This window comes from Lemur catta, chromosome 6, assembly GCF_020740605.2.
Source record: "Lemur catta isolate mLemCat1 chromosome 6, mLemCat1.pri, whole genome shotgun sequence".
NCBI classification, from domain to species: Eukaryota; Metazoa; Chordata; class Mammalia; order Primates; family Lemuridae; genus Lemur; species Lemur catta.
In genome coordinates this window covers 38,847,590-38,991,768 of record NC_059133.1, presented here as the reverse complement: position 1 = coordinate 38,991,768, position 144,179 = coordinate 38,847,590, and the positions used below count along the sequence as shown (strand labels likewise).

Sequence of the window (144,179 nt, the reverse complement as noted above, 5' to 3'; positions counted from 1 at the left end):
GACGTAATATCTTGTTATGGGTTAGATTTGCATTTCTCTGATGACTAGTGATGTTCAGAATCCTTTCATATACCTGCTGGCCATTTGTATGTCTTCTTTGGAAAAATGTATATTCAGGTCCTTCCCATTTTGTAATTGGATTGTTTGGGAATATTTTTGCTATAGAGTTGAGTTGCTTGAATATTAACTCCCTATCAGATATATGCCTTGCAAATATTTACTTTTATTCTGTAAGTTGCCTTTTCATTGTGTTCATTGTTTCCTTCACTGTGCAGAAGCCTTCTAATTTGATGGAGTCCCATTTACTTTTGTTGTGTGAGCTTTTGGTGTTTTATCCAAACAATGATTACCAGATTATGGGTTGAGGTCTTTAATCCATTTTGAGTTGATTTTTATTTATGATTTAAGATAAGGGTTCAATTTCATTCTTTTGTATGTGGATTTTATTTTCCCAATACCATTTATTGAAGAATCTATATTTTCCTCATTGTGTGCTCTTAGTGCCTTTGTAAAATCAGGTGGCTGATTTCTTTTTCAAATAATTGTTAGTGTACAGAAATATAACTGATTTTTCTATGTTGATTTTGTATCTTGCAACTTTACTGAATTTTTTTTATAACTTCTGATTGTTTTTTGGTGACATCTTTAGGGTTTCCTGTATATAAGATTATGTGTCATCTGCAAATTGTGGGCACTCTTGTCTTTTCCTTGAAATTAGAGAAAAAGCTTTTAGCTTTTCACCATTGAGTATGATGTTAGCTGTGGACTTATCATATATGCCTTTATTAAGTTGAGGTACATTTCTTCTGCACCTAATTTGTTGACAGTTTATATCATGAAAGAATGTTAAATTTTGTCAAATGCTTTTCTTGAATCTACTGTAATGAACGTATGATTTTTATTCTTCATTCTGTTAATATGGGGTATCTAGCTAAAAAATTAACAATTTTGTTTATCTTTTAAAAAAACCAACTCTTAAGTTTTATTAATTTTTTAATTGTCTTTCTAGTCTGTATTTTATCTTTTTTGTTCTAATCATTATTTCCTTCATTCTGCTAATGTTGGGCTTAGTTTATTCTTCTTATAGTTCCTTGAGGTGTGAAGTTTAGTTATTTGAGATCTTTCTTTTTTCTTAATGTAGGCATTTATCACTACAAACTCCCATCTTAGAACCACTTTTGCTGCATCCCCAAAGTTTTGGTCTGTTAGGTTTCCATTTGTATTTGTATCAAGATATTTTTATCCCCTTTTGACTTCTTTTTTTATTCATTGGTTGTTCAGGAGTGTATTGTTAATTTCCACATATTTGTGCATTCTCCAATTTTCCTCCTGCTATTAATTTCAAATTTTATACCTTGTGGTCAGAAGAGATACCTAATATAATTTCAGTCTTCTTAAATTTGTTAAGACTTTTTTGTGGCCTACCATATTATCTCTTCTGGAGAGTGTTCTGTGTGCACTTTGAGAAGAACCTGTATTCTGCTGCTATTGGATGGAATGGTCTATGTATGTCTGTCAGGTCATTTTGGTTGATAGTGTTATTCAAGTTTACCATTTCCTTATTGATTTTCTGTCTGAATGATGTTGAAGTCCTCTACTATTATTGCATTCCTGCCTATTTCTCCCTTCAATTCTATTTATATTTGCTTTATATATTTAGGTGCTCTGATGTTTGGTGCACATATATTTATACATATACACACATACACATATATTGTATCATCTTGCTGAAGCACAACTTTATCATTATATAGTGAACTTTTTTGTCTCTTATAACAGATTTTGACAGAATGTGTATTTTGATGATATAAGCAGCCACTTCTGCTCCCTTAGTCAGGAGGGCTAATGCTGGGACAAGGGTCCACAGCCTGGATCAACGTTGGCAGACCTGTTACCCAAGGTATGGGTCGTCATGGGTCTTCCTGTATTTCTTGGCAGATGATTCTGGTGTTAGTATGAAGCCAAAAGGAGTTATGTCTGAGTCCACAGAGGCACAGAACTGTTTCCAGGCTTAGCCAGAACCATGGTCAGCATGCCTGCCAGGTGGGTACTGGTCTGCCTTCTTAAAATTGCATTCCCCTTTCTTGAGTGCCAACATTTCACAGCATCCTACCTGGATCCCAAAGATCCCACAAAGGCATTTGTGTCCGTGGATGACTGCCAAAGTATTGTTGCTGTGGTGACATATGGGTGGGGCACCTCTATTCCACCATATTTCTGACATCACACCTGCATCTTGTTATTTTTTTATACTTTCAATTTTTCTGTCAAAGTTTTAAGTTTTTCTTTTAATTCTTTGAATGGGCACACCATAGTTATTTTGAGGTCTGTATCTCTTAACTTTATTGTCTTTATTTCTCATTGGTCTATTTATATATTCTATTGTTTCCCTTAATTTTAAACCATGTTGAATGCCTTCATCAGTTACTCTATTTTTTATTGAAATCCCATATATGAAATGTTATGAAAATAGCCTGAATCCTATGATGACCTTAACTCCCTCTAGAGAGGAATTATTTTTGCTAGCATCTCTTTTACTGCTCTATGGTCTTTCGCTAAGGCTTACTCAAAAAAATTATGAATTGGCTGTTCTAGTTTAGCAATTATATAGGACAGAGTGATGCCCAACTATTATTTAGATAATTTTGCAAAAAAAATTTTTGATATTTTAGGGTACCCTTTATTCATGTATTTAACAACAATTTATTATTAAATAAATTGTTGTTAAATACATGCAGCTAGGAGAACTAGTAATCATAGATCACTTAGATCCCTTTACAGGGATAAAAATGACTTGAATCTTGGCTAAGCTTTTGTGAAGGGTTTTTCTACTTTTTGATCAACTTTATTTCTAGAATGTAGACTTTCAAGTTGTACCCCAAAGGTAGGAAACTTACCAATATTATCCCTTCTTGATAAATTCTGAATACCAATTTTTCCCCATAGGCCAAGTCTTTCTAAAGCTCTGCTCAGCTCTCACCTTCTGAGATTCCTTTTCTAGAATTGACAGATATTCCTTGTTGAAATGCTGTATCAAATGTCAGGTTCACTTCTCTGAGTTTTTCCTCTGTTCCTGATCTGACTTAACAATTTCTCTCATTATCTTGTTAATTCTCTGTGCTTTCAAGTAATTTTGTTTTTATATCTTGTCCACTTTTCCAGATATTCTAGATGGTCTACATTTCTTTGCCATTACAAGAAGAACTTTTCTACCAACTTTTGCTAAAAGTTATTCAAAAGAAGTATGAGTGGGCCATACTAATGTAGTACTTACATAAGAAAAATAATGGCTCAACAATTTAATTTAGTTTTGCCAAGAATTTATTTTAGAATACCTTTTATTCACCTATTTAACAGTTATTCACTGAGGGCTTGCTATGCAAGAGGTACTATTGTAAACCATAAGCATACAATAATGAAAAGACACATGAATTTCCTGCCTCTTCAGTATTTACTTTCTCACTGGTGTAATATAATAAATAAATAAATAATTATATAATTTCGGATTATAATAAGCAGTATGAAGAGAATAAATAGTGGGTTCGTATAGAAAAGTAAATGGCAAGCTGAAACTTAAACACTAAGAAGAAATCCCCTTGTAGAGTGGTATGAAACAGTGTCCAGACAGAAGTAACTGAATAAACAAATACCCTGAAAAAGAAAAAAATCTTTCTGTGCTAGCAGTTCACAGCTAAAGTATGCCGTGTGAGCAGGGGATTAGTATGAGTTTAAGTGGTAGAGAAACACAGAGTGTGGATCATGTAGAACCTTATGGTCTATAGCAAGAACAACTCAGCTTTGCTCTATAACTTTTTTTAAAAGACTACAACATGAGTTATAGTGCTGTATTACAACTAAGTTAACTGCTGTAATATTTCTACCCAAGTGACTACAAAAACTTCCCTTAGCCCACTAAACTGTAGGAGTGGCCTGGACTGTCAAAATAGTAACTAGAGTTATTCAAATGACCATTTTACCTCTTAGAGGTTAGTGGAAGCAACTTGGGAAATTGCTACTCTAAGCTTAGTAATGACCAAAAAAGAAAAATTGGTTAGAAAAGTGGTAAGAACCTTGGGGACTGGAAATAATGCTTCCTTAGTGTTTAAAATCATAACGAAAGAAAATCCTGGGTACATTTAGAAAACATTCTGTGTCTTTGAGGAAAATGTGATTTTTTTAATTAGTTTAAGAACAAAGTGAAAATAGACTCAGGCCATGAGAACCTAAGAGTAAAGACCTCAAGCATTTTCAGAATGTTCCACAAAATGTACTTCTGTTTATATCATTATGGAAGAAATTCTGATGAGAAAGAACATAGAGGCAGAAACAGAAAAGCTAATATTTCCACAAAGAAAGCTTTCTGATACACCCTATTTAAAAAGACAAGCTAGTGATAATCATAAAATAGTGGCACTTAAGAATGGTTTTAAGTCTTGTTCATAACAAATTTAAACTTACAAAAATATTAAAGACAACTAAAATAAATTTTTTCTCATTCTTGGAGCATAAAAACAACTAAAGAAAAAACAGCTTGAGGAAATATTAATGGATTCTGAGAAGAAACTCCTTTTGGCTTGGTCCTAACACCAGAAATTTAATTATTTTTGCATTTGTATTTTCCTACAAGGTGAATAATTATATTTAAACAGTAAAATAGGTAGACTGGAAAGAGGGAGTTGAAAGCCAGAACACAAGATACTTAGAAGGATACACTAACATCTCAAAATAAGGCCAGTTCTCTTAGACCAGGTAAATTACCCTCAGAGTGTTAAAATAACTTACAAATGAATTTGCTGAAGGAAATATGACAGGCATTAATCTTTTAAAAATCCTAGTGAATAGAGATGAGCTACAGAAAGCCTAGAGAGAATCTAATATCTCTCTAATATTCAAAAGGGCAGAGAACAAGGTAAAAAAAATCCCAAAGACCACAGACTGTCTTCCAGAACAGGTTATAATGGTATAGCTTATGAGCCTTATGAAATAAAGCTGCTATTATTGGGAAATAATAAATTTACTAGTGACAAGTGATATAATACTAACCTAGTTTTCCTTCTCTCCTTTGCTTTGTATGCTCTATCCACAGAGGCCTCCCTTTCATCAAAACTCTGGCACATACAGGTTGCATCTCCTTTATCCAAAATGCTTGGGACCAGAAGTGTTTTAGATTTTGGATTTTTTTCAGGTTTTGGAATGTTTGCATATGCATAATGAGATATCTTAGGGATAGGGTCCATACTTAACACAAAATTCATTTATATTTCATATACACCATATACACATAGCCTGAAGGTAATTTAATACCATGTTTTTAATAATTTTGTGCATGAAACAAAGTTTTGACTGAGTCAACTAACTATGACTCCATTTCATGAGGTGAGGTGTGGAATTTTCCACTTGTAGCATCATGTCAGCGCTCAAAAAGTTTCAGATTTTGGAGCATTTCAGATTTAGGATTTTCAGATTCAAAATGTTCCACCTATAATAGAAATGCAATACATTTTTGTTGAATCAATAACTCAATTTCCTCTAATTTGACATCCTCCAATGAGTTTTCCCACACAGGCTCTGCACATGGTATTCCCTCTACCGGTGATGCTCTCACTCTCCTAATTGACACTCCCTTAAACCCCACAGGTTCCAGGTCAAGGAAATTTTGGTCGTGCATTCTTTGTAGGGCAGTTTGTAGGTAGAGGCAATGTATTTTATAGATCCCCTAATAAAAGATAAAGAAATATAAATTAGCCATGGTTCAATTAAATTGAATACCAACCTTGGATTAAATGACTATTTCTAAGGGATAGAGATTAAACAGGATCTAGAGACAGTATATGTTATGTGTTCAGTACCACTTCACATGATAAAGCAATGATTCATTATCTTTGGTGTAGATAAAAATCACCATTACACTTGCCAAATAAGGTAAGCTTCAGGGCCCCATTCTCAGCTCTTTGGGTTCATTAGGTTCTCTGTATTTTCACTATAGGGAAACTCTCCAAGAATTTTGTGGCTTTCTGCAGGATTTCTGACTGTAATATCACAAGGGCATTTTTTCTCCCATTGATCTTTTTCCCCCAGGCATACTCAGTTACCAGCTATGTTAGTAAGAGTCCATCTAGGTGGTCTTTCTATTTTCAGCTACTATATAAATGACATACAAGATAGAATTACAGATCAAAGAAAACATTTTGCTATGAAAAAAAAAAATTACTCCTGCCACAGATATTTTTTAAAAAGCTTTTTAGTTTGGAATAAAGTTTTAAATATACAGAAAAATTGAGGATATAGTACAAAGAGTTTCCGTACAGCCACTCCCAGTTTCCACTATTAATAACATCATTATTATGGTACATTTATCACAATTAATCAACTAATATTGACCATTTTTACTAATTAAAGTACATATTTTATTTACATTTTTTAGTTTTTAACCTAATGTCCTTCTTCTGTTGCAGGATCCCATACAGGAAACCATATAATATTTAGTTGTCATGTCTACTTAGGTTTCTCTTGGCTGTTACATTTTCTCAGGCTTTCCTAATTTTTTATTACTTTGACAGTTTGGGGAAATACTAGTCAGGTATTTTGTAAAATGTCCCTCAATAGGGATTTGTCTAAGTTTTTTCTCATGATTTGGCTTGAGTTTTGGGTTTGGTGGAGGAAGAACACAGAGATAAAGTGCTACTCTCATTCCATCACACCAGTGGTACATAAGATCAAAAGGTCTTGTCACTGTTAATTTGGATCACCTGGCAGAAGTAATGTTTGTCGCATTTTTTCACTGTAAAGTTACTCTTTTACCCTTCCTCCCCTTTTCATACTGTATTCTTTGGAAGTCACTATGCACAACTCACAGTCAAGAAGTGGGGAATTATGCTTCACTTTCCTTGAGGGCAAAGTATCTACATAAGCTACTTGGCATTCTTCAGCTTGGAAGATTTGTGTCTATTCTTCCTATTTATTTATTTATGTATTTAGTAATTTATTTATATTCCTATTTACTTATAGATATTTATTCCATAGTTTGGATTATAATCTAATATTTATTATTGTTGCCCAAATTGTTCCAGCTTTAGCCATTAGGAGTTACCTCCATCATTGTGGGGGATTTTGGTTTTTGGATTTTTTTTTTTTTAGCACTTCTTTACTTTATGGTACTACAAGATGCTCCAGGCTCATCTTGAATATTTCCTATCCTTATCCTGCAATCAGTCATTTTCCCCACGGAGGCCTGGTGTATTTGACAGTGGTATTTTCAAAAGCAAGATCTAGATGTGCTCTCCATGACATCAGTGTTAACTATTTTTAGGCTCCCTAGGCTGCCAGAACAAGGATATATTTGTATGTATAGTAATCCATGTACACACAGATATTATAAACATTTCCAAATGAAACCATCTGTTTCTATATTAAGCCAAACATGAGTCTATACTGAGGTCTCCAACTCTCACTCATAACTCGTTCTAGCCTCCTCTCCTTGATTATCCCTGCATCCGCTCCCACTCTTCACCATTCCTGTATTTAATTGTTCCATTCCAGTATACACATATAGTCATTTCAGAATTGTTAATTAATACACTTGGGAAACATTACCACAAGAGCAGAGCTCAATGCTTACGTAAAGGTCATTTTGCCTTTACTCTTACAGACTCCACTCTTCCAGAGTTACTTAGGCCAATAGATTTTTCTCCCATCCTCTTTAGTGAGATTGTCCCACACATTAGTAACCCAGATAGATTTTTTTTGTCACATTCTGCACCCGATTCTGGGATCCCCTAATCTCCTAAATTATTTTTCCGTTTACATACAGTAATCTTCAAGCTTAAAGCTGTGAAATTCCATGGGTTTTGACAAATGCACAGTGTCATATATTCACCTTTACAGTGTTATACATAACAGTTTCATTGCTCTATGAATATTTCCTATTCAACCTTCCTCCCTCCCCCACAAACCTCTGGAAATTACTGATCTGTTTACCATTTCTATAGTTGTGTCTTTTTTGGAATGTCATAAAATTGGAATTATAAAGTATTAAGCATTGTCAGAATGGCTTTTTTCACTCAGCAATACACATTTAAAATTTATCTATGTCTTTACATGGCTATAAACCTCATTTCTTTTCATCATTGAATACTATTCCATCGTATTAAAGCACCAAAATTTGTTTATCCAATCATCTATTGAAGGACATCTTGGTTGCTTCCAATTTTTGTTGTTTATAAATAAGGCTACTATAAACATTCATGTGCAGGTTTTCTGTAGCCATAATTTTCTCAAATCAGTTGGGTTAATATTTAGGAGCACAATTGCTGGATTATATGGTATGACTATGTTTAGTTTTGTAAGGAACTGCCAGTCTACAAAATAGCTGTACCATTTTGTATCTTCACTACCAACAAATGAGTTGCTCAGCATCCATGCTAGAATTTGCTAGTGTTAGTTTCCTGGATTTTAGCCATCCTAATAGGTATAAAGTAGTATCTCATTGTTATTTTAATATTTTTTCCCTAATGTCAAATGATATTGAGCATATTTTTATATGCTTGTTTGCCATCTCCTTTGATGAGATGCCAATTCATATTTTTTACCCAATTTTAAATTGGTTGTTTATTTTGTTATTATTGAGTTTTAACAAGTTCTTTGTTTTAGATGCAAGTCTTATTAGATATGTTTTGTATAAATATTTTCTTCTAGTCTGTGGTTTGCCTTGTCCTTCTCTTTATAGTATCCTTCACATAGAAGGTTTTAATTTTAATAAAGTCCAATTTATCAATTTTTCCTTTCTTAGATTGTATTTTGTGTATTGTATCTAGAAACTAATCACCAAATCCAAGGTCACATAGGTTTTCTCCTGTATCTTCTTCTAGGAGTTTTATAGTTTTGCATTTTACATTTATGTCTGTGATCCATTTTGTGTTAATTTTTGTGACAAGTTTAAGAACTGTGTCTACATTCAATTTTTAGATGTCCAGTTGTTTCAGCACATGTTATTAGGTGCATACATGTTTAGGATTGTTATATATTCTTGGATAATTATCGCTGTTACCATTGTAGTATTCCTTTTTTTAACCTAATAATCTTCATTGTTCTGAAGTCTGCTTTGTCTAAAATTAATATAGTTACTTCAGTTTTCTTGTGATTAATGTTAGTATGGCATAGCTTTCTCCATCTCTTTGCATTTAACCTGTCTGATTCTTTATTTTTAAAGTAGCTTTCTTGTACACAATACATATTTGAGTCTTGTTTTTATAGTGCACTCTGATAGCATCTATCTTTTAATTAGTTTATTTAGAATACTCATATTTAAAATGATTATGGGTATAGTTGGTTAATATCTACCATATTTATAACTATTTTCTATTTGTTATTTGTTTTTCCCTCTTGTTTCTAAGCCTTCTCTAGTTAATTGAACTTTTTATATGATGCCATTCCTCTTCTCTTTTATAATTTCAATTACAGTTACGTTTACATTTTATTGATTATCTTAGAGTTTACAATATGCATTTTTAACTAACATAAGTCCACACTTTCAAGTAATCCAAGTCTGTATTTATATAACACTATACCACTTCATATGTAGTACAGTTACCTTATAACAGAGTATTCTCAATTCCCCTTTTCTGTTCCTGTGACATTAGTGTCATTTATTTTATTTAAGTATATGCTATAATAATTTAATATATTGTTACAGACATTGCTTTAAACAGTTGAATTTTAGGTACATTAAGAATAAAAAAGGTAAAGATTTTATTTTACCTTCATTTATTCGTCTTCAGTGTTCTTCATTCTTCACATAGATCCAAGTTTCTGATCTATATTATTTTCCTTCTTCCTCAAGAACAATTTTTATTTTATTTATCTTATTTTTTGGCTTAAACAACAGAAATTTATTTTCTCACAGTGCTAGAGGCCAGGCATTGGCAGGATTGGTTCCTTCTGAGGGCTGTGAGGGAGAGTCTGAAGAGCAATTTTTAAACATTTCTTGCAGGGCAGGTCTGCTGGCAATTAATCTCTCATTATTTGTTCAAGAAAATTTTTATTTATGTTTTCACTTTTGAAGGATAAATTTGTCACATATAAAATTCTAGATGGTGAGTTTTCTCTTTCACCACCTAAATCTTTTATTTCAGCCTCTTTTGCCTACATGATTTCTGACAAGAAGTCTGCTGTAATTCTCATTCTTATACTCTATAGTAATATTCCCTCACTCCACTCCCCTTAGCTATTTTCAAGATTTTCTCTTGGTTTTCTGCAGTTAGACTACAATGTACCTAGGTATGGATTTATAGTATTTATCTTGTTTGTGATCTATGAACTTCTTGCATCTGTGGTTTGGTGTCTGTCATTAATTTTGGAAAGTTCTCAGAGATTATTACTTTAGATATTTCTTCTACTCTCTTCTCTCTTCTTCTTCTGGTATTCCAATCACAGGTATGTTATATCTTTTTTAATTATTTCACAGTCTTGAATGTTCTGGTTTCTTTTTTCATTCTTTTTCTCTTTGGATTTCAGTTTGGAAAGTTTCTATGTACCTATCATCATTAACATCATGAAAAACTGAGATATTATCTTAAGAGATCTTAAGTGCAGCAGACAAATTGAAGAGAATTGGCAATGTAAACTTAGTCAATTGTGTTCTCATGTAATCTCTTTGTTCCATTTATCATTTCGCTCTGTTTTATTTGGAAGGATAAAAATACCAGTTCATCTGGTGGTATTCTGTGTAATTCATTTTCAAAATCCAGCTATCATATTTTTAATCTATATGTACCTTTCTTGGATCTCTCACAACTCTACTCTAGTTTTCTCAAATCTTAATACATTTATAGATTATGAATTTATAAAAGTCTGATCTAGTTTCTATAATATCTGTTTTATAGGTGGGTATTTGTTTTACTTCCTCAGATTAGTCTCATTTAAAATTGTGCAGTTTTCAATATATTAGTCAAATTTTTTGTTTACTTAACCTTAGAAAGAGAGGCTTATGTTTAAACAATATTGAGGTTGAGATAAATTTTGAGAAATGGGGTGAGACTCTGCTCAAATAATAAAAGTAAGAAGGGAAAAACATAGGTTTATTTATAATTTTACTTTGCAATATTAGTGAACAAAGAGATTATACTTGGATGTAATCAGAGCATGGATTTTTCTTTTCTTTGCTGAAGAGTTTCTACTCTGTAATTATGGAGTACTCTCAATACTTTCTATCTAACTATTCTCATTGACTTGACAGCTCTCACTGAGAACTAGCTTCAGCTGTCTCACTAATCTTGTTAAAAGAGTAGCATGAGAATAGTATCTAAAGCAGTCACCTTGCCCTACATAAACTGTGGCATCCAGGAAATTTTGGTAGGCTTAATTAGAATCAAATTTTGCTTCTCTATAAACCACACTTTTATCTAGCTCTTGCCATTAAAAATTAAGTAGTTGTAATAGTTCCTTCAATTCTTTCTCAGTTTGCCTACATTTTATTTACAGTGGGTTATGGAATGATATGGCTTCCTAATACATTCTCCCCCTCTCTTACAGAGATTCCTCAAATCTTTAAACCACATTTCACACTCTTTTCTAATTTTTATTGATACATATTTTTCACTATTATTATATTCCTTTGGTAATAATGTTGATTTTTAAAAATTTTATTTCAGAATATTATGGGGGTACAAATGTTTTGGTTACATAAACAGATTTTGTACAGATTTTAGTCAAAGTTATAAGTGTGCCCATCACCCAGATAGTATGCATTGTACCCGTTAGGTGTGAATTTACTCACCTTCTCCTCACCCCTCCCACCTGTTTGATTTCCGATGAGTGTTACTTCCATATGTGCACATAAGTGTTATTCGATTAGTTCCAATTTAATGGTGAGTACATGTGGTGTTTGTTTTTCCATTCTTGTGATACTTCACTTAGAAGAATGGTCTCCTGTTCCATCCAGGTTAATACAAGAGGTATTAATTCACTGTTTTTTATGCCTTAGTAGTACTCCATGGTATACTATACCACGTTTTATTAATCCACTCATGAATTGAAGAGCTTGGATTGTTTCCATATCTTTGCAATTGTGAATTGTGCTGCCATAAACATTCAGGTACAGGTATCTTTTTTATAAAATGTCCTTTTCTCCTTTGGGTAAATACCAAGTAGTGGGATTGGTAGATCAAATGGTAGTTCTATTTTTTGTTCTTTGAGGTATCTCCATACTACTTTCCGTAGAAACTGTACTAGTTTGCAGTCTCACCAACAGTGTAAAAGTGTCCCTATCTCTCCACATCAATGTCCAGCATTTATTGAAATAAATGCTATTGAAATACTAAATTATATATTTATACTTTAAACAAAAAGAATGTATCTTAAGGATAATAATAAAACACATATATCAAATTATGTGGGAGAAAATCAAAGCTGTAACAGAAGTATGAATTTCATAGCTTCCATTACTTTAAAATACATAATTAGAACAAGTTATCAGCCAGGCACAGTGGCTCACGCCTGTAATCCTAGCACTCTGGGAGGCCAAGGCGGGAGGATTGCTCGAGGTCAGGAGTTCGACACCAGCCTGAGCAAGAGTGAGACCTCGTCTCTACTAAAAAATAGAAAGAAATTATCTGGACAACTAAAAATATATAGAAAAAATTAGCCGGGCATGGTGGCGCATGCCTATAGTCCCAGCTACTTGGGAGGCTGAGGCAGAAGGATTGCTCGAGCCCAGGAGTTTGAGGTTGCTATGAGCTAGGCTGACGCCATGGCACTCTAGCCAGGGCAAAAAAGTGAGACTCTGTCTCCAAAAAAAAATAAATAAATAATAAGAATAAGTTATCTTATTTATATCCCGTTTCAAAATTACCACAAAATATAGAAACAAAGAAAAATTTTAAATAAACACAAAATTTATAAATAAGTTGATTAAGTGAACAAATAGAATTGATTACTATCAGGAGCTGATTCTTTGAGGCAATGACAGTAAAATTTTAAAAGCAATGATAAACCTCATCAAGAAAAAGGGACAAAACATGTATAAAATATTAATAATAAAGAGAATAAATATATCAAGGAAATTATAAATCATAAGAAATATGCTATATATAATTTCATGCTAACAAATTTGAAAAGAAAAGGATTTTCTTTTAGTTATCAAATGTTCCTGAAGACTAATTAGGAAATTGAAAAATACAAAAAAAAGTATGATAATGGAAAACTAAAAAGTGGGGAGGAATAATATGCTATAAAAGTTTACTAAGAAACCTAAAAGAAGAACTAGAAAGGGAGAGCTGTGTCATGAGCAATAGAGGAACAATTAAATAAATCTATGTGTATGCACCATCTTAGCCAATGGCAAGAAAACAAAAACTATTTTTATAGTATAAAGTAAGGATTCTATGGGAAAGGAAGCTATGAAGTTTTTTTAAAAGTAAAAGTAATGAGAATATACATCAATTGACAAAGGTTAAAATATATTGCAAAGAACATCCACAAGAGATCCATACACACACACACACACACACACACACAATCCATAAACAGACCCATGTATAGGTTTGTGAAGAAGAAAATGTGGACTATTCAATTAATAATATTTGAACAAGAGGATTTACACACTGAAGAAAAATAGAGTAGACCTGTGGAGGTATTTAAATTCTAGGCTTATTAATATTACAAAAGTAGTAAAACATAAGTTAATATTAGTAGAGGGAGATGCAAAGGCAATATATGTAACCAAAATGTTTGTACCCTCATAATATTCTGAAATTAAAAAAAATAAAAAAGAATAAATAGATAAATAAATAAACCTGCAAAAGCCAAAGTAAAAAACTGACATGTTATTTTACACAAACTAAAAGTCTTTCTAAAACAATGTAATGCATAAATAAGGTTAAAATGTAAGCAAACTTCTGGGGAAAATTTTGCAACCTATATTACAGACAAAAATTACCATCTAGAATATTTACACAGACTTCCTAAAGTCAATATAAAAAACAAATAGCCCGATAAAAATAATGGATAGGATAAATACTGTGAATTTACAATGGAAAATCACAAACAACTAAATAAATATATATAAAGATGTTCAACCTGACAAGTAATAAGAAAAATGCAAATTAAAGGGAATTATTTTTCATAAGATTGGCAAGAATTAGAAAGAGTGATAATATCAAGCCTTGGCAAGTATACAAAGAATAGTGTTTTCATACACTCTTAGTGGGAGTATAAATTGGAGAAACTATTAATATTCTGAAAAACAAGTTGACAGTCTATCAAAATAAAACTGTGCATCACCGTTGACTCAGCAGATCTACTTCTAAGAAAAAAATTTAAGGAAATATTCACATGTGAGTACCAGAGTGTGCATTGTAGAGTGATTTATTTGTTGTGGTGGTTAAAATTGGAAATCTAAATATTCATCAATAATTATTTTTATAATATTATGATATATTAAACAGATATTTTTTAAAATGAGATAAGCTTTCATGTAGCTGTACAAACCTTAACCCTAACTCTATAAAAATGGAAGAGATGCCAAGATTTTTTAAAAAGATCTTCTAGCTGATATGCACAGAGATGTCCTTGCCCTGTTCCTAAGGATCATAATCCACACCACCAAATAGAGTATATATAGAATGGCGTGAAAATAAGAGATGTCTCGTTTATCCATTGCTTGATCATAAAAAATAGTGTTTTAAATTTATTAACTAAGGAAAGGCTTATTTTTTTGGAAAACCTTAAAATGTTCTTTTGAGGAAAGGACAACAGCAAACATTCACTTAAACCCAACACGAATCTGAAATTTGGTTTCTGCAAAAACCTCAGCTGCATTTGGCAAAATTTCACATTCTTTAATTAAAAAGATGTGTTAAAACAAACCAAAAAAGTTCACATTCTTTAATTAAAAAGATGTGTTAAAACAAACCAAAAAAGATATATAGAAACTAAAGGCAGAAGTATCAATTTTAATCTGATATAAATCTCAGAAAGAGAAAAATAAATAAGAAAATGGTATCTTCATTGAATCTGTAGATCACTTTGGGTAGTATGCACATTTTAACAATATTGATTCTTCCAGTCCCTGAGCATGGAATATCTTTTTTTTATTATTTCAGGGTATTATGAGGGTACAAACATTTTGGTTACATTTTATGTCTTTGCCTCATTCAAGCAAGGATTAGAGGCATGCCCTTCCCTCTACAATGCTCACCGCGTCCATTAGTTGTGAGTTTACCCCCACCCAACCCCCTAATACCTGGAGAATATTACTACCGCGTGAGCACCATACTGTTTGTTGATCAGTTAGTGCCAATTTGATGGCGAGTACATGTGGAGCCTGTTCTTCCAATCTTGTGATACCTCACTTTGGATAATGGGCTTGTAGCTACTGTAAATGGAACTACTTTCTTGGTTTCTTTCTCAAATTGTCCACGGTTGGCATATAGAAATGCTACCAGTTTTCACATGTTGATTTTGTATGCTGCAACTTTACTGAATTTGTTTATCAGTTCTAATAGTTTGTTGATGGAGTCTTTAGGTTTTCCTAAATATAAGATCAAATTCATAGTAACTAATTTTTTTAATTTAAAAAAGAAAATAATTAAAAATTTACAAATTGTGTATTCATAACAACTAAAAATTTAAATTTTTTTTAAAAAAGAAAAAAGTGAAGAGGAAGGAATAACTGAAGTTATAACAGTCATGAATTTTTTGTAACTAAGGAAAGATACATGCTCTCAGTTGAGAAGCTTCATAGAATACAGAGCAGGACAGAAAAGATAAAACAATGCATATTTAAATATGGCACAGTAATATCTAAAAACATTGAGCACAAAGAGGAATTCTCTAAGTTTCTAGAGTGAAAAAAGTAAAACGTTAAATTTAAATCATTGATCTGAGGTTTCCAAACAGCGGTATCAGATGTAAAAAGACAAAATACTAATACAGCATACAATGGATAAAGAGTGGGTTCTTTTGTAAATAATATCAAAATAATTGGTTCACTATATGGAAAACATAATAAAAGTATGATTCTATTTTATAAAAATAAGTTTTAAGAATTGAAGACATTGTGAAAAGCAAAATAACAGAATTAGTAGAAAGTATATTGTATCCTTTGTCTATGGAGAATGATTTTTAAATAAGAACAAAAGGCATTAGTTATGTAAGGGGAAATCATGAATAGCACTACATCAAAAGTAAAGATTTCCTCAAAAAATGGTCCCTCATGTAAGGTTAGCAGTAAAAAGATACATGCAACACCCCAAACTGACAAAGGATTAAGATCTACAATATATACGGAATTCTTACAAAATATCAAGAAATATGTAAACCAGAAATAGAAATGGGGAAAGGATATGAATAGGCAATTTATAGACGCAAACACACTAAATACATAAAGAGAAATGAACCTCAGTAGTAATCAGAGAAGTGCAAATAAAAATGAGATACATTGTATGTTCATCATGTTGACAAAAATTCAAATAATATCAGGTGTTGGTGCACATGCAGGAAAACATAAATCCTTATGTACTACTGTTGGATGGAATCACTGGCACTCATTTTGGAAATGAAATCTATCATTTAATGAACTAAGGATATGTACATAGCTCACAATCCAAAAAATTCTGGGGAAGCTTTTGCTCAGATATACAAATAGACGTATAAAGATGCTCACTGAAGTTCAATACTAGTAAAAAATTGAAATCAATTTAGATATCAGTCATTATAAGACTAGATAAGTGAGCACTAAAAGGATAAGTTCAACATATTTATCAAAATAATTTCCAGTTTTATATGGGTAGAATGAAAAAACTAAGAAATATGATATAACTCATATGAATCTCATATTTATATGAAAGAGATATAATCCATATCTACATATAAGTATATAAATACATTTTAAGAAACAATTCTGTATATTTTACATGAACACATACATAAGTAAAGAAATTTACAGAAGGTAGATTGGTAGAACATAAAGTAAACACAAAAAAGGGGAAGTATAAGGGATGGGATGCTGGTAGGAGATGAAGGGCATAAAAAGTAAAACAAAAGATTTATCATACATCATCTGATAATGTACTGGGAAATATACCTCAATTTAGTTGGGTGCACCTGAAATCATCCTTTGCAAATTATGACATTCACTGTGGGCAAGGGCATGGGTGAAACAACTAGCACATTCAGGTAGTACTTTTTCAGAACATAAACTCCAATCTTTAAGATTTTCCTTGTTTTTTGGAACATATAATAAACTAGTCAGTTCCCAAGCCTATAATAATATCTAGGAGCAGTCCTTACCACTCTGGACTAGTAAGGTAACTTTTAATAACCTTAGCCTTATCCTTTATCTAATTTCCAAGATGTTGCTCTTCTACTCATTCAACAGATGTTCACTGAACTCCAGTTACATACCACAAACTCTCTGAGAACTTGTCCCTATCCTTTACTAATTTCCTTTCCGTTTCTCTGTTTGCTTCATTATTTTATTTTTTTAAATTTTAGTTTACTCCTAAACTTGAAAATCTCCAAAGCCCAATCATTATTTTCTTTTTGCCTAGAACACTGTAGATTAATTTTCCATTCTCATAACTTCTCTATATTGTCAATTTCGATATCCAAATTTGTTTCTTCTTTGGGATATTTATGCATTAATATTATTCTACTACCTCAAACTCAACATAAATCAGTTGAATTGCATTATCTTCTCTCCCAAAACAACTCCCATTGCCAATTCCCATTTGCTTCTCTGGATACATTGTTATCCCAATTGGCCACTTAATCTAAAAAAAGAAAAATAAAGAAATTTCATTTGTATATTTGTCTTCCTCTCTTCTTTCCTTTATGAATCACGTCAATTTCCATAAATTCACGTCTGTATTAATTTCCTATTGCTGTTGTAACAAATTACCACAAATTTAGAGGCTTAAAACAACACAAATTTATTATCCTGCAATTCTGGAGAAGTCGGAAATGGGTCTCACTGGGCTACAAGCAAGGTGTCAGCAGGGCTGCATTCCTTTCTGAAGGTTCTAGGGAAAAATCAGTTTTCTTGACTTTTCCAGATTCTAGAAGCTGTTTTTAGGTACCTACCAAAAATCTCCACCTTCTCTCAGAACAATTGTGAAATTTTGTCTTTTTGAAAATTCTGTAAATTATTTGATCTTTAAATGATAGAATAAGTTCTGATTTTGTTTAATAAATGTCAGCTTGTTCTTTATGGTATCTAGGTAAGAACAGAATCATTTAGACGTAAAAATTAAACAATTCAGCCCGAGGTTAGCATTATTTTTTTAGTACCCCCTCAGGCTAGCAAACCACTGATAAAAGCCTTAACTATTACTGTGTCCTTTCTTGTTAGACTTTAGCTCAACAATTCCAGATTAAGTCTCATCAGATAGCTTCAAAAAACCACTTTGGCAATTCTATTATTCCCTGCTTTTGCTCAGTACCTTTATCAAGTCTCCTTTCCTGAGGCCACCCCTCTGCCTTTTAAGACAAATTCCTCTTTGTCACTTGCTCCAAACTCCCCATCATTTCAGTCACTTGCCTTCGGTTCCTTCTAGATATGACTGTGACTCCTTCAGGCTAAATCAAAAATATAACTCTTTAAATTTCAGAATTTCTCATAAAAATGTGTTTCTTTATTTCACTATTTCTAACCTTATCATTTCAAGTGACTGTCATGTGGTCATTAATAAGTCATGGAATTAGTTTATTTGAAGATAATGTGAACACTTTTTCACCAACAGGGAAAACAGGGACTATAATTCATTCAATATCCAGTAACTTCCTTGGAGAAGGAAGTATTTTTTCACAATGCTTTCCAGATAAAAAGTGCAATGTAATTTCAAAATATCAGAATCATTTTGGTGACAAAGAAAAAGAGTTTCAAGGGTTCTGTGGTGTCTACTCTGAGTTGACATTTCTAGAGATCTCTCATGAGGACGAAATAGCACTTGCGGGGTGGGGGAGGGGCAATAGTGTTGCCGTAATTGTTGATAAAAGGAATAATTCCAACAAAAGAATCAGGATTTGAGACATGGTGAGTAGATCAAAAGATGTGACATTATGGGACCTAAAGTTAAGTTTGCTGAGTAACTGTTGTTCAGCAGCTGGCATGCTTTTAACTGTCCTAAAGAAGTTGAAGAAGTAGGCATCGTAGAAACCAAATATCCTGTTTTGAGGTCTTCATTTCTGACCTGGCAGTAAAGAGTTGCTGAGCTAAAGGAAATCATCTTGTCACCATTGGAATTAATTATAAGACACTCAGAGGCTTGTTATAAAGGGTCTTAAACTAATGACTCATCACCATTTCTAACCCTGTTTTAAAAAGCCCTGGATTTATCAGAACTACTGATGCCTGCTGAAAATTCCTCATGCATAGTCCTTATCATCTCCCTGCGACGGGCAAGGTATAGCACTTCCTGCACGAAAATGACTTGCACAAAATTTAGAATAGAAAATATCTGAGAACAATCACCTGTAAACAATTCTTATTACTGAGTTTCTTAATCACTAAAAAATTTCAACATCCCACACTCTCATTTCTTTTCCCGTAGCATCTGTATCATTACTGTGTCAGACTTTGCATGCTAATGCTTCTCTCTGTTGACAAAACAAACCCCTTACCATATCCATTGCCATGCAGGACGCTTTTCTGTGTATAATAAACTGCCATGTTTCTTTAATCTTTCTTTTGGGACCTCTTAATCTCTTTTCCTTGTTATCTACACTCTGAAAGTCCAGAGGACCAGAAAGGGGATCCCATCAAAATTCCCAATTGAGAATTTATAGTTTGTAAATATACAACACCCTAAAGTATTTTCTGTGACATTGATTAATCTGGCCCAAACTAGTCTGGAATCTGAAAACTGGCATTGGACTGGGTACCATAATAGAATCCTCTCGCTACTTTGGATTCTTCTTTGTGCAACAAAGAGATTACAAATGCACTGTCTACCCTCTAGAGAAAACCTGGATGAAATGGAAACACAATAGGCTCCATCTTAAAGCAGTTGTTGTACACTGTAAACCTTTGGCAAACCATAATTGACCTGTTACTGAATTTTATTAGATTCCAAGAGACTGATCAAAGGCCATTTAGTGATTTGGACCATGATTAGCAGTTTATAATACAGGAATGGCATAGCTACTCTCCACCATTAAGTAGAAGAGATATAACCATTTGTGGTTGACAAGCACTGAAATTATTACAGTGCTGCCTCTCATGCTCTGTATGCATTTCAAAATAAGTATATAATTAATGGTGAAATAAATATAAAAAATTTCAACAAGATTTTTATTTTTTCTTAAAGAACTACTTTAATAATATGTAAACATTAAAAAGGCTTTTTTAAAAATTTGACATTTTATTAAGAACTTTGGCTATGGGTGTGTGTGCTTGGTCTGCTTACTGAATTATCCATCAATACCCATATTGCATGATCTTCCCCCCTCAAGTGGTCATAAACCAAAACATGGAGCACGCGCAAAGGCTTGGACCTGCCAAGTGCTGCTTACAAAAATTTACTTTGTTCTCTTGACTGCTAGCTCCTCCAGTTATTAAATAACTGTCATAATTACCCAGTGCCAGGTAAGAATGTCATTTGATTAAAATATATTTATGGTAAATGATCCTATATATTTATTTAAATGTGGAATTTTTCATATGGGCGTTACACAGATATATAATAATTCCTTTAAAAAACACATGAAGGAGGTAAATTTCTGTCAAAGAAAACTATACTTGCAGGTTAGGTTAATACTGATATATCTTGGATCCATTAGAAAAAAAGCCTGACTAACAAAGTGAATAGTGCATAATAGTAATAAAAATGAGTAAAGTACAGACGTTAGACTCAGGAGGTTTAAAAAAACCTAAAATACTGACATTTAAATTTTTATCATAGGTGAAAATCACATAGTACCAAAAAGCTATATAAAAAATCCACAGTTCCCTCCACCACCCCTCTCCAACCTTTGTCTCACTCCTCAGAAGCAGCTGTATTCAACAACTTTGTCTGTTTCTCTAGTATTTACCTCAGTATTTCTAGATAATATGTTCATACACCAATGTCTCCATTATCCACCCAAATCTATTAAATATTTCTTATGGTTTTTGAGGGCTCACTACCTAAACCACAGCCTTTGCCAATCTTTCCTCACCTGCCCACCCTCCTAATCTAGATATAAAATAATCTTTAGTTAAAAGTGTTTGCCATATAATTCCCATGTAAAATTTGTTTTCCCTAAACCAAGTAATCCATTAGCAGTGCATTTCTTTTATAACTCTTACTCTTTCCTCAAGATAATAATCTCTGCATCTTCCCTGGTAATTTTTTCAAGAAACTAGGATAAATCTATCACATGCTTTTCATTCATTCTGTGTGTAGGGTGTGACCTTTCAAACTGGGATCACATCCATCAATTCTGAGAAATTTTATTGTATTATTTCTTCCATAATTGCCCTCCTCTCCCATCCCATTTTTTCTGTTTTCTTTTCCCATAACAGGATTACAGACTTAATCATATGTTGGACCTCCTGTATTTATCTTGACCCTTTTTTTATTTTTCTCTTCATCTTTTTGTTTTTCTTTATAATCTTCCAAAAGTTCTATTACGTTATTTTATTTAATCATCCATTTTATCCTTAATTAATATTGTTGATTTGTCATGTTACCACTTCAAAAAGATTCTCTTTAGAGAAATATCTGATATAAATCTTGAAAACATTATGTTTTGTGAAATAAACCAGATACAAAAGGCCATATTTTTAAAGCCAGACGCATATTGTATGATTCCATTTGTATAAAATGTCCAGAATAGGTAAATTCGTTCAGATAGAAGGTAGATTAGTGGTTGACATGTGATGGGCTTGAGGGATTAAGACTGACTGCTAACAGGTACAGGGTTTCTTTCTGGGATATGATTATAAATGTTCTGAAATTAGATAGTGGTGAGGATTGTACAATATAATAAATATAGTAAAACCACTGAATTGTATGCTTTACAATGGTCAACTTTATGATTTTAATTCTAATTTTTATTTATACCTCAACTTTTTTTTTATTTCAGCATATTACGGGGATACAAATGTTTAGGTTACGTATATTACCCTTTCCCCACCCGAGTCAGAGCTTCAAGCGTGTCCATCCCCTAGACGGTTCACACTGCGCCCATTATGTGTGAATATACCCACTCCCTCCCATCTGCCCGATGAATGTTACTACTTTCAAAAAGCATATACACATCCTAAACAAACTACATTGATTTTTAGTAATAAAGAAAAAAAAAGAAAAACCTTCCACAATGTTGCCTTATCAGTAACAAAAAAAGTCATCAATATGTATAATACATGGTACAGAAATTTAATGATTCCTATCTACATTCAATGATTAGACTATTACATACATGATGGTAAAAACCTGTATTTTAAGTTTATTTTTGATTCATATTTTATATACATTTTCCAAATTTTATTTATTTATTTTACTTTTTTTTATTCTTATTTCAGCATATTCTGGGTGTACAAAAGTTTAGATTATGTATATTGCCCTTGCTCCCCCCCCCCCCGTGTCAGAGCTTCAAATGTGCCCATCCCCTAGACAGTGCCCATCACACTCATTATGTATGTATACACCCAGTTTATAGCAGCACAATTCACAATTGCGAAGATGTGGAAACAACCCAAGTACTCATCAATACATGAGTGGATTAATAAAATGTGGTATATGTATACCATGGAATACTACTCAGCTATAAGAAACAATGGTGATATAGCACCTCTTGTATTTTCCTGGAAAGAGTTGGAACCCATTCTACTAAGTGAAGTATCCCAAGAATGGAGAAATAAGCACCACATGTACTCACCATCAAATTGGTTTCATTGATCATCACCTAAGAGCACATTTAGGAATAACATTTTCCAAATTTTAAAAAAGCACACATCTCTACATAAAACTTTATGTGTACAAAATTTAAATGTCACCATTCTAATGGCTCTATCACCGTATTTAAGAAATAAGTTTAAACCATAATATCACAAAAGCTTTTTTAAATTTGTATTTAATTTTTAATATCCATATGCTAATATATAATAATTACTTTTGAAATACGAATTTCAAAGAAAGGAAAACACCATAATGCAAACATGGTATTTAATGTGAGAAAATTAGATAAAATTAATCAATTGAACAGTACTTATCAATTACAAAGCTATCTAGTTCTGTTCAACTTCTTACACAGCTTTATACATGTGCATGCAAAACTAGTCCATTGTCAGAGAATACACAGCCATTGGAAGCACAACCAGCTAACAGCCTGAGCCTGTCATTTAATTGTGCCCTAGCTAAAATCTCCATTAAAACATTATAAAATAAAATTCACAGAAATGTCAATACTATACTCCTAAGTTTATAGGGCCTGAACCAGAAAGAACACTGAGCATTAAATTAAAAGAGGGGGGAATTCTTGACATTTAATAGTATGTTCTCTGTTCTGAGAAATGGGATAGGGAAGTTCAGTTGAGGGGATCTAAGATAAACCATTAAAAGGCTTATTCCCTCTTTCTCTTACCGAAGCATTTGCACACTGCCAGTCTTTTTAAATAAAGATGCCTGGAGACTTTACACAAAATTTAAGATAAGCTATGGTATTCATTATATAAATCTTCTTGGTAAATAATAAATTGAAAGTATCCACCCCTTTCCTATGCCCCCAAGTAGCTAAAGATCATTGTAATTCAAAGAGAAAAACAAAGTGCCAATATTTAAATTATTTTCAATTGTTTGAGAGGCCTTAACCTATTTTATGGCTTAGAATGTGAAAACAGACCAGATCTGGTCTGAATAATAATAGACGGCTGGTGTTCTTGTCTATAATATTCCTGCCTACATGGAAACTGGATGAGAATACCAACTCCCCCATTTGTTGCTTATAAACTATACACAGCCTTTAAATTTTGACATAATACAATTAGATTTCTAAAATGAAAAACACAGAAATTGTGTCACTTTCAAGTTGAAAAATGCGTGCATCTTTGATCACTGAGGTGGAGAGCTGCTGAGACTTTAATTTCTATTACTCACATCTTCAGAGTCTTCATTTTCACTTTCATCAGAACAGCTACCTTCCAGTATTGTTGACAACTTAGGAACATTATAACAGTGGTCTCAGAGGGTCTGGGCTTCGCACTTAGCATCAATCCAAACCAACTTCTTGCAATACTTAAAGAAAATATTCAGCTAACCATTTAAAAACTACCTCCCTCTAGCAAAATAACTTGGTGTCATTAATCTTTGAATGCTTTACAACAAGCAGAGGAATTTTCAATAATTCAATAAATCACAACATTTCAACTTCCAGATTAAGAAGGCACAAAGCTAATAAAATTGGCTTTGCTTTTGAAAAGACTAGTAAAAAATTGCAAGCTTTCAGCTGAGTTTCCAGTTTACAAGGCTCAATATTTCTTTCTTTTCTGAAATATAGAGTATAATAGTTTTGTATAAGCAAAAGAAGTTTAAGGTACAGTACACTCCAATCATAGTACTGAATTTCTTCCGAAATTAATTTTACCTTTTTTTTTTTTTGTCAGAGGCAGTGCATTTACATTGACTATAATCCAGGTTACTTCATGAAAGGATAAAACATTGCATTCTTTGTCAACTACTCTGGCAGACAGCAGAAAAAACAGACTCCAAGCTAAGACAAGTTTTAGGTTTCACTTTCCTAAGAGCCAAAGATCTGTCCAAAATATTGGCACCCAGGACAAAAGTTTCTGTGCAAGATCAAAAACAAAGTTGATTAAACCCCTTAGGTCTTAACATTTTTCTACATTCAATACAAACTGTTGTTGTTCTCAAGGGTAGCTCCATCAAGCTCAGCCCCTTTTTCTTGTGGTTGGAATTTCTGTCTCTGCTACAGGTAGAGTTTCAACAGCTCAGATAACTGGATCCATTCCAGACTGCCAAGACCTCTGGACCCAAATTCTTCACCAGGTGGGAGATGTAGTGTCTGACCCAGAGAGGACTGGGCACAGAGGAACATGATGGACTCATTCCTGGGTAAAGGACCTGTAGCTCACTGGTGCTTTGAACAGGCATCCAACCCTCCACTGCCACTGTCATCTCCTCCTTAGCCTCACAGCCCACTATAAGCACAGTTAATGCAGCTGGTGGAATGGGTTCTGAGAACATGTGAAATATCATGTTGAAGATTCCCAGAAGTGAGATTCATGCTTTTTGAATAGGTTGGTGGCTAATCGCCCCTGGGCATAAATAAAAATGCCCCACTTCTCCATTTTTAACCCTATTTCTTTAACCACAGATGGGAGAGGCCTCCAGCAACTAGGTCACACCCATCCTCCCATCCCCACTATTTTTTCTGCATAGTCTTAAAGTTCATCCATCTTGTCCCAAGCTACCTACTATTCCATCAGCACATTCCATTTTTATTATTCTATTTTTTATACCTTCCCTTTTGCCTTCTTATTCTTCTTAAACAGTACCCCCACTGTATCTTTATAAATACTTTTTGCCTTATGTTCTGTTTTGTCTGATATTAACTTAATGGTATCAGCTTTCTTTTGGTCATTTTTTGAATTTTATATATATATATATACATATAAATGTGTGTGTATATATATATATATATAAAATCTCATCCATTTCTGTGTGATTTTAATTTAGTTAAGTAGGTGATTGAATTTGGATATTTCTTGTAAGCAGCATGTGGCTAAAATTTTATTTTTTTCATAGAATCTAATGAACTTTTATTCTTTTTATCCAATCTGATAAAATCTGCCTGGTGAGATTAGTGCAAATGAATTTATTGTGGTACTAATATATTAGGACTTGACTACAATCTTATTTTGTGGTTTATGTTTAATCAAACTTTTCCTTAGATTCCTTCCCTCTTATCCATTTGATAAACATTTTTATGCATCCTTTTTTCCATGATGACCAAAGCTGTAGACTGTATTTTTATTCTTTTTTGGTGGTTTCCACTAAAATTTTGACATAAATACTTAACTATAATTTTTAACAAAATTTAACAGTATTTCTACCTCCACCCCCAACCAATCAGACCATCTTTCACAGCCCCTTCCTGCACCATGTTATTGTTGTTGTTTAGAGTTTTCTTTTTTTTTTTTAATTTCAGCTTATTATGGGGGTACAAAAGTTCAGGTTATATATATTGCCCATGTACCACCATTTTTTTATTTTAAACACATTTTAAAGACACTTTAAGAACTTTAAAAAGTTTTAATGGGTTAGTCAAATTCCAGAAAAAAATGAACTATCCAAGAGCATGCATGCATGTGTATGTGCACATATACAAACATACATACACAGCACATATTATACTCTTCCTTGGTTCTGTGCATTTTCTCATGCTTGGCCTGTCTAGAATGCCTTTCTCTTTCCCACTTCTCCCATCTCCATCCCTGATATTCACTATTTAATCCCTTCTCCTCCCATAAGAAGCATCTCTAGCTTTAACTGCTATAGGCAGTTTTCTCTGATCAGCTGCCACTATCACGTTACTGGGGCTTCTCAGTTACTTATTTTAATAATTGCTTAATGATATGGCTATTTCATGCACTAGAAAAATAGTTCCATGAGAGTAGTGACTGTGTGATTCGTGGTGTATACTCTCAGTGCCTGGCACAGTGCCTGACATATAAGAATTCAATATATGTTTACTGAAGGAAAGAATAAATGAAAAGAACCATGGGTTTTCCTAAGGGTGAAAAGCAATTAGGGCTAAACACTTTCAATTAAGATTAGTAGTTATCTATAGCTTCTGAATTAGCCAAGCATAAGGAATATGAGTGAGCCTCTTAATAAATAAACTAAAATTTAATAGTTTAATTGGAAAATAATATGGAAACAGAGACTATAAAATAGAATGTTCATGTGTGTGTGTACATATACACATACACTGATGCATATTCTTTGGCTTAATTTTTCTAAAAGGTAACTTCTTATTGAGTTCTGAGGCAAAGCTATTAATAGTTGCAAAGATGCAATTGATCAGGTCTAACTTAAGAAAGAGAGAGGGGAGCTTGTAAAGTAATATAGGTAAATATGGAAACATTAATTGGCCTCTACTGAGAAAGCTTTTTAATTAAAAAGATATAATGAATGACACACAAAGAGATGATGTTTATAAAAACAGAAAATAGATTCAAGAAAAATATGGAGAACAACACACATTTAATAAAAGAGAATAGAGATATGGATATCACACCACTGAAATCTAACCCCAAAATGGCTGAAGAAACTATCTGAATAATAGAACAAAATTGAAATCAACATTATAATATAAAAAGTTCTGAAATTAAAAATAACACATATGAGAAATGGAAAAAATTCATATGTCAAATAAACAAACTGAAGTCAATATTGTGATACATTCTAATAAAAGCCTTAAATTTCAGGGAAAAAATAAAAAATTCTCCAAACTTTAAAAGTGGGGCAGGAAGTAAACAGAAAATTATCAGCAAACCAAATTTAAGAGAGTTTCAGACTGCCAAAGACAGTGGAGTGATACATTCAGAGCTCTTAAAAAGAAAGCATGTGATTCAATACCGCTAGTGCATGTCCTCAAGTTGTCCCTACTGCATGGTGGCTGCAGGGGCCATTCTAAGATGTGCCAACTTCCAACATCTTTTCCATTCCTGTATCTTTCTTCAGAAAATAGTAATATATGGTACCTAGGACACCAGTGACTGAAGGACTACAGGAAAACTCAGAATAAAATCTTTGGATGTCCTGTAAACTAATTACTCGTTTTAGTGATACATAAATAATAGCGAGAAGGATAAGATAAAAGAATTGTCATAAAAAGGGTATAATACAAGCACCAAGAAGGAGAAGAAGTTGTTGTGAATTTTAAATAATTGCAATAGTTTTTGGATCAAAAGAATGCTTCAAAAAATGTCAGCTATTCATATAGAAATCATGAAAAATGAGACAGGACAGAAACAGAAAAGATAAAAAGCATAAAATATCTGATGTAAAAATTATCCAAAAGTATTAGGATTGTTTAGGCAGATGCAATTTTTTGTATTAATGTCAGTCAATAAGTATTTATTGTTTATTTATGTGCCAGACACAGAGCCAGGAACTGCACTAGACAGTGTAATATATTGATGAATAAGAAAGAACATATCAACTGTGCCTATTTTCTCCTTTAATGTCTCAGAAGAATTTTGTAAACTGTGGGTCATATTAATTAAATCCCCTGAATATTTGATAAAATGTTTTTAATATTCTTGCTTTTATTCAAATTCTAATTAAGGATTTGTTCTACTTAGTATTGTTATGAAAAAAATGACCTCACAATTTGGCAACTTAAAGCAAACATTTTACTTTGTTCATGAAGTAATGGATCAAGAATATGTAACAGCTTGGCTGGGTGTTTCTCACTTGGGATCTTTCATGTGAATGTAGTAAGACAACCTTTTTGTCACCAGGAACTGGTTTCATAGAAGATGATTTTTCCACAGAGTGGATGGGATGGTTTCAGAATGATCCAAGTGCATTACATTTATCATGCAGTCAAACCTCTCTGCTAATGATAATCCATATTTGCAGCCACTCCCCAGCACTAGCATCACCACCTCAGCTCCACCTCTTTCATCAGGCATTAGATTCTCATAAGGAACACGCAACCTAGATCCCTTGCATGCACAGTTTACAGTAGGGTTCACTCTCATATGAGAATCTAATGCTGCAGCTGATTTGACAAGAGACAGAGCTCAGGCGGTGATGCAAGCGATGGGGAGTACCTGTAAATACAGATGAAGCTTCGCTTGCTCTCCCTGCTGCTCACCTCCTGCTGTGTGGCCCAGTTCCTAACAGGCCACGAACCAGTACCAGTCTGTGGCCCAGGGCTTGGAGACCACAGTAGTAAGATGTTGACTTGGGCTGTAATCAATCCAAGGTATTTCACTCACGCGGTAGACAACTGATGCCAGCTATCAGCTGGGAGCTCAGCTCTGGCTGTTATCCCAAGCACCTGCATGTGGCCTCTCCAGTTTGGCATTCCCAAGAAGTCCAATTTCTTACCTGGTGGTTCAAGTGTCCCAGCAAACAAGGCAGAAACTACGTTGCTTTTCCTTGCCCAGTCTGGGAGGTAACACATCATCACTTTAGCCACAATCTGCTGGCTACAAGCAACTAACAAGTCATCCAAGTTCAAGCAGAGTGGACATAGACCCCACCTCTTGATGTGAAGACAAGTTTACTATGTAAAAAGAGTATATGGGATGAGAGATACTGTTGCCGCCATCGTTGGAAAACGCAATCTGTTGCCAGATTCAAGGTCATCAGTGGCCTCAGTATGCACACCAAAGATAATAAGAATGTTGCCTAAAGTCTCTAAAGATATAAAATTAGTCTTACACATGTATCATCTTCCAATTAATTTGAATAACAACAAATTTTGTTACTAATCCCTTTTTTAATCTGCCACCTTGCTTCACGCTTTGAAGAAAAAGAGTTGATAGCCTTAACGCAAGATTTTTATTTTCCTTCATGTGTTGTGAAGGAAGAGAACTAATAATAATGAGAGCTTCTTAAATGCAGGAGGAAGTGGTGGCATACAAGTTATTCCTACCTATTAAAAATGTCACTTTAAGAAAACAGCTCTTATATGTGCCATTTAGGATAATCAATGAAAGCAAAGGAAAACTTAGAGTTAGTTTCTTTATTTCAGGAAAAAAAAAAAACAGAGGCAATAAATGCACTCTGGATAAAATTTACATGCTAGATTGTGGTAAGTACTATTCTATATCCACATGTCCATTATATGCATATCTATATCTATTCAATCCTCACATCACCCTGCAGCTCAAGCAGTGATGTGATAGCTTCCCAAAGTCATACAGCTAACTTGCAGAAGAACTTGTTTGAAATCAGTATTCAGTGATTCCAAAGATGGTGCTCATTCCACAACATAATTCATATTAAAATATTAATATGACTGCAGGGTCATCTGAATGCTTCCCCAAAATTACTTTTCATTACAACATATTTTCTAAACGTTCTTCTATAAGAGACTCTTCAACTACTCAATAAGTGGCTAATTTTGTAAGTGACACAGGATTTTCTTGAAATGCAGTTATTTGTTTCATATTGGCTTTATTATCATTTTAAAATCCCAGGAAACTCAATAGGTGAAAATCTTTTCATTTTATATCTAAATTCATTTAACCATGGCTCAGAAGTCCCATTCTAACTTAATAAAAGGAAAAGTTAAACTCAACAGGGACCTTGATTGTTTTCTCCTTGCATAAAATTTGTCACTGGATAGGTAATTTTTTTTTCAAATCCTTCCAAATAACTTTACCTTGCTTGTAGATTCAAAAACTATACAAATAAGCTTACATGGGATTAAAGAGAGAAATCTGAAAATGTGTATCCATTAATACATTTTCACAATTTATACAATCAAATCTCCAAAATCCTTTACCATTTCAGTTTTTATATAGAACACGTTAACTTCCATCTAATTAATACCTTAATAAATTATGTTTTCAGAGTAGTGAATTATTGTTACTCCCCTGGGGTGACACAGGCAGGCCTTCTGTGCTATTCTGTGCCTAGTTTATGCCTGTGTTTGATCAATTATGGACGGCAGGTTTTGAATCTATAATTTTACTACTTTAGGCATTGTGGATGCCTAAATGCCATGCCATTTGGGGGTTTGCAATGCCTACTGCGTAAGTGTCTGATGAAGAATTGCAGCTATGAACTGACTTAAGCCAATTCAGTCATGCACAAGTAATAGGTTCCCTTTGGTAGTTAATCGTGTAACTACCAAAGGGAACCTATTACTTGTGCATGACTGAATTGGCCCTCTCCTCAAAATTCTTGGAGACAGGTGCAAATTAGCTACCCCAGCTACCATGTTGTAATGATACAACTTTCAGTGTAAATTCTGCCAAATACATTTGTCAAACAAACATTTCTTAGCAAGGAGGTATGAAAAGATTACACAACCTGTTCTATAAACTCAGAGAAATCCCAGCAGTTTGTCCTTTTAAGAATTCTTGCCACCATTGTACATGAAAGGGTTCATGAGCAGATGTAGCAGCAACATTCTAGGGGCAGAATCTGGTTACCTTACTTTCAGAGTAGGCAACCAGAGTTGTTCTAATCCAAAGGTGGACCAAAGACCATTTAGGGCTCTAATGAGACACTATTTTCATCAATAAAACTCATTGTGCTTAGAAGGCTAATTAGCTGGGCATCAGATGTTGAATGAATTCCATATAATTCAAGTGAATATAATAGTCCCTGAGTAGTAAGGCCTTGTTGAAAAAGAGCTAGCTAAAACCTGAAGTCTGTGCATTCTTTAGTAGGGTAATTTACTGCCTGTATGTAGTTGAAGCTTGCACAATACAGCACATTCATACTATTTTACATGATCTATACCAAAATGGTTTGATGCAAAACTGTTCAAATGCAAAAACCATAATTATTACTACTCAGTAAATCACACATTTACCCAGATTACAAATATTGATTTAACACCTACCCCATGTCAGACACTGTGCTAGACACCAGGACCACAAAGTTAAAGAAGATATTGTTCCTACCCTCAAGTAGTTTACAATCTACTGGGAGAAACATAAGCAAAGGATGATTATAGAGTAAGGTGCTGAGTAAGGGCACACTCAGGGTGCCAATGGGATCTCAAGGAAGGACAACTATAATCAGATTTAAGAGTTTTTCTAACTAAACTTTTTAGAAGAAATGATTCTTGATGTAATTTTAGAAGGTTAGTATGAATTAAGTTAAATGCAGTAAGTGGAGAAAATAATTTTAGATATTAATAAAAGTAGCAGAATCTGTATGAAAGAACAGAGATTTGAAACCTCACAATCCATTTTAAAAGCTGTTAAATAGTTCTGAATGGCTGGAGGAGGGTGGGGAGTAAGCTGAGTATAGACACAAGCTGAGCTTCAGGACACAAGACCATTTAGGTTTTATGTGTTAAGATCAGAGTTTGAATTTTCTGAAAGATATGGAATGTCAGAAAGAATTTTATTCAGGAAGTTATGTATGTCTTTAAAAGATTGTCCCAACATCCACGTGTAGGATGGGTTGAAATAGGACTGGGGAGCAGGCAGAGTTGATGAAGGGGCAATACACTTGAGAAGTGGTAAGAGTTTAACCCAAGGCATAAGCATTGGGAATAGTGAAAGAGACAGATTCAAAAGTATGAACCCATAGGACTAGAGAATGAGTGGATATAGGGAGTGGGAGAAAAATCTGGAATATCTCAGAGCCTTGGGCAATTGCATGGATAGTGCTACTCACCACATAAAAATGACTGACAACAAATAACGATTAAATTTACAGTGGCTACAATATGAGGCATTTATTCTTTATTATATGAAGCACATCCAATAAATAAGTTTTCCTTTGAAGTTGTATAACTTTAAAAATGGAAGGATATGATAGGAGCTGCTTCTCATGATTGGATACTAATACATCCCTGTCAACTCTTTGGATTCTCGTTGGTCTTCTTTTGCTTGGCTTGTGTTATATAGGCTCATTTCCTTCTACTTCTTTAAGCAATTTGACTATAGTGTTTGTCCTTACTGGCCAACCTAGGAGTGATTACAGTTTATCAGGGTATGTATTTTATTTCTGCAAGCACTACAAACTATAATCTCATAAAACCATGTTAAACAACCTGCAGTAAGCATAGTCTATTGTGCACAATTCTCTCCTGAAGTAATTGTCACCAACTTAGACTCACTAGAAGTCAAAAGTGGTAAATGGTATCAAAATTATGAATTATTCTAAGTGGTGGTTTCTATGGAGAATCACTGGCTCATTAGCTCATATATTATAAAACTTAAAACAGGAACATTTTAATCATACTATAATTGCTGTATTGTGCAAATATATATCTTCTTTCCATTAAAATATAGCTAAAATTCCTATATAATATCCCTTGTTTTAGAAATGTGAGTTTTTCCTGAAAATTATGTAAAATTTTATTTATAAAAATAAAATCAGTATATATAATTCCATAAATAGTATGGTTAATTAGGAAAGCAATTCTATACCACAAGCAAAAGTAACTTTCAAAGGTCTAGAGATCTATAAAATTCATGTAACAACATTACAACATATAGTTTAATATGTTAGTTATTTAAATATTTTAGAATCTTGAAGATTATTAAGAATAGGATTTCAAAAGTCAATTATGTTGTGTATGTTTGAAAATGTCACTTCTATTAAATTGTATACTAAATAACAGATTTTACTATACCAAAGTCAATGAAGAATGCAGGCATTGAGGTAAATTCAAAAGCAAAATGATTTATTGTATTACCAATTCTAACAAAAAACATATTTGATTATATATTTTCTAACTCTACATGGAAACAATGATATAAAATAATAAGAAATTAACTATAAAAACTTACATCTCACAAGTAGAGGTGTTTCCTACAAATAACTACATATGAATATTTATATTAAGAATATAAAGGTTAATAGAGTATGTTGTCATATTAAGGTATTAAATTCCAGAAGTACCTTCTCTCTCTCTCTCTCTTTTTTTTTTACACAATATAACAGCCTATACATTTTCTGGTGTATCTGTATTAAGAACAGGTTTTTGTTATGGAGAACTAAATAAAAATTTATCAGCTAAAAATACTATACGCATATTGAGCACCCATAGTATTAGTCATTTTAACACAAGAACAATTTGTAGGGTTTAAGAGGGTTGGATGAATTTTCCCAAGAAAAAAATATGACTTAGAAATAGTTATAAACTGATTTCTGCCAAAACTTCTTCTAGCATATTGTTTAATTTCAATAATCTAACTGAAATAAAAATGCCAAGAAATAAAGAATTTAGCAAGTGAAAATAGCACTAAGAGGTTTGTACATATTTTCTTTCTGATATTTTAGTAGTAAGCTTTAGTACCTCCTCAAATCTTGAAAAGTATGACTCTGAATTTATTGGGTTCATATATATCACACTTCTAATAGTGCTTCAAGTATAGATGGATAAAGTGATATTCTACAAAGTATATATTTTCATTTTTGAACCACTTATTTTTTTCTAATTTATGTTCCATTAACATATAAAAATTAAAATTATGAGTTTGAAAACAACTCATAAAGTTATCTCTTCTCTCTGTATTCCCAGGGAGAAGTGAGAAATGGAGAATTTAGAAAGAATAATTATAATACAATACATATAAACATTAAATAGTATGTATTTAGAAAGATGATTTAGTTGTTTGGTATACCAAAAAGAGATGGTTAGAATACCATACATTCATTTTAGGACACAAAATATGCTTTTACATTTAGGGTAAGAATTACTAAATTATCCCTTAGATCCATATATGCAATAATGTACTTTTTGAGATCTTTATTTAATAATGTAAGAGAACATTTCCCCTTCCATATTGTATTGTTTCTAGCTAAATAATAATTCTATGCAGGTGAAAAGAATTGCAGTTAAATTAAATATAGAATAAAAGAAAGACCACAACAGGTCACTAGAATAACTACATTGTGCTCTATTGAACAAACAATAGTATATAATTTAGAAGACAAAAATTTAGAAGACAAGTCAGTGTTTAAATGGGCATTGCATGGTGTATCCTCATCATTCTAAATATTTGAAATACAAAAAACATCTATAATCTCACTGCTTGAAAAATATCTCTTGTATATCCTTTAATTCCTTTAACATTGTCATATGTTTAAAATACGTTGAACCATTTCAGTCTCATAGGCTTTGGGCAGAGTTCCAATTCATCATATTAAGAACGGTGACAATTATATTCTGAGGAAAAGGTAGCCAAAAAAAGCAAAAGGACAGGAAACTTGATTACTGTACAAATGTTCTCATATAGTTTGATGCAGATGTAACTTTCCTATTGAGGCTCATAAAGAAAAACCCCTAAAATGTATACAAGATAAATAATAAACCAAGGAGACATAACTTTACAAATTTATAGACATGTGAGCATGCATACACATGCACAAACACACACACACTTCTACATCTATCTTTCTGAATATTTCTCATCTGGACTCAAATTTTTTGAGAAAAAACAGAATAAAAGAAGTACTAGAAAATATATTCTCCAGTGTTTCATCATACTTTACATTCAATTCACCTCTCCAATAAAATGCTTAGTGCTGATAACATATTCATCATTTAAAACTAAATTCCCCATGGAGTACGTAAGATGTTAACAAAATCTTCATCCTCTACTATCCCAATACTTAAACCTTCATAGTAATCTTCAAATTCACCATAGGACACTTCATCAGACTTGCTGCAGGTATCTTTTAATGTTTCTAGAAATGATGATTTGATATCTTCCTCTGTGGAATGGCCTGTAAAATAGTACTATGAGACAGTTTCCTTGAAAGTTCAGTAAAATGACTCATGATAATAAAAGAATCATCTAATGAAATCTTTTCAACAATTTGAAATCTTATGTCAAACTACTCTCCCAACTTATTTAAACATTAACTAGAATTAATTCATCTCATTAATTTGCCACTCCTTCCCTGCCCCTCTCTCTCTTGCACTGATCCATCCCCAGGATCCTAGCATAGAACATATTTTTTTAAATCATAAATTTTTTAATAAGAGAAATTAAAGATGAAAAGAAACTACAGTTGGCCAGAAAATACTCAAAAGAGAATAAAGAGAGGCTATACAATAGTAGAAAAGCGGTCAGAAAATCTATGTGACCCTCTAAAACATTTTAAAGTCAGCTTTCATTTTAAATAACAGGCTTAAATGGGAATGCCACTCTAATCATTTGTCTAATGGGGTGGACAAAATTAGAGTGAGAGTTGGATTTTTTTTTTTCACAAACCAGAGGTTTTCTAGTAGACTTAGATAATAAAGCATTGTAAAGTGCCTTTCAAACTACAGGAATGAAATCTACTTTGGGTATCAAGAAGTTTGCTGTCTTTTAAAAACATATGAGAAGTAGAGGACAAAGTGTTCAATGAAAAACATGTTAAATGAAAAAGAACTGAATAATTGTGCTATGTAGAGATGTTAATGTAAAACAATAAAATGAATTTGTAATTGAATGTTAGTCAAGCCTAAATATTAATCAAGATTTAATGTATATAAAAACATAAATTTTGTCAGGAGAAATTTCCTTCTCTGTTTACCATCTATACCTTGGAACACATGAGTTTTAACATACTTTTTTCTAAGAAAAGCATTTCTTACTTAAATTTATATTTTAAATTGTCAAGAATTTCATACTTCCTTTAAATATTCTCCACCCCTTAAAAAATACATACCCAGGAAATACCTACCTTCCATCATTTGTAACTAAATTTCTTTTGCTCCTCTTAAAGACCAGAAAATATTTACAACAATAAACATTATATTTCTAATACTATTTCACAGAAATACATTTGGGGTATCCCATTTCTATTAAACCTTAAAATACTTTATCCTAATGAATTACTTAATATATCAAAAAGTGAATATTCTCTATAGTTAAAATTAAATTATACATAGTATAAAAGTCTTAACTTGAAATTAATTGTAAATTGTAAACAATCTGTATCCCAGAGATGAGCATATGAATAGATTATAGTGTAAACATAGATAATAATAGTTTTTTTTTCTTTTTTTAAATACAGTTACAGGTTTTCCTCTTTTTAAGATTGTTTAGCTTGCCAGATTGTTATCCTTAATGTGAATGAAAAGACAAATTATGGAATTTCTGAAGCAAACAAAGGCTTATCCAACAACAAAAACAAAATCCTAATCAAAACTTTAATGATACATAATAAAACTAAAGCTACTTAAGCAACCTAATTAAGATTATTAGATGAGAAAAGACAAAGACAAAAAATACACCATGTTGAAATCACCTAATTTTGAAATAAGTACACTATTTAGTTACTTTTTGTTTATATTTAGCATGTATGACCAATTAAAGAGAAAGAAGCAGAGAGAATGACATGTGTTTAAAGGGAAAAAATATACCAAAGAGAACTGAATAAAACTAGAAATTCTCTTATGCTAACTGTGTTTATTTAAAGTCATTGATAAACAAAGTGTAATATTTTGATCTGAAATAAATAGTTAGAAATCTGGAAGCCAGTGATGATTAGCTGTAATCTCCATAACCAAATCTATTGTTTTTCTTTCACTTCACAATTAAAAATAATAAATAAAGCTTCATGCCCACACAGATGCTAATTAACAAATAAATGAATGACAAAAAAATAAATGATATACAAATATTAATGATGATAAGAAACCAAAATAATTACAGGGTTTCTTCTTTTAATATTAAGAAATAAACTTCTAAAGTAATAGTATTTTATGCTATTTAATAGTATATAATTGAAATCATAAATTGAAAGGAAACTATTCATAAAATGTGGTCACAAATATTCATAAAAGATGAAAAAATGATCAATAATTGTATGAAAATATATTTAACCTCCCTAGTAACCAGGAAAATGCAAATAAAATGGTTTTTTTTAACCTATCAGATGGGCAAAAACTAAATTGTTCACAAAGTTGTGGAGGAATTCTCCAAAGAATGGCAGTGTACTCTAGTATAGCCATTTCACAACGTAATTTGGAAATAGCAATTAAAATTTAAAATGTAGATTTCCTAGGGCTGGGGCTGCGGTGTGGTGAGTGGGTGCCAGCCCCCTGTCACGATCCCCACCATGCAGCCCCTAGCCTGAGGAAATCTACATTTTAAATTTAAATGTAGATTTTTTTACTTACTATTTTACTTACTATTCCCAAGTAAGTAATTAATTCTTGGGTATTAATATCATCCCAGGGAAACAGTAGAAAACAGACCTAAGGAATCACAAACAAGCATATGCATTGCTTCATTGATTATATACCAATAATCAGAAATTAAAAGCCTACCAATACGAGAATGGCTAGGTAAATTGTAGTATATTGATTTATAAAAAGAATAATAGATAGCAGATAAAAATAAGGTAGCTCAATGTGGATTAACATGGAAAGAGCCCAAATCACATTGTTGAGTACAAAAAGAAACTACATAAAAATGTTTAGTTTTTTACTTTTATGAAGGGAATGTAATGAGAGAGGAGTTGTGGTCAAATGTTTTCTTTATAATAAGAATGCATTTATAAATCAATTATGTAAAAAAATACAGTTAGAAGAAATATAGCAGGAAATGAATCTCTAGGATAATTTTGAGAAATTTACTATAGCCTCAAATTTTGATGATAAAAATGGTCATTGTATGTATAGCCTCATCCGTAGAGAAATACACTCCCTCATTCTACCTTAAATACTCAAGTATAGATAACTATATAAGCAGATATAGTAAAACTAAGTTTGAGAACCTGCACACGTAATTACCTGTTCTCTAAATTTTTTAACTTAAATTCCTCAGTATCTCCTAAGCAGAAAATAAGAGTTCTGTGTCTATTATAAATATCAAAGAGAGAAATAAGTACAGACAATAAAGCCAAGAATTTTTAAATGAAGAAGGGCAAACAGCTGTCAAGTTTCTGGTTCACAAAAATTGCTTATTTTGTCCCTAATGGCTTCAGTCTATGCTTTTTAAAGATATCACTTTTATTAGCTAACATTTTAGAAATCCAATGTATTTTGACTCATAATAATTACCTGAAATTACTTGAGAATGTTTCTTTGCACAATAACATTTTCTTATGTCTATAATAGACACACTTCCAGTTCTGTTGCAATCTAGTTTCATAAATGCCTAAATAAAGAGTGAAATGTTATTTTTTTTAACAAAACCATTAGACATAAGAACCAGTTTTCTATTTTGTGGCAGGTTATTTCTGAGCCATAAACAAAACAGTTGAAAAGTACTAAACTATTAGGTTGGTGCAAAAGTAATTGCAGTTTCAGACCATGAATTTTAAATCATTATAACTAGGCTCAAACACATCTTTATTAATCAAAATAGGAACTATTACAATCAACACATTTTTGCCAATGAGATATAAGTTTGTTTATTCCTGCAGTGTAAAAATCCGTGCTTCAGAATTCCATGAACTCTTGGAAATCATTTTCTGCATCCTGCTGATTGTGGAAGTGTTTTCCCTGCAAAAAGTTGTCGAGATGCTTGAAGAAGTGGTAGTTGGTTGGCGAGCAGTCAGATGAATATGCCAGATGAGGTAAAACTCCGTAGCCAAATTTGTTCAACTTTTGAAGCGTTGGTTGTGCGACATGCAGTCAGGCATTGTCATGGAGAAGAATTGGGCGCTTTCTGTTGACCTATATTGGCTGCAGGTGTTGCAGTTTTCAGTGCATCTTATCAATTTGCTGAACATATTTCTCAGATGTCATGGTTTTGCTGGGATTCAGAAAGCTGTAGTGGATCAGACCGGCAGCAGACTACCCAACAGTGACCATGACTTTTTTTGGTTCAAGTCAGACTTTGGAAGTGCTTTGGAGCTTCTTCTTGGTCCAACCACTGAGCTGGTTGTCACCGGTAGTCTCGTACAAAATCCACTTTTTCTCGCACATCCGATAGAGAAATGGTTCATTGTTGTCGGTACAATAAAAGACAACACGTCAAAATGACGATTTTTTTTATTTTCTATCAGCTCATGAGGCACCCACTTATTGAGCTTTTTCACTTTTCCAATTTGCTTCAAGTGCTGAATGATCATAGAATGGTCAACCTTGAGTTCTTTGGCAACTTCTCATGTAGTTGTAAGAGGATCAGCTTCGATGATTGTTCTCGATTGGTCATTGTCAACTTCCAATGGCCAGCCACTGCGCTCCTCATCTTCCAGGCGCTCCTCTCCTTTGCAAAACTTCTTGAACCACCACTGCACTGTACCTTCATTAGCAGTTCCTGGGCCAAATGCGTTGTTGATGTTGCGAGTTGTCTCTGCTGCTTTACCACCCATTTTGAACTCGAATAAGAAAATTGCTAGAATTTGCTTTTTGTCTAACATCATTTCCATAGTCTAAAATAAATATAAAATAAATGGCAATAAGTCATAAGCAAAAAAACATAAAGCAAGATATACTCATTAAAATGATGTATAACATAACCACATTTATTTAAGAATGTATGCCAATATCAAACAGCAAATTTCAACAATGCTAAAGCCACAATTACTTCTGCACCAACCTGACAGTATATGAAAGAAGCATCATAAATACAACAGGAAAGATACTGAAGCAAGATATTAGGAAACCTGTAGTTAAGTAGGAAGTTCTACCACTTTCTAGCATCCTGACCTTAAGAGAGTAACCAAACCTCTGTTTCCCTGGCTGTCCTCTGCAAATGGAAGAGTTGGGTAAAAGACCTCTTGGGTGACTTCTAGGTCTAGGATTTATTTACATGAAACTTATAAATAGCCATAACAAATTGCCAGGCAGACTATTTTAATTCAAGAAATGAGCTTGCAAATATTTCATCACTAAAATTAATTAGAAAGTGAAATATTTTTAAATGAGTTTTGTTGCTCTATTTCTTGGAATTTAACACTACCTTTTGAAATGCTAGTTGTTTTATTGCTCCTCTAATTCAGTGCAAGTCTGAGTAACACAAAATATTTCACTGGGAAGAGGATTAGGTACATAGAAACATACAAGCTACCCAAAGCAACATCCTATATTTGCAGAATAGCCAAAACTAGAATCCAGTTTGTTTATTCACAATATTGAGTTCACAGAAATATGGTACCTATTGTAGAATGAATTGTGTTTCTCCAAAATTCGTATGTTGAATCTTAACTCCTACTACCTCAGAATATAACGCTATTTGGAAAATAGGCCAGTAAAGAGGTAATTGAGTTAAAATGGAATCATTAGGGTGGGCCCCAATCCAATACGACTGGTGTCCCTATAAGAAGAGAGTGGTACACAAACAACACAGACAAAGGGAAGATCATGTGAGAACCAGTGAAAAGGTGGCTATGCAAGACAAGGAGAGAGCCCTCAGAAGAAACCAAACCTGCTGACACTTTGCATTTGGACTTCTAGCCTTCAGAACTTTAAAAAAATAGATTTCTGTTGTTTCAGCCACCAAGTCTGTGGGATTTTATGGTAGCCTAAGCAAACTAATACAGTCCTTTATAACTCTTCCTTTATCCTTTATTCCCTATACCAAGACTTATGAAAGAGACAAGCCTCTAGTTTCTATTCCTGACCTATCAGCACGACATGTAAATTACAAATAAGTACAAATTTATAAACATTATGGGGTAATTTTGTTTAATTTAAGGTTTTTATAGTATCTCTTGGCCAGTAAAAGTAGAGATTTCCATTTGAAATTTATACTTGATATAATTGTTTATACTACTCTATATAGAATAGCTGTGTTTCAGCATTAGTTACATGTACATTTTATATTAGGTACATATGCAAAAGAGAAGGAGAACTACATTGATCAAAAGCATACTCTAAAAAGGGCTACCAGAACCCTAGTAATAAGTAGGTTCCTATAACAATCAGGGCTCCTGTTTATAATTCTAATTTAACATGATCATTTTAATCTTCATGTTAATATTTAGCATGCATATGATAAGAACCAGAGAAACACTTTTTAATGTTCATTCTAAAATAAAATATATTGAGCACTGACACTAAGAATTTTATATTTATTATCTCTTTTAATCCTAATACTAACTATATGAGATAGGAAACTGAAGCTCAGAGATATTTTATAATGCACATAGCCATGTAGCTACTGATTTATGGAGGCAGCAATTTACGGAGCTAGTAATTTATTAACCAAGATTTGATTTCAAATTTTATTTTCTTTTTATAATATTTTTCTAAAACATATGCATAAGTCATTTTGCTTTATTCTGGGTAGATCTCATATGAGTATGTGCTTGTTTGTTCTGTGTTTTACTAAACCTAACATGCATTACAGGTAAATATAACAGACTTAAAACATTTTAAATGGTAATTCATTATAGTTTTAAAATAATAAACCTAACAATCTATTAAAAGTAACAGTTTGAAAGATTACTTAACAGAGTTACCTTTCGAACAAATGATTTCCTGTATTCATTCATTTCACCAAAAATGGCACGTTTGAATTCTCCATAATCAACTTTGCCATTGTCATTACCATTGACATTCAGAATTAGCCATAAAGACTCAAAGTCCTAGAAATAATCAAACAGAGATCACTGTTACATTTTTAAGTCATATATGGTCACAAGAAAATCATCATAGTTGTATTTTGTTACATCTTTTATAACCCTAGATAAGATAGCTCATTTAATAAAAAAATTCAAAATGTTACATATAAATCCACTCAAAGCCACCAAGAAAGCTATTTTAAGAGAACTCTGTGGTGAACAGTTCTATAAAGTTAGGAGCCATTTAGGATTGAAAATAGCTCACAAATTTATCTTTTTTAAAGTTTTGTTTTATTTTTGATTGACAGATGATAATTGTATATATTTGTGAGGTACGATGTAATGTTTTAATACATGTATACGTTGTGGGATGATCAAATCAGGCAAATTAACATATCATCACCTTAAATATTTATCATTTCTTTGTGATGAGAACATTTAAAATCACTTTTTTAGTAGCTATTTTGAAATACACAAAACATTATTATTAACCATAATCACCATGTTGTGCAATAGATCACCAGAACTTATACCGCTGTCTAACTGAAACTTTGTACTGTTTGACTTATTTCTCTCCTTTCTCTGTATATCTCCCACCCCCGCCACACTCCAGAAACAAATTTATCATTTTGAGTTCAATTTCTTTCTATACAAAAAAAATGTATATATATGGTTATCATTTACTCAGTTTTGAATATTCAATTATTTTTAATGTATTAGATCTGTGATTAATTCAAAAGTCAATTCAAATTCTGGAATGCCTCCAGTAGCATTATAACCACTAATTGTATTTTTGCTTGTTTCATGCTTGAAAGTATAGATTTGAATGATTCTAATATCACTTCATAAGTTACACTGAAAAGTGTAATTTTGAATATATCCTTTATGCCAGTTTGTTTACTTCACCATTACCATTTACTCCTTTGGCAAATGCACTATTTGATATAAAGTGCTATTCATATTGTTCCTGACAACAAATAAATTACAGCATGTATTTTCTCAAACTCAGGTAAATGTATTTTCAATGTTTCAGTCAAGCTGTTAGCTTTAAATGAGACTGTAAATAAAACACCTAGTAAGGTGGTTGGCAAATAATAAGTACTCAAAAAATATTCTCTTCTACTTCCCTCTAATTTTTTCAAATAAAACTTTAATTAGAAGAACTAAATCTCAAGATGCCCTCCCTTCCCTCAAATCTCAACAATCCATACATTTTTTTTTTTTGGTCTATCATAATGCCCTATACATTATGTAAGACTTTAAGTGTCTATGCAGTTGAATTAAAGATGAGTTTGAACTTTAAAATCATGAGTAATACAGACCAGAGAAGACAGATTTGCTCCCCCAAGTCATGGAATACTAGAATTAAAAGGTACTTCTTGATGCTTAAAAGAAATTATTTTCAAGAGTTAAGCTGTTTAACATAATTAGCAACAAATATATGTAACTCTTTCTTGCTAAGTCATGGTACCAAATGGAAAATAATTCAGCTGGAAAAAAGCTAAGGTAAATTCATTAATAGTATCTCCACATAAATTAGTCTCTTTAGGGTGCATATCATTTTTTTATTTTAAATAAGGGATAACAAATATGCCTTCCCACAAACATTCTCTAGTTCCACAATTAGACCCAGGTTAGTAATTCTTGTGTTCTTATTCTCGAGCCCTTTGTATATTCTTATCATTACATGAGCAGTTTCCAGTGTTATTACAGAAAAAAAAAACAGAGAATATTATTGAAGATATATGAGAAAAGGGGGAAGCTTACTTACATTTCCATAATATATGTTCTCCCTCTGTTGGAATTCTTATATAATTATTGTATTTTTATTCCTAAATCTGATCATAAGAATTTAGCAAACCAATCAAAAAGGGTATTGTGGTAATGCAGAAAAAGTGCTAGATGGAGCCATATTATCTGGATTCTAGTTCTGTATCAGTTATTAATTACTTGTGTGTGATATTATGAGATTTAATACATGTGTGTGTGTGCATGCATGTGCATGTGTATATTTTCATCCATGGTTCCTGGTTCATAATTCCCGCAGTCCTTGTTACAGTCTTACTATAATGTGGGGGCACCTTAGGCCTCGGAATTAGACCTCAGAAAACAGAATCTCTCTCTCTGACCTGCTGCGTCCTTGCTTTCACCTGCTCCTTTCTCTCCCTCTCTGTCTTGGAGCCGACCATAAATAAATCTCTGACCTACCTTGTCTGACTGTAGGCCATTAAGACTCTCATTTTGGAAGGGGTCCTGCCCTATACCCTGGAGGAAGGAATGCTGCACAGAGAGGCCAAGAAAAATCTGGACAGGCCTTGCTGAGTTTCCCCACTCAGTCTGTTAGTATGGGATCATATCCTTTTTGTCTAATCACATTCCTACGTGGCTGTCAATCACGTCTATCCCATGAAGTCTCCATAAAAGGCCCTGGAGGACAGGGTTCAGAGGGTTTCTGAATAGCTGAACAGTGAAGGTTCCTGGAGGGTGGCGTGCCTGGGGTGGGCATGGAAGCCCCACCCCTCTTCTCCATACCTTGCCCTATGCATCACTCCACAAAATATTAATACATTATATCTATGTCAAAATGCATTTGAAGCAAAAGAGAACAATGCAAGAGAGTCTTTTTTCTGAAATCCTTGAGGCAAATGAGTTTCAAGTTCACATACTTTTAGAATAAAAATCCAAACTTCTTAGCATGGCCTGCAAGACTTTAATGTACCAGACTTATTTCTCTCCATTCTTCTCTTTTCCTTCCTTCCATACATCTATTCATTCAAAATAATTCGTTGTCTATTTATTTAGCACTTGCCATATGTCAGGTTCTATTTGAGGTGTGAGAAAAAGAGCAGGAAGCCAGAAGCACCCTGGTTGGTTCCAGCCCCGATGGGGCTTACATTCTGCAGTGCCAGACAAACGTACAAAGTGGCATGAAAAAAATAAAATGGGAAGTTGGTATAGAAAGGACGAGGGATCAGAGAGGAGTGCTCCTTTAAACAGAGTGTCAGGGTAGTGCTCTTGGTAGAGAAAGCTGTGGGCTGAATGTTGAGAAAATCCAGCATGCAAAGACCTCGTGAAAGATTACTCACAGCAGAAGGAACAGTATGTGTGAAGATTAACCATTTGCAGTTTGGGGACCAGGCCACATTCCCTTTTTAATTTGTGCCTCTCCTTTTCAGGAAATACTCATTGTCTGATCCACTCCCCTCCCCCTCTCTTCCTCCTCATCCTTCAGAGCTCAGCTTGATTGTATCTCCTCCAGGAATCCTTCCATGATCTTCCCTCTCCTTCCCCATAACCTGGCTTGGAATTAGTTACCTATCCCATGTGTTCAAAAAACATTCTCTATTTCATATATATTTTGTTTTATTTTCATTTTCCTTCAATTATGAAGATCTTAAGAGTACAGAGTATGTTGTCTCAGAGCTTAGCAGGATGCCTGGTTATTAGGCTCTTAATAAATATGTGACAGAGTAATGTTGAAATTTTAAAATTCAACAAAACTTATTGCCTGATGGCTTAACACTGATAACAGGGCATAAAGAAGAAAACAAATGTACTACTAAAATTGCAGTTAAAATGTGAATAATGCCACCTAAAAATAATGTATTATTTGTTACAGAGAATTTTCTATGGCACATACCTTTTCAGACACTTCTAAGTGAAATACTTTTAGAGCTTGCTTAAAATCTGCCTTATCTAAAAGTCCATTTCCTTCCTTGTCCAATTGTTGAAAGTATCTTCCCAATCCAGTCAAAATACGAACACTTCTTTTATGTAGTTTTTCTTTTAGCACATCTATTCAACAAGAAGAGAAATGGAAACTAACTGTTCCTATGCACAAATGCATCAAGCTACGGTTATCTCTCGTGTAAGAAAATTAAAGTTGATGTAACTGAAAAAAGGGATGTGAATATTCAACCAAATCTTGTGTGTGACTGACAAAAGACTTTGAAAAATAGAATGGTTTTAATAAAGAGGATTAAATATAAAATCACATGTGAATACGCCAGAACTATAGCACCACTGTGTGGTGAAAGTGTTACATTTTAGATACAGGAAAATAATGTTTCACTTTATTAGCAAGAAAATAACCTAAATGTTACAAATAAGGCCTTGGTTTTTATTGTCTGACTCCTTTATCTAACCACTCCCCCATCTTTAATCCCTTTTCCCTGTCTTTGTTGTTTATCAACTGAACTACAAAATTGATACCAGGCAAGTCACTCAAAAATTATCTGTTCAATATTTTTTAAATAGTTTGAAATCTTCAAATTGTAACTTGTATGTTAAATAGCATCAAGGCTTTGGAACGCTATCCTATACTTATATTTTTAAAGTGGCATTCTCCTTCCAGGTCAGTTATTTCACTTAATGAAGTTTGTACCATATTTACTTAAGAAAATGTTAGTAAATTTACTAAAGCAGTTATTAGATATAATACACTAGAGGAGAGAACAAATGTTGCTAGATTTAATAATTAACCATTATAGAATAAACTATTTACTAACAATGGCATCAGGAATATTTGAGAGCTCAAATACCAATCTCAGACAACTTTCAAATCTGTTTCTTGGCTTCTTACTAGGACTTCCCTTATCTTTATATGATAAATCAGGATTTATCAAAATTCATAAATTATATGTTAATTAATGTGATTACTTGTCACACAAGTAATACACAAGAAATACCTTTCTCTTTCTAGACTATGAAATCCAACGAAGGAATCAGAACCCAGTATATTGCAATGGTTATAAAATTAGACTCTAGAAACAAAATTTGTAAAATGTTTCAGCATCCAGAGCTGACATATATCTCATTTATTGTTAATACCTACAACAACCCTGGAAAGTTAATCAGAGAGGTATTATTACCCCCATTTTAGAGGTAAAGGAACACGTGTGAGGGATTTTGCCAAAGTCATACATCTATTGAACAGCAGAGTCCAAACATATTGCTCCCAGTGTAACATTTTTTTCTTTTAAACCAGGCCACCACAGATTTCTTCAGAATATTACCTAATATGCAAGAAAAGTATTATGTTACAAAAATCGCCTTTATATTTTATTCAGTTCATGAGTAAAACCTGTATTACCTAGTAATATCTAAAATTATTAAGCTCATAATTCACATAATACTAGTTATTCAGTTAGGACAATTAAAGCAGGGATCATCTTAAAATATTTGCAATACATAAATAAAATATTTTTTTAATAGGCAAACAGAAAGTGCCACTGAGAAATACCTGGAAAATACTATTTTACTGAGTACAAACAAAAAAGGTTGAAAATTCAAACTACTTGAAAGCATAGTAATGACACATACCTTGAATGGCCTTGATGACCAGTCTATCATTGGCTTCTTGAGTGATTATATCATCTTCATGTTCTACAGAAGCAGTTCTGCAATTGACATGCTCACAATGATAAAAATATATTCAATTTTACAATTTTGAGTATGGACACTCTAAGCTTTTCCTTGCTCCAGACTCAAAGAAACCCTCAAAGTTGGAAGAATGCTTAGAATTTAATCAAGTCCCAATTTTGCCTGCTGCTTTGATGTCCAAAAGGATCAAATCAAGATCTAAAATCCTTAAAATCTTCCAAGAACTACCTGTGAACATACTCATTTTTGTAGCTGTTTCAATGGTCTTTTAAATACTTAACTAAACTATTAAATTTAAAAGCAGTTTTACCTTGCAAAGGTATAAAATGTAAAAATGTTATTTCAAAAAGTTCCCCCAACCCCCACCTGCCAAATGCATTCACTTTTAGCATTACAGTAAATGACAAAGAAACACAGACTTTTCTTATAGCCAATTTATGGGATATGGCCTCTCTCTATATATTAATATATAATATCATATATAATATCACAAATATACATATATATTCCTATGACTAAAAAATTCGTTTAAAAATATTTTTTATTCATAGCTTTATTTTTTCACTATGCATTTTATCAATCAGTGAATACTATAAGCATATGGGACCCAAGAATTTTTTTTAATGCTAAAAAAAACATCATAACAATGTGGGGAAAATTGTTGTAATATTGTACCAATATCCCATCTTTTAAAACTTATTACTTTGGTAGCATTTAGTAAAATAAAACTCTTAAAGCAAAGGCAAATTAATAAGGTATCTCTAACATCAAATGGGCGTTTTAAAATCTTTAACTGATTGTAACTCTTCCCACACATGGAGAATATTTAAGTACAATACATTGCATAAAATAGACACATATAGCTTTGCTTTGTTTTTAAAAAATATAAACCTAAAGTCTAAATGCTTTGTAATAGAATCTCATTTTAAGATGATAAAAAAATAGTCTTTCACTTACTTTCAAAATGACAAATGTATATTTGACTTACTTGAGAGAATCCAAAGCTATTTGATCAATATTTGTGATTCGGAGTATAAGTAATGTATTTTTTTTTATGCTTTCTGGAAGGCTGGGAAGATCAGAATTCAAAAATGTCAAGGTTGCACCCTGAAGAATGAACAGATGAGTTATTTAAAGCTATTAATAAAAAGCATATAAGAAGTAAAATGCAAGTAATACTAATTTAAAATATTTGATTTTGATTATATATGACATGGTATACTTTAATAATTTTTTTAAAAGGTATATTTGTAAAATATTTAGAAACTACACAGGCTTCATCCACCTAATACTGTAGGAAAATAACAGAACTAATCTTGCAATCAATCTCTCAATTAGAACAATGTTCTATTTTAACAGTCTATGTGAACAAAAAAGCCAGCAATATGAGAAACTCAGATATTTTTATAAGAATCAGAGGAAGACAGGTCAAATTAGTTGAATTGAAATTATGACATCCCTACATGCAAAAATAGAGTTATTGGCCCACAGAAAGATGTATCACTAATTGATGAACTGTGAGAGTCATCACACTCTTTTACCTAGTTCTTTGATGACAGACATTGCATAATTATAAAACCTAATTTTAACCTAAAGCATCAAAGCTTCACCAACTAAATTCCTACCAATTTTTTTTTAACCCCAACCAGACTGAAATACGTCCAGTTCTCCAAATAAGCCATGTGATTTCTTGCTTTTGTTCTTTGCATGAGCTGTCTCCTCCATGTGGAAACCTTTCCTTACCCTCTTTTACCTCCCTATCCCAGCCTAGCTAACTCCTAGTCAAGGTTAGATGGCACTCTCTCCAGGAAGCCTCCTATTACTGCCCAAAACTAGATCATTGCCCCTCCTTTCCGGCTCTCCTATCTGTGTTTCCTATTAGACTGCAAGCAGGAAATGGGTCTAACTTACTGTTCTATCCCTAGTGCTTAGCCTATGAACATATATTTGTTACTTGAATGATCACTGTGGATAGTGATGCACTTTAATCACGACATAATATGTGAATATGATTTAAAATGTTAAGACCACTATACAAAATATAACATTATCCACAATCCACTCATTCAAGGGACTTGTGACATACTACATGCCAGGAATTTCCCAAGGTGGGAAAATCACAAGGAGGAAGGATATATGACAGTTCCAGAAGCCAATATCTCTTCACATGGAGGAAACTGTGCATCCTCAAAGGATAAGCCTGCTGTAGGTGGAGCATTACTCCTGGTGCTACTGAGGTAGCCACTTACCCACTGATTCAGCTTTGAAAAGCCTTTCAAAGTACCAAGAGACAAGCTTTCCTGGGGACAAGCCGCATTGTGGAATAGAGGGTGTTACAGAGAATAACTGCAATGCTTAGATTCAGCCCATAAAGATTGGAGCCTGGGACACAGAAACTCCGAGGGAAACATCAACCATTAACGCATTCACACAAATGTCCCTGCTCAGGAAGGAGGAGAAGAAATAAATTGAAGACTAGAAGTCCTGGCTCTCCACCTCCCTGGGACCCCACAAACTCCAACATCTGGTATTAAACATTTGCACACATACACTTAACTTACAACATAAAAATCACCAAGTTGGTACTGTTTTCCTTTTCTTCGTCCACACTGATGACGATAAATGCTTTTTTGAATAAAAGGGAGCACGTTTGTTCTAGAAGTTAAATGAAAAAAAAAAAGGTACAGTTATTTAGCTTCTCAGAATTATCTTGAGAGTTCTAACAACGTTTTATGGCATACCTATTTTTCCCAAATTGTCGATATTCATAAATTGTAAGGGACTGGTCATGCATAAAAAAGAACCCGATCAGCTCTCTACAAGCATCACGTCCATTTCTAGAAAAATAGAATGATATTAAATTTTTTCAAATAGAAAAATTTCAAATTAAATAATAAGCTAAAATTGTGCATCTCAAAGAGGGATAGCATAACTCCCTGGAGTGTGTGGCAATGAGCGAGGGTTATGATAAGCCATAGGGAAAACATGATAGCTCACTGAAGTGTGTGAATCCAAGTTAGATTTGGATAGAGAAAAAAACCATTATCTTATACTGATACGAATAGGTATATACTACAGTGTAGATTACTAATTCAACACAGACTTTTAGGATAAAGTGGAATACCTTAAAAATATGTTGAGTTTGCAAGAAGGTACTCAAAGATATATACTTATTATCTTTTATCAGCATAAGAAAGTTTAAAATCACTGAACAAATATGATAATTTAAAAATACATTTTGCCAGCTATATACACAAAGAACATCAAGTAGCATTATGTGTTATTAGAAGTTTATGAGACTGAGATAACACATTTAAGAATCATTTTCCTTGTCACCTACTGCATCCATCAATAATGTATTAAGTTAAATCATTGAAATGAAATTAAATAAAGCAGTTTACATGAAGATTAACTTTTAGTTTAGAATCTTCTAGTAGTAATACATATCTTTTAAAAATTCACTTCTAAGTGCCTTTCTAAAAGACATTTATTTAAAATCACTTTTAAAATAGCTTTTAATTAAAATGTTTTTCTTACAGGTTCATGTTTCCTATATTTTTCTAATAGATTAGTAGATATTGTATAAAATGTTTCTTAAATTCACCTTTTTTCATTTAAATGATACAAATTTATCTAATCTCATTATTATTTCTATTTGAAAAAGAAAATACATTTTTATAATCATGGGATTAAAAAATTAATAAAAATCACAATTACCTTGATATGATCCTACTGTCAAATTGTATTTTATGAGAAAGCACATTTTCCATTAATGTAGAATGGGTTCTTATCCTGTTAAGAAATACATTTTGTCAATAATTCTTGAAAGTTACTTACATTTGATGTAAATGATAAACATACAAAAAGGTTATGTTAATATTTTGAAACAGTACAGACTGGATAAACATGAAGGTACAAGGCTCTTTTTCTCAGATTGCTAATTGTAGCAAACACAGAAGAAATCAGCCTGAGATATAGTACATAATACATGAATGATTTTTATGTTAGAAAATATAGTCTCAAATTGCTATACAAGTAAATATTGAGCAGAGATAGCACATCTGTGACTGGCACTGTTGCAGGGCTCCCCAGAGGCCATTTCTAACCCTCTTCTCCTTTGCCTCCCTCCCACCATAGAATTTGCTGTTAGCCTGTTGCAATTCAGGGTGATTAAGGGACACAGTCTGCAAATAAGCTTCCAGGAAAGACTTTCTTTTGTCCCGATCAGAGAGTGGCATGGGAAGAGTTCCTGCCTGTGAATGTGGCAAGGATGTGATGCCAGCAGCCACTATAGCCATCAAGCCACCATGTCAGAGAGGCCAAAAAGATCCAGGGAAGCCAGCCCAGAGCTGTCATATCACTGAGCCACTGAACAAAAAACCATAACAGCCTATCTCCCAGCAGCTAATTATATAAGAAAAATGAATCCTTTCTCGTTCAAGCCACCATCAGGTTTTCAATGATGGGCAATTGTAAACATTCCTTATCAAAATAACAGAATAGTGGGAAAGAGTGCTGGATGAAGTCTGAACCTTGGCATAGGCCAGTTGTCTATTTACTCTTTGTGACCTTCAGATTGTACTGATTGATCTCACCAAGGCTGCCAGCCCTAAAATTCTGTTTAACAACACAAAGCAAAATCCAAATGCACATACTCTGGCCCTCTACTACCAATGATCTCTTTTATATTAAGAGATTGAAGGATTCAATGATATATCTTTACTTTCCTTCCCAAATAATTTTATGACATTCCTCCCACAAGAATGCAGGTGTAATGAAATGGCAATCATGTAAATAGTAAGTAAGTATGTGGGCCATTGGGATCTTGAATGCTATACCTCTATAAAATCTAGGTATCCACAAAAAGGAAGCAGGACACAGTAAACAAGAGGCTGTAAACCAAATGAGAGTTTGTGAACACAGAGTACAATCATGAAAATTTAGTCCTCTCAATTCAATTTAATCCACCTGGATTAATGTGTTTACTGAATGTCCACTGTGTGCCTGGAACAATTCTAAATGCTGAGAAAATAACAGCAACAATAACAGCTACCACTATTGAGAGCTTCCTAGACACCAGTCATTGTTAAAATCATTTTAATGTGTATTGCTTTATTCAATACTTGCAATTCCTCTGAGGTAAGGACTATTATCCCCATTTTACCAATAAATTTTACACAATCAGAGAGAAGTAAATTGCCCAAGGCCATATGAGTAGTAAATGGCAGAGCCAGAAAAAAACCTTCCCCTTAACCATTACATTATGTTACTTTTCAGTGATGAACAGAACTCACTTTAACAATGATAAGTTGAAGTAATAGTTTAAGGGCTCTACAGTCTTCATAAAAACGTAAAAGAAGTAAATATGCATTTATATTATAAAATGAAAAGTGCCATGTTGGGTTTTAGGTGCCCAATAAATAGTACAAATACTTCTCTCTACTGAAGAAAAAGTCTAAAAGCCAACTATGCATTTACAACAACTGGACATATGGCATACATGGCATTACAAGTCAGAGGGAAGATGACTTTGTGGTAGGCAGAGATTTCCTAAGGCAGATACAAAGGACATTAATATTATAGGGAAAGATTGGTAAAATGGTCTACATTAAAATTAGAAACTCCTGTTTCTAATTTTAGTCTTTAAGAAACATATAATCAAGAGAATGAAAAGGTGATCATGGAGTGGGAAAAGATAATGTGCAACAAATACAGCTGGGAAAAAAGAATCTCATATCCAGAATATATAAATAAGATCCACAGATCAATATGAAAAAGACAAACCAACAGAGTTGAACAGAAAAGTACTCAACTACATTGGTCTCCAGCAGAATGCAAATTAAAATCACCAGTACACAACCACAAGAACTAAAATGAAAAAGACAACATCAAGCACTGCCAAAGATGTGGTGCAACTAGAACACTCATACTGCTACTGGTGAGAGTGCAAATTGCAGCAACCAGTTTGGAAAACTACTTGGCAGTATCTTTTAAAGCTTAACATATGTGTCCTAAATGGTCCAATAATTCTACTCCTAACTATATACTTAGCATAAATGAGTACATATGTTCACCAAAAGGCATGCACAAAAGGCAAGTTCATGGCAGCATTACTCAAATAGCCAAATATCTGTCAACATCTGTGAATAAAAAAGTTGTGGTATATTTATACAATGAAATACTGTACAACAATGAGAAAAAAAGACAACTACAAATAATAAAATGGATAAAACTCACAAACATAATGTTGAGTACAAGAAGCCAGACATATCTCACTAGGCATATGTATATCAAAACATCATGTTGTACACCTTGGCTGCAGAAGAGTGTCAGAGTTATGTGGTGTGAGAAAGCCTTGACCTGTCATCATTGACTTTAAAGATGGAGGAAGGAGCCATGAGCTAGGGAATGAAGGGAACCTCTAAAGGCTGCAAGAGTCAAGAAAATGGATTTGCCCCCGAAACTTCTAGAAGGAATGCTGGCCTGTCAACACCTTGATTTTAAGCTTCTGAGCTCCAGAACTGTAAAAGAATAAATTGGTATTGTTTTAAAATACTAAGTTTGTGGTGATTGTTACAGCAGCAATAGGAAACTAATATATGATGACTTCAAATATTTAAATCTATGAAAGCAAAGGCTTTCAGAAAATAAGAATGAGCCAAAAAGATAAAAGTAATAAGAAAATACTAATAATTAAAGCAGTCTAAAAATATAAAAGAGCTACTGTAAGTATCAGTAGATTTTCTGTCTATTAAAGCTGAGGCTAGATGTCAGTTGTTAACGAAGTTGTTGAGGAATTTAAGTGGACTACACCACAGGACTGTAAAAGTCCATATCAACTTAACAATTTTATAAGCTACAAAGTAAAATGCAAAAAAAAAAAACCTTTATAAAGAATATAAATTTTTAATATAGCAATGAGATTTAGCCATGTATTGCACACATACAAATGTCTCAGCTACTACATTATAAATTTTCATATATATTATCTCTGAAGGTTGCAGATTTTTTTTTCCAAATTACAAATAAAAAATCTGGAGAGCAAAGAGACTAGAATAAGGCATTGCCCCCAATATCTTAAGGTGGCAACTGGGATCTGAACTCTAAAAATTCCACTTCTCTTCATACATTAAAAAAAGCAAAACCACAAAAACTTTTCAGTTAGATACAGAAGTACATTTTAAAAATACTTTTATACCATAGTGCATCCTCATTTTATATAATTAAAATCTGCTTACTTTGTTTCATGCAGTGTTCTTTTTCTAAGTCGAACAGGGGCTGTCTTTGAATCTGGAAGGATATGAGCACTTTCTTTTTTCTCAATGGTTAAATTTTGTTCTGGGTCACTGATTACAGCCCTATACAAGGAAATAAAAAGTTTGACAATTAAATCTGATAATGTGTGATACTCACATATTTACAAGCAGTTGGAAAAGCTCATATAGCAAATGCAAATTTACATTACTGTCAAAATAACACTTTTATCAAATATGAATAAATTTAATTATTTAAAAATACTGGCCATAAAAAAGTGAATATTTCTATTTCTTTTTCCATAAGTATTATCTAAAAATAATTTGAAATTTTGGAGGGAGCTAAGAGCTGCATGTCTTTCTCTTACTATTCTTGAAACAAATAGACACCATGTGGGTTTCTGATAGCATAAGGGGGGAGAACACAGGTAAAGTAGAATTAGAATAGAAAATGGTAAGTGCCACAATAGAAACGAACATAGAAGAGGATAACTGAAGTCCTGGAAAACAAGATATAGAGAAGAGGAGACATTTGCACTGATTCTTAAAAGGCTGATAGAAGTTAACAACCAGAAGAGGAGGAAGGGCATGACAAGCAAAGAAACAGTGTGTACGAGGCCACAGAAGCAGGGCAGCACAGCACACAGCGTGATGGATAAGAGCACTCTGGAACTCTGGGACTAGACTTCCTGGGTTGAATTCCTACCTCTGACAATAATTAGCTGTGTGGCCTGATCTAGTCATTTAGCTCTAGGCTAGAGTTTCTTCATTTAGTAATATAAAAGAGGTAATAATGGCACCTACCTCAAAAAACTGTTGTAAAGATTAAATAAATTAGTTAATATAGACATACTGTTTAGGAGTGTGCCTATTATCTAATAAGTATTATAGAAGGGCCCAAGAGCAAAGGCTCTGCCTCCCAATTTACTACAAATTCTACTGAATATGAATAAATAGAGGCATGACCAGCTATCAGGTGGCATCACAAGAGGCTAGAAAAGAGACAGTAAGGGTCTATAGTAAGGTGACATAAACACATGATTTGACAGAAGGAATAAGACCTAGTATTTGATAGATCTACAGTTTAAAATAATCTATTGTACATTTAAAAACAGCTAGAAGAGAATAATTTGAATGCTTCTAGCATAAAGAAAAGACAAATATTTAAGGTGATGGATATCTCAAGTACAATGATTTAATATTTACAAATTATGTGAATGTATTAAATTATCACATGTGCCTCAAAACTATAAAAAAGAACACAAAAAATAGATGTAGTAGAAAGAACAAATTCAAGAAACACTGGCAGAACTACGAAACTAATTGGATTTGAGGTCAGCAAATAGAAAGACTTATGGTAACCCCACAATAGAAATGAGATTCAATTAATAATGTAAGGAATGTGGGAATCACATTAAGATTTTGGTTTGTTATTTCCATCATTAATATAGTAAAGATAGGTTATCCTCATATCCTCATTTTCCTCCTTACCCAGCTTGGAATCTATGATTCGTCAAAATATAAACTTCTACACACTCTTAACAATCTTGCCCTCTCTGGTTTTTTTCTACTTGCCTGGCAAAACCCCAAGTCTGAATGAATTATCACAATGATTGGACTGGATAAAAAAATAAATGAGTAGACATTTTTTACAAAGGTATCATGAGTCTTCAAAACAAATATGAAGGTGAAACAGTAATTCAGGAATAGAAGAATTTATAAATTTAGTAGGTTATTCCCATTTCTGGAACATTTACGAAAAGCTTTAGGTATTTCTACCATATACTATAGACTGTGTTCATTTGTGTGCCAAGTTATGAACCAAATCTTTTTAAATTGAGCATTAAGATATTTTTTAAATTTCCCAAATGAAAAAGTCTGGCATTTACCAAAAAGTGGCATCTATTCTATTCTTGCACTTTATCTATAAGTTCTATGTTAAATATATACACAGAGAATGTTAGAGTTATAAGAAATCTTAACATTAATTTGGCAGAGGCAAAAATCAAGACATAGAGAAGGAAAATGTGAAAGCTCCAACAGTGAATTAGTCATATAGCTACACTTAAAACCCAGTTCTGCTGGCTCTAATCAAGTCTTCTTTTCAAGTTCATTCATTCATTTGCCCATTCAACAAGTATTTACTGTACAGCTACTATACTAGGCAATGGGAATGCAAAAATGAACAAAACTTCCTAAGAGCCCTGCCCTCATGGAGCTCATATTCTAAAGAGGCAGACAGATAATTAACATAATAAATACAGAAAATATAAGGTAAATTGCATATCCCTATGGAAAAAAAAGGAAGTTTTAAGAAGATATGAAGTTTTGAGGAAGAGGTTATACATTTTTTATTTGGTGGCCAAGGTATGCCTCACCAAGTTGACTTATAAATAAAAATAGAAGTAAACTGAGTAAACAGCCATGTAAATTTCTAGTGAAAAAGCATTCCTAGCAGAGGGGAAAATAAATGCAAAGTGCCTAGGACAGGAGTAGAACCTGGTATGTTCCAGAAGAGGGCTCAAGCCAAATGGCTGGAACAGAGTAGGCAAGAGGGAGAGAAGTATAAGATACAAGATCCAATGGTAGGCTTGGATAGACTGTATTATTGGCCCAAATTTTCCAGTACTCCTGATTCATATCCTTGCTGTGGCCTTATTCCGGGTGGAGGGCACTTTCTCACTCCTCGACTTTGAGCTTAGGCATTTGACTTGCTTTGATCAATTACATACAGATGTATGTCTCTGCTAATCTCAGTTGAACTAACTCATGCAAGAGCTGGGGATCTGCTTATCTAGAATGGTCTCAGCTAAGTAAGTAGCCCACCTGCATGTGAAGAGGCAACTTTTTCTGGACACTAGAGGGCAAGCCAAGCAATGTTCTTCTCTCAGAATGGCAGAAGCATTAAAAGGCAAATGGAAACACATGAGATCTCTCAAGATCTAAGCCCTAAAGATTAGATGGAGCAAGGACAGAGGCCTGCTACGCCAACCCTTACCCCAAAGAATGGAAATAAAGGAAAAATTGTAAGTCCTTTCAAGACAAAAATAATAAATAGAACTGTTAGGTATTTTTATTGGTCTAAGAGAGTGCTGTGAAAAAATTACTAAAACACTAAGAGTGTAGTGAACAGAGAAAGTTTGGGAACTTCTGAGTCAGCTGCTCATTGATTAACCAAGGATATGGGTGTCATTCATGAAAAAGAAATTTAATGACAACTTTCTGAATGGATTTCTCTTACTAGTTACTAATTCTCACCTAGATAAGTGGTCTATCATCACTTGTTCTGCAACAGTCTGCTTTTTCTTCTCTGCAGCCGCAATTTCCTGAGAAGATAAAGACAATTTCATTGTCCATAAAGAAAAACAATGCAATAGTTAACAAAAAAGTCATAAAATACAAATTAAACATCTCCAATTTCCTTCTCAAATATAGATTACTTTCCATCATTAACAAATTTAAATTCCAATTATTTAATCTATAGTATTATCTATTTCCTAAAAAGTAATGCATTTACATTTTGATAGAAATAATCAAATATGCCACTAAGCTGCCTTTGCATTGTATGGAGTCAGACTAAAGGAGGAGGAATATGACATCCCTCCCCTTCATTCATCCCCTCAAAAGATGTCCTGCAAAAAGGCACCTTAGCTTGCTCCAAGAAGAACACCAACACTGACACAAAGAGAATTTGGTCTAAAACTATTCTCAGACAAAGAGGCCAAAACTGAGTTTGAATCATTCAACCTTACAACAAAAATCTAAGCCAAAGCAAAACAAAAATAAAACTGTTGTCATTGAAAGTATAATGATCTTTTCTTTGTGTACAATGCATCAATAATACTTAACTTTTCTCAATTACTGGTTTGATTAAACCGGCTTCATAGTATTTTTTGCTTTCCCAACTCATCTGAAAGTATGGGTCACATCAAATTGAAAGACTCGTAATTATTCAATTCCGATTAGATTATCATGCAACTATAATGACTTAAATGTTTCTTTTGAGGGGCAAATAAGAGGTTAAAAAATTAAGAAGTCAAAATGAAGCTTGTTCTATTTTTAGAATGTAAATGACTGTCATCCCCATTGATCACTCCAATAAATGAAATCAAGTAAGATCATGCTGTTTAAAATAGAGGCTCTGTAACCTTTGAGAGAATGATTTATTTAAAACTGACACAAAATATCAACTAAGAATGTCTAAAGGCATATCAAAAAAACAAAAAGTAAAAACTTGTAAGAAACCTGAAAAAGTTCAGCACAATTATTTAAATGTTAGCCTACACTGAATTTAGTTCTGTTGTTTGGTACAAATTTAAGATATATGGTTTACACATGCAAATATGTCCCACATAAAAGTTATATAATTTAATACATCTTGTGTTGTTCTCTAAGCTTATAACACTTTATAAGGTTTTTATTTAGGAATAATTTTAAAATAACAATTTAAAAGGTAAAAAAAATGTGCAACTTACAGGTAAAGCAAGGTATATGTTATAATATCTAAAGGTGATTCAGAAAGTGGATACTGACTAAAACATGGAAATTGTATACAGAAAATATCCACATCAGCCAGCCAGGACATAGATGGAAAACCCAGAAGCAAGCCAAAGAGGGGAGATTAATGGCTATCATACAGCCCATGCAGACAGCAGACCTGAGTGCTGAAGTTTATGGTGGCTTATACTTTGTAGAAAAGGTTAGAACCACCCTCAGGCACATTGATTTAAAGGTCTGTGAAACACAAAGCAGATTAGAAGCAGACGTCACACTGATACAAGGATCGGTCAACACTGAAAAATGACAAAAGAACTAGACGAGATGGATATAAAAACCATAGGTTCGCTGCTTCTGTCATTCTTTAAGTAATTAAAAATTAAATAAAGAAGTTTCCACCTATATTTTTAAAACAAATTGGTGCAAATTTCATATGCCTTGAAAGCTTACTCATATAAACATTTCCTTGGGAAGAAAAAATAGATAAATGAGTGGTACCACAATAAGGTAAAGCTTACTCAATGATGAATTTAGATACATTGCCACTAACAATGTAATTGTAAACAAAAGACATCCAATAACATCCAGATGGGTTTGGATTATATTATATAACCAATGAGCCTTAAGTATTGGTAACATCCATTTCAAATATAACTTTAGGATATATCAAAATAAGCCTTATTTGGGACACTATTTTGCCTTATAAAGTAGTTTTTTAATGTTTAGGATAATCCTGGTAATACTTTTTTTTCTATTAAGCATAAATATCTAAATAATAATAAGCACAGAAAACAATATGCATGTGGTTTTAATAAAACAACTATCACAAATTTGCAACTTAGGATATCCACAGAAAATCAATCCACCTAGTCTAGAGATTGATTACACATTACTGTCAATTCAGAACATAATTGATTCTGGATGATTGTGACCCAAATAAAATATATATTGAATTTCCACTCAACAATAATAATAATAATGTAACTAGCTAAATCCATAATGCTTTGTTACTAGTTAACTATCTAAACCAGAGTTTTCTCAACTTGTGAGCCACCACACTGACATTCCGTCAATCTGTTACAGGTATATCTAAGATATTAATCACCTGGGGGGGTCTGGGATAGCCAGTGAAGTTCAAGTAGCATGCTTCCCTTACCCAAGGACATTACAGAAATGCTATAATTATCTATTTGTGCCAGAATTAGTCTAAGCAATATTCATCAACCTAATTGACTTTGTAAGAGACATAATTTAAAGTTAATATTGAAAATCTGGGGTTTTGCTTCACTTTTACTTAAAAAAAATTACTTTATTTCCAGCTTTTTCCTTAACTAGCCTGAATTTCTCTAGTGTTAGCAGCTTATGACTTTCAAAAAGATAACCAGGCTACTTCTTTTGGGGAAGGAGCAATGCCAAATAAGCCCACTAACATAAATAGTGGCCAATTAACATTTGAGAGCTTGTTTGGAAGTTCTAGCAGGGGAGCACAGCTCCTGGTATACCCCTGACTGGAGAAGGGTCCTTTCCTATCAGGGAAGGTCATCCCCATGGATGGAGCATGCAGCATCCCCTCCCCTTGAGCCCTGAGGGAGCAAGGTGACACCCACCTAGCCAGCCAGATCAGCCGAATCAACCCTGGTGATCAATGTGGTGACAGATATCGCAGCCAGATTGACCTCACATCTGATTTTGAACAGTATAAACTAAATTTTTACAAACTCACAGAGATTAAAGACAATTTTCCCACAGAATATATACCAAACACAAGCCAATTATTTATAAAAATGAAGACTCAATTTTCACATTAATGCATATTTACCTCAGTCCAAATTCAATGGTTGCAATTATATATTCAATTATAAGTCTATAAAGTTTTGGAGGGAAAATTATCTTAATGGCTTATTGAATAGGTAAAAATGCTGAAAACTTACTGCATCCAATTTTCTTGCACTCTGTTGCGTACTGTAAGGGTTGTCTGTATAACCTTGCTGTAAGAGGGCTTTCCTATCCAGAGTTGTAAGGTCATCTGTGTTGGCTTCGTCACCCTGTACACACTGTACACGAAAGCAATAAATGAACCATCATACTCATATGTATAATATTTTTAATTGAAAATTAGAGTTTATTATATGCCAGGCTAAGTGTTTCAGATGTTATCTAATTTTCCCCCTGGCAAATCAATGAGGAAGCTATTATTATTATTCTCTTCTATATATGAGAAAACTATTAATAGGTCAGTCATCCAGAATTTTATCTTAGAGATACACAGTTAGTAAATGGAAGAGTTGTTATTCAAACCTAGGTCTAATTCCAATTAGTAATTAAAATTACTAGAATATTGGTTTTTAACAAAATAAGGGAATACATAACCACTGAATATCTCAGTGATTATTTGTACACGGGTTAAGGGTACAGACTCTGACAATTGCATTGCCTATGTTTAAACCCATCTCTTTCACTTTCCTGCTAGATGACTTCTCTGTGCTTAGGTTTACTCACAGACAAAACCTAGGTCTAATTCCAATTAGTAATTAAAATTACTAGAATATTGGTTTTTAACAAAATAAGGGAATACATAACCACTGAATATCTCAGTGATTATTTGTACACAGGTTAAGGGTACAGACTCTGACAATTGCATTGCCTATGTTTAAACCCATCTCTTTCACTTTCCAGCTAGAAGACTTCTCTGTGCTTAGGTTTACTCACAGACAAAATGGGAATTAATAACAGTAACTACTGCACCAAAAGGATTAAGAGGTAATATATGTCCAACACTTATAAATATTATGTGACACAGTATTAAATGAAAAGTAGCAACTATTATAACAATTATTATCCATTTTAAATCTTTGCAAAATTAATAAATGTGGGCATGTCCATTCCATTATAAAATTAAATTCATAAACAAAGTATTAAAAGATGGGTATAATCTTTGAGGTAAGAATTCTTTGGGATGCTAAAGAGATAAGCACCAAATTTTTCTTAGAATATGAGATGTGCTTAAACTACCTTAACAACAACAAAGTCCCAACAGGGTAGGAACTTGTCAAAAACTTAATAAATTTCAAGAGTTTTTACCCCCGGGGCTTCTTTTTACTTTAGATTTTCATTGAAAGGTCACACTCCATCTACACACTCTGCTCTGTCTTTATGACCTTTGATTGCCATATAAATTATTATTATATTAATATATTTGTTAGTGATTTATTGCCTGCTTCTCCTAATGTGAGTTCCATGAGGACAGGAAGGAACCTTGTCTGTCATTTTTATCCCTAGTGCCAAAACAGGATCATACATGGTGAGCATGTGATAAATATTTATTCAATAAATGAATAATGAACATTGGTTAAATATTTACTATTTGAAAATCAATTTATGAGGACACTTCATAATTTTATTTATTTACCCACTAATATGCCTGTTTTTTATATGTAGTGATTTATTTATACAGGCACCAAAAAGATGCCTACCATTACATAAGGTAAATTGAGCAGATTAATTTAATATATATATTTAAGTACAAGCAAAGTACTACATTATGTTTAGTTTGAAAAAAACTTTCAAAAGGATTTTATTTTCTTTCATCTGGTTTGCAACCTTCCAAAAAAGGAAAACAGTGACATTTCCACTTGGTACTTCAAATTTAACCTCCCCAAACCAGATTTCTTTGTGGTCTTCCCCTAACTCCAGTTAATGGGAACTGCTCAGGCCAAAAGCTTTACAGTCATTCTTTTTTAAAAATTAATTTTAAAACATTTAATTGACAAATAAAAATTGTGAATATTCAAGGTGTACAACATGATGATTTGACATATGTATACATTGTGTAATGATTACCACAATCAAATTAATTCACACATCCATCACCACACGTAGTTATCATTTGTTTATGTCTGTGTGTGTGTGTGTGTGTGTGTGTGTGTGTGTGTGTGTGTGTTTTCACATGGTGAGGACACTTAAAACCTGCTCTCTCATCAAATTTTAAGTAAAAAATACAGTATTTGTAACCATAGCCACCATGTGTACATTAGATCCCCAGAACTTATTCATCTTATAACTGAAAGTTTGGACTCTTTGGCTAACATCTCCCCATTTGCAAAAACACCCCTCACCCCCAGACCCTGACAACCAACATTCTACTCTCTGCTTTTATGATTCAACTTTTTTAGATTCCACTGGTAAGTGAGAACATTTTTGTATTTTGTCTTTCTGGGTCTGGCTTATTTCACTTAGCATAGTGTCCTGCAGATTCATCCATGTGGAATCATTCTTGATTTTCCATTTCTCTCAAGCCTACAACCAATCCATTCATAATTCTTAGCCCTACCTTCAGAATCTATCCAGCATATGACCTTGTGAGCCAGGGACGCTGCTACCACCACCTGGGTCCAAGCCATCATCATCATATCTTGCCTGGATTATTGTGACAGCCTACTCAAAGGTCTTCCTGCTTCCAGCTTTGCCCTATTCTCAATAAAACTCATTCTCAAAATTAACAAATCAGCTTTCTGCCTCAGAGTAAAAGGCAAAGTCCTTATGAGGCCCTCTGATCTGCCTCCCACGCTCCCTTTCACTCTGACCATATAGTTAAGCATTCAATAACTATTTGTTGAAATAATAAATAATAAATTAATGAATTATAGTGATCATTTCTAAAACTAAAGGTGGTTTTTTTAATAGAATGGGTGTAAAAAGATATATCTGGAATGATTAATCATAAGTACAATTAGGAAATTAAGATATTTTATATGAAATTGAAGTTTAATGATTTTCATGTTTTATTTAAAGATGTTTCATTATTTTAAAAACATTATGCACACATAAGTTTACATTTTAGGTAGCAAAACAATTTGACAAGAGATTCATCACCTTGTTATACTAAGTGGAAGGAAAACTCAACAAAGGAAATTTGCCATTAGAAATGTTATGGTTTGCATGTTTGTCCCCTCCAAACCTCATATTGAAATTTGATCCTCCTGTTTTGGAGATGGGGCCTAGTAGGAGGTGTCTGGCTCATGGATGTGGATCCCTAATGAATAGATCAATGCCCTCTCTAAGAAGCGAGGGAATTCTCGCTCTATTAGTTCCCCCAAGAGTTGGTTATTCAAAAGAGCCTGGCACCTCTCTTACTTCCTTGCTCACTATGTAATCTCTGCACATGCTGGCTCCCCTTCACCCTCCACCATGAATGGAAGCAGCCTGAGGCCCTGACCAGATGCTCAAAGTTTTATTTTACTGTTCAACTGATTACCAGTGGATTCATGTATCAGCCTGATTTGTTATAACCATCAGCTATGGTCATTAGCTATTGTCCTGGATCTTAAATATATGTAACCTTAGCTTTTCCTTATCAGTAAAGAGAATCAATTCACACATAGCTCCCTGCTTTAAAGAGGGGCTTATAGTTCTGGTATCAGAGACTTCTTTTATTTTCAGAGATTACTATTACAGAGTTAATTCATATAATTGTCACAGAATTTACTAATAGTCCATTTATACAGCAGTTTTGATTCTTAAAATCATATGCACTTAAAAAGACATCAAATGCCCAAACCCCATAAGTATATGATTGTTATACAGAGACTCTAAGGGAACCTTTTTTATAGAAGTTCTTCTGTAAGACTACCAAAAACATATTAAACATAATAATTTCACACTTTTAATGTAGATTTTAAAAATTAAAAAAACAAAACAGTATCTTTCCCAGCAGAAAATACGTACATATTGGCTTCAATAAAACTATTTATTCATACTATATATATATATGTATATATATTTACCAATTATATAGAAAGATTTGCAAATGAGATTTGTTCCTCTTTTAAACCAAAAGTAAACAAATGTCCATTTGAACTTGTGTTCAAGGAAATAAAAGTTTTACTTTGAAAATATTTAGAATCATTTTGCTGCCACTCAATAAAGCAAGTGCTTACAGAAACCCTCGAGCATATTTACAGTGATATAAATATCACATGGTATATCTTGCAAATATTAATAATACATGACCAGATGCTAAAGGGTTGTGAAATTATCTTCCCTGGTATTACAGACACCAGGTTACCATATTTGTGTGCATCTATTTGGATTTAGAAAAATGCTTGTAAGATTAAAAAGATCCAATAATCCCATTAATTTTATTACTCTTCCAGCTAAACACTATGTGATTTATTTAGTTCTAGATAGTTCCTACATGGATTAAAGAAAAATAGCTGATATGATACACCTATTTATCAATTTATCATTTTTCTTACCTACAGGAAAATGCTAAGCAAGTACAACCGTCAGACTTACCTGAAAATATACTACGCTTATAGAAAGTTAACTGAATTAAGAATTCTCTCCAAGTGTCCTCTTCTTTTGGTCAGTACTATTGTACACTACATTTCTTTTCTTTTTTTTTATTGCAGCTTATTATGGGGGTACAAAAGTTTAGGTTATGTATATTGCCCATGCCCCCCCACCCCGCCAAGTCAGAGCTTCAAGTGTGTCCATTCCCCAGACAGTGTGCAATTCTTTCCAAAAATCAAGATTCACTTTTCCTTATGAAAGCCATTAAACGTACCATGTTTAATTTGCTCTTATATTCATGAATAGTGAATTTATACCTAATTAATATTAAATGAAAGCATAACAATTTCAGTAATTCATGATGTTAAAAAAAAATTCCCAAAATGAGGCAAAAGACAATCATGAAGTGATGACAGTTTTAGAATAAAGAAAGGTCACTATAAAGTCTGAAACCACTTTTCAACTTTAAAACTTAGCCTGTGAGACCAACTGAGTTCAAGATAGCTAAATCAAGTATATATCAAATATATATATATAATCAAATATGTATGTATAAGATTGTCTTATTTCCAATCTCAAGACAAGTGAAAAGCTTCTAACAGAGAAAAGATAACTAAGTCATGTGGCTCGAGTTTTGTATCTGAAAATGGTGATAATAATTCTTTAAAATTTTTGTGAAGCATGAAATAGTTCTAAGAAAAATACATTAAAAAGTCCCTGAAACACAGAAATAAATGTTAGCTACTATTTTACTATGACTAACAGCAAGACATATCACACAAAAAGACATTTCTGTAATATGTGCAGTTTTTTTAAATCTCATTAGAAATTTATAAAGCCTCATACATTACCTTTTCATCTATCTTTTTTCTTGGAGATTGTTGATGAGTGATACTTGATTTTGTCTTTTCTCCATTTCTCTGACTAAACTGCTTATATCCGTCTTTCATTTCAGTTTCATATTGCTTATATTTTAGTTTATATTTTTCTGTTGGTGCTGGTAAATTTTCAGGTATCACATCCTGCTCCTATAGGTAGAAAGAAAAGCATGCTATCCACCAGAAAAAAAAATCAAAATAATTATTATTTTCCTTATTGACATTAACAGGTTTACCATTTACCTTAGCATTTATGCCTAAAAGACAGACCATTATAATCTATGTTCTAAATACAGGTGATATTTAAAACATTCAGCTGGTACAGCATCACTGACCAAATCAGAGTAGATAGAACCGGTTGGAATGGTCATTCACCTTAAGTATCAGTAAGCCAGTACTGTGTTTTCTACCTGAAGATCAGTAATGGTTCTAAAAGAATTTAAAAGGAGAAAAATGAACTTTTCTTTCTTCTTAGGTGTTTTAGATAAGCTTTATTTTTCCTGCCCCAGAAGAACTTCATTGTTAATCATTGTTTTCCAGAACAGACATGGGGACTGGAGATCACTAATGCTGGGAAGCACTGGTTGCCACTTCTAGACTATTGACATATTCTACCTTCTGGTGTTATTTGGTTCCCTGCCACATGTCTATAGAAGTGAGAGATAATAAAACCAGTGGATAAGAGAAACCTAAAAGAACTACCAAGTAAATATGAGGGCATAAATACTGACCCAGGGAGGGACACACACTGCAAAAGGAACACATAAAGCCAATACGACCCTTGAAAAGTATTGAGGATATCCAAGGCTAACCCAGAGGAGAAGGATGAGGTAAAGCTTCAGGGTAAAAACCACAGCAAGATACAGATTAGGGTACTATTCATGCAGTTTTTCAAAATGAAATTGAGTAGAACATGACGAGAACCAACTACAGGAGGAAGACTAATAAAGACAGGAAAGCCCTACTTAGAATACTAGTCAGAACCTGTATTCATAACATGAAGTGAAACACTAGATATGTCTGAATTATAAATATTCCCCAAGGAAACACCATGGAATAAGTATATTTACTTACACCAGTTACGTCTGCAGTATTAACTTGTCCCAAAGAGACAACTTGGAATTAGCATAGCTACTTATTTACTCCACAGTATTCTAGTAGCCTAAAGCATGAATCCACTTCCAAGAGTCCAATCTTATATTGTTAAGCTAGCAAGATCTGATCTAATATTTTGCCATATTTTTAAAATCCCTGGATTCCATATTAGGATATACCATCAAAATGTTTAAAATACCATTCCTTTGTGTGAAAAAAATGTAAAAGTAAAATTATTTCACCAGCATTATTGCTTGGGATTTGAACATATAAAATATTTAAACTTGGCAAAACATAGATATCATAAAACTTCTGGAGGGAATATTGTGCTAATAATGCATACTACAATTCTGAAAGATGATAATAAGCAAATAAATACTAACCGGTTCATTTAGATGATGTTGAGTATATGGTACTTGACAAAGAGTAGAAGATGAATTTGGTGGGTTAAAATGAATTTGCGCTGTACTAAGTGGAATATATGAAAAATCATCCTAAAAAATAAAAGGTAATGATATTTATTATATGCTACATGTAATATTGTATATGAATGTTTATTATATTAAACACTAAGTAAAAATTACCTCATCATCAGAGTCAACGAGGCTTCCCAAATCAAGTCGTGGAACTCTGAAAGAAATAATCTATGCATCCCATAACTTTTTAAAATGAGATTTTTAATAATTGCAAACTATATATGTTGTATCTTATATAAAAAGGTACATTGAAGCCAATGGTGTGCTGGCTCCTACTGTCTTGTAACAGGTTTTTGTTAAACGTTCAGTAATTTTTCAAGGTGTTTGCTAAACAGGCAGCATTAAAAATAAAATTATATAAATTTATCATTAAATTATATTTAAAAAAGTAATAAATACTCAAAATTTATCACTTCCTAATGATTAAGGTTATTTATGTCTATCATATCTGTATGGTAATATATTAGTGTGCATCATTTCCAACTTTGTACTCAATGATGTTATTAATACATAGATAGCTTTAAATCAAACATAGTGGGATTATTTACACTTAAATTGGCAAATGTTGTAAATCAGGTCTTGATTTATCATTTTGTTGATTTCTGAGACTTAAAAAAGTGGTGAAGAAAATGTTAATAATACAGATTAAACTTAAAGGTGTGCCATGTCTATGGCTATCACACAGTGAATAGCATCAAAATAAACTGAGGAAATATTGCTTTGGTATTCCAAACTATTATTTTAGTCAGCAAAGAAATCATTCACTCACTTTACAGTAAATGAAAATGACAACCAACATTCATGTTGGAACTACATTGGTTCATTAATTGCAACCATAGGTTAGCTAGAGATACAGAGTTCAGGAAAAAACAAAGAGAGCATTCTATGAGAATCAGTTGGCTATATGGGATATATGTTAATGAGTTTATATATTTTATTAGTATTTGTAGATTGCTACATATCCTTTTTATAAGTAAAACTTATAATCAATTTAATGTGTTTTTAAATTTATTTATAACGAACAAGTAAAATTTAATAAACTTATAATACACTTTCAGAAAACCAGTTGTTAACCATTTCCCAGCACACAACTGACACAGCCATTGTTACATACTCAATATCTTATATCTAGCACTTGCACCTAACTCTCTTCTTCCTGTCTAGATGAGCATACAGGTTTCTGTTACACAGAACCACATGAAATTGTTGATGTTTGTTCATTTTTAATCTCTACAAATGTCAATGTTATGTGGTTCATCCAACTAAATTACTGACTTTTTAATTTTTATTTTTCAAGAATCCCTGTAGTCTAAAATACTTGATGGAATATGAAAATCATATCATTCGAATTTTAAAAGGCAAAAATAATATAAAATATAAAACATAAATGAATGTATTCTGGACCAAAAATAAAATAATTTTAATAAAATTTGTAAAATTGTCATATTCCTCTAAATTAAAGCACGGTAGATTTATTTTTAAATTCATTTGGCTAAACCAATTATAAAATGGTAAACATTTAATATATTTCTTTAATAAATGCATTTAGTTGAATTTTCTAAGTGAAAAAATATTTTAACTTTTTCAGGAAAAGATAAAAATAAAATTAAAGAACAAAAAACAAAAGAAATATTACTTATCACAAGAGCTATTTTAATTTTGGCATAGTAATTTTCAGGCCATCCATAGGCGTATAGGCTTTTCTTTGGCTCACAATCATAGCTACATGTATAATTTTGTTTTCTTTTTTAACTAATCAATGTGTCATAAATATGAGTCCATTAAAAACCGTTCAAATGTTTAGAAATGTTACTTACACTGGTGGGCAGAAATTCTGAACTTTACGTGATTCAGAAGTCCATTCTTGCTTTAATGAAAAAAAAATAGATTTAGTATGAATATACCCATTATACTTTAACAGATAAGCAATCAGCGAATGCAATAAAGTTATGATTTTTCTCAGTAAAATCCATATAAGAAATACTTATTTAGCCCATTCTTCCTGTCCATGAGACACAGATAAAATGGTAAGCAAGACAGGTAAACCCCTGCCCACATAGCATTCTGTCTGCTGGGGAAGGCATTCACTCAAATAAACAATAATGGAAAAAATAAGTCTATGACAGAGCAACTTCATAGCATGTGTGCCCAGCCCACTCTAGGGAGTTTAGAAATCTTTCCAGAAAAAAAAAAAATGCACCCTTTAAAAGAAGTTCTAAAGGATGAGGAGGGGTTAGCCAGATGAAAAAAGAAGGGAGAGGCAGGGCGTGGTGGCGCATGCCTGTAGTCTCATCTACTCAGGAGGCTGAGGCAGGAGAATCACTTGAGCCCAGGAGTTTGAGGTTGCTGTGAACTAGGGTGACGCCATGGCACTCTAGCCCGGGCAACAGAGTGGGACTCTGTCTCAAAAAAAAAAAAAAAATAGAAGGGAGAAAATTGCTTTAGCCAGGAAACAACTTGTGCTGCACAGGCCCACAGGCAAGAGTCAGCATTTGGAAGGGGGTGAAATCCAGAGTGTGAAGAGGTAGGGCCAAAGCTGCTACATTCTAATACAAGTTAAGGCACTTGGACCTTGTTCTAAAGATAATGGGAAGACAATGCAGGATTTAAGCTAGGAAGTGACAAATTTATATATATATATATATATATATATATGTTTGTGTGTTTGCAAATGTTCACTCTTACTGCCGAAAAACCGTTCAAAGACATGAAAATCACAGCAGGCTTAGCCACTATGGAATAAATAATATTTGTGAGTCTTAGGAAAACATCAAGTTAATAAAACACACAAAAAAATGCTTATGCCTTGTGTTACTTATATGCAGTTTACAATGGGGTAGCAATTATGTAAACCCACTAAAATGTTAACAGAGTGTTTCTTAGTGTTGGAAATATTGATATATTTTCTTCTTCGACTATTTTTCTTTTTATATTTTATGTACATACACAGATAATTTTTCATATAATACTAATAAGACAATAAGCTTATTTTTAAAAAATAAAACTAACTTAAGCAGTGGCAAATTTTCATATAATTATTATCTTCAATTTTGGTAGCTCCATTCTATAAATCTAAGAAATGTTTACCCTGAATATTTTTGTGACTATAAGTCATCATAAAAACATAAAGAAAGCATCAGAAAATTATTTACTGAATCATCCTGAAAGAGGAAAATTATATAGCTTACATACTCGTAATGACTTCTTTCTTCCAGAGAATAGCTGAATTTGGCTCCTAGAAGCAGCAGCAATGCCTTTAACCTCTAAATCCATTCACGTTTGTGTAGTTATCATGCGGTATACTTTGAAAAAGGCAAAATTAATATAAAATAATAATTCTTACCCTAATTTTAAATAATCCATACAAATTACACAGTAATACAACATGGAAAGAAATCATATGGTTAATCACTTTTATTAAATATTTCTTTCACCAAAATCAACTATTTCTAGGGTAGTTAGATTATGCCCTGTGGTAGTCTGAATAATGTGCCCCCTAAGGGGTCCACATCTTAATCCCTGGACCCTGTTAATATGTTACCTTGCATAGCAAAAAAGTACTTTTCAGGTGTGATTAAGAATTTTGAGATGGAAAAATTACCCTGTATTATCTAGTGGACTCAAAGTAACCACCACGGTCCTTATTAGGCAGGCGGGAAGATCAGAGTGAAACAGAGATGTAAGGATGGAAGCACTGGCCAGAGAGCAGCAAAGATGCTTTGCAGCTGGCTCTGAAGATGGAGAAAGAGGCCATGAGAAACTTCCAGAAGGCAGAAGAGACAAGAAATAGATTATCCCTTGGAGCCTCCAGAAGGAACCACCCGTGCTGACAGCTTAGTTGTAGCCCCTTAAAACCCATTCTGACTTCCAAAACTGTAAAAGAATAAATTTGTTGTTTTAAACTACTAAGTTTATGATAATCATTCAGCAGCAATAGGAAACTAATGCATGTCCGTCTTCTCTATCACATTGAGATATACATTTATTTTCTTTACTCATTTTCCAAACCTTTAACAGTTTTGGTTTTGCCAGAGTGGGCTGATGAAAATATTTTTAGCAAACAGTATTCTTCATCTAATACAAAGAATAAAATCGAGTGAATCGTCCAATTAATATTATGTGGTGACTGGTAAAAATGCTTGCAAGAGAATGTTGAAAATAGTAAGCTTGCAAATATTTATGAAATAAAGATCAGATGACTATATCTGTCGCCAAAATTTTGTATATTTTATTTTATACTTTATCCTTATATTACCAAGGATAAATTTTTGTTTAATTATTCATTCATACTTTCTCTTTCTATAAATAGACTTGGATTTATTTTAATAGTAAATTATTTTTGTTTTTTTAAAGATAGCATGTCATACGTAGTACCAGCTTGAAGTTAGATTTATGTTAGAATCCTGATTTTTGCCACTTTCCCATAATTTAAGTGTGAGTAAGAACTTCCTCTCTCTGAGCCAATGTTTCTAATGTGTAAAATGAATTTAATGTTAGCACTTTTCTCATCCTGCTGGAATAATGTAACAGTCAATAAATGGTAGCCATCATTATTATTAAAATGTACTTTTATTTCACCACCAATGAAACCTTTTTACCTGAAAGATAATCCAGTTCCTTATTAACTTGTATATAAGGTTTCCTTCATCCCATCCCCAGACCACTTCTCCCCTAAAAAACCCTTGCCTTCAGCCTGGAATTCTACTCTAAGAGTAAAATCAGGAAGACTTATCAACCAACAGTAGACTTATTCTGAAAATATCACAAATCATCAGATTTGAGACTACTATAATAATATAGCACTACAAATGGCTTTCTTTTCAGAGCTATTTTTCACAAAGAAGCAAGTTGTTTTAAAGTTGCTATTGGTTTGGTATGGGTTTTTTGTTCTTGTTGGTTTGTTGGGGTTTTTGTTGTTGTTGTTGTTTGGGGGCTGGGTTGTTTAATCACAAGCATTATTCTTTTTGCCATGATGATTACGAGCTAACAAGCCCAAGTTGAGATAGGGATGCTTAGCAGTCAGCACAGTGATTTTCCCAACACATCAGTCCCTCAATTATTTATACCTTAGCAACTATTATAGCCATTTCAAATCACTATAGATCATTTTAGATCACTATAATTCATTTGCAAATAATATTAATAAAAACAGCAAAATTTAAACCCTCAAGTGTCCAGGTCCTCTTAGTCCTTGTACTTCCCCAGTCATGACAATCATCACGCTTCACTGTAATTAGCTTTTCATTTCTCTAATAAACTGTCAAGACCAAGAAGGTTGGTATCTCCTACCCTTAATATAGCATAGATACTTAATAAATATTTATTTAGTCAACAAATTAATGCATAGCCAAATATATGTATACATTTTAACATATTCTTAGATCATTGTCATTTCTCTGTACCTAATGACATAATCATAAAGCCAACATATAAATTCTGTTTTCAAACAATTAGATAAGGTGTTTAAAGCATTAAATGATAGTTATTTGTCTTGACTACTAGACTATAACCTTATAAAGGCAAGGACTACTGGTTTTGCTCACCCTATATGTCAGGACTTAGAAAACCTAGAAAAGAGTAGGAACTTCATAAATATTTATTAAAGAAATTAATTCAGTCAATTCAGATATAAGTTAATTCAGAACTACCTAGTACAAAAATATTAATAGTTCATTCAGATATAGTAAGAGTATTCAAAAGACAATGCCATCATATATGGAACATCCAGAATTTATAGAATTAGAGCAGTCAAGCCACTGGCACACTACTTAGAGAATCTTATTAAGAGTTGGACAGCACTTCAGAGATAAAATAGCCAAACCTTTTGATTTTAAAACTGAGAAAGCTGAAACCCAGAAAAGTGAATTTTACTTTGCCAAATTGTTTGCCAGTTATTGCAGAGCCTGAGTTCATACACAGTTTTCATACTTCTTTCCAGTATACTAGACCCTCACTGGAACAGGTAATAGAAGAATTAATTAGCTGCAGAGGCTAAAGAATACCAAAAACCTAAACTTGGTGGCACAAGAATCAGCATTCCCAATGAACGCTTGTCCTAAAGTACTGAATATCCAGTTAAGACATGTTGGGGTCCTGTGGGGTGGCAGGAGGAGGGAAGAACACTTCTGAATGGCTTCTGGCCCCACTCCAGCTGCTGCAAGTCATGAGATGATTTTGCTGGCATGCAATAAATGTTATTGGCTGGTATCTTAGTACTACCAAAAGAATTGAGCTCACTTCCCACTTCCCTCATTTTTAAAGGATGATTATTTCCAATTCCAATAATCATCATTTTTCTCTTGGTGAGTGATATTAGCGGCTATTAATGTTGCTTATACCAAGTCAGAATATAATGGAAAGCAAAGAATAAATTGATCTAATCCAGCTCATAAACAAGAGAAAAGGAAAGAGATTTGTAAATACAATTTAGTATTTAAGGTCCATGAGAGCAGGGACCAAGTCTATTGTGGATCCAGGATGATCACAGACCCAGGTCTCTGAATTGAATCTGAGGTCATTCCTAATTTTAAACAAAGCAATCTCCTTGCTCTCCCATCAGTCTCCCCAAAATTAAATTATACTTCAGAGCACCCGCAGTGTACCCAAAGGAATTCCCCTCTCCCTCCTATCTGGGGTTTCCGGACAGGCAAAGGACACAGTGGACAGAGGAACAGACTTGCCTTAACAAGCTCTGCGATGAACACGTCCAGAGTAGGAGGGCTGCAGAAAGTGTACACCAGGGCGCTTCCGCCCAGAACCGTCTTCAGAAAAACTTCAGGCGGGACAGACTGGAAGGGACAGTTCCCGCAGAGGGCTCCGGCTAGGCCGGCCCGCGGCTGCAGGTTGCCTGGCAACAGGCGCCTCAACGCAGGGCCTCGAATTGCCCTCTCTCATTTCCGGAAGCAAAAACGCTGTCGGACCCAGTCCCCTGTTCCTTTCACGCCATCTACCGCCCCCCAGTTTGCGCCCCCAGTTCCCGGGCGTGGCCTGCCCCACCCCGCCCGAGACCCCGCCGTGCTCGCGGACTTACTTGCTGGGAAACCCAAAGGGGTGCAGGTTTCGCTGCCGCAGCCGGAGGCTCCGCGGGGCCCCTAAACCCCGGCGGGGAGCTGGAGCGGACTCGCACCGGGGCTTTTCCAAGCCCGGCCCGGATCCACGACGGCTGTTGTGTAATTCTTCGTACAGCTGAATTCTATTTAATATATTTCATAGAGCACCTATCATATGCCCAGCCCCCAGATTGGTGTTTTGAGAGGGATAAAAATTTAAGCATATCCTGTAACATCCTCTCCTAAGGAACTTGCACCTATTTAAAAACACAAAACTGAGTATATTACGTAGAGATATATAGATATTAGATATAGATATTATTTTAAATATATGTGCATATATATACATATAGATTATTACATATATAATTACATGTGTATGTGCGTGTATATATATATAATATACAATCTAAAATTATATAATAGGACACAGGCTAGAAGTTAGGAATCTCCCTTTTATTCTTTACTCTGTCAATTTTTTTTATATTTGCTCTGTACACAATGTTTTTGGGCATCATCTCCTCATCCATAAAGAGGAAGGGCTGGTTGGAGATATTTCTGAGGTTCTACTCCACTCGAACATGTACTAACTTTCCTAAATTACGCAGGTTAATGTCAGATACCTAAATTAGAAGTCAGATCCAGTTCTCTTCCCACATAATCATGTTGTTTGTCTAGTCTGCAGTAACTTTTCAAAACTAGCTCCCCTGAAATTGTGTTAGCCCATTTTGTGCTGGTATAAAGGAATACCTGAGGCTTGGTAATACACAAAGTAAAGAGGTTTATTTTGCTCGCAGTTCTACAGGCTGATCAAGAAGCATAGCACCAGCATCTGCTTCTGGTGGAGGCTTCAGGAAGCTTCCAATTGGGGAGAAGGAAGAGTAGGCTCCTCACATGGCCAGAGCAGGAGCAAAAGAGGCAGTAGGTGGTGCCAGGCTCTTTTAAACAACCAGCTGTCATGTGTTTAATCATTATCTCAGGAAGGGCACCACGCCATTCATGAAGGAGCTGCCTCTCCATGATCCAAACCCCCCCCCCAGACCCCAGACCCAACACTGGGGATCAAATTTCGACATGAGATTTGGAAGAGCCAAACATCCAAACGATATCAGTATTGTCAAAATGTGAAGATTGGAGCCAGCTTGGGAGTAAAAATACAAATACATTTTTAAAGCATAAAAATAGTAAACTCAATGGGTATGTTATCATCCTTTCTATTTCTCCACTGCACTTTATAAAATTCATATGCCCATTATCCCCACATAGAATGAAAAGCAAGAGTAAACTTTTTAAAAAGCACATAAACATGAAACAAAAAAACTAAACTTTTTTTTTAAGAATTTATCAAAGACTGTAAAAAATCCCAGGGCCCAGCTAACCTTGGCCATTCTATAAATAGATATAGAAGAAAATAACATTAGGACATGCCCTTGTCTGTTCCTGGTGCTTAGGCTTTGCACACCTAAATTGTTTCTGTTGTTAAAGCCAGTTAATTTATTTATACACTAAGTGAAACTACATTAGCAATATGTTAACCTTTATTACTTTGCAGATTCAAAATAGATTGCATTTGAAGCTCACCTTTTACTTTAAATTTTCATTTACTTGTTCATTCATTCATGCATTCAATAAACATCTACTGAACACCAACTATCTGCCACTATACCCAATGTTAAGAAAGATAAAACATATAAACTGGCCGTGCGCGGTGGCTCACGCCTGTAATCCTAGCACTCTGGGAGGCCGAGGCGGGTGGATCGCTCAAGGTGAGGAGTTCGAGACCAGCCTGAGCAAGAGCGAGACCCCCGTCTCTACTAAAAAAAAATAGAAAGAAATTATCTGGCCAACTAAAATATATATATAGAAGAAAAAAAAAAGCCGGGCATGGTGGCATGGTGGCACATGTCTGTAGTCCCAGCTACTCGGGAGGCTGAGGCAGTAGGATCGCTTAAGCCCAGGAGTTTGAGGTTGCTGTGAGCTAGGCTGACTCCACGGCACTCTAGCCCAGGCAACAGAGTGAGACACTGTCTCAAAAAAATAAATAAATAAATAAAATATAAGCCTATCTAGTATTGCTTTTTAAATTATTGGTTGAGTTAAAAATATTTATTGTGTATATATATGACAGGTAAAATACAGTTTCTGCTCTCAGGAGGCTTACGATTGTATACAATATTATTAGAAAGTTAAAGAGTACTCACTCATTTCTTCATTCATGCATTCAATAAATTTTTACTGAGGGCCTACAGTACCTGTTTAAAGTGCTAGAGATCTAGCAGTGAAGAAAACAAGGCCACTGTTGTGGTGAAGGTTAACAATCTAATAGAGGAGACAAACATTAAAGAAATAAATAACACAAATTCAGGTAGCAATTAATGCAAAGAAGAAAAACATAACAGATTAAGTGAATGGACACTGCCAGATTGAGGATGTAGAGTGATCAAGGAAGATTTAACTGAAGGGAACTCTGCAAAGCGCATTGCAGACAAAACGAACAGCAAGTACAAAGGGGCTAGGGGAGAGCATCCTTGTCAAACTGATGGATGTGGCTGAAGCAGAGTGAGCTAGGAGAGAATGCAGGAAAGGAGCCAGAGAGTTAGGAGAGTTAGGTTAGATTATGTAATGCCTTGTGGACCATACCTAGGACTTCAGATTTTATACGTGGCTCCCACAATCAAGTGAGCCAATTCCTTAAAATCTCTCTCTCTCTCTCTACACATTTATTTATTAAAACATTTTCTTTATATATATCTATGTATATATACATGCATATACTTGTATTCATGTATATACACAGAGAGACATGTATGTGTATATATACATGTATGTGTATATAGCTATATAGTTATTTGTATACTTATACATACACATACATACACACATATATGTCTATGTTTACATATATTGGGGTATGGGATATCAGAAGCTTAGTCTGGACTATGTATGTGATACTAAAATAGCATATATAACAGTTCTGATAGTACAGCAGAAATATTTTCTCTATTGCCCAATAGAATTTCCATTAGGATCCTTGCATTTTCTCCATTTTATAATCTAATTTTCTGCTTTTTATTAAAAAAAGATAACACTTCCATCAAAGTGGGGTTTTTTTGTTTGTTTTGTTGTGTTTTTAGTGTAAAGGTTAATTGACTATGGCAGAACATTCAGTAGATGTAAATATATTAATATGTTCACTTGATTTAAATAGCATTATTTAAAAAACCCTCAACTTATTAAATAAAGACATTTGAACCATAGAAATACTGAAAAAATGTCATCTAATGTCATGGAAAAAATGCTGGTTTATTATTGAATAACAATATAACTGATATAATGGATTTAAAACATTAAGCCAAATGAAGTTGATTTATATTGCAACGTAGGTCAAATAAGCAACTGAATGTACTCCGTCTAGTATGTAGAATACCAATTAAAACAGTCCTTTGGAGTCTACTAGTTCCCAACAGTAGGTCTGTTCCAAACTAACAAAAAGGAAAGATTTTGTCAAGAGGAACTACTTGGCTACACTTTTTCACCTGTTTATTTTTATCTTTCTTGGTGTTCAGTCTCTTCAGATAAGAAAACAGAAGCAAACTGTTAAATGTTTGACAAGTGAATAATTTAGTGCATAGTATGTCATCAAGTGTATGAATTGTCTATTTTTACTCCCAATCTCTGAAGAAAGGGTCAATATGGTGCTACAGTTTATATATATATATATATATATATACATATACATATTTTTTTAAACTATACACAGAAGCAAAGTCTATGAAACTAATATGTAATCCTTTGCACAGCCCTGGCCCATTGTCAGCATCCCATACTTGTTGTTTACCTAACATTGTGCTGCCTTTGTGTTGCAATCTGGATTACAATCCAGGCTCACTGTGCGGGGACTCCGGATTGGATTTGTGGAAAGCAGTTTGGATGGTTCCAACTCCTCCACCAGGGGGAGACTCAGGGCTTTCTCCTGTAGGGCTTTGTAGCAGGCGAATCCTGCAGCGTGTCCCGCCCCCATGACAACACTGCCCACGGGCGCCCCGCGCTCTGAGCGTCCCAGTGCTGGGCTCGAGCCCGTGCGGGAGGTTGGAGCCAAGGGAGATCGTGGACCGCGAGGCCGAGGAAATCGGGTTGTCGGAGCCGTTACTGGTCTACGCAGTCAGAGAGTCCTGGGCGTCCTCCCATGGCTCCGAAGAAGAAATGTAGTTGCTTATGGATCTTAGGTCTGTGTCTGGTAGCCAGTAAATCTTCCAAAGTCCCAAGAATCACAGACCACAAATTTATAGACGAGTGCGTCACGGCTCACAACGAATGGCGTAGCAAAGTCAGCCCCTCTGCAGGAGACATGAAATATATGGTGAGAAAGAACCTGGGCTGGTTCTTATGTCTTTGGTTCATCCTAAAGTATCTGGGCGGTATATTTCATGGACTTATTGTACTAATTCCATCTGGACTTTATACATGCAGTTTAAAAAAACAAAATCACCCTTTGACTGAGCTGTCTCCAGGTAATGGTGGAAGTGGATGAGAAAAGACAACTTAAATCTGTTCCTTGACCAGTACTTAATTTCTTGGCCAGGGGACACGAGGAGGGCGGGGATGCGGAAGGGGCTGTGTTTGGAAGTAGCTTGGTTTTCACCACTAAGGTATTTTATGTAATTCGCACAGGTTTGTTGGTTTCCTCCCACTTTTTGGCTAGCATTTCCTGTCTCACACAACCGAGTTACTAGGTATAAAAGAAATAGCACAAGGATGGAGAGTCTCTTGTTTTCATATCTATTTTTATTAACATCATATAAACCCAAAGTGAAAACACCATGTGTAGTGTTTATTTGAAAAATAAAAAGATTGCTCTACAAGGATGTGAATAAGGAAATCAACACTTGAACACTATCAGATGGTCATTTTCATGAAACCTAATAACTATGTGAAATTAAATTCCAAAAACATTGCACTGGTTGTGTCTTTTGTAGACCTCTATCATATAGACAATAAGGTGAAAGTGAGTAATCTATTAAAGACAAAGCATAAAGAGCATTGTATTATTAAAATAATCTGTAGAAATTACAAATTTTTAACAAATTCTTCACTGAATTTTATTCCTGGAAATTTCCCTTGCATTATAACTTTTTCTTGCTTGTAAACATGATATAATTATGAACACAAATGTTGATAGTATTAGTCTATTTTATGTACTATGCAAATGTAGATACATTATAACTCATGTCTATTCCAGCTTTCTTCCTTTCTATCTAACAGAAAATAAAATAGAAGTAATCATAAAATTACAACTCAGGCACTAAAATAAGTTCAAAACAGCACTATTCTACTGTATGGGAAAATGATATTTGGAGGAGGAGGGAATTTCAAAAAGGTTTGGAAAATAAAACAAAAATAAACTGATCTCTTTCATGCAGAATTGTTCAAATATTTTAATATATTATGTTTACCTTTATCTCCAACAGGTTAGGGGGTGGGCGCAGGGCATGAATGAGCTAGAAATAAATCTTAAACTGAACTCAAAAATGCTAATATTAATAGTGATATTGGTTATATCTTTTAAAAGAATTTTATTGTATATTATATGATTAAAAGAGTAAATGTGGGATTAAATATATTTTCTTCATATTGTCTTCATAACGTTGGCTACTTAAAGCAAATAGCAATGTATTGTGAGGTTCATAATGATGTATTATAGAAGCAAAATTACAACCAAAGCACAAAAAATGAAGTGGGGATAAATAGAATTATTTAGAATGAAAAGAATGAAAGTTCTTTACATTGTTTGTTAAGAGTTATAATAATATTTCCATGAGGACAAGGAGAAGTTAAGAATGCACATTTTAATATCTAGAGTAACCACTAAAAAATACAGAGACCTAAGAATACAATAAATAGAATACTAAAAAGTCCTTGATTAATATTTGGGAAAAAAGTCAGGAACAAGGAACAAGAACAGAGGGGATAAATAGAAAATAGCAAACGGTAGACTAAAACTTAACCATTTTAGAATTACATTAAACACAAATATTGCACATGTCAATTATAAAAAAAGATTATCAGATTGGATTAATGATTTTTGTAACAAAAACAGGTCATAGACAGGATCAAAGTAAAAGGATGGAAAAATATGTTATGCAAACTTTAAACATAATTAAGATAGAGTGCTATATTTATATCTGACAAAGTAGAATTTAAGACAAGGAGATTTACCAGAAATAAAAGGGAACATTTAGGAATAATAAAAGGGCCAGTTCTACAAAAGACACAACAATTCTTAATGCAAAAAACTCTAATACTAAAACATACACTGAGGAAAGAACACACTATTCAATATATAATGGTTCTGGGAAAATTGGATAGCCATATGCAGAATGATGAAATTGGATACCATCAATTAACTCAAGATGGAGTAAAGACTTAAATGTAAGATGTGAAATGATAAAAATCCTTGATGAAAACCTTAGAAAAACGCTTCTGGATGTTGGCCTAGGCAAAGAATTTATGACTAAGACCCCAAAAGCAAATGCAACAAAAATAAAAATAGACAGATGTGTCTTAATTAAGCTAAAAACCTTCAACACAACAAAGGAAATAATCAAAAGAGTAAATAGAAAACCTATAGAATGGGAAAAAAGTATTCACAAACTATGTATCTGGCAAAAGACTAACATCCAGAATCTACAAGGAACTCAACAACTCAGAAAGAAAGAAACAAACAACTCCATTAAAAACTGGGTAAATGACATGAACAGGCATTTTTCAAAAGAAGATATACAAATGGCCAAAAAGCATATGAAAAAATGCTCAATATCACTAATCATCAAATAAATGCAAATTAAAACCACAATGAAATACCATCTTACTCCAATTAGAATGGGCATTATTAAGAAGTAGGAAAAAAATAGATGTTGATATAGATGCAGTGAAAGGGGAACACACACACACTGTTGGCCGGAATGTAAATAATACAACCTCCGTGGAGATCAGTGTGGAGATTTATCAAATAACTAAAAGTAGATCTGTTTGATCCTGCAATTCCACTACTGGGTATCTACTCAAAGGAAAAGACATCATTATATCAAAAGATATCTGCACTCATAGATTTATTGAAACACAATTTACAATCACAAAGATATGGAATCAAACTAAGTGCCCATCAAACAATGAGTGGATAAAGAAAATGTCATATATATAAACACACACATACTCATACACACCATGGAGTACTACACAGCCATAAAAAAGAATGAAATAATGTCTTTTGCAGCAACATGGATTGAAATGGAGGCTATTATCCTAAGGGAAGTAACTGAGGAACATAAAAATAAAAGGTACATGTTCTAACTCACAAGTGCGAGCTAAACTGTGGCCATCAAGGACACACAGAGTGGTATAATGAACATTGGAGACTCAAAAAGAAGGGGAGGGTGGGAGAGGGTAAGGGATGAAAATTACCAGTGGAGTGCAGTGTACACTCAGTTGTACTTCGGGTGATGGGTACAAGAACCCAGACTTCACCACTATACAATATATACACGTAATGGAATTCAACTTGTAGGCCCTAATTCTATTTAAAAAAAAAAACAAAAACATATTACCACATGTCCCAGTAATTATACACCTTAGCCTTTCTAATTTTCCTTTTTTCCTAGAAAAGGTAAAATATATTGCTTCACAAAAATCTGTTAACAAATATTTATAGCAGCTTTATTTATGTTGGTCCAAACTTATAAACATACAAATTTCCATCAATAGTGAAAGTTAAACAAATTATGGTACATCTTTACTGTGGAATACTACTCAGCAATAAAAAGAACAAACTATCAATGCATAGAACAACATGGGTGGATCTCAACAGCACTATTCTGAGTGAAAAAAATCCAATCTTAAAATGGTTACATTCTGTAGGATTCTAGTCATATAACATTCTTGAAATGACAAAATTATAGAAATGGACAACACATTAGTGATTGCCAGGGGTTATGGATAGAGTGGAGTAAGTTGTGACTGAGTGTGACTTTAAAGGGTTAGCATGAGGGATCATTGTGATGATAGAACAGTTTGTATTTTGATTGTGGGGGTGATTATTTCAATTTATACATGTGATAATATTGCATAAAACTACACACACACAAGTGAATGCATGTAAAACTGTTGAAATCTTAAAAAGGTCTGTAGATGGTACAGATTGTACCAATGTCAATTTCTTGATTTTGATATTATACTATAGTTACAGAAGACATCATCGGCCGGGCACGGTGGCTCACGCCTGTGATCCTAGCAGTCTGGGAGGCCAATGCAGGAGAATCACTTGAGGTCAGGAGTTCAAGACCAGCCTAAGGAAGAGCAAGACCTCCTCTCTACTAAAAATATGAAAATTAGCTGGGCGTGGTGGCAGGCACCTATAGTACCAGCTAATCAGGAGGCTAAGCCAGGAAAATTGCTTGAGCCTAGGAGTTTGAGGTTGCTGTGACCTAGGCTGATGCCACGGCACTGTAGCGTGGATAATAGAGTACGACTCTGTCCAAAATAAATAAATAAACAAATAAATAAAGAAGACATCATCATTGGGGAAATTAGTTTATACAGGACCTTTATTTTTGTAACTTCTTGTGAATTTATAATTAGTTCAAATTAAAAAGATGTTTAAAAAATCAACTTGGCAATAATAACTACATTGAGACTGTCACTTTTATCATAAATTGTTTCTGGACTCTATTCTGTTCCATTGGGCTGTCTGTTCTTGTGTCAATACTATACTATCTTAATGAAGTTTTGTGAAAATCTTGATATCTGTTAGAGAAAGTCTACAGTTTTGTTCTACTTGTAAAAAATTGTCTTAGCTATACTTGGTCCTTTGCATTTCCATATAAATTTTATAATCAATTTCTACCAAAAAAAGCCACTTGGATTTTATTAGAAATAAATTAAATATCAAGATCAGTATTTTTTTCAATATTGATTCTTCTGGTCCATGAACATTTTATATCTACCCATTTATTTAAGTCTTTTAAAATTTCTTTCAGTGATGTTTTATAGTTTTCAGTGTGGAGATCTTGTATATCACTTATACATATTTGATATTTTTAAAGTTATTAATTTGTAGATACATATATGGAAATTCAAATGATTTTTTGTACATTTTCCTTGTATATGGCAACTTTGATAATTTCACTTATTTATTATAGTTTTGGTTATCTATTCATTTGAATTTTGTATCTATCCAGAAGTGCCATCTGTGAAAAATGATAGATTCCAATCTTTATACATTTTATATTTTTTATCAGATATATTTGTAGCTCATATATTCTATTAGACACCTAATCTTTTGTACAATTTTAAGTAGAAATAAAGAGGGCAGACATCTTGTTTCTTTCCCAATCTCAAGGGAAATCTTTTACTATAATATTTCACCATTATGTAGAGAGGTTTTTGGGATTTTTGTAGATACCCTTGAATAAATTGAAGAAATTACTCTCTTTCCATTCCGAGTTTTTTTTTTCTGTTTTTCATTATTAATGAATATTTATCCTTTACTTATGATAAATTTGCATGAAATTCTGAATTATTAGACTTTGAACTCTGACATATTTTAATCACATTCAGATTTAGTTGTTGGGTGTCTCTAATGGATCAGGCCATCGGCTCATTACTGGAAATATAACCATGAACTGTCACAGAGTGGGTATTAAATGAGTGTTACTGAAGCATAACTAAAAAGAAATGACTAACTATGAACATAATAAATACCAAAGAAAAACTATATTTTATTAAAATAAAAAACTAAGTAAAATGTAATTGATAACAGTTATTAGAATAATTTTGATGCAAACAAATGCACAATTAAATGTTAATTATTTTTATCTTTCAGAGTTGGGATGAAAGTTTAGCGAAGACAGCTGAAGCTTGGGCAAAGAAGTGTCAATTCATGCATGACAGCTGTTTAGATACACCATATGCATGTGATAAAAATTTTCAATATGTTGGACAAAATATATGGTTAGGTGGAATAAATGGATTTACATCAAGAGTTGCCATTACTAGTTGGTATAGTGAAGTTGAATCTTATAATTTTGATAATATATCATGTTCCAAAGTTTGTGGACATTATACACAGGTAAATATTTGATATCTTATTAATTTGTCCTTATTTGTGCACATTTCAATTGCACGACAAAATTTTTTAGTATTTTCTTCTGAATTTCTTCTTAATTTATGAAAATCTCACCTTTATTTGGGAGATATTTTTACTGGGAATAGAATTCTATATACTGAGTTTGTTTTTCTGAACTTAAAAAGCTTACCCCACTGTCACTTGCATTGCTTCCAACAAAAATTCTACTGTAACCCTCTTATTTAATCCTGTGTATGTAATGTGTCTTTTTTCACTTACTGCCTTTAAATTTTGTCTTTTATCATAGATCTTGAGAAATTTAATAATAATTTACCATAGTTTCCTTCGTGTTTCCTGAGATGTAGTTCACTGGGTTTCTTGGAGTTATAAGTCTATAGTTAAATCAAATTTGGGAGAATGTTGGCCATTGTTTCTTGAAATATTTCTTTCTCTCCCTTTCTATTCTCTCTTTCTAGAGTCTAGTTATGTGTGTAGAAGGCCACTTAAAGTTGTTCCACAGCTAATTGATGCTCTTGTCTCTTTATTTCTTGAAATTTTTTTTTCTGTATGTGATTAATTTAAGTCTTCTTGCTACATCTTTAAATTCACTAATCTTTTCTTCCATAATGTTTAATCTACTATTAATCCTATGTAGTTTATTTTCAATCTTAGAACTAGAAGTTTAATTTGTGGGGTTTTAAAAAATGTCTTCAACTGATACGTCTTTCATCTTGCTTTTTAAGCATATGGAATACAGTTATAATGATTATTTTAATGTTTTCCATGCTAGTTCTAGCATCTAGGGTAGCTTTGGCTTAGTTTAAATGGATTTACATTTTACTTCCTTATGAATCAAATTTTCCTGCCTCTTATCATCTTGGGTAAACTTTATTATATTCCCAACATTGTAAATTTTGCCCTTTTGGGTGCTGGATTTATTTGTGTACCTATAAAAATACTTTAACTGTCTTCTAGAGCATAGGTAAGTTATCTGGAATTTATTTGATCCTTTTGGTGCCTGCTTTTAAAATATGTTAGGAAGAATGAAAGCAGTATTTAGTCTAGAGTCAATTATCTGTCACTACTGAGGCAGAATTCTTCCACATACTCCACCCAGTGCTCTGAGAATGATGAAGTTTTCCAGTTTGGATATTCCTGGCTTTGTGTAAGTCTTAGTATTGTTTCCTGTAGTTCATTTTTTTTATTATTCTTTTTTTTTATTATTTAACAACTTTGGTTTACTTAATGTTTCCTCTAGTTCTGATAGGTGGTTCTTTCCCAAGCCTGGAGTAGTTTCTTCACATGCATGCTCTGACTAGCACTCTGCTGAATAGTTGATGAGGACCCTCTGCAGATCTCCACAGTTGTGCAACTGTACAATTCTCTTCTCTTCACTACTCTGCCCTCTAACTTCTGCTTCCTTGGTCTCCCCAGACTCTCAGTTCAGACTTTCTCAACCATGTGAGTCTATCAAGTTTTTCCTGGTTTTCCCCTCCCTGAGCCATAATCTGGAAACTCTCTTAAAACAGTAAGCTGGGACAATTACACAGTACGTATCTTTTTTTCCCAAACTCTCAGGGGCATTATCTTTTGTTGCCTAATGTTCAGTAGCATGAAAATCATTATTTCCTATAATTTTCCCAATTATTTTGATTGTTTCAAGGTAGAAGCATAAATGTGTCCCTGCTACTCCTTTTTGGTAAAAACCAGAATTGAATTTTTAGCTAAGCTTTAATCCTAGATATGATACTGAGCTCCTAAAAACGACTGTTAGAGCAATAGAAAGAGCTCACTTTCTTCTCCAACCTTACACATTTGTATGAATTGAATTAATATACAGTGTCTGAAAGCAAGTCATTTTTATCAGAGGTACAGTGAACAAAGAACAGCAGCTTCCATTTTCCCCTCTCTTCACTCCTTATTTAACAACAGAATGCTCTAAGTCTGGACATCCTCTAGTATATCAGGAAAGATGTTGGTAAAAAATATGGTTTGGCTATTGCTGTGAAAATTGAGAGAATGAATCAAATGTCAAGTGTCCTGATAATAAGCAAAATACAATATACCTAATATGGCATCAAGGCTGAGTCACAGCCTTTATGTTAATATATCCTTTGTCTTCTCTTTCATTGTAAGAAAAAAAGAACCTGTTCCCAAATGCCCCTTCTCTTTTAGCGTTGCTACATGAGAAATGGGCGCTTACTCTTCATTGGCTAATTTACACATAATTTTAATAATTAGTAATAGGTTCATTCTTCTTATTAATTCAACAATTATACCTTGCTTAATGTTCAAAACCAAATGAGATAAAAATTTTTTGCATTCACCATTTGGTAATATTCTATTAGAGTTACATCCATTGTTCATATTAATGTTACATCTAGCTCCTTTAATGAAAACAGTACATTTTTTTCCTTTATTTTTCATTTGTACATATTCATGGGGTACAAGTGCAATCTTGCTACATTGATATTAATATATTCAATAGTAGTGAAGTCAGGACCTTCAGTGCATCCGTCATTGGAGCAATGCACATTGTACCCACCCAGCACCTCCCATCATCCACCCCCGCCCATGCCTCCAACCCTCTGAATCTCCAGAACTCAGTACATTTTAGATCTATGCATAGTCAATATTTATTTTTATCATTCTCAAAGCCAAAAAAAGTTTAATTTAGGTAAATTAATCAAATGGAATTACATGGTATTTCTGGTTATTCATGAACAAATTTTTAAACATGATTTCTTGAAAATATATATACTTGCAGTTGTATAGTTTATAAATTTTTAGAAACATTCAAAAGGAAAGGGATCTTTTAATGATCTAGCTTAATCTCATTTTATTAAGTGGAAAACTAGCTCAGAATTAATAAGTCACTCTCCAGAGCTACACAAATGGCTGGAAGCAAAGCTCATCTCTTACATCTCATTTCACTGTGCTTTTTACTGCACTTTGCTACCTCTCAGGCAACCAGAGAGCCATTAAAATATTTTTTTCAAAATTATTTATTCTGTCTATAACAAGGCCATGGAAAAAAGTGACTAATACATAGTTTAGGTTAATAAATTTTGCTAATAGAGTCATAAAATAAATTAATTCAGAAAATTTATTTCTGTTGTCAAAAATCTATTATCTACCAAATTTCCTTGGGTTATTTTTTAGATAGAGTAAATCAATATTTTCCATTTGTTCATTTGGAAAATGAAGAAAAATTTTATTCTGTCATTATCACAAAGGACTACTAATGTTCTTCACCTCTTTATCTCTCTCTTATGGCTAGTTTTCCATAGGAGTCTTCATCCTTTTGAATAACTTTGCCATTCTTTGCAACTAGATAAAAATATTCACCATCCTTAGGTCATGCATTTTTTTAATCAACTCAATATGTTCTTAATGCCTACCTGTCTCTTATGACTTGACACAGGTGAGAATATAGTTACTACCAGAAAATTAAAAATTAAATTATGTAGGATTTTTCTGAGAAAAACAGATAAAAGTTATTGTTTTTATTTATAATATTATTTTAATATTGCTTGTATGATATGCCCATGGAGAGAATTAAAATATATTTCACAAATCATCTAGAACATCTTGTAATTTTGTCTATGTTTTATACTATGATTTTGGCTTTATATTATATTCTTCTTTTATTTATGAGAATTATCAATGAGAAGAAAACTAGTTAGGTAGCCCTCATGAAAACAGCGTCAACAAAATAATCATTTTAAACTAAATATTAGAAATTAGAGAAAAAATAGTAATAAATATTTATGTATATTCTTTTTGTTAGCATGACAAAGACTATACCTACTCCTACAATGTACTGTTTATATGCACAGACGTGTTTTGCATATTATATTTTAAGTTGCTTTCCTCATAGGTAGTCTGGGCCAATTCATATAAAGTTGGTTGTGCAGTTGCAGATTGTCCTAAGCTTGAAGCTGCACTGTTTGTATGCAACTATGGACCTGCGTAAGTTATTTTTCTTTTAAAAATATTTTAAACTGAAATTAATGTTAACAATGGTTTCCAAGAAGAGGCTCTTATACTGAACACAAATATATTTTTGATAAGTAAAGTCTCCCTCTACAATGATAATCAAATGAAATATGTGAAAATAGAAGATGGTGATAGAATATTGCCTTGTGTAAGGAAGAGCTATGCCTGTCACAAAATATTTAAACTTTAGAGTGAAAAAGATGGAGATTGTTAAGTAAAAAAAGAGATAATATAACATACATTGCCACAGTAATATCTAAATACTGGAACACAAAATGGTTGGCATTTGCTTCTCTAATACAATATAAGTGGAATGAAAAAATGATTGAGAATGATGGTAAAAGTATATTACCTTAATAAAATAACCAGAAAAATTTTAATTGTCTCACTGATAATTGCACATATAAATGGAAATATAGCTTAAGCCTAAAGGGAAACTCCAAAAATGAAATTCTAGAACTCTAATCCCAGTGTATCTGTACAAGAAAGAATATTAAGACAATTAATAACCCAACTCTTCAACAAACAAAAATTTAAAAATAAAATGTGCAAAAGATAAAAACAAAGACAAAGGATAACTATACAGGATTGGCAAAAAAGGAACTGAGATATACCAAGATCACTATGGAGAGATAGAAATGTGTATACATCTCTCTGTGTTTTCTTCCACTGCTTCTCAAAAGCAAAAAATAAAAATGACAAATTCATAACCTTAAAGCCTGAGGCAGAATACAATTTTTATAAATACAAGATAAATGCAGAACTGCTGACACTATTTATTGCCATCATTTCTGTTGAGGAGACTAATCACTGAATTTGAAAGCAAAACAGAAAAAAAATTAATAGAGGATTAAGGCTCATGGTGCAGTAGAGCAACATGTTGCTTTGAATAAGCCAGGTTTTTGAGTTCAAACAAATCATGTACATAACAGGTTGCTATGGGTCTTTCAAAAGCATAACAGGATATTGTCATATCACTCCTGGCTTGGTAATAGGGACAAATATACCCTACCAACTGAAACAACAACCAAAAAAAGAAAACAGACAAAATACATAAAGCAACAGTTTTTAAGACACTGGCTATTATACAACAAAGGGCTGTGATCTCTGAGAAACAGCAAAAAACCAAAGTTAGCTTTATAATTGCCCCAGCTTACTATGTTGAGGGAGTTTTCAGGCCATGGCACATGGACAGAGAACTAAAACAGGAGTTGAAGAAATTGAGCTAAGACTTCAGGAAAACCTATACAGCTAGAGTTCATGGAATAGAGTACCAGAGAGAAATACATGCAGAGAACCTAAGAGATCTGCAAAGGATATTCCCTGAATATTCCAGAATACTTATTAGCACGTGTGTGTGTGTAAACTGAGGCCAAGGTAAGAACCATCTGAAAGAATGGGAGGAAACAATTTCTGGCACTTACACAAGGAGTAGAAAAAGACTGCTTCAAATATACCTAACAATTCATAAATTGAAACCTGAAAGTATTAAAATGTTCCCATGTAACTTAACTGCATCCAAAAAGAAAAAAAAAAACAAATAGATTTACAGAAATGAATAATATCCAGCATCTACTACTTACAATGTGTGACATCTAATCAAATATTACCAGGCATGCAAAGAAGCAGGAAAATAAGACTTATAATTAGGAGGAGAATCAATCACTTGAAACTGATGCAGAACTGACACAGATATTAGAATTAGCAGGGCTGATTTAACATTTTAAAATAAATCAAGGTAGTTCACGATATTAATCAACCTGAAAATAAGGAATCATATGATCATCTCAATAGTTTCCAAAAAAGCCAAACATTCATTCTGAATAAAGGCACCCAGCAAACTAAAAAACAGAAAGAAATGTCATAAACCTAAGAAAGGGCATTTATGAAAAACTCATAGCTAACATTATACCTAGTAGTAAAAATATTTTTCTATAAAGTACCAGATAGTAAATATGCACACCATATACAGTCTTTGTTACTTATTCATCTTTCTTTTTGTTTTGTTTTTACTAACCTTCTAAAAAATATTTTTAAAAAAATAAATCTTAGGCCGGGCGCGGTGGCTCACGCCTGTAATCCTAGCACTCTGGGAGGCCGAGGCGGATGGATCGCTCGAGGTCAGGAGTTCGAGACCAGCCTGAGCAAGAGTGAGACCCCCGTCTCTACTAGCTGGCCAACTAAAATATATATAGAAAAAACTAGCCGGGCATGGTAGCGTATGCCTGTAGTCCCAGCTACTCGGGAGGCTGAGGCAGTAGGATCGCTGAAGCCCAGGAGTTTGAGGTTGCTGTGAGCTAGGCTGACGCCACGGCACTCACTCTAGCCTGGGCAACAGAGGGAGACTCTGTCTCAAAGAAAAAAAAAAAAAAATGAATGTTCAAAGTGTTCACAGCAACTTTATTTCTAGTAGCCAAAAACTTGAACAACTCAAATGTCCATCAACAGATGAATGGATAAATAAATTGTGGCATATTCTTTAATGGAATGCCACTCATATTATTACGTTTTTCTATGCTACTCTCAGTAAGTAAAACCTACCTAGTCTTCCACAGACACAGACATGAAAAAAAAAAGAAAGAGGTTTGTTAAAATGTATTGGCTTATGTTATTGAAAAGCAGACATAATAGCTGTCAAATCATTACTTTCTATAATATCATCAAATGGAACCAGACAAGACTATTATATTGTACTTTTAAATTAAATCATAAAGTACATGTTTTCATTCGCAATTTAAATTTTACAAAATGAAGAGAGAATCATAGTATCTATGACAAAAAACTTTATGGCTATCACAGCCATAATTACATTAGGTTCCCATCTAATTTGTGTTCTATAGAATATTCAAGAATATAACTGCCATGTGATTTAGGGACATCCTGTAAATAACAGTTTTAATAGTTTCTTTTTACAAAAGAAATGAGCATAAAATTGGAACAAAGTTATTTTTCCTTTTCAACATTAATGACAGTGAATGATCAGAACAACTTGCATAAATACATGCACTAAATTAAAGAAATTAATAGTCATTTGGCTAATCGATGTCTCTCTTTTTTACAGAGGAAATTATGTAAATACTCGCCCTTATAGGAAAGGAGAACCTTGTTCTCTGTGCTCGAAGGAAGAGAAATGTGTAAAGAAGCTCTGCCGTAAGCAAAAAGGAAAAAAAAAAATCATTGCATTCTATTGGGAGAAAAAAGTTTTCACAAATTCATTGTATTTTTAAATTTGGCTTCTCAAGTACATCATTTATGGGCAAAATTTGATTACTGCTGATTATATAAATCTTTTGTCATAAATCATCATATTTAAACTCAGACAATCCTTCCTTTCTTCACTGATTATTTTTCCTCTCAAGCCGTAGAGCAGAAAGGAATGAGGTACAACTGTGTTCCATTTTCATCCTATGAATCTGGATTTGTGTTTTCTCTTTTTTGTTGGTCAGTCTTTAAAAAAAAATGAGTTTTAGCTTGTGACTTTTTTTTTTTGAGAGATAAGAGATATAGCATAATGGTAAGTATGTAGTCCTTGGAGTCAGATGGCTTAACTCAGAGGTGATTAAGAGGATTAACAATGATGAATTATTACAAAGTTATTTGAGCCCCAAACAAAGTAAGTTCTCAAGACATTTTAGATATTATTATAATTAAGTTCCTCATTATTTTCTATCATTTAACCCAATGTATATTTTTCATAGCATTTATCACTGTCTGAAATTATCATTTTATTCATTTTATTTATTCAGTTCTAAAATTGGTGATAAAAATTCCCCTCTCACTTTCCTACAATGAAAGGGACTTTATTTTTGCCCAATAGCCATTATATCTAAAGCCTAGAATTATGCTAAATATGTAGTAGAAACTCAAATAAATGAATTTTTGAAAAGCAAATGAATTATTAACAAAGTGCAAGAGCCTATTAGAACAACAAACTGGGGAGAAAAATTTTCATGTGGAAAGATATGGAGAAATATTTGGAGCAAGGACTATTTCAGAAACGAATGAAATTGTTAACAGAGGGTTCTTCGTACATGAAACTCAACATGAAGAGATTATGTTTGTTCTGGGACTTAAATGGGCCATGATTGGAGTGCCAGAAATAAAGTTAACTACTTTATAGTTTTGTTTATTTTTTATTTTTGAGCCTTCCACACAAGAGGTGTTTTAAAAATATTTGTTGACATGACATTGTTGGTAGGGAACATTATGAAGGTTTTTAAGTAATGTAGGATTGGGTAGAATGCTTTCATTTCCTTAAGTTAGAAAGTCCAGCTAATTTTCCTAAGTGGATTATCTTATTCTGAAATTCAGAAAAGCAAATGAATGCTTTTCTTTTTATAGTATTAAACTTTTTTTTCTATTTATGGATTTGAAAAATTACTATACCTGATAGTACCTATCTAAATATTTTAGTATTGAGCCTATTATTTCCTACCCTTGAAACTAAATTGTGCTCTTAACTGTTTTGTTTTATTGACAGAAAATCCACTTCTGATTGGGAAAGCACCTCAGCGGATGGCCTTTAATTCATTCTGCCTAGCTTTTATTCTTGTGAGAATCTTTTAATTGTCTTTCATATATAAAAGAAACTTTCAAATACAACAATAAAGGAATAGTTTATAGCTAAATGTAATTCATCATCAGTTTAACTGTCTATTAAATCTTCTAAACTCTTTTTTGGTGTCTAAACTTAATGCCCAAAGGAGTTGAAAACTTATGTCTACACAAAAACTGGGACACAGATGTTTATAGGCCAACTCTTGGAAGCAATCAGTATGTCCTTTAGTAAATAAAGGAATAAATAAATGTTGGTACATCCAGAAAATAGAATATTATTCAGTGCTAAAAACAAATGAGCTATAAAGTCATGAAAAGACATGGAGGAAACTTAAATACCTAATACTAAGTGAAAGAAGGCAATCTGAAAATGTTACATACCGTATGATTCCAACTATATGACATTCTGGAAAAGATAAAACTATGGAGACAGTTAAAAAAAAAAAAAAGTGAGTGGTTCCCAGGGATTAGGAGGGAAGGAGAGATAAATAGTTTGAGCACAGAGGGCTTTTAGGACAGTGAAACTACTCTGTATGATACTAAAATGGTGGATACACGTCATTTACACATTTGTCCAAACGCATAGAATGTATAACACCAAGAATGAACACTGTGAACTCTGGGTGATAATGATGTGTCAACATACATTCATTAATTGTAACAAATGTACTACTCTGGTGTGGGATTTTGGTAATGCAGGAGGCTAGGTATGTGTATGGGCAGGAGGTACATGAGAAATCCCTGTACCTTCCTCTCAATTTTGTTCTGAACTTAAAACTGCTGTCAAAAATAAGGTCTTTTTTGTAAAATCGAAAATGGCTAAACAATCAAAAACAAAAACTTGCTCTACCACTCACTGGTTGGGTGATTTTGGACAAATTATTTGACTTCTCATTTTGTCAGTTTTTCTGGCTGTTCAAGGAGGAAACAAACAGTGCCTGACACGTTATTTGTGAAATAAATTAAAATGTTACCTCCCAAATAGAGGAGTTCATTTGTTTGGCTGATATGAAGCCAATAGACACAGCCAAGTCAGTTATAGCAAGGAGGATTTATTACTTGACACAAGTAAAGATCACACCTGGGATAATCCCCAAAGCAGTGTGTCCCTGAATGGGGGGTGGTGGGGGGGGCGGGGGCAGGGGGGAGGGGCGGAGATTGGGCTGATTTTATAGTCAGAGGGTAATGAGGTATGATCTAATAGGATCTTGCCATGGGGTGATGCCAAGAAATGAGCTCTGACTGGATCCCGCCATGGGTGGCCCGGGGGCTCCACTTCTTAATTCAGTCTCATTCCTCAGTCCAGTCAGAGCACTTAGGTTCCACCTCATGCTACACGCACGGTTAATGTGGGCATGCTCAGATTATGTGACCTTCAACCTGAGGGTCTATGGCAACTGAAAAATAACGTAGAACTTTGTTACATAAAAGTTGAACCAGATTGGTCTGGTGGGGTTAAAAAATAGCACTCATTACTTCGTATTGTGATTGATGATTCATCTGTATCACCATTAACTAAAAGTTTCTTGTGGATAGATACTACATCTAACTTGTTCAGAATCTGTAGCTCTAGAACCTAGCATTGGATCTTGACACATAAGTGGTACTAAAGAAATATTTATTGAATTACTCAGTGAGATACCTACCAATGGAATGGGCTTCCCCAGGATTAGGTAACTTCCCTGTTAGTGGAATTATTCAAGCAAAGGATATGATGATCACCTGTCAATGATGTGTCAGACAGTATGTCTGATATAGGGGGCCAGTGAAAGTGTCTAAAATTTCTTCCAAATCTAAGATTCCATTACTCTATTTATCTTTTTTCTTTAGCAATTTTCATAGTCTAACAACAGTATTAACATAAAAGAATTGCCTCGTTCAGCACTTGCCACCTTCACCCTTACGAGAGGCTCTAGCCATATTAAAATACTTTTAACCTTTATGATCTTCCTCTCCAGGAGCATATTAACATGCTTTCCCCTTTGTTAAGAATGCTATCTTATACCTGTCTGCTTCACCTTCTTGATGATGCATTCTCCAGAAAGGCGTCTCTGGTCCTCCATAAGAGTACTAATCCTCCCTTACATAATGCAACAGCATTTTGGCTTTGTACTAGGTTATTAAGTATGAAATGTCCGATTTCCTTAAGTACTAAGTTTGACAGTTGATATCTCTGACATTTCACTTTGACACTTCTTGTTTTATTTTTTATTGTGAAGGTACATCCTCATTCTTTCAAATGCACGCCTTGGCTTATGATTATCTTTCAGATTTTTTTAGAACAATTTTTGTGAAACCATGGATAAGTAAAAAACTTGTGTTAATTTTCAATGTGAGTCCATTGTGGAACCAGTGCAGCGCAGACAGCTTGAAATATCAACGAAGTGTTTTGGGAAGGATGTGGCTAATGAATGCACAGTACATCGATGATTTGAGAAGTTCCATTCTGGTGATTTTTATCTTGAAAATGAGCCATGTGGGCTACCTGAGACCAAGGTGGGTAATGATGAGCTGAAAGCTGTAGTATTAGCAAATCCATCTCAACCTTCACGTGAATTAGCAGCAAGGTTTGACATTACTACTCCAACGATATTGGACCATTTGAAACCAATCAGCAAAGTAAAGAAGCTGGTTAGATGGGTTCCACATGAATTAAATGAGTGTCAGAAGAGAAATTGTCTCCAAGCTTGCCTTTCTTCGCTGTCATAACATAAAGGCAAACCATTTCAACACCGTACTGTTACGTGTGAGGAAAAATGGACTCTTTTTGATAATTGCAAGTGTTTGCCACAATGGTTGGATAAAGATGAAGTGCCAAAACCCAATTCAAAACTGAATATTCATAAAAAAAAACCTAATGGTGTCTGTTTGGTGGTCCAGCACTGGTATTATCCACTATAGCTTCACGAAACCTGGTCAATCAATTACAACAGATATCTACTGCAGCCAGCTGGACAAAATGATGAGGATGCTTGTGATTAAGCAACTGAGATTGGTCAGTAGAGACAGGCCAATCCTCATGCAAGACAACGATCAACCACATGTAGCACAAACAACTGTTCAAACTACAGAAGCTGGACTTGGAAACTCTCTGTCATCCACCGTATTCACCAGACCTTGCACCAGCTGACTACCACTTCTTCCAGGCTTTGATCACTTTTTGCAAGGAAAAATATTCAATTCTCAACAAGCTGTGGAAAACACCTTTCAGATTCCATCTCCACTTGGTCTCCAGGCTTCTTCGCTGCTGCCATAAACAAGCTACTGGTAAGATGGCAAAACTGTGTCCATAGTTTAGACACACACTTTGATTAATTATACTGCTTCTTGTTTGAGATATAATAAACTTTTAATTCCAAGTTGGACATTTCAGATTTAATGACCTAATATTTATCACATGGTATAAAATTTGCCCAATCTAATTCATTAAACTGTAAACTGCTTGAAAGCAGGATCTGTGTCTCATCTACTGATCTTTCTCAATGACTGAACAGTCTGCCTGCTAATATGTACTAAAAGAATAAAAACGCGAGTGAAACCATCTTATGTAGGTCTACTGCTTTTTCAATTTTGTGCATCAAAGATAATTTTTAAAAGCATTTTTCCTTTTTCGACATTTTTTTGGCCAACCAGTTACAATGCTTCCTTTGTGGCAAAATTCTGTCCCAATGTCAATGATTTTTTTTTAATATCTGCTTAATGCTATTAAGCACAATAAGTAATACCCAAATGTGTACCCAAAAACATGTATTGCTTTTATTTCATGTCTAGAATTTAAAGTCTTGAAAGCAAGGGGGTTTTTTGTTTGCTTGTTCATTTGTTTTGTTTGTGAGCAAAATGTTTGTAGTGAAAAGGTCAAAATCTGCTAGAACACTAGCCAATTTTGTCCAAAAGAAAAAAATGAAAACAAGAAAATGAATTCTTTTCTACTGTGAACAGTTAGTGAAGAACAAGAGTATTGATATTCCAGGCTCTGTTGTGCTGAGAGAAGAAACAGAAATATTTTCACCTCATGAGAGTTTAATGATCCCTACTCTCCCTCTACTCTTCCATTTATTTTGTGATTTCCCACAAAGGTTCATTTAAAAACTGACAGAAAAAATCTCAAGGAAGAAGTCCGTCTGCCTTAAGAATATTCTCTGTCCATGAGTAAAATGAAGGGCACGCCTTGCACCAAATTCCTAACTCAAGGAATGATGAAAAACATTTTAATTGAATTTACATCAATGCCGTAGAATAATCATTTCCCCGTCCGTAATCAGAAAGTTCCTCAGGTCTTTTAATTACTCAGCAATTCGCACTGACTGTACACACGATTGGTCCATTAATAAACAATGACACATCATTCAGTGTCGGGAATCAACTCTGGACAATATTTAGCTACATTAACGAAAAGCTCGTATTCATTTAACTCAAGGCTCTCGAGGTATTTCGGCATACATTTATTTTATTTTTACACAGAGCTTCCTCCACCCAGCGACACTTTCTCTCGCCCTTCCCTCCCCTTCTCCTCCCTCCCGTCTCCTCTTTCTCTCTCCCCCGGGGCTGGAGGCCGGCGCTCGGGTCCCCTGCGCCGCCCCGTAGGTGGGCGGGCCAGCGGGGCGGGCCCACGCGTGCGCACTGACCCGTTCGTGGCCGGTGGACAATGGAGGCCCCAAGGCCTTTCCCCCAGTCGCTCCCCCTGGCGCTAGGGGGCGTTTTGAAGCTGTGGTTCTGCGAGCTGTGGCTACTGCTGCTGAGTTCCGGTTTGAAGGCGGATTTTTTGCCGCACGAAGAGGACGTAGAGTTTATCAACGAGTACGTGGACCTCCACAATGAGCTGCGGGGCAACGTCGTCCCCCAAGCGTCTAACTTGCGCTTCATGGTGAGGCCCGAAGGCGGTTTCCCCGACCTCCCGCCACCCTTGTCCCCGCGCTCGCCGCGGCCTAGGGCAAGTCTGGGCCCGGGCTCGGAGGCTCAGGGAACACGGGGAACCGGACTCTTAGTTTAGGTTTAAAAATACACATAAAGTTTGTACACTGAGAAATAAAAACCGCTGTCACTGTAACACATAGTTATCACCGTGGTATTGCACGGGGCTGGGACTGAGGTGAGTGGAGGGACTCACCTGAGGTGCAAATTTAGAAAGGGTGCTAAGTAAAATATCAAGAAAATATTTTAATGCAACAGTTTTTAAAAAAGTAAAAATCAGTGCAAAAAATATCAGTGTCGGTGAAGGAAATGTCAAAATCTTAAACAAAAGCAGGATCCTTGGCTCTGGATTAGGAAGATACAAGTCGGGCACTCTCAGGATAGTGCAAGATCCTGTTTTTATTTGACATTTTGCATTTTTTCCATCACAGATGTTTTACACTAGTTTGGACTTTTTAAAACATTTCGTATTTGACTACTGAGTTTTTTGAGGCCCACTCCAAATTTGGCTCCTAAGGGAGTGTCTCAGTTGTCCTCACCCTAGTCCTAACCTTGATTTTGCATTGCTGTGCTTGCTTTTCCCCCTTTTCCCCCTTATATTCATTTAACATCTAATCACCTATTTCCTTGTTGTTACGAAGTTTGCGTGATTGTCATTAAATATGACTTCAAAATCCAGCAAGTAAACAACTGTCCTCTTTCTGGGCAATTAGGAGCTTCAAATTTACATTGTAAGTTACATTGCAATGATATACTGCAAGGATTACCTCCCTAGACATAATGCTTTTTCTTCTTTCGGCATTAGTTCCTTAGCAAAAACTTAAGAAACGGCATAAATACATTTTTTATTTATTTGTTACATAGCGATTGCTTTTGTAAGGTACTGTGCCAAATTGTGCAAATACCAGCTGTGTATTCACCAAACCCTCACTGGCTTGGGCTTTTTAAATCATTTGCTAAATTAATAAGTTATAAAATGGTGCTTTGTTTCAATGTTAATTTTAAAATACTATTTTGATTGCATATATTTTAGTTCTTATTCATTTTTTTTACCTTTTATATTGTCAGAATTTCCTCATCAGATTATATGCTTTCTTACAGAAATATGCTACCATTTAGTCCTATTTGATGAAGATATTTTTTTAAGCCAATTTTTTTTTTAATTTTTTGAATTCAATTAATAGAATTTGGGGATATTTGAGAGTGTTAGCTGATTTCCCACCCTTTGTGGTTAATTCTGTTTCTTACAAATTTGAAGATTATCCTTATTCCTGAAAATTAATTAAAATATACAATACTGTCTAATACAACTTTTTATAGTTTTTATATTTCTGATATCTAAAAATTATATAATATTTCAAACATAAATAAAAGTATAGAAAATAAGATACCTGTATACCCACAATCTATATTTTAAAATGTAAACATTTTAAAAAGAATAGTGTTTGAAGTATAGCTTAAAGCTCCACCCTAAATTTTTATCTTTTTCTTTCTAAAAGTCAGTGTGTGTTTTTCCATGCATTTTACTAGGACATAAATATTAACTATAAATAGTATAGTCTATCATAGTTTGGTCTATTTAGAACTTTTCTTTATTTTCATTCTTTTATTGGTTATTTATGGCGTTTTAATATATGTACTTTATGAAGTCCAAAGTTAATATCTGTGACCTCTTTCCAAATAATAAAAACATCTTAGAACGCTTAAATTCTGAATACTTCCCTTCCATGTCGGTGCTGTTGTCATGTAGTATTTTTGTTTTACCTTGTTTTTAAACACCAAAAAATGAAATTGTTTTTTAATTGCATTATAATATACGGAACATAAAATTTACCATTTTAACCATTTTTAAGTGTGCAGTTTAATGGCATTATGTAGATTCACATTGTTGTACAACGATTACCACCACCCATCTCCAGAACCTTTTCATCTTCCTAAACTGAAACTCCATACCTGTCAAACAATTACTGTACCCTCCATTTCCCACTACCCCTAGTCCCTGGGTATCACCATTCTACTTTCTGTCCCTATATAAGTGGAGTTATGCAGTATTTGTCTTTGTGAGTGGCTTATTTCACTTGGTATAATGTTTTTAAAGTTCACCCATCTTGTAGCATGTATCAGAATTGCCACTATTTTTAAGGCTGAATAATATTCTACTGTACATGTATGTCACACTTTGTTTATCCGTTCACTTGTCGATGGACCCTGGGATTGCTTCCAACTTTTGGCTATTGTGAACAGCACTACTACAGACATGAGTGTACAAATACCTGTTGCCGTCTCTGCTTTAGCTTCTTCTGGGTATATACTCAAAACTAGTTGCTGCATCATGTGATAATTCTATGTTTAATTTTTTGAAGAACCACCATTTTGTTTTCCATAGTAGCTGTATCACTTTACATTCCCACCAGGAATGCACAAGGGTTCCAAGTTTTCCACATTCTTGACAACACTTATTATTTTCTGGGCTTTGTTTTGATTATAGCCATTTAATGGGTATGAAGTGATATTTCATTGTGGTTTTGATTTGCATTTTTCTAATGATTATTGATGTTGAGCATCTTTTCATAAGCTTATTGGCCATTTTTTTAATCTTCTTTACAGAAATGTCTATTCAAGTCCTTTGCCCATTTTTTGGTCTGCCTGTTAGTTTCTTTGTTACTGAGTTATATATAATGTATTCTAGGTAGTAATTTTATCAGATATGTGATTTTAAAATATTTTGTCCCATTTGTAAGTATTTTCACTGTGGATAATGTGAATAATGCCCTTTGATGCACAAGAGTTTTTAACTTTGATGAAATCTAATTTATCTATATTTTTGTTGTTGTTACCTGTGCTTTTGGTGTCATATCCAAGAAATGATAGCCAAATCCAGTGTCATGAAGTTTTTCCCTTATGTTTTTTTAAATTTTTATAGTTTTAGCTCTTATGTTTAGGTCTTTGATCCATTCTGAATTAACTTTTGTATATTGTGTAAGGCAAGGGTCTGACTTTATTCTTTTGCATGTGGATATCCAGTTTTCCCAACATTATTTGTTGAGAAGACTAGTGTTTTCCCCATTAAATGGTCTTGGCACTTCATCAAAAATCATTTTACTATACGTGCAGGGGTTTATTTCTGGGCTTTCTTTTATTCCATTAGTCTGTATGTCTTTCTGTATACTAGTACCACATTGTTTGACTACTGTAGTATTGTGGTGAGTTTTGAAATCAGGAAGTGTGAGTCCTTCAGGTTTGTTCTTTTTCAAGATTATTTTGGCCATTCAGGGTCCCTTGAGATTTCATATGAATTTTAGGATATATTTTTGTATTTCTGCAAAAAACATCATTGGGATTTTGATAGGGGTTGCATTGATTTGTAGAACATTTTGAGTAGTATGGGCATCTTAACAATATTAAGTCTTTCAATACATGAACATAGGATATCTTTCCCACTCATTAGTATCTTTCTTAATTTCTTTCAGTAATATTTTCTAGTTTTCAGTATACATGTCTTTCCCTCTTTGGTTAAGTTTATTCCTAAGTATTTTATTCTTTTTGATACTATTGTGGTAGGATTGTTCACCTAATTTTCAGATTGTTCATTATTAATATATAGAAATGCAACTAATTTTTGTGTGTTGATTTTGTAACCTGCTACTTTACTAAATTTGTTTATTGGTTCTAACAGGTTTTTTTGTGTGGAATCTTTAGGGTTTTCTACATATAAGAGCATGTCTCTGTGAACAGAGATAATTTTACTTCTTTCTTTCCAATTTGGATGTTCTTTTATTTCTTTTTCTTGGCTAATTTTTCTGGCTAGGATTTCCAGTACTATGCCAGTTAGAAGTGGCAAAAGTGGACATCATTGTCTTGTTCCTGATCTTAGGGGAATAATTTCAGTCTTTCATTATTAATTATGGTGTTAGCTGTAAGCTTTCAATTTATGGTTTTTGTTATATTGGGGTAGTTCCCTTCTCTTCCTAATTTGTTGAGTGTTTTTATCATAACAGGTTATTGAATTTTTTCAAATACTTTTTCTGATCAATTGAAATGATCATGTGGATTTTTTTCTTCATTCTGTTAATGTGGTTTATCAGGTTGATTGATTTTCACATGTGGAACCATCCTTGCATCCCAGGAATAAATATCAGTAGGTTGTGGAGTATATAATCCTTTGTGCTATTGAATTCATTTTTTTTGTATTTTGTTGAAGATTTTTATATCAATATTCATGAAGGATATTAGTCTGTAGTTTTCTTTTTTTGTAGTATCTTTCTCTGGCTTTGGTATCAGGATGATCCTGGCCTCATAGAATGAGTTAGTAAGTATTCCCCACCTCTTCATTTTTGGGGAAGAGTTTGAGGATTGGTATTAATTCTTCTTTAAATGTTCGGTAGAATTCACCAGTGAAGCCATTTGGTTCTGGCTTTTCTTTATTGGGAGACTTTTATTACTGGTTCACTTTTCTTATTAGTTATAGGTCTATTTAGATTTTCTATTTCTTTATGATTAAGTCTTGGTAGGTTTTGTGTTTCCGGGAATGTGTCCATTTCATCTAGGTTATCCAGTTTGTTGGTCTACAATTATTGTTAGCACTCCCTTAAAATCCTTTTTACTTCTGTAAGATCAAAATTAATGTCCCCCCCTTTCATTTCTGATTTTAGTTATGTGAGTCTTCTCTTTTTTGGTTAATCTAGCTAAATGTCTATCATTTTTGTTGATTTTTTTTTCAAAGAACCAACTTGTAGTTTTATTGATTTTCTCTATTGCTTCTCTATTTTCTATTTTATCTGTACTCTAATCTTTATTATTTCTTTATTCTAATAGATTTCAGTTTAGTTTATTTTTCTTTTTATAGTTCCCTAAGATGTACAGTTAGGTTGCTGATTTGGAATCTTTCATCTTTTTTTTAATGTAAGCTCTTATAGCTATAAATTTCCCTCTTAGCATTGTTTTTGCTGTATCCCATAAGTTTGAGTATATTGTGTTTTCATTTTCATTTGTCCCAAGATATTTTCTAATACCTTTTGTAATTTCTTCTTTGATCCATTGGTTATTTAAGAGTGTTAACATTATAACTTTATTGTAATTATTTATGCTTCTTTAGATTTTTCAGCACCAGTTTTTTTGCTAACTATTACTTCTATCTCATAACCCACTCCTTTCTAGATTCAATTTCCTTTTGCCTAAAGTACATCCTTTAATAGTTCATTCAGTAAGAGTGTGTGAATAGTAAACTCAAGATTTCTATATCTAAAATAATCTATTTCACACTCTTGAGTGATATTGTTTTTTCTCAGCACTGTCTTCTTGCTCCCACTGTTGCTTTAGAGATTTCTATTGTGCATTGAACTCAGAGGTTCCCACGTATGATCCCTATACCAACAGCATCAGCATTAACTGTGAACTTGTTAAAAATGAAAATTCTCAGGCTCTACCCTCGACCTACTGAATCCAAAATCCTGGGTTTGGAACACAGTAATCTGTATTTTAACAAGTCCTCCTGATGATTCTGAAGTCTACTAAGTTTGAGGTCCACTGGTCTTGTTGTTGATCTTTGAGATACAATTTGTCTTCCTTCTCCAGGTACTTTAAATATTTTTTCTTTGCTGTTCTGTAGTTTTGCCATGCTTGTTCTAAGTATGCATTTATTTTTATTTATTTTGTTCAGACTATTCTTTTTGAATTTGTGGATTCATATCTATTGTTAAGACTGAAATTCTTCAGCATTATTTCATAGAATGTTGCCTGTTCCTCATTCTCTCTAGTCTTCCCTTTTTGAACTCCTATTAGATATATGTTTGACTTTCTCTCCTTTCCCCCCTATAGTCCATCTTTTTCTCTCTGTTCTCTTTCTAAGTCATTGTTTCAGAACCACCTTTCAGTCACTGTTTTTCTCTTCAGCTTTTTGTAATATATTTAACTGGCCCATTATTTTTTTTTAATTTCTAGAAGTTTTTTTTTTTAATTTGCCAATATTCCCCCAGTGTCCTATTCTTTTCTATATTCTTTTCCTTAATCATTTAAACATTATTTTTTTATAAAACATTTTTAGTTATTTTATTATTTAAGTTTCTTTGGGTACCAATTCTCTTGTTTCATCTACTGATCTTCTGTCATGTTTATAGTTTTCTATCATATGCTCATCTTCAGCAGAGATTGTATGTGTGTGAAACAAAGAGTCCCATGTTGTCCAAGGTGTGAAAGAATAAATGTTACTACAGAATAGTTTTTTATTAGCTTTTGCTTTTCTCTTAGAGTCAGTTTTTATATTATTTTTGCATGGGTATTTTCAGCTTATACAGGCAATGTAAAGCTAGTCTCCCCCTGTGTGCATGGTGTAGGTCTAGGACTTGATTTCTCATATGACTTTTTTCCACCTAACTTTCTTGTCACTTCCTCAGGCTGGTGGGCAGGATTTTCTAGTCTCCTTTGATTTAGAAAGCAGTCAGCATGCTAATTTTTCACAAAGATCTCAATCTCAGAACTTGTCTTAGGTGGCTCCATGGCTATATCTTCCGTGCCCATGTTAGTGGCATTTGTACCTGGTCTGATACCACCTCTCTTCAGATTAGGCTCATGAGTTTACCACTGTCTTTTAATTTTTCTCTTCATTTCTGGCACCTGAGTATTCACCTTTCTTTTCTTTGAATTCAGCTGTAGATTTAAATTTTTTTTTACCATATGTAGATTGAACTGTATGAAGTTATTATTCAACCATTTTTGACCTACAAAACTCAAGCAATTTTATATGATTCAACCTAAATGTTTTATTCACCATTTTAACGAGTTTGCAATATTAGAAGACTGTATCTTACCATAGTCCTCTTCGTTGCTGGAACCATCTTACATTATTGGATGTTAAAAGCACAGAATCTTTTCTTTTTCTGGGCTCTTCCGGGGCTGGGTGATTCCTGTTTCTAACCTGACATGGTAGTACCGTTAGGGGGCCCAAGCCTTAGACTTGGGCTCCCTCATGTACCAAAAAATGACCTATGTATGATTTGATAGCTAACATCGATGTAAACTTTTAATATTATAAATAAAGCTTCCTCCTTTTTTTAACAAAGAAAAAAAATTACAGAGTTAATATCCTGTAATAGCCACTTCAGTCATGTTCCCTTTCCTTTTTCCAGCTCCAGAAACAATGACCTTTATTAGTTTAATATGAATCATTCTAGTATATTTTTTATACTTTTGAATACATGTATGGTTATCCATACTAATAATACAGTGTTTTGAGTTGTTTGATTTATATTTCCATCAGTAACATATAGTGTTTATTATTATGTTACTTGGTTTTTCATTCAAAACTATACATTTGAGATTTATTCAAGTTGATATAAATCTAGTTTATTCAGTTTTATTTGCTGTAATATTTTATCCCCTAAATGTATCACATTTTTTTACCTATTCTTTTATTGATAGACATTTAGGTTGCTTCAAAAATAAACATGTAAGTGAATAGATAAATAAATAAAATAAGAATAACCAGGAAAATTTGAAAAATGAGGGCGATCAGCCATATTAGATTTTTATAGCATATTATAAAAATTCAGTAAGTAAAATAATATAGTACTGGTATGTTAAAGACATACCACTAGAAAGATATAGAAAGTTCAAAAATAACCCAGATACATAAGGGAGTTAGTATATGGTAAAAGTAGCATCTCAAATCTGCAAGCTATAGTTATACATTTTAATAAATTGTTTTCAGTAGATCTGGGGAGTCATTTGAAAAAGATAGTGTTGCTTCATCTATACACCAGTATAAACTCCAACTGGGGCAACAATTCCCCACAGAGTAGCCAACAAAAATACTGTTGGACTTTTGGAATTTTACTAGGCTGAAGGTAAGATACGATATCTGAGGTTAGTTTTGATTTTTATTTCTTTTATCATAAGCAAGGCTGTGCATCCTTTCATATGAATAAAGATCTGGTAGTATCCTTTACCCGTTATTTTTTCTATTAAGTTTTTAGCCCCTTTTTCCCCTCACTTTCTTTTTCTTAGCCCTTTACCTGTGGTATGAGTTGTAATTATTTTCCCTAGTTTGACATTTTTCTTTTTATCTACTTACTGTATTTTTTTGCCATTCAGACTTTTAATATTTTGATGTAGCTGATTAATAAGTTTTTAAAAATTGTTCTGCATTTTTTATCAAAGTCAGAAAGACCTTCCCCATACCAAACTTTTTTGGTATGGGGAAGTAAAATGATATAATCCATATAGGGAGGAATCTGGCAACACGAAATATAAATGTATTTCCCTTTGTTCTTCTGATCTGATTCCTGAGTATCTATCCTAAACACATACCCCAGAAAAAGGAAATGGTATCACAGTAAGGTTATTCATTGTACCATCATTCGATAACAGCAAATGATTAGAAAAACTCTCTAATGTCTAGCACTGAGGGGCTGACTAAAGTAAATTTGGTTAATCCACATAAAAGAATACCATACACATATAGGGAGAAAAGAATGAGAAAGCTCTTTATACTAACAAGGAAATATCTCATGGACCTTGGAAAAAGCAAGGTATATTATGATGCATTTTATATAAAAAAGAGTAATAAAAAAGAATATATATTTGGATAAACAACACTAGACATATCCACAAGGTTTCCGTGTTACCTATGGAAGACCTAGGGGAAATGGGATGGTGGGGAGCAAGGTAATAACATGACTTCTCAAAGATTTTATGTGGTTTTGATTTTGTAACTATTAGATATATTACCTGTTCAAAAAATAAAATATTTTTTAAATAAAATTTTTTTTAAGGCATGGTGATAATGTCACCGGGAATTATAAATAAGTAATAAATATCATGAAACAATATGTATATATTAAGAAAGAATGTAATGGCAAAAACTTAAAACTCTAAATAACCTCAGTAAAATCCAGTATTTAGGAGAGTGGAGAAGGCATTCCTAAAGTCTCATCTTTGTGGATGATGGGAAGAAGTAGGCAAATAAAACATCAAAGTGGAAGTGAGCATAGTTATATATTTGGGATATTTTTTGATATTTAATAAACTTATATAATTTTAAATATGATAACTGAAGTTAATTAAAGATAATTAAGATAACTATAAAGATTATCATAATGATTTGATATGAGTAGCTAGCAGATGGGAAGAGTTAATTGAACTTCCAAATTTACAGAAGAGAAGCAAGGAATAAAAAGAAACTTAAGCCATGTAAGAAAAGAGAAAAATAGGAAATGACAGTAAAAAAATAATAAATTGTAAACATAAAATAAGATTAAAAAATATATTAAATATATCAATTTTCATGGCAAATATAAGAGAATTTAATTTCCCTATCAATAGTTACAGATTGACTAAATAAAAATTCATCTATATCTTATTTGCAAAAATATACCTGAAACAAAATGACTTAAAAAGAGAAACAATATTATAAAATTATATAGAGATGCAAACTAAAGGCATTAAAATAGACAAAAAGGAACATTATGTAATGAAAAAAAGATATGATCCATGAAGATAAAATAGTCAAAGACCTTTGTGAATTGACCAACAGAAACTACATAAAGAGAAATTTCCTAGACATACAAGGAAATATTTTTTAAAACAATTATTGTGAGATGTTTTCTATACTTTTTTCTGAATTTTCTAAATAGATTTGAAAAATAAACTGATATATAACATAATAAATATTGGACAAAATCAAAAATTGTATACCCTCTCAATAAAGGATAGACATTTTTATGTCCAGGAAATTTTATAGAATAATTCACTGTTTCTTGCTCATAAAAAAAAAAAAAGCTTTAATGGAGATTTTACAAGCTAAACTTCTGACCAAAGTTTAATAAAACTAGAAAGTAAGAACAACAAATATTGGATGGTAGAATCTTAACTACTTGCAAATTAAGAAACACTTTCTAAATTATCCTTGGATCAAGAACAAAATACAAAACATCCCCAAAATGTAGACACTTAATACCAAGACACATGACATATAAGTAAAATAAAGGAAAAAACAATCAATTTTGAATGTCTCCTTACATAAACTGAAAATGAGTGAACTAAAAATAAGGAAAATAAAAAGAAAGAATGAAAGAATAACAGTAGTAGGTGAAATTAATGAAAAATTTTAAAAAAAATTCTTGTTTGGGAGAACTGGGAAAAAATAGACACTCCTGGTAAACCTAGGGGAGAAAAGAGAAAACAAATTATTTTAGGAGTGAGAAAAAGAATTATAACCACCTATGCAGATGAGATTACAATTGTAAGAGAATATTGTGTCCCAACACATTAATAATATTAAGTGTCTAGTTGAAATAAATTATTTTTCTAGCAAAATATAAATTACAAAGTGAATCCAGAAAGAGTTAGGGAACTAACAAAGCAATGCTATAGAAGTCAGTAGCAAGGATGTTGAAGATCTATCTTTTAAATAGACCTCAATCCCAGGTAACAATGGAGTTAACTCTAAGTAATCTTCAAAGAACAGATAATTCCAATGATATTAAAATTTTTCTGTGTTCAAAAAAATGAAAGATTGGAAACTCCTCAGTTCATTTTAGAAACCTAGAATCTCTAAATCTGATATATAACAAGGAGAAAAAGAGAACAATGTAGATGACTTTTATTTATGACTATATGTACAAACTTTGAAATAAAATACCAAATCAAACCTATCAATGTATTATATAATACACAAAATAATAATATTCTTTAGTCTCTTAATAATGTTTTTCCTTTATTCTCCCTCAGTCACGTGCATACAATTCATTACTTAAATTTTCTCAAAATCAGTAATATGTATTTTTGACAAAAATTCATTGACTAAACTCCTTTGAGCCCTCTTCTTGACTAGGTCTTGACCGTGAGCCTTTTCCTAAAGCTACATTGCCCAGTTTTATCAAGAATCACACCCAGCCCAGTTTAGAGAGACTCGGCTGCCCTTGATATCTGATCACCCTCCCCTGTCTTCAGCAAAAATCCTTTTAGGTCAGTTTAGCAAGAACTCCCCTACCCTTGATGTCTCCTCTTAGTAATTTCCATCCACTGTTTCATTGTTATATGTCGAGCTCATTTTCTGTCCCTTATTGTGATAGTCTTGCCACCTATCACAATAGTCTTTAATAAAGTCCTCTTTATTGTGTTAACAAATGTCATGAATAATGTTTTCTTTAACAGTTATGGCGCTGCTGTGACTTGGATAGGATCAGATTCATCACTGGACCCCCGGACCTCTCACCCAGGACCCCACGTGTGCACCTTTGAAGCCTTTGTCTTCATTCCTGACTGATTGATCGGGGATCCATTGGTGAGTCGGACTCCTGAGCCAGTGCTCCGGATAACAGTCCGTTGAAGCACGGTGAGGACAGATTTTGATTCTTAAGATTCTGAATATACTTTCTAAAAGCTGGATTAGAGTTCCAGGCTTCTTTGTCAGGAAGACACCTTCTGGGCTGGGAATTTTTTCCCAGTTCTTTCTTTCCAGTGGGGTTTCATTCCTGAATCCTGAACTGGAAGTTTTTCCCAGCTCTGTGTTTTAAGGGAAGATTCACTCCCTGAGTCCTAGGCTGGAAAAATTTTCTGGCTTCTTCTGAGGTCTCTTTGTTCTCTATATTTGATCCTGCTTCCCCCATAGGAACTTCTGTCTACTACACCACTCCTTTTGAATCCCCGGTGACTCTATGATCCACCAACTGTGTCTGCTTCCTTTCTCGTCAGAATGATTTTTATAGATCGGTCCAAAAGTAATTGCGGTTTCAGACCCTGAATATTAAATCATTATAACTAGGCTAAAAGTCATCTTTATTAATCAGAACAGGAACCATTACAATCAAGACATTTTTGGCAAAGAGAAATAAGTTTGTTTATTACTGTAGTGTAAAAATCTGTGCTTCAGGATTCGAGGAACTCTTGGAAAGCATTTTCTGCAACCTGCTAGTTGTGGAAGTGTTTTCCCTGCAAAAAGTTGTGGACTAATCGGTTGGCAAGAGGTCAAGTGAATATGGTGGATGAGGCAAAGCTTCGTAGGCCTTTTACCTTTTACCTTCATTTACCTTTTAAGTGCTGATTGTGCAACGTGTGGTTGGTCGTCATGGAGAAGAATTTGGTCCTTTCTATTGACCAATACCAGCTGCAGGCATTGTAGTTTTCAGTACATCTCATTGATTTGCTGAGCATACTTCTCAGATGTGATGATTTTGCCGGGATTCAGAAAGCTGTAGTGGATCAGACTGGCAGTAGACCACCCAAAATGTACTTTACAGCATATAAACTTGAGAATTCTTTGGATTTTCCTTGAACAAGCTATAGCATCTTAGCAGTTCCCTCATTAAATAATGAGTTAAATAAAATTGTTGTCACATGTATAAGGGTCATGATTATACTTTTGTTTAAAAATTTTTTAAAGGAGTCTACCAAATTCTAAGCCAACTTAATGAGAAAAGGCTCATACTTAGACATATTCTAGGGAGATATATTTTAAAAAATTTTATCTTAAGGGAACGTGACTTAGAATATGGATTCAGCTGGAGCTGGGCGCAGTGGCTTGTATGTAGTCCCAGCTACTTAGAAGGCTGAGGTGGGAGAATCACTTGATCCCAGGAGTTCAGGGCTGCAGTGAGCTATGATTGCACTGCTGTACTCAACCCTAGGGGTGACAGACTGAGAACCATCTCAAAAACAACAACAAAAAAGAGAATTTGGATCCAGCTTTTCTATTTAAATAAGGACTATTGGCTAACAAAAATTCTTTGCTTTTTCAAAGCAAACTTATCAACATCTTCTTAAAATTTACAGTTCTCATTAAGTATCTCATTCACTGCTTCTTGAAACTTTAGCCTATGTTTTCAACTATAATTTTGTTCATAGTTGAATAAAAGAATTTGAAACTATTGTCAAAACTACAAGACGTTTTGTAGGGAGAATGGGAGAATCTACCTCAAATCGGTCTCCCTGATAAACTGAAATCACAGGCTTTTTAAGGAGGGGCTACTAGCCTTGGGGAAAGTCAGCAGGTCCTGGTGCAATTAACAGGGGGCTAGCACACTGGGGGCAGGTGAGTTTTGGCATCAGGAAGTCTGCCCAGGGGCCTTAAGAATCTCAATGCTTTTGTCTTGTAGAAAAGCCACCATTTCTGCGTAACAACTCAAAAGGTCAAGTAGTTAAGGGAGAGGATTATTAAAAAACATATAGGGGTCATTGAAATTTGTTCATACAGACAGTTATAGAATTATTATAATTTATTTGCACATAGTCATGAGAGGCAGTGAAATAAAATGCTTATAAACTTGGTGTTGAGAATTAGATTTCCTGGCTCCACAATTTACTGGCTGAGAAATTAAGTAATTTTCAACTACTTAACCTCTTTGTGTTTTTAGTTACTTCCTGTGTAAAACAGAATTAGTAATAATCATGCATACATCATAGGGTTATTGTGAACATTAAGTGAGATAATACATTAAAAAACACTTAAAATAGTGACTGGTATATAGTAAGGACAAGGCTTGAAAACTATATGCAAAATAAGTCAGTAGAAAGATAGTCCATGGGGTATTGTTTGGAAATGGGAAACAATTCAAAAGTCTATTAATAGTGGAATAGTTGCATTTACTATAATGCTATGGAATACTATATAGTGTTTGTAAAAATTAAGCAGATCTAATTGTGTTAATATAGAACCATTTCTCTACATGAAAACTGCAAATTGAAGGCCAGTGATACTGTATATGGTATGATTACAATAGTGCAAGGAAAAAAAATCACTAAATACTCATTTAAAACAACCAAATTTACATTTGAATATGTGTTTATATACAAAACATAGAGAAATGTATACATAGACAATTTTTTAACAGTAATTTTATGTAACAGAGGGAATGCCCTGAAAAAGGGTAAAATGTTTTACAAGTTGTTTCTTTAAAACTCCCCCCACTTTTTTGGGGAATTAAAACCTGCATCCCTACCCAAGGCTAGTAATCAGAGGGGCAGGGGAGTGTCCTTTGTTCTTTGTATCGGGAGATGGCTCAACAGAATTGTTCGGGCAGAGGTCATGAGATTGTCTTTGCTGCAGATGGGGTCGATAAGGACCATCAACTATAGTTAAACAGCAATAGCCCCAAGCTGAAAACTCCCTATAAAAGCTCTGTATTTCTGCTTACAGATAGGATGATGGTCTTTAAGCGAGAGTCTCCCATCCTCCTCAGTTGCCCGCAAATTAATAAACTTCTCTTTCCTTTTCCTTAAACTACTTGTCCTCATTCTTCTGATGTGGCCTTGGGGACAGGTGCCGAACTTTCTGTCAAAGTTACCTTTGAGGAAGAACGTAATGAGGGGATATTCTAAAGGTCTGATTTGTTTATGTTCTATATTGTATTTATGTATACTAAGAAACAACTAAGGGAATCTTAGTATTGGTTTTCAGAAATGTTTACTTTCAGAGCTACTATAACATATGTATGTAGTATTTTGGTTTGACAATTATTTTGTTCATTTTTCTAGTGTGTGGTTTTTGCTTGTCTTTAACAATGAACTTAAGGAGCCTGTAAATGATGATAAATGCACACATTTCTAGTTATTTTCAGATAGCTAGCCAAGGAGTAGTATCTTATGATATTTTCTCACTTTTCAGGTAATGTGCATAGAACTTCATATGTGCCTCTTTTGTAACATTTGCCAACTATTACGATATATTAAAGTTTTTATGTATAATATTAATATATAATAGATATAGGCAGTATCTTATTTTCCTAATAAGCAACTTGAGGACAAGATTTATGCTGAATTATCACTTTATTCTTGACAACACAATATTTTGCATATAATCAATACTCACTAAATAGCTCTTAGGTAAATAATACTTTTGATGCTTGTATTGGTTTGTACAAAAAGGTATGAGATTAAAAATACATACTCTGAGCAGACTACATGTAAGTGTATTATGTAGCCCTAAATAGACTACATGTAAGAGTGTTATAATTATTTGTGCCATCTATCATTCCAATATTTTAATTACAAATATATACATAGTCCTTGCTTCAGGAAACATTTTATTTATGATTATCTCAAAAAAGTTTTTCACAAACAGGACCCGTAAGTACAAAAGTTAGAATTGTTTTCTTTAAATCTAACTGAGAACGTGAGGAAAATATTTTAGAGCACAAAAAATACCTTATTGTTATTATTTTGTTTTCTTTGCTTTTTGCATTTTTTTCCAGACATGGGATGTAGCTTTATCACGGACTGCTAGAGCATGGGGGAAAAAATGTGTGTTTGAGCGTAATACTCATTTAGAAGACTTAAAAATGGCCCATCCTAAATTTACCGGGATTGGTGAAAATATGTGGGTCGGTCCTGAAAATGAATTTACTGCAAGTATTGCTATCAGAAGTTGGTATGGAGAGAAGAGAATGTATAATTTTGAAAATAACACTTGCTCTAAAAACTGTTCTCATTATATTCAGGTATCTAATTTTTATATTGTTACTAATTCAATAGACTCCTTAATTGCTTTACTGCCTAGTTTTGTTATATTTCAAATTTATAAATAAACTCAAATGGTAAAATTATTACTTCTAATAAAATCACAATTCTAATCAGTCCTAGATCTTCAAAATTTCTATAATTCCATTATGTGAACCACACAGTTAAAACATTTCTTTAAATAGTAAATGTAATCTTTATACTCTAAGATGAAAGGCACTTTTCTAAAACAAATACACACTGGGGAAAAAAGTGAGAAACAACAAATAAAAATTATTTATAAATTATTGACTGTAAATATAAGTAAAAGACGATATTTTCAACACAGATCAGTATACATACTGCTATATAGCTGATTGATTAAAACTATTAAAATTAATAGTATTATATTTCCCTGCCTCATGTCCAATAATCCACCCTCACACTGTATATTCCAGGAATACTTAACCACTTTTCAGTTCCTGAACATACTGTTATTATTTTACATATCACCTTTCTTTAATAATTATCTATTTATATATCTGATACTACACTGTGGACAGGGACCTTGTCTTCTCATCCATATATTCTCAACACAATAACATGACATTGTTTAGATCTTCAATAAATATTTATACTAGGAATCAAGAAATATTGAATGAACCTCCAAGTTTATTTGAAAGGTGATTATTTTTAAAAGATTATTTTCAGTCAGTAAATCCTGATGTCATGTTTTATGTAGAACTTAAAAGTTTGGAATTTGTTCATGTTGAAGTCTTCTTTCTGTTCTATCCAATGAATCATGCTTCAAATCTTTTTGATCACTTCTTTCTTTTTTTTTGATCAGTTCTTTCTTCTTCTAGAAAAGTTACAGTGATCCTCCATTGTCTTACTCATGTCAAAGCTAGCCTCCTTAATATGACTTTAGTACACTCACTAAACTAACCAAATCCCTGATATACAACTCTGTATTTTTTATTCCTTAATTCCAGTATCCTAGACATTTGTATTTTTTGCATTGAACCTGCTTAACTGCACTTCAACTCTTCTGTTCTCTATTCTTGTAATGTATCACTCTATTTAAAAGAATCACACTTTCAAAACTACTCAGGCTTAAGATAAGATAAAATAATAAAAGAAAATAGGAATGATTCCTCTTCCACAGAGGTTAACACAACAAAACTATTACTTCTTGTTCATTTTGAGGTATTAGAAATATTAAAGTCATACAGAGAATCTCTGGAATGTCTTTCATTATTCCCATCTTTTTCACTCCAATTCAAGACCTGTTTTTCTTTTTATAGGAACCAGCTCTTCTTTTACTCATCCTTTTCTTTTTTAATGAAACACTCAGACTTTGTTTTATCTTACAATGGAATTTTCTCCACAAAATGAAGGAGAAATGTTGATAGCATGCAATTACTCTCTACTCCTGTATCTCTTTTGCTTCTCTTCTATAATTATACAGTTCCTCTTTTTCTCTCTTCTATTCACAACTTTCAATTTTAAAAAAACTTTTTCTCTTTTTTCTGTCTTCCTCTTTTCCACTGACCTGGAACGTTCAAATTCAATCAGAGGTTGAAAATTGATTCATTAAGTGTGACTTCTTTTGCCTGTGAAGCATTATGCTGGATCAGTCTTCTCAACAGAGGAACCGTTTTTCCTAAGAATACGATATTGGTAGGACCTATTAAAGAGCTTCTCTAAATACAGTGTTGGAAATGCTGCCCTAAATCCATGATAACTCTCTACATGTTTCTAAATGAAAATAGTTTATATTCCTTGAATTGCTGGGTATAAGGTTCTTTGTGAATGGAATATATTATTATTTATAATATAAGAGAGTAAATGTTTAGAATTAAATTTTGTGAGTCTTTTCAAAATTTTATTTTAGATTGTTTGGGACCACACTTACAAAGTCGGTTGTGCTGTCACTCCATGTTTAAGAATTGGACGTATTAAACATGCAGCGCTTTTCATATGCAACTATGCACCAGGGTAAGTTATTTTAAATTAATAAAAGAATATAAAACTAAATTGAGAACATTTCAAGGTTAAATTTTCCTAAATTTTAAGTATTCTTTCAAGTATTTTTATGAGCTATAAAATAATAAAATAAAAGATATTAATTAGAGACTTTACATTGAAATATTTTCAATTCCATAATGAAATAAGTCATAACTTGGGCATATTGATTTTACTTGTAAACTAGCCAGGTATTACTTCCCAGAGGAATCTTAACTTTAGTATCATTTCACAATAGCTAGCCTAATTGCATAGGATTTAAATGATTTTCCAAAATAGTTTATTCTCATCTTTATAATAAGAGTATATTCTTTTTTTCTGACACATTATAAACTATTCTAATCTTTATATGGGTATCTATATATTAGGAATATTTTCTCTTCTTTATTATTTTTATTCCTTTTGTTCTTTGTTCTTTAGGAATACCAATTTGTAGGTTTCTCTGCACTACATATTTTCTTTCTTTTTTCATATATATTTTGGTTTCTATTCTTCATCTTTGTGTTCTGAATTTTTCAAGGTTATCTTTGATTCATAGTTTCTGTAAGGCCAAATTTGTTTTATTCTTCCATTTTGCATTTATTTCCCATGACTACTTTAACAAATTACCACAAAATGGCTTAAGAAAACAGAAATTTATTCTCTCACTGTTCTGAAGGCCTAAAGTCCTAAATCAAGGTATTAGCAGGACTGTGCTTAATCAAAAGGCTCGAGGAATCTGTTTCTTGATTTTTTTCCAGCTTCTGGTGGCTCTAGTTCCTGGGCTTGTGGATATAGCACTTCAGTTTCTTCCACTGTGGTCACATTGACTCCTCCACTTCTGTGTGTCTAGTGCTGAATCCCCCTTCACCCTCTCTTATAAGGATAAATAGATGTGATTGCATTTAGCTTTCACCCAAATAATCCAGAATAAACTAGATCCTATCTTAAGATCCTCATCTTAATCATGTCCTTGCCATATAAGGTAATATTCACCCTTTTGCCATGTAAAGTAATCATAAGATCTGGAAATTGGGACCTAGACGTATCTTTTGTGAGGGGCACCATTCAGCCCACTACACATTAGATTCTCAATGTGCTTCTTTTATTTTTGTTTCTACTCAGTATTTAATGATATTGTAATGGATTGATTTTCAGCCAGCTGTCCTTAAGAGAGATAAAACTATGATTGCCTATTTGGGGTACATAATCAATAAAAATTGGACTGAGTTGACTGATACATGCTCCAACCAAGATCCTTCACAGGTAGACTTGCCAATACTCATGTCAAAGGAAAAATGGTTTATATTAACAAAAATTTCAAGATAAAGATGCCTATGAGACAGGAGGGTAGAAAAAAAAAGGGTAATCACAAGAATTAGTAGCTTCAGCTTATCACTGTAGTCATGTGATAACCCTGCACTCACTATTCTTATGGTCACCAAATACCTTCACCTTATCAAATGGTACTGTCAATTCTGTTCTCTCAATTTCTTATTCACACAGGAGCATCTCATACAGTTAACCACTTTGGGCTTCTTGACTCATGGTCTTCACTTGACCTCCAGATACCCTACCAGCAGGTATTTTTGGTTTCTCTCTTATCTCATTAGTCTCTCTTCATTCTTCTTTATTGGCTCCTTTGCTTGAGGTTGAAATAGTGTAGTGCTCCAGGACTTAGTCCTTAAATTAAGTCTCCATGTTCACTGTCTCACAAGGTGATCTCATACAGGACTGTGACTCATTTCTATTTCAGGCCCTTTATACTGGAAGTTTCCTCTAATTAGAAATTTACAACAGACCTTCATATGGCTACCTCCTTCTCGTGATTCATTCACATTTCCTACATTTATTTTTCTACCTAATATGCTCAAACATAAAGCATATCTTTTCTCTTTCCATGTTTTTCTACATACATAATTTATTATTATTCAATGGTATATACCATATTGTAACCATTTTTAGACATTTTAAACAGAAGTTTGAATACATAAAATGCAAATAATCCATATAACACATTTAAAAGTGATGACAATACGAAGAGCTGTGAGAAATTTAAAAGTGTGCAGTGATAACAATATTACATTCATTGTCTGGCCAGCCATGATTTTAAGACACCACTAATTATAAAATATATTCTGATTTTAGAGATGTTAAAATAGGAAAAGATATACATTTTAGAATTATAAAACATAGTATATAACTGAAAGAAAAGATTCACAAAATGGTATGTATCTCTAATATGTATAATAAAAGAAAAACAAATTATATGAAATAATAGTTTATTCATAGTTAAGTATAACTTTATTATCTATTTCATACTTTAAAATATCAGTTTTAAAGCACCAGATTTGATTCATGACATATTAATGTCTCATGACTTGCAGTTTGAAAAAAAAATGGCCAATTTAGAACACTCTAGATGTTTGGCAATGAAGAGAAAGAAATGGGGTAGATATGTAGAATTGAGTGAAAGGGAATTTTTTTTTCAACTTTGGTTACTAATGCATTTTATAAGCTAACGAAAGCCATTTATAAATCGAGAATGATAGAATGTATTAGAACATTGAGAAATAGAGAATTGCAAGAGCAAGTGCTATCTGGAAAGAGGCAAAAGAGAATTATATGAAGAGAAAATGCTGAGAAATTCTTAATAGTGAGTATTTTTCTTCCGTTTTTGCTTAAAAGGATTCATGAGAATACGTACTTTGATTTTGATAGATAATACTAAATATCTATTCATTCTGGTTGTACCATTTTCCTATTATAAAATTTCTGTTACATCATTATAGGAGAAGGCCTGTTTTCCAACTATCTTGATAACACAATGTATCTTCAAACATTTTGCTCTTTACTAGTATGAGCTCAGTATATTTTTAGTTTTCACCTCTGCAAAGGTTCTCTGCCTCTTGCATGAGTCCAGTGAGACAGAACACTTGCATAATAGGCCAGCAAAGCAAATTTATTACTTTCAGATAGGCAGCAAGAACAAAAAGAAGCCTAGGATTTATGGCAAGCCAGTCCTCCAAGGCTCAGGAAAGCTGCTCAGGGAGGATGGAGTCTCGTATGTACATGCCCCACATTGCACCACAGCTGAGAGACCCTGAAACCACTCTGCCCTGGGTTTTATACCCTGGGCACAACTCAGATCACTGAGCTCAAGAGCTGCAGAATGTCCTGTTCTAGGTGGGATGAGGATATAGTCTGGGGTGTTCCAGTTTCTCCTTATCTCAGGATGCTGCATTCTTGGCACATTCTAAAGTTATCCTGAGAACTACAAGTTGGAAGGGGAAGAACTGGGTTGGCCAAGGCCATCTGGGGACCTGTCCTCCTGCAGTCTGCTATTTCAAGTATCTCTGTGAGTTTAGGTATCTTTTTGTGTATTTCAGAAATTTTGGATTTTATTTTCTGGTACCTGACTGTTCCTATACATTCACTTTTTTTCTCATAAATTGTTAAGCCTTTCTTTTTCAATTGTAGGACTTGTTTATATATCAAGAAAATCAGCTCTTTTATGTAGTGTACTTTACAAATATCTTCCCTGTTTGATGTTTAACTTTTGACTTTACAATGCAATTTATTTTTATCAGGTGGAATAATTTTGTTTCATTGTAGGAAAATATATCAATGCCTTTGCCTTTGTCATGAGTATTGAGGTTTGTCATACTTAGATAATCCTTCCCAAAATATTATTGCTATTTTTAATTATCTCATATTTTCTTCTAGCAATTCTGTTTTTTTAACTTATTTGATCCAATTTGCCTCTGGACATTTTGTAAGCTGTTAAAAGAATTAGTCTCCTGGCCGGGCGCGGTGGCTCACGCCTGTAATCCTAGCACTCTGGGAGGCCGAGGCGGGCGGATCGTTGGAGCTCAGGAGTTCGAGACCAGCCTGAGCAAGAGCGAGACCCAGTCTCTACTAAAAAAATAGAAAGAAATTATATGGACAGCTAAATATATATATAGAAAAAATTAGCCGGGCATAGTGGCGCATGCCTGTAGTCCCAGCTACCCGGGAGGCTGAGGCAGGAGGATCGCTTAAGCCCAGGAGTTTGAGGTTGCTGTGAGCTAGGCTGATGCCACGGCACTCATTCTAGCCTGGGCAACAGAGTGAGACTCTGTCTCAAAAAAAAAAAAAAAAAAAAGAATTAGTCTCCTACTTAAAATCACCATAAAGACTGGACAAAACATATAAAGCAACTATTTTCAGGCATTAGAAAACAACTAATGCAGGGCTATGATCTTTGCAATATAGAAAAGAACTCAGTAGGAGTCACATATTTGCCCTGATATTCTCTCTAAAAGTGCTTCCCAAACTGCAGCGAGAGAAACAATTCCAAACAAAGAATGTGTATTTTGCTGGACAATGGAGATATTGGTATCTGTTGATGCTAAGGTGTCTGGTATTTGGGACCAGGATCCCAAAGGAGGAGGAAGCTACAAAGAATCTATGTAAAAACTCTCTGCAGGCCGCTGGCCAAATCCTAAACTGCACATCACAAGGCAAGATTCTGGAAGGATTAGCATGCAGGGAACAGTAATGTGGATACTGGAGTTCCTGAGGTAAAAAATGAATGCAGTGAAATCAGTCAGAAAACTATTGTCAGTTGTTCATTCCCAGGGGAATGGTGGATTGGAGAAGTATTAAAGACATTTTAAGACATTTTTAGAAGGCATAAATGACAGGATTTGTAGGTCATTGAATTAAGTAATGAGAGAGAAGAAAGAGGCAAGGAAAATTCTCAGATTTATTATTCAAGCATGAATGGTATTGTCATTAACTGCAGTGGGGAACACTGAAACTTTTGGGAGGGAGGATGATGAGTTCTGTTTTGGACATACTGACTTTGAGTTGGTTGTGAAATATTTGCTTTGAGATGTTTAGTAAGCAGTGTTTATAAGGATTAGACGCTATGAGTGACATGTGGCATAGAAAAACTATTTGGAGTCCCAGGATACATATGGTAATCAAAATCATAGGAGTAGATGGAACTGTTTACTAAGAGAGTATAGAGTGAGAAAATGTCATGCCAATATTTAAGGACTGTTAGCAGAAGGTAAGGTAGGCGGGGGAACCTAAGAAGGAGTAGCCAGATAGGTAGGAGAAAAAAGCAGAAGAGTATGGTATCATAGGAGACATGGGGGAAAATGTTTTTAGAAGGATAAAGTAGTCTAAAATTTCAAATTATAAGAGGTCAAGCAAAGTAAGAACTTAAAAATTATCAGATGTAGAGAGAGGTTCATTGATAAACATACAAAGAGTCATTTCTGGGGAATAGGAGAGACTGATGCCAGATTGGAATGAATTGAAAACAGGAAACTGACGAACTGGAAATAGTGTAATCAGCTTGTTCAAGACATTTAGTTGTGAGAGGTAAGAAAGAGGTAGCTGCACAAAGAATAAGATGAAGGCGTTTTGTTGTTTTTATTTAGTTTTATTTTTAAAATGGGAAAGATATGAGCATATTTAAATGAAGGACCTAATACAAAATGAAAGTAATTCTTTATGCAGAATAAAGGCAGAGTATATGTAATTAAGGATACAATCCCTGAGAAGATAGATGGGTATAGGAGGAATTAGCCTCAAAAAGAGGGAGGTTCAGTTCTTCAGTTGTGTTAGAAAGGAAAGAGAGTTGGGGTAGGTATATTTGCTGTATTTAAGAACAGGAAATTTCCCAAGTTCCACTCTAAAAGCTATTATTTTTCTCAGTGAAGTAGGACAGATCATGTCCTGAGAATACAGGAGGAGATAGTCGAGCTGGAATTTTTAGGTTTGGGAGGGTTTGAAATAGTTATTGTGGAAAATGAGAGAGGAAGCTGACTGGGGAACCATGGAGGGATTCTCTACCTAGTTTAATGATTTTTCTGTAGCAGTACTCAGCAGCCCTGAAGTAGGAATGGAGCATGTAGACAGTAGGATTCCTTCATTTTTTCCAATGCTGGGGTTTTGTCAGGTGGATATGAAGGAAAATACTATCAGAGTTTCAGATTTTGTCCAGAGAATATGTGAAGCAATGGACCTAAGCTGGGTGAGGAAGAGACAATTGGATGGGTAGGGAGAAAATAGGAGAGAAAATAGACTTGAAGTACCAGTGAAATTAATGAATAAGTGTGGCAAGAGTAAGTGACCTGGAAGGATAGGAGGCTGTGGTCAGTGAGTGAATTGTCTGGTTTTGTAAGTCCAGAGGTGGAGCAGTTTTAGGGGATAACAAGATTCAGAGTATAGCTATAAAATGACAGTTATGGAGTATTGGGAAGGGTATTGATGGTGACAACATCCAGTAACAGAGACACCAAGGTATTGAATGAATTATCAATATGAATGTTGTAATCAACTAGGTCCCAAATTCTGAGACAGTGGCAAAATTTTGACTGAAAAAGAAGATGATACCTCAGATGCCAAAGTCTTCAGTGAATAAATAAGGAGGTATGCTTAGAAGGTAGATGACTCTCTTGAAAAGGATCAGAGAATGGTACAGCTAAATAGTATCAACCTCAAAGGAGCTTTGTCATCATTTAACTGTGATCCACAGTGCTTTAGATGCTGGATGTGCAGGTGAAGGGAAGAGACCTGGCCCATGGAGTTTTACAGAAAGTGATGTAAGATAGCTTTGCACATACAGAAATAATTTGAGGGTGGAAAACAACAAGGTCCATACTTTCTTTGACTTTGAATAGGCCCAGGAAGTAGTCATGGAGTTTTTGACAAAGGCAAATATATAAGATGTGTCAGAAGGAGAGCCAGATAGGATCTCTAACTAAATTATCCTCCTTGCTGCTTCTTGTGTTATATTTTTCTCAAACTTACTGGAATAGATTCTTTAAGTCTTCTTGGAAAACCTATAGATCTTCTATATACAAACCAGAAGCCAGTGTTGTGATATATAGAAGTAGTGAAAGTGAAAGGGGTTGGTGGTGGTCTAGTTGTTCTGGCTGTATGAAATAGAAAAGTCAACATCTGTTTGATGTGCTTTGGCTATTGTTCCATGAACAATGAACAGACTATGTGAATCTGGATGGAGAACTTTGAAGAATTGCCTACAAATTATAATTACTATATTGTCAATCTGTGGGGCTGGATTATATCCTTGATTAACAAGGTGGTAGCGGATATGGGTCTAGTGTAGGCAAAGAAAGTTTTCACCACTACCAGAATTGTGCTGTCATTCTGGAAGACTGTATATCTATTACAAAGTTTGAATAATGGTCTTCTAGTAGATTTGGGGTTGGAAATGGGTATAGTTGCCTGTTAAGCCATCCAAGCTACATATCCTTATCTAGGACCTGTACACATGCCTTATAGGAGGCATTGTACTGAAGGTATGGCCAGATATGAGGCCAAGAAAAGTTCTAGAGGAAGATGTTCAGAGTCTTGACTCGGCCTCAGTGAACCACTGAGCTGCTGCTTAGAAAAAGCAAATAACCAAAAATAGAGTATTTCATCTGTTGCTGGGGCAGCTATGAAATTTCAATGGACTTTGCTGGCTGTAGATACTTACCTGTTGTTTCCTCTTAATCTGGTCCAATAATTCCAATTGCAGTTGGGAGTTGTACTGCAGATTCAGATTTGAGTTAATTTAGATTCAACTTCTTAGAAACTGAGAACTAAAGGAAGATTGACATAGGAGAATATTAGCCTGACATTTCTGGCTATCTAATATAAATAATGATTATGAAATTTAAATCTTCGAAAAAAAGGACTCATTCTAACACAGTGTGGGTTTATTTATTTTTATTTGTATATGTATACATTTATGTATTTGTTTATTTGCCTTCCCAGAGTTGTTCTAAGCTACAGTTATCAGATGTTATGATCACAGGGTGATTGACCTATGCTCTAGGTCTCAAAAGCAGTTTTTTTTAGTGAGTAGCTTTTTGCGTAAGTACAAGGACAGAGGGCCCCCATCCCTGGAGTCTGAGGAGGGGATAAACTCTGCTTTTGTGTTGGAGGCATGTGTTTCAGTGATAAGGGCTCAGGGCAGGAAAAGTAGACAAGGGTACAACTAAAGGTGACTAGATCAATTCTTGAATTTCTGGAAAGCTGGTGCTCTGGCTAGGTTCTAAACAAAATTCATTTCTTCCTTGAAATGGTTTGGTAGGAGAACAGTGAAATTGGCGAAATGATATATGATCTGCAAATAACTACTGGATAAATAACTGCAAATAACCAGAGACCTCTGGATGTTCCTGATGGACTTCAGTGCTCACAATTCAAGGGTATCAGATACCTTATTGGGTATTACCAAAACCTCTGATTAAATATGTCTCAGAAATTTGACATTTAGGTTTTTGAATATATATTTCTTAGGTTTGACCATTCTTCTAGATGGCCCAGTGTGGCCTAAACAAGGACTTATATGCCTAATGTTTATTTTTATAGCTTCCAACTGCACACTAGGTAAATAGGCAATCCTGTTTAAATGACCAAGATTAGTGATCTCCCCCATTCAAAAGTATCTTTTCTCTACATGTCTTCTTTTTTTTTTTATCCTAGATCCTTTATATAAATTTCCCAATTTATATCTACTTTGGGGCTTTTTTCTTTAGTTACCTCTAATTTCTTACTCTCTTCAGCTCTGTATAATGGATGAAATCAACTTTGTAAAATTCATTTATACTTATTTGCTTGTTTATGTATTTATGCATTTTTATATAGACCTCAAAATAATCCATGCAGCTGAGTTTTTGAGACAATAAGCATTTCAGGATTTTGTAAACTCTTCAAATGATTATATCATTTCTATAAAACTTTTTATAAATTTGTACCAACTAGAAAGCAATTAATTATAAAACATCCTATATCATCTACTTTTAAAGGATACATTCTATTACAAACTTACAATGAAAGAAGCTTTAAAACCCATTATTTATATTTCAATTATAATTCTTTTTTTCAATGACATGGGATTAGTTTCAGAAGAGACTGTTTTCTGGGGGAACAAAAGGGAAAGATTGCATCTTTAATTTATGTACTTAAGTCCATATTCTTAATTAAATCACCTTTAAACTAATTAAAGATTAAAAATTATATTATTTAAATATCATTAAAAACTTGAAACATCTCTAACTAAATGTTTTCTGCTTTTTTGCAGAGGAGCACTGACCAGAAGACCTTATACACCAGGAAGAATTTGTACTAACTGTGACACAAATGACAGATGTACAGATTTTCTATGCAGTAAGATAAAGAAAATAACTTAAGCGTGAAAAGAAAAAAATCCATAATGCATTGGACTACACGGAAAAGGAAGTTCTTTTTGTTGTTGTTGTTGTTGTTGTTGTTGAGACAGAGTCTCTCTCTGTTGCCCAGGCTAGAGTGCCATGGCATCAGCCTAGCTCATAGCAACCTCAAACTCCCGGGCTCAAGCAATCCTTCTGCCTCAGTCTCCCGAGTAGCTGGGACTACAGGCTTGTGCCACCATGCCAGGCTAATTTTTCTATATATTTCTAGTTGTCTGGCTAATTTCTTTCTATTTTTAGTAGAGACAGGGTCTCGCTCTTGCTGAGGCTGGTCTTGAACTTGTGACCTCAAGTAATCCTCCCACCTCGGCCTCCCAGAGTGCTAGGATTATAGGCATGAGCCAGTGCACCCGGCTGGAAAAGGAAGTTCTTAAACACTAGTTTCTTTTTTTGTTGTTTGTTTGTTTGTTTGTTTGTTTTTATTTCAGCTCATCATGGGGATATATAAGTTCAGGTTATATACATCGTCCATGTCCCGGCCATCCCCCCTGAGTCAGAGCCTCAAGCGTGTTCATTCTCCAGACAGTGCGCCTGGCACTCACCATGTAGTCATACCTCCATCCCCTCCCCCCACCCCCCACCTCCCAGAGTCAGCACCTTCAAGCATGACCATTCCCCAGACGGTGCACAACGCACTCATCATGTAGGCATACACCCATCCCCTCCCCCCACCCCCCATCTCAGTCTGATATCCAATTGGTATCCTTCCCTGATGTGCATTTAGGTGATGATCAGGGAAACCAATTTTCTGGTGAGTACATGTGATGCTTGTTTTTCCATTCTTTGGATACTTCACTTAATATAATGGGTTCCAGCTCTCTCCAGGAGAACCAAAGAGATGTCGTATCACCGTTATTTCTTATAGCTGAGTAATACTCCATGGTATACATATACCACAGTTTACTAATCCATTCGTGGATTGATGGGCACTTGGGTTGTTTCCACATCTTTGCAATTATGAATTGTGCTGCTATAAACATTCGGGTACAGGTGTCTTTGTTATAGAATGACTTTTGTTCTTCTGGGTAGATGCCCAATAATGGGATTGCTGGATCGAATGGTAGGTCTACTTGAATCTGTTTAAGGTATCTCCATAATGCTTTCTACAGGGGTTGCACTAGTTTGCAGTCCCAGCAGCAGTGTATGAGTGTTCCTGTCTCTCCACATCCATGCCAACATGTGTTGTTTTGGGACTTTTTGATAAAGGCCATTCTCACCGGAGTTAAGTGATATCTCATTGTGGTTTTGATTTGCATTTCCCTGATGATTAGGGATGTTGAGCATTTTTTCATATGTTTGTTAGCCATTCTTATATCTTCTTTTGAAAAATTTCTATTCATATCCTTTGCCCACTTTTTGATAGGGTTGTTTGATTTTTTCTTGCTGATTTTCCTGAGTTCTAAATAGATTCTTGTTATCAGACCTTTATCTGATGTGTAGTATGTGAAAATTTTTTCCCATTCTGTAGGCTGTCTGTTTATTTTCGTGACTGTTTCTTTGGCTGTGCAGAAGCTTTTTAATTTAATCAGGTCCCACTCGTTTATTGTTGTTGTTGCTGTGATTGCCTTAGGGGTTTTCTTCATAAATTCTTTGCCTAGACCAATGTCTGTAAGAGTCTTTCCTACATTTTCTTCTAGAATTCTAATAGTTTCCCACCTAAGATTTAAGTCTGTTATCCACCGTGATTTGATTTTTGTAAACACTAGGTTTTTATTGTTATGGTTATATTGTTCCTTTGATCAGAATACTATTCTCAAAAAGGAGAGTTAACACTATATCATCTTTAGATTTTTCTGAACTGCAGAGCTTTTTCTCCTCTCCCTTACTCTTATTCCTACCCCTAGGGACATACCAGAGTGTCAGGAAGAAGGAATGAGAACTAATAGTTATACCATAAAAAGGCTTCACAGTTAATTCCTGAAACAGCAGCCTACTTGACAATGACTGCTTTAAAGGATAGGCTATTCTAAAATATTTATAAAGAGAAAAAAAATTAACAAATATTTAATAGCCTTTTTTTTAGTTTTTCTCCAAAAAAACTAAAATCTCCTACAAATATGCAGAAAGTAAAAAGTAGACAACATGTTTGATTAAATTTTTCTTTTAGTTTTTCCAAACATAAGAGCATATACTCCAAAAGTATAACTATACAATGCTTAGAGGAATCTGGTAGAGGATAAATTCAGACAGTAAGTAAATATCATATTATACTTTCGTACTGAAAAAAAACAAACTAGTGGGCATTCTCATCATAACACCACCGCTGGGGTGAATCCTCCATAACATTTCTGCTTTTGCTTTATTTGAATCAAGATGCAAGGTCTTGCTCTTAGAGGCAGCCAAGTGTGATATGTTAGATCCTAAACAGGATAACAAGGGATCCATACAAGGTACAATGGGTATGGGGAAAGAGCCTAAGCAGGATGAGGAAGCTTTCCACACAGAAGTGTGGCCGCATATGGGAAGTCAGAGCCCTCATGAAATGAAGTGAGCATCCATACATGAGGTCTGGCTTGGGGTATCAGAGCCAGAGCAGGATGAAGGGATGCCCATACAGGGTGGCTCAGCATGTGGTATCTGCCCAAGCAAGGTGAGGAAGGTATCAACATGGAGTGGGGAGGGGGAAGCCTGGCATAGGGTATGCTGAAGGAGAATGAGGAGAAGAATCACATATAGGTGTGGCCTGACAGGAGGTTTCAGACCCTAAGCAGGTAAAGGGGACATCAGTGTTTAGGGGCAGCCTTACACAAAGCATCAGAGTTCACATTAGGTGAAGAAGGCTTTAATGTGGGGAAGATGACCTGGCATAAGTGGAATCAGAGTCTTAGTGGGGTAAGAAGGGAATCCACACATTGGAGAACCCCAGAACTGGGGAATTTATTTCCTGAAAACTATCATTATCTCATTGGGCTAGACAATTAAAAACATTTAATACCAGGCCATAGAGTTAACTTTGCCATCTGGGAAATAAAGAGCAACTGAAAGCTTCTAAAAATAAGAATTAAGTGAGGAAAGTGAGTAGATTCATAAGATGAATTTGGAGTGATCAGAAGAGAAAAAAATAGGTGAAAATAAGAGATGTTGTAGAATTCTAGAATGTCAGAGCTGGATCAATCTTTATAAGATTTGTAAGTGACTTATATAAGGTGACACAATGATTTTGAGACAGAATTAGTATTAGAATCTATATCTCCTCACTTCTGTATTTCCATACTCTCTCTGGCAGATCAGGCTGACTTTTACTAAAAGAGAATATATTATAGTCTATAATTGGCCCCTGATTGTGTGTGGGGTGGGGGAAACATCAAAGATGATGGCATGATGCCTGAGAACTAGGAGAATAGTGGCACTATTGTTGCAAAAATTATCTAATTTTCCAGAGAAAGAAGAAGTGTTATATGATTCTTTATGGACTTTCTTTTTCTTTCTAGGTAATACAGATCGTGACCAAGCCACATGTATGTATTGTCCTTTATTTCTTGAACAATTTAACTACTTTATGTGAAATCCAGCTTTCAATTGCTTCTTTATTTACAGATTACCGATTTTGGTATCCAAAGTGGGAATATCCCCGGCCAATTGTGTGTGATCCACTGTGCATATTTATTTTATTACTGAGAATGGTATGTTTTGTGCTATGTGTCATAATTGTTTTGTTAGTACAGCCTTATTTTCCAAATATCATATTGGAACAACAGATATTTACCCCTGAGGAATCTGATACAGAGAAGGAAAACAAGGATATGAAGGAGGATGAAGAGAAAGAAAAAAAGGAGGAGGAGAAATAAGAGAAAATCGAAAGGGGGAAAGAAGCGAAATGAGTGGGGGAAAAAAGATGTACCTTAAGTCAAAAGTATAATACCAAAAAAAGCTAAAAAAAAAAAACACTGAGCTTTAACAAGAAAGAAAATATGCAAACCACTATTGCATGCATAACTTTGCATATTCCCTTCTCTTTTCTGTACTTATTCAACAAATTTAAACTTGAAAAATAAAGAAACAAACAAAAATATGTATAGTAAGTATTAAGGTGAGATCTTCAACACTAAGAACAGGTAAAGATGTGCTAATAGAAAAACTACAAAATATTTGACCAGTCTAACTAATCCTATGATTTAACTATGGCATCCTTATAAAGGAGGGAATTTCCTCTAAATATGTTTCTATCTCTGTGCTTTAAATATTTTTTTAAATGAGTTAATAAGCTTCCTGAGAATTAAATAAGATTATTCGTGTAAGAACATTCCAAGTTCAGAACAAACATTGAGTAAACATTTGGGGTTTTTAAAATTTTTATTATTACTATCATAGTTGTTATTGGTGGTAGTGGTATTTTCCATGTGATATCAAGGCATCTAATATCATTATTTATCTTTGTGGTGTATGTTTTTGGAATGGTTTAAGTGGTACCTGTACATCCTGTTAGGAGATAAATTTATTATTTCTACTTCATGTTCAATATTTTATTAAAGACTTGCTGTAATTTGTTGCCACCCAATGCTAATAACTACTTGTGATTGAGCAATCTGGCTGCTTCCAAATCTATATGGTAAAATAAATCAATTTTTAAAAAGTTATTTACTTGTAGTTGTTCAATATGTACAGTAAAAGTTCATAAATTAGTAAGATATGTTAACTACTTACCACTGATAATACTAATAAATGAACTGAATAAAAATACCTAGCATAGCAAAATATGTCAAATGGTATATAAACTCTATATTTATTCATTCTATTGTTCTTTTTTTGGTATCAATGTTATATTAAAAGCCTGTTCTTAAATGGCGCAAGATGAGAATTATACAAAAAAAGCCCTGAGCTATACTCTTGGATTTGAGAGTTTCTGGTTTATTTATTTATTTGTTTGTTTCATCTGCTTTGTTTTATGTTTTTCAAGAACTGTGGCTTTTATAGATTAAAATTTTCTGTTTCTATAAAGTCAGCCTCTTTTCTATGCAGCCTCCTGAGAAAAAGCCTTAGAGAAAAGAGCTGGTTCTCCACAGTGATTTTATTTATTATTATTACTGTACATTTGTATTCTACTTAATAGCTTCCACAGCACTTTCACGTAAGTATTTTATACTCAAAATCACCCTGTGGAGCTGGTATTGCCTCCATTTTTTAAATGAGACAACTGACCTCAGATTTGTGAAATGGTTCAACCGAGGACTGAGAACAAATTAACTTCTAAACATTTTGATGCTTTTGTAAGTTATTATAAATTCTTCGTGATACCATGTTTAATTCCAACATATGACTAGCTTATTATATATCTGTATGCCTAAATTCTAATCTACTTTTCTACATGTTCTCTAGGTAATTTCATGGAATATTATGATTACTATATAGGCCAATAGTTCTTAACTGGGGGCAATTTCAACCCACTCGCCTGCAGGGCATTTGGAACTATCTGGAAACATTTTTGATTGTCATGACTAGGGAGGTGCTGCAGGTATCTAGTGGGTGGAGGGCACGAATGCTGCTAAACATTCTACAATATACAGAACAGTCCCCCATAGCAAATATTTATCCAGTCCAAAATGTCAGTAGTTGCAAAGATGAAAAATTCTGCTGAAGGCTTATTTCTATCCTGGAGACGTGTAAATTATGGATGCTTTGGATATGGTATTAAATTTCCTTAAACTTCCTTTTTTTCTGAAAATTATTCTCCTGGTCTCTCTCACATCCCCCTCACCTTTCCATACCCACATGATTACCATGGAAGCAGTCATTTTGTTATTGTGATTCTGTCTCCCTAGTTCTAGAATAGTCCTCTGACCATAGCGAGGCCCAATTATAGTCTTTGGTTTAGGAAAATAGATATTCAAAATAGATTTTCCTTGGTGACTAAAGTTTTAAAATGTAAAGCACTGAGGCTATTTAGCAGACTTCATGGAAAGAAAGAATGAAATACAAATAGAGAAACAATGAAAGGCTATTATCCCTCATGCCTAGTTTTATCCCAACCTTACACACGAACTGTTTTTTTTTTTCCAGAATATTCTCTATTATCCATCCAATAAGTTTTTCTTTTTCCTGAGGTTATTTTGAGTTGGATTTCTTTAACTAGTTCAATTGACAGAACATGCTTACTATAGAGTTATTTTATTAAATTTTTCATTGTTCTGAAATAACATGAACAATAGTGGCACTCCAGTATCTGGATGCTCTTCATATCACCATATGGTTAAAAACAGAGTGTCTTCTTAAGTTTTGTTTCCCAAGCCCTTGTTTTAGACATTCTGTCTAGCTCAGCTCTCCCAGAACTCAAATGCCATATGTGCCTAGAATCTTAATTTTAATTTTAATTTTTATTACACAGGTTGGCCCCTTCAACTAGCCTAGGCGATTATTAGCACATGAATACCAGAAGTATTTGGGGAAATTACCTTCTTCTGTTTTCATGGCACTGAGTTCAGGAATATACTTTGACCAGGATTTTCTGGCCTTGATAGTTTGGAGTGATAGATAAGCATTTGGTCCATGCTTTAAAGTACTGTGTATTCTATTCTACACTGTAAAACTCCGAGACCATTGAAATACTCATGGCCCTAGTGTAACAGAGGGAATGGACTGAAAGAAACAGCAAAAATATTTTCTGTCTCTTGTTTTAAAGAGATGTTTTAATCCTGCACTCTTTTTTAAGAACTAAAACCTGCATCCCTACCTCAGGCCACTGGTTGGGAGGAGCAGAGGAATGTCCTTTATTCTTTGTGCTACAGAAGATGGCTAAACAGGAACTCTCCTGGCAGAGGTCTGAGTGGAGGTCAGGAGATTGTCTTCCCTGGAGATGGGACAGATCAAAATCATCAAATGTAGTTGAACAACAATTGCCTGAAGCTGAATGGCCTCCCTTTAAAAGCTCTGTATTTCTGCTTATTATTAGGATGATGGCATTTCAGACATGAGTCTCCATTTTCCTCCTTTGCCACCAAAGTAATAAACTTCTCTTTCCTTCTCCTGAACCCATTTGTTCTCGTTCTTCTGATGCACCCTCAAGGACAAGTGCCAATCTTTTGGTAACACTGGTGAAGTAATCTCTGGCAAGTGTCTAGATTACATACGAGAATAATCCATCATATGATTAGGCCTGACATTCTTTTGTGTTGTTTATATAGTAAAACCTGTTTGATGTCCTCAAGTGTTTGTGCCTATCCATCAATCTATATCCATTGTCATTTAGCAGTTATGCAGAATGGCAGCCAAAGGAAATGACACAGAGGACTCTATATCCAATATGGATAAATCTGTGTGGGGAAAACTCTGGTATAATAGAGAGGATATGTGATATCCTCTTTATTATTCCAACAATGATACCATGTTGATTTTCTGCTGACCCTTGATTTAGTAAAGGGATTACAAAAGTAGACAGCATTATTAAACTTAGCCAATAAATATTGACAAAATGTTAGTGACACAATGCTGTCTTGAGACCTCCATTTAAATGGTCAAGGATCAGACATGTTATTTTTGAAACCAGATAAAGGTGAACTTTGTTAGGTTTGCCACAGGTTCCTCAGTTTCCCATAGCAGTGAGCTACATTGTTGTGTGGTAATAGATACTACACAAAGGAAAGCTGAGGAAGAGCAGGAATAAGTGCTGAATGTTCACAAGGAACAGCACAAAGTAATGGGACTTGCTAGACAAGGCTTGGTGTCTCTAGAGGGAGTAGAACATGTAATCATTCAGACAACCATGACTGTCTTCTACATCATTCAACATAAGGTTGCTGGGAAATTAAGTTGGTCAATAGTGTGGGTGCTTTGGATGGTACTTCTTTTTTCCTATGAAATAGTTGTTTATTACTGTTTGTTTTATTTTTTTGCTTTTATTTCAGCATATTATGGGGGTACAAATGTTTAGGTTACATATATTGCTTTTGCCCCACCCAAGTCAGAGCTTCAGGGATGTCTGGATGGTACTTTTTCCTTCTCTTCCCTGGCAGGAATTCAATGTTTGTCCTCATAAGGGGAATTGCCAAAGTACATGCCCACTAACAAAATGAAAATATTACCTGAGTGGGGAAAATATGATCATGCACAGTATTAGACAGGAGCTCTAAAGATATTTAAAATCTAAGGAGTACTAATGATATTTTTCTTATTAAGCAGATTTGATAGATCTCATCATTAGAGAAAATCATAATCACTAACCTGACTCATTCAAGCTGGGACAGCGCAACACTGGTGACTAGTCTGCCCCACGTACCGCTAAGCAGTGTGGGGCAGTGGGGTGGGGAGGGAACAAACCTATTCAGCTATAGCTTTTAGTTTAAAGTAACCCTTACTATGTCTCCTGGCAGGAATGTGCCAGTTTGGGGAACAGAACTACAAAGTCTGCAGAGCATAAAGTTACCCAGTGGGTCATTGGGAGTGATGGTAGTTGAGCCACTCATGCTTCCACCCCTTGGTTCCTGGTTTCATGTATTCTTCCTATTGGGGGCATATCCTTGCAGAGTACACTTGTTCCTTGGTATACACAGAGGATGGGTTCCAGGACTCTGGGGATACCAAAATCTGCAAATGATCAGGTACCTAGTATAAAATGGCGTGATATTTGCACATAACCTATGCACATCCTCCCATATACTTTAAATCATTTCTAGATTACTTATAATACCTAATATAATATAAATGCTATATAAATGTTATACTATATTGGCTTTTTATTTGCATTTTTATTATTATATTTTTATTTTATTGGTTTTGTTTTTGAGGGGGGTGAGATTGATCCTCAATTGGTTGAATCTGTGGATGCAGCACCTGCAGATATAGAGGGCCAACTGTATTGCCTCTAGCCTGGAACTTTAGCTGCACCTTCAAATCCCACTGCTTTATCAGGCCAGCAGTTCCTACATGGTATGATAGGTAATGCAATCAGTGGACTCCATAGTCAAAGCTCACTTTCTGAAAGTCCTTCACTATAAAGTGAGACCTCTGATTGGATGCTAGCTTTTGTAGGATTCTATGCCTGTGGATCAGGCACTCAGTAAATCCATACATTGTGGTATTGGCTAAGACTCCAAAGGCAAGGAGGTCAAATTCATACTCAGGATACAGGTGTTTCAATGAGAACTATTCCAATGAGAAAGAACTATTGACTTTTCCAGGATGGAAGGGGCCTAATGTAGTCAATTTACTACAGAACGTCAGTTGGTCTCTTCAAAGACTAGTGCCATGTTGGGGACTCATCATTCAATTCCATTGTGGGTAGGTTGTACATACAGAGGTACCTAGATTAGCCTTGATAAATAGAAGTTTGTGCAAGTGGACATATGTGTTGCATGCATGCATTCTATTTGCCCGTCATACTTATTCTGGATAGCCAAAGGACAAAGGCTGGCTAATGTCAACTGGTTGAGTCATTTTGTCTGCTTAATTATTCAGTGCCTCTGGTGAACATTAACCTATAAAAAATTTTCATATACCATTCCTGCTCCCATATCTCCATTCACATGCTATTGCCCCAGGCCCTCTTGTTTCTGATTTTCCAACCCTTTTCTTTCTAAACCCCTGATCTTTGCCCAGGCATTTGCCACTATCCATGGGTCCATATTTATTGTCACCTCAGGCTACTTCTACTTTGATACGAATTGGATGGCCAGGTGTCCCACTCAAAGTTCCTCCTTGAAGATTTTTCCTCATCACTGTCTTTCAAGGCCACCCCTGAGTATGACTACAATGCTGACATTGCCCATGTTCAGCTTGCACCCACCTGTCAGGCCAGTCAGCTGATAAACCAAGGTTGGACTTTTTTCATTTCCTTTACCTAGTGGTACAGGAACCCCTCCCCCATATGGTGATGGGTGTAAGCTGAGAGAGGAGTGCTGCTACAACTGTGGTAGGTACATGAGGTCTAGGTTATCTGTTTATGTGGCTTACTCATGCCCTCTGGTCCTGCTTGGGTTTGATCATAGACATATTATAGCTGGCACTGGCTGACTTTATGATATAGCGAGTCTCACGTAACATAGCTCATGATTGGTAGCTCTGGGTAAATGATCACTTGGTATCCTGTCAGGTGGTGTGGTTATTTCTTTGCAGCAGAGTACTCATATGCAGCAATTTGTCATTTACTTTAGAGGATCTGTTTCAGCGTCTTCCTCCTGACCCCTGAATTCCTAAAATTTTTAGTAAGTGGAAGATTCTTCTGGAATGCATATATCTTACCAAGGCCTCCAGCATGCTAGCCACTTCTTGCTCATCCTGCCAGATCAGCATCATGTCATTAATATAACAAATCGATGTGAAATTGTACAGGATTCCAAACAGTCCAGTTCCAAACAGATTTATCGGTTGATGCCTGTAAAAACTGCAGCATCACAGAGTACAGTCTTGGAAGGAAAAAAAAAAAAAGAGTAATTTTACAGTGGAGAAAACTCACAAGCACTACCTCAGCCAGGTGATCAAGTGTCAACATCTACAGTAAAAAAGTCATGTTAATAGTATGTATGGTTGATATGACATGATGAGGATGGCACTTTAGCTCTGTGGTCTTCTTCCCAAAAACACATAATCTCAGCCTAACCATGAGACAAGCATCAGACAAATCTCAGTTGAGGGACATTCTATAAAATACTGACTAGTACTTTTCAAAACTGTCAACGTCATCAAAAACAAGGGAAATTCGAGAAACTATCACAAGAGAAGCATGACTACTAAATGTGATACGGTATGCTGAACGAGATCCTGGAACAGAAAAGGATATTAGGTAAAAATTAAAAGAATCTGGATAAAGTATGGACTTTAGTTAATGACAATGTATCAATATTTGTTTTATTGTGAAAAATGTTAAATATAAAATGTTAATAATAGGAGAAAGTGGATGTGAGGTGTATGGGAACTTTATACTGTCATTTGCAATTTTTCTATAAATCCAAATGTGTTCTAAAGCAAAAAGATATCTTAAGAAAATCAAAAAAGTATATTTTGTGGTGCATGAAAATTATATAAAATTCAAATTACAATGTCTATAAATAAGGTTGTATTGGAACACAAAAAATAAATGGCAGAGGAAGCAGAAGTAGGTAGGAAACTTTTCAGAGCAAATGTATATCTGACACCTGTGAAGGGGTAGTGGGAAGGACAGATTCAGAAGAAAGAGGCCAGACTACAATGCAACTCTGGGGAAATCTCAGCCCATACAAGGGGAAATTGTAGTGAAAAATCCCCACAGAGATTTTTTTTGTGTTATGAGAAATATGTGTTGGGCAAAAATGGCTTGGTGTAGCCATCATGCTCAGTCATTGAGTGGGGCTTCCCAGGAAAAGTGTGGCATTGGCGGAAATGCTGTGGCAGATTTCAAAGGCGCTGCCTTTGTTCTTCTGAAGGGAAATCTCAGGGGTGTGCCTCCATGTTTGCACAGGCTATGAAGCAGATTCACCTGAAGTAATTGACACTTCATAGAGGTCAAAGCATATGTGCAGCATATCTTACAGTTTGTAAAGTTTCAAGGAGAAGATAAGGGAAAAATAAAAGAAGAATAACGATTCTGTGGTTAAACTTTCCTCCATGAGAAAAATAAATTCTGGAGGATAAGACGAACATTCCAACTGACAAGCAGGCCAGATCTGAAGCTGTATAGTTAGGTCATGATGTAATGGCCTGAGGATAAGGAATTGTGCTTTCCTGGACTCCTGGACACTAAGCTCAATCCACAATATAACCCAGATCATGGGGCTAGCACCATGTATAAATATTAAGGGGGGAGAGAGATGCAGTGGTGAAACAGTGAAAGGTGTTGGACTGGTCAACAATCAACGACAAATTCTATTATAAGGAACACCAGAACCCATTGCAGGTATGAATGTTGTGAGTGAGTAGGAAACCCAGTGGGTGCCACTAAGAGTTAAGTAAGGAAGGGTCCTTTAAAAGGGAACCTTAGAGTAATCAAAGCTGAAAAACTTGGGAAATTTTTAACAACAAAGACCCCATGTAGTATAATAAGAAACTGTACTTCTGGCAGAAGGCTGGTGGAGTGCTTCGGGCTTTTAGACCTAATGATCTTTGATCCAGCTACTCACCAGTTCTCTTTGAAACACAATTGTAAGCATTCTAGTAGGTACTAGTTGAGACTATGCCTACTAATGAGAGACTCCAATAATTTTAAGATCATAGATTCCAGAAGAACTTGGACATCATCATAAAAGCATTTAAATAAGAAACAGAAGGCCGGGCGCAGTGGCTCACGCCTGTAATCCTAACACTCTGGGAGGCGGAGGCGGGTGGATCGTTTGAGCTCAGGAGTTCGAGACCAGCTTGAGCAAGAGCGAGACCCCATCTCTACTAAAATTAGAAAGAAATTAGCCAAACAACTAAAATATATACAAAAAAATTAGCTAGGCATAGTGGTGCATTGCCTATAGTCCCAGCTACTCGGGAGGCTGAGGCAGAAGGATCACCTGAGCCCAGGAGTTTGAGGTTGCTGTGAGCTAGGCTAACGCCACGGCACTCTAGCCCAGGGAAGAGTGAGACTCTGTCTCAAAAAAAAAAAAAAAAAAGAAACAGCTCAAAACAGCTCAGCAGAGAGAACTGATTAAATGTAAATGATACATTCAGAAACCTGCAAAGATGAGTAGCATGGGAGGAGACCATAGGATCTGTGAACAAGGGGAAGCCACTTTGTGGGGCCAAGACTGACTCCATGAGATGAATTACCTCTAACTGTAAGAGTCTCTTAATTCAGAAGAGGAAAAACAAATGATAAAGTTTGGCTTCTAGTGGCAATGCTTGATTAACAGAGATTTGTGTCTGAAAGAATGCCAGCTAACATAAAATTTCTAGTTAAAAAACAAAGTTGGGTATATGAGCAAAATGGACAGAATTGTATTAATATACAGTGTGGCTGGCATAAACTCCCACTAAAATAAGTAAATGAGATAGATGGATACCTTGATATTTGCTATTATAGATATCTGTTTATGTAATGACTCAGTCAGTGACCAATGTTCTAACAGTATATTTTGGCAAGTGGTACACAGTAAACCACACATAAAAATACCATTATTTGGAGGCTGGGTTAAAAAAAAAAAAAGCATGAGACTTTTATTTAAAAACATATATTGGTCATGTTGATGCCCTTTAGTCACAGTCAAAGGAAGAAGGTGATAGTTGCTGAGACTATAAGATATATTTATTTGTGTAAGCTTTGACAATGTTAGGTCCCTGAGATGAGTGTGCATGGAGCTGATAGCTAAGTATAAATAAAAACAATTCCAGAAATTGCTCTTGTTTCTTGGAATTGTCCAGATTATAAAAAGTCAAAGACATTTACATTTTAATCATTAAACAGATTCCCAGGTGGCATGGCCCAACACCCATGGGACCAATAAATTTTAACTAGGTTTTCTCTGATATTGACAGTTTTTCTGGTTTTGACTTTAAGATTGTGTCTTTAACAAAGACACAAAAGGCTAGAAGTCCAAACTATCTACAGATATAGACCCAGATTTAGATACCAACAGATCAGGGAATAGCACTTCATATTACAGACAGTATAGGAGAGGAAGGACCAGGAAATTAATATGAAGTGATCCTCTCAATAAGTCTTATTAACCACAAAACAGTAGAATAAATTAAATTTAAAATGGTCAATTTAAACAATTACTAGGTAATATTTGGGGTGACAGCATTAAGGAGCAATAGTCCGTATTAAAAGTATGTATTACAAAACCCACGTTGAAGGGCAATAAAAATAGATGATCCCCAGTTGAACTCGAAGAGATGGAGTTGGCAATGAGTGGGTAGAGATGAAAGGTGTAACATAATTAGCCAAGTAATTTTTTAACAACTTTTATTCCAGTCTTTATCATTTTAAAAGCAGAGATTATATGTCTTCTAGATAAAAACAATAAAATTCTAGTAATCTGTGACTGGCTATACAAATGTGACTATTAGGGTTTCATCAATAGGATTAATGGGGTGGATCAGCCCTGCCTCTTAGGACTAAGGCAGATTCCAGCAGGAGGAAATCTCCACAGACAGCATACTTATTAAATGTTTTGAATGTGCTTTGGGAATTAACAGAGAGGAGAGCTTGGTCATGCCATATTTTCTTCTCACTGTTTGAAGTATTTCTTTAGGCAGTCTCTTCTGACAGGGGAAACATACATAAGGAAATATGCAGATGGAGGAAGATAAGTGGTGGCAAAATCAGGCAAGTCTATTTTGGCCCTTTATGGAACAGTGGAGAACCAGAGAACGTTCTCTTAGCATTCTTACTCCATACATCTATACCTCTTAGGAAGGATCTGGACAGAAGGCTCTAGCACCAATCCAACCATTGTGAGTCTGTCACTATGGACTTGAACAAAAGGTTATCCTGTATGGGCAATAATGAATGAGCATTGTGCATGTAGCCAATTCCTAATAGGATAGCTGCAATTTGGAAATAAAAGTGGAAAGAGTAGGTTATTTAATCAGTATTGAGTTTTTTCCCCTAAGAACCTAAGGAAAAGTTTACCTGGCTAAACAGCCAGCCAGAAATGCAAAGCACTTGCCATATCTTGGAATCTAACAAGGTATTGAAATGTATACCAAGTTCTGAAAGGCAGTGGAAAGGATATAATAGTGGCTTCCTCTATATAAATTGCCCCATTATTTTGTGCATAAGGAAAATGGCATTGTTTTTGTAGATGGTCTCTAAATCCTATACGAAAAGAATATTCTTGACATAATATAGTGCAATGATAATTGATTTAGGAGCCATGAACCAGAATAAAAAAGAAAACTGATTTTTATGAATTAGAAATATAATAAAGAAAAAGCAGTGAAATAAGAGCCCATGAAGAGTTTCTGTTTCTGGATCCTGGCCAAGAGTGAGAGAAGGCAGAATCTTTGTGAACATGGATGATCTAAACTTAGAAATTTTTGAGCCAATTATACACAACCCCTGTAGCTTACCAGAAGAATTAATATTAATACTAGGAATTATGTAATCGAATATGTATAATTAGACAGTGGCTGAGGATTCTGGGGTCACAATTTAAGGGAGCATAAATCTGGACTCACTTTGGGCCAATGGTGACATGACAAGCCATTAATGACCTTGAGAGATGGGATATGCCCCAGAGGAGTGGTTCTCAAGACTTCTATTTTCCCACTGGTGGGAATAGGCTTATTAACGGGTAATGCTCCTGTTGGGAACCAAGTCTCATTGTATTTTGTGTTCTTGTGTCATATTAATAAAATATATCTAAATTCCTTTTTAATGGCTGCAAAAATTTCTACTCCATGAATGCTTTATAAATAACCTGCTTGCTTTTATTGGACATTCACATTCTTTCTACTGTACTACATAAATGATAATGGCTGTTGACCTACCTACTCAAAGGGAGATTCCTCACTACTTTCATTCAGTTCTAACTTGCTGGGAATATGAGAAGCAGTTCTCCTTTTATGCCTCTGTCTCCACATAAATTGCATAAAGAAAGGATAACAAAGTCCAGGACTGTTATTTGTAAATTTTGTACAAGTGACCAGTTGGTAGGAGTTGAAAGGCATAGGGACAACTGGTCCTCTGAGTTACTTCCACTCTGTTCCCTAGTCCTCTCTAGACCTTCCTCCATGTCGTGGTTAATTTTAGTTATCAATTTGACTGGATTAGGGGACACCTAGAGAGCCGGTAAAATACTGTTTCTCTCTCTCTCTCTCTCTCTGTGTGTGTGTGTGTGTGTGTGTGTGTGTGTGTGTGTGTGTGTGTGTATTTCCAGAGAAGACTGGAACATGAGTTGGTGGACTGAGTGGGGAAGGCCTGCTCTCAATGTGGGCAAGCTCCATCCAATTGGCTGGGAGCCAGAATAGAACAAAAAGGCGAAGGAAAGATGAATTTTCTCTTTTTCTCTCTTTCCCTCCCTCCTCCTTCATTTTCTCTCTCCTGGATCTGAGACACACCCATCTTCTCCTCCCCTCAGAAATCAGAACTCCAGGTTCTCCAGCCCTTGGACTCCAGGACTTACATCAGTAGCCCCCCAGTTTCTCAAGCCCTCAGTCTTGAACTGAAAGTTACATTATGCACTTCCTGGTTCGGAGGCCTTTGGACTTGGACTGAGCTGCACTACCAGGCTCCCTGGGTCTCTAGCTTGCAGGCAGCCTATCGTGGGATTTCTTATCCTCCATAATCCTGTGAGCGAATTCCCCTAATAAATCCCCTCTCATATATCCCTCTGTATATATGTCCTATTGGTTTTGTCTCCGTGGAGAACCCTAATACATTCCATTTCCTTTTTGTGTTAAGTTGCTACTCTAGCTGCTTTCTCCTCAAGCCTGGGACTTATATCCAGGGCTGATTTATCCAACAGATATAGTATCCATGGATCTAGGGCCAATAATACTTTTAGGGAGCCAAGAAAATGTTTTAATTTTTCATTTGTTTAAAAATAAGGTGGCCAGGTATAGTGGCTTATGCCTATAATTCCAGCACTTTGGCAGGCCAAGGTGGGAGGATTACTTGAGCCCAGGAGTTTGAAACCAGCCCAGGCAACATAGCAAAACCCCACCTCCACAAAAAAGAAAATAAAAAAATCAATCAGGTGAGGTAGTATGTACCTGTAGTCTTAGCTACTCAGGAGGCTGAGGTGGGAGGATCCCTTGAGCCCAGGAGTTTAAGGCTACAGTGAGCTATGATCACACTACACTCCTGCCTGGGTGACAGAGCGAGACCCTATCTCAGAAGAGAAATAAATATAGTAATAATGAACCTGATGAATCCAGCCTGGATTATATTTGCCTTATACTAACATAGTTGTAAAATATAATTTTTAATATTTTTTTATGGCAGAAGGGGCCTATAAAGGTAAAAGTGCCTAGGGACCAGTCCTTCTCAGATCTGACACCTAGGCTGATGATTTCTTTAAGTTTTTGGAATGAGTTAGGGGCACAAAAATATCTCTTGAAATAGACATGGAAGAGAAAGGGGAGAGATAATTAGATTAACACTGTGGGATCAACCCCTTCCACACACACACATATCTGAGCACTTGTCCAGAATAAACTGTTAACACTGGGATGCTGAGGTATGCAAAGTTTGAAGGCATTTGATTTGTTTTGCCACAATAAACAACTCTTATCATCAGCGGATGGGAGTGCCTATTTCTCTCCTATCCAGTAGAGAGTGCTATCATTCTTTCTATTCTCTGTCAATCTGAGAAACTACAAATGTTGCCTCTATATTTTAATTTGCATTTTTAATGCTACTGAGGTAGACATTTTTTCTTATGCTTATTGGCCGTTTGCAGTTCTTTTATTGTTTGCCTGTACATGTTCTTTGCCCATTCCTCACTTGCAGTTTTTGTTGATTTCTTATTCATATGTAGGACTACATAGACTTAAGGATGCTAACCATGCTATGTTGTGTAATTTGCAGTATCTGTCCCCAGTTTGACATTTGCCTTTATATTTGTCGATGGTGCTGCTTAGAATCTCTCTATGTAGCAGGAAAGATGATTGTCAGTAACCCTAGGCCTATATCCTTACATCTCACAGAGGAGAGATAATCTGTCTTACTAGCTCCAGCCCAAAATTCCTAGAAATAACTCCAATTGGCTTAGCTTGGAACATGTTCTCATTCCTGAACCAATCACCACACCCAGAGAATGCAGGAAAAGATCAAGCAATACTCTTGACCCAATCTGGAATCTGTGCTCATTCCAGTACTTGGAGGTAAAGTAGGGCTTCATGATTGACAGCAAGCAATGGCAGCAGAGAGCTGGACAATGAGAAGATGTTCAAGACACAGAAATACTATACTTACCACAGTTAATTGCAGCAGTATACCATTGCAATTTTTCAGGACTAGTAGACTAGTCCTGAAATCACTTTTTGAATAATCAATTGATCTCCCAAATATGTTTGGGCACATACCAGGTGAAAAAACAAAACCAAAAAAACCCATAATTCTGGCCAAATACCATTTTGAATTTGAAATTTCAGTACTTAAATACTGAAATAAACAAAGTTAAACTTATTAGTATGTACTAAAATTCTCAGAGCCTTTGTTATGCTAAATATGAATTAGGGATAGTTAAACTGTGTGTAGAATATGCAGTGTTTTTCACACTTTTTATCACCAAGCACCTTGTCATATATCTGCTCTTTTTTCAAGAGAATATAGTTTGATAAAATGTTGTCATATGTTAAATTCTTATGAATACTTGCATTTCTTTCTGGACTTTTCACTTATTTTATTCCATTAATCTGTTTAGTTAGGCTAGTGGTAAGAAATGGATTATGCTGAGATGCTGTTAACTAAGAGATCTAGGACTATCCCTTCAGTCCCATTCTCCACACTTCCCCTCTGACACACACTCCCTAGATGCATGAGAATTATGGAAGACAAAGTAATTCTTTACTATTAACAAGGGCTTTATCTCCAAATCCCACCAAAGAACCAAGACCCATAATGAGCTTGATTAAGCCATGTCCAGCTATGGCCTGTGCATTCCCCAACCCTAATACCTAAACCTGGGTCTTAGAACTTACCACTGAGCAGAAATGAAACCATACTCACCAGCACTAGAGGAAACAGAAGCAAAGGAATTTAGCAGATGTATATTCCAGGCCTATCCTATGTGGGTAAAGTTAGAAGTGTTACAAACTCTAGAAGAAGCTGCCTCCAGGCATGGAAGAAAAATAGAGAAGAGATCACACCCATGTTATTATGACTTTTTATTTACTTTAAATGCTCCACCCCAAATAACATGGCCCAGTCAATGCAATGGAATGTGACTAATCAGGATCGGTGTTCTTGCTAAGGGTGGAGTAAGAGGGCTAGAATGAATATGAGAGCTTGAACTCCTCCTAACAGAGGCCAATTTGTTAATATTTATACCAGTAAGAATATTTTATTAATTATTATTATTATTATAGTAATCTTTTTTCTCATCTTTCTTAGAAA

General features: G+C 34.1%; 3 protein-coding genes across 4 annotated transcripts; 2 read left to right on the top strand and 1 right to left on the bottom strand.

The window, feature by feature from the left end:
* Positions 1-34,944: 34,944 nt before the first annotated feature.
* Positions 34,945-71,273, bottom strand: CAPS2 (calcyphosine 2). The gene is given in 17 exon segments (XM_045553353.1): positions 34,945-35,381; positions 38,656-38,752; positions 42,006-42,131; positions 45,748-45,902; positions 47,430-47,506; positions 48,478-48,596; positions 50,051-50,144; positions 50,231-50,326; positions 51,207-51,281; positions 54,728-54,847; positions 58,001-58,068; positions 61,171-61,293; positions 66,382-66,558; positions 67,887-67,997; positions 68,088-68,133; positions 69,797-69,846; positions 71,172-71,273. Coding segments are annotated over 17 exon segments (1,812 nt in total). The 3' UTR covers positions 34,945-35,205.
* Positions 71,274-79,191: 7,918 nt separating this feature from the next.
* On the top strand, positions 79,192-93,713 carry GLIPR1L1 (GLIPR1 like 1). 2 transcript variants are annotated; one of them, XM_045553350.1, is made up of 6 exons: positions 79,192-79,388; positions 84,906-85,151; positions 89,029-89,120; positions 92,209-92,297; positions 92,943-92,963; positions 93,628-93,713. In XM_045553350.1, exons 1-6 carry the CDS (start codon positions 79,215-79,217, stop codon positions 93,711-93,713), a joined length of 708 nt encoding a protein of 235 aa, XP_045409306.1. In that variant the 5' UTR covers positions 79,192-79,214. The 2 variants fall into 2 exon arrangements, with proteins under 2 accessions (XP_045409306.1, XP_045409307.1); XM_045553351.1 differs by lacking the exon at positions 92,943-92,963.
* Positions 93,714-98,314: 4,601 nt separating this feature from the next.
* On the top strand, positions 98,315-129,864 carry GLIPR1L2 (GLIPR1 like 2). The gene is made up of 6 exons (XM_045553349.1): positions 98,315-98,568; positions 113,801-114,046; positions 115,939-116,042; positions 125,140-125,225; positions 128,719-128,745; positions 128,825-129,864. Exons 1-6 carry the CDS (start codon positions 98,350-98,352, stop codon positions 129,073-129,075), a joined length of 933 nt encoding a protein of 310 aa, XP_045409305.1. The 5' UTR covers positions 98,315-98,349; the 3' UTR covers positions 129,076-129,864.
* The last annotated feature ends 14,315 nt before the right edge of the window (positions 129,865-144,179 follow it).

Excerpts from the sequence above, each read along its gene's own strand:
- GLIPR1L2 (XM_045553349.1), top strand. The coding sequence starts at position 98,350 with ATGGAGGCCCCAAGGCCTTTCCCCCAGTCGCTCCCCCTGGCGCTAGGG. Across the intron at positions 116,043-125,139 it reads ATATGCAACTATGCACCAGG|AGGAGCACTGACCAGAAGAC; the intron begins GTAAGTTATTTT and ends GCTTTTTTGCAG. Across the intron at positions 125,226-128,718 it reads ATGTACAGATTTTCTATGCA|GTAATACAGATCGTGACCAA; the intron begins GTAAGATAAAGA and ends TTTTCTTTCTAG.
- GLIPR1L1 (XM_045553350.1), top strand. The coding sequence starts at position 79,215 with ATGGCTCCGAAGAAGAAATGTAGTTGCTTATGGATCTTAGGTCTGTGT. Across the intron at positions 85,152-89,028 it reads TTTGTGGACATTATACACAG|GTAGTCTGGGCCAATTCATA; the intron begins GTAAATATTTGA and ends CTTTCCTCATAG. Across the intron at positions 92,298-92,942 it reads ATGTGTAAAGAAGCTCTGCC|GGACTTTATTTTTGCCCAAT; the intron begins GTAAGCAAAAAG and ends CTACAATGAAAG.